The sequence below is a fragment of the Erythrolamprus reginae genome, chromosome 11 (assembly GCF_031021105.1).
Source record: "Erythrolamprus reginae isolate rEryReg1 chromosome 11, rEryReg1.hap1, whole genome shotgun sequence".
Taxonomy (NCBI): Eukaryota; Metazoa; Chordata; class Lepidosauria; order Squamata; family Dipsadidae; genus Erythrolamprus; species Erythrolamprus reginae.
Genome location: NC_091960.1, coordinates 3,226,215 through 3,369,865, shown reverse-complemented (window position 1 = coordinate 3,369,865; position 143,651 = coordinate 3,226,215). Strand labels below are relative to the sequence as shown.

The following is a 143,651-nucleotide window of genomic DNA, read 5'->3' as shown; positions in this document are numbered from 1 at the left end:
TCTATTTATCTCTCTCTCTCTCTCTCTCTACCTATCTTCCTATCTATCTAATCTATCTATAGGTATCTATCTATCTATCTATCTATCTATCTATCTATCTATCTATCTATCTATTATCTACCTATCTACCTAACTGCCTGCCTACCTACCTACCTATCTATTATCTACCTATCTACCTACCTACCTGCCTACCTACGTCTCTATCTATCTATTATCTACCTATCTATGTATCTACCTGCCTGCCTACCTACCTACCTATCTTCCTATCTATCTAATCTATCTATAGGTATCTATCTATCTATCTATTATCTACCTATCTACCTACCTGCCTACCTACCTATTATCTACCTATCTACCTACCTACATGCCTACCTACATCTCTCTCTCTCTCTATTATCTACCTATCTACGTATCTACCTGCCTGCCTACCTACCTACCTACCTACCTATCTTCCTATCTAATCTATCTATAGGTATCTATCTATCTATCTATCTATCTATCTATCTATCTATCTATCTATCTATTATCTATCTACCTACCTACCTACCTCTCTATCTATCTATCTATCTATCTATCTATCTATTATCTACCTATCTACCTACCTGCCTACCTACCTCTCTATCTAACTATCTATCTATCTACCTACCTACCTACCTATCTAATCTATCTATAGGTATCTATCTATCTATCTATCTATCTATCTATCTATTATCTATCTATTATCTATCTACCTACCTACCTACCTGCCTACCTACCTCTCTACCTACCTCTCTATCTACCTCTCTATCTATCTATCTACCTATCTATCTATCTATCTATCTATCTATCCATCTATCTATAGGAAAGGAGGGAGGAAGGAAGGGAGGGAGGAAGGGAGAGGAAGGAAGGAAGGAAGGAAGGAAGGAAGGAAGGAAGGAAGGAAGGAAGGAAGGAACAAGCAAGAAAGCTATTCCTGCATGGGGCTTGTGTGAATTCTTGGGGGTTGACTTGAAAGGAATCCAGGGGTTTCATCTTCCTTCCTTCTCTTCTCTTCCAATCGCTGCGGATCGGTGCTGCATTCCGCCTGGACCAGGGCTCACGGGGAGGGGCCCCATTTTATCTGCTTAGCCCAGGCAGCCTGGCTAGTTTAAATTTAAAAGAACATCCGCCTGGATCCCTTCCTGAGAGCCTCAAGCCTCTTTCTGGCCACCTGTGTTGGCCTCTGAGGATCCCAGGCCAGGGGTCAAGCCGGGTGTGAAGCCAGGGAAAGAAAAAGGCATGGGGGGGAACACCTGGGACTGCCCCCTCCCTACTCAGGCAGAAAAGGGGGGGCAGGAAGAAGCCAGCAACTGGGGTCACGAAAGGGCTCTCGCCTCCTCACTGTCTCCGTGGCAACGGTCGCTCAGGGACACCAGAATTCCGGGCGTCTCCTCTTCAGCATCTCTCCAAACTGCTGCAGTTCACAAACCATGATTTGTGGCTTAGCGCAATTCCGCCAGCCCTGGACGCTCTATTCCTTAACCGATAAGCCAGGATTCAGCCAACGATGAGCCCAATTGGGTGCATCGTGGGTTAGTGTTTCTCAACTGTCCAGAAAAAATTTAATAACCTTCTGAAAACTCACCATTGCTGGCAGGCTTGGAGCCGTTGATCTTTAACATTTGCTCCGGCCATCAGCATGATTGATTGATTGATTGATTGATTTAGAAAATAAGTAAATATTTATGCAAATATCTATCCATTTATTTACTTATTTAGAAAATAAATGAATATTTATACAAATATCTATCTATCCATTTATTTATTTAATTAATTTATTAATTTATTTATTATCTATCCATTCATTCAAAAAAATAAAGTTTATTGAGTTTAAATAGTTAAAAGGGATGGGGGGGAAAAGGGGGAGAGAAAGCATTACATAGTAATAAAATGGTCCTTAGGTTTACAGAAAGTAATAAAAAATGCAATGTTATGACCACAATTACAATACATAACAAAAGATGTAGAATACATGTGCATAATATGTGCAGCTATGATTTTGGGCAGCTATCCCAAATCCCCCCTCCCCACTTTCTCTCTCTCTCTCTGTCTCTCTCTCTATCTATCTATCTATCTATCTCTTTCTCAGGGGAGGAGGGAGGAAAGGAGGGAAGAGGGGAGGGGAGGAAGGGAGAGAGGGAAGAAAGAAAGAAAGAAAGAAAGAGCAAGCAAGCAAGCAAGAAAGAAGACAGAAAGAAAGAAGAGAAGAAAGAAAGAAAGAAAGAAAGAGCAAGCAAGCAAGCAAGAAAGAAGACAGAAAGAAAGAAGAGAAGAAAGAAAGAAAGAAAGAGCAAGCAAGCAAGAAAGAAAGAAAGAAAGAAAGAAGAAAAGAAGGAAAGAAAGAAAGAAATAAAGAAGGAAAGAAGGAAAGAAAGAAGAAAAGAAGAAAAGAAGGAAAGAAAGAGCAAGAAAGAAAGAAAGAGGAAAGAAAGAAAGAAAGAAAGAAAGAAGGAAAGAAGGAAAGAAAGAGCAAGAAAGAAAGAAAGAAGAAAAGAAGGAAGGAAAGAAAGAAAGAAAGAAAGAAAAACCCGCTCACTTTCTCAGCTTCTTCCAATCCACCATACCATTCCCCAAAGACCTTTACCAACTTTAAGACTTAGTGGACTTTAACTCCCAGAAACCTCTAGCCAGCATAGCCAAGTTTGGAGGGACCCTTGCAAAGCTGGACCCCCAAACTACCCCCATCCCGCGCTTGGCAGGTTGTGGGCACGGAGATGCCCGGCTGGCCCTCTCTGGTGTCACCCGGGAGCCCGCGCCTTTCCTGCGCGCCCGGGACTGGGGGGGGGGGGGGGGGGCAGGAGGAAGGTGGGGGGTGCTTGCTGCTTTGTTTCCCACCCCATCGCCAGGACCCCAGCCCAGACGGGATGCGGCGCGTCCTCCCGCGAGAGAAAAACTCTACAAGGCCTCCCGGGTGTGTGTGTGGAATTCCCAACTGGAGAGAGAGGGGGGGGCTTTTGCAAGGCTGCGCCCGCGGGCGCCACCAGTAGTGCAACCCGACATCTCCCTGCAACGCGTTTCTAACTGGGGGCGGATAGAGCTAGATTGCCACGGGATGCCCCCCCAGCCCCTAAGGAGCATCCTCGCGCACCTGCCGCCTTCCTCCTCCTCCCGAAATCTCCCTTCCCCGCGTTTCTAGCTGGCGGGGTGTGTGTGTTGGAGGTCGGATAGAGCTAGATTGCCACGGGATGCCCCTCTCGGGAGGTGCCTCCCACCCCCAAGAAGCATCCTCGCACACCTGCCTTCTCCTTCCTCCTCCTCCCCCCACGCGTTTCTAGCCGGCAGGAGGGGCTGAGATTTGGGGGGCGGATAGAGCTAGATTGCCGCGGGATACCCCTCTCTGTAGATTCCCCCTACTCGCCCCCAAGGAGCATCCTCGCACACCTGCTCCTCCTTCCCCCTCCTCTCCTCCTCCCATGCGTTCCTTGCCTGCAGGAGGGGCTGAGATTTGGGGGGGGGGCGGACAGAGCTAGATTGCCGCGGGATGCCCCTCTCGGCAGATACCCCCCACTCGCTCCCAAAGAGCATCTTCGCGCACCTGCTTCCTCCTTCCTTCTCTTCCTCCTCCAGCCTCGGCAGGTGAAAAGCCCGCATCCTCCTCCCTCCCTCTCGCCTCCCCCCCACCCCCCCCGAAAGACTCTGGGCGGTGCTGCGCGGCCTCCGCAGTGCCCCCCTCGCCGGAGAGGGAGGGAGGGGAGGGGGCGCCGGGTGCCTGATCCGCGCCCGCCGTGCCCTTGAACGGCGGCCGGCCGCGCGGGCGGCGAGGCGAGCGGCCGCGGCTGCCACCCCCTGACCCCCGCACCCTTCCCACCCCCCCTTCCCGCCGAGGCGATGGCGAGCCGGGGGCCCTGGTGGTGCCGGCGGCGGCGGCGGAGGCGGCGGGGGCTCTGAAGCGGCCGGCGCGGAGGCGAGCATCGTCGGCGGGGGTCTCGTTGGCATCTCCCACCCACCCCCCACTTTGTCCCCAGCCCGCGTCCCTCGGTGGTCGGAAGCGCCCTCGGATGCGGGCGGACCGTCCAGCCCGGAGCGATGGGAGAGTGGACGATTTTGGAACGGCTGCTGGAGGCTGCGGTGCAACAGCACTCCACCATGATCGGGAGGTGGGTTGCCTTCTCCCTCTTCTCCCCCGCCCCCCCCCACCTTCAAGAGGACTAGCGCCTTCCTTGGTCCCCGCCTCGCCCCAGGGCTGAAGATGCCCGGTAGAGGAGGTCGGCGGATGGATGGCACCAACGCCGGAGGCCCGGCTCCTTTTCCTCTCCGCCGGCCCAGAGTTTGGCTTGGGGTATTTGGGGGGGGGGGGGGGGGGGGCAGGAGAGGAGCTGATCCGCAGCCCCCCCCCCCGAAAAATGGAAAACTCTGCCCTGTCTCCCTCGTTTTTGCACCCCGCATCCCCCTTCCTACCCAGCGCCCCTTAAGTTTCCAACTTCTTCGCTCCCGTTCAGTCTTTCAAGGTTTCTGCACCTCCCGGCGGACTACAACGCCCATGACTCCCGACCACTAGGCTGGGGAGCTGTGCAGAGCTGTGCAGAGCTGAGTCGCTTTTGCAAAGGTGCCAGGCTGGGTTATCCGGCTTTTTTTTTCCTCCTTCCCCCCAGCCTCGCTTCTCTGCTCTGCAATCCCTTCCAAATCTCCCTTTGGAATTGGGACAGCTGCTGCACCCAGACTTGGGGAGGGGGGGCAGGTTGTGGGGAAAGGCAGACTGTGGGGGGGGGGGGGCTAGAGGGTGGTCGAGAGCCTGGGGAGACACACAGTGGGCTGGAGGCAGCTGATCACCTGCGGGGGAAGTCAGACAAAAGCTGAGAGGAAAGAAAAGCCATGGAGATGCTCGGCTTCCCTAGGGAAGTGGTCCATCCGTTCCTGTATCTTTTGGAGATGCTGCCAAGATGCTGCGTTTGGCCAGGCACCCCTGGAGCGGGAAGCTTCTCCTCCTTCGTCCCCTTCCCAAACCATGGAGCGAGCCAGCCTGATTTCCCAGAGGAGGGAGATGCCTTAAGCTTTATCCGTACTTGGCGACTTTTATGGCACTTTTCCAGTGCAGACAAAATAGGACGTTTTTGAAAATGATAGGGTGGTGTGTGTGTGTTTTTTTAAAAGTCTTTGCAACCTGTAGGTTTCCAGCTTGCGGAAGACTGTAAATACAATATATATCTTGGATGGCTGGATGGATGATGGAGGGAGGGGGGGAGAGATGAGAGATAGATATAGAGATGGATGGATGGATGGATGGATGGATAGATAGATAGTAGATAGATAGATAGATAGATAGATAGATAGATAGATAGATAGATACAGTAGATAGATACAGTAGATAGATAGATAGATAGATAGATAGATAGATAGATAGATAGATAGATAGATAGATAGATAGATAGATAGATAGATAGGATAGATAGACAGACAGACAAGCTGAAATTTTGAAAGGGGTTTGCTAAAGCATTTAAGACTACTTAAATTCTTCATTTAATTCAGTGACTACTTCAGCTTCAACCACAACACCACAAGAGCACATAACAGATTCAAGCTCAATATTAACCGCTCCAAACTTGACTGTAAAAAATACGACTTTAGTAATAGAGTTGTTGAAGCATGGAACTCATTACCGGACTCCGTAGTGTCATCCCCTCGTCCCCAACATTTTACCCATAGACTGTCTACGGTTGACCTCTACAGATTCCTAAGAGGTCAGTAAGGGGCGTGCATAAGTGCACCAGTGTGCCTTCCGACCCCTGTCCTATTGCTCTCCTATATCCCATATATCTTCTCTTCTATCTCTTTATCTTTCTTCTATTCTCTCATTGATTATTTTATTTTATACTCTCTCTTCTATTCTTTCTCTAATTCTATTTCCTCGAAGGTGTCCTCTATTACCTTCATTGTGTATTATTGTGTATTGGACAAAATTACATACATACATACATGTTGGTAATGACCTTTAAAGCCCTACATGGCATTGGGCCAGAATACATCCAGAACCGCCTTCTACCGCATGAATCCCAGCGGCCGATAAGGCACCACAGAGTTGGCCTTCTCCGGGTCCCGTTGACCAATGTCGTTTGGCAGGCCCCAGGGGAAGAGCCTTCTCTGTGGTAGCCCCGGCCCTCTGGAATCAACTCCCCCCAGAGATTAGAACGGCCCCCACCCTCCTTGTCTTTCGCAAATTACTCAAGACCCACCTTTATCGCCAAGCATGGGAGAGTTAGGATATTCCTTCCCCTAGGCCATTACAAGTTATGCATGGTATGTTTGTGTGTATGTTTGGTTTTTATAATAAGGGTTTTTAGTTGTTTTATTAAATTGGATTGTTACATGTTGTTTTTTATCATTGTTGTTAGCCGCCCTGAGTCTGCGGAGAGGGGGCGGCATACAAATCCAAATAATAATAATAATAATAATAATAATAATAATAATAATAATGATAATGAAAAACTATTTTTTTTTTAATTACATCCTTCGTAGCCCAGCCCGGTCAGGCATCCCAGGGGCAGGGGAGGGGGCTTTGTGGGGGGGACGGAGGGCGCTGCTTCTCACTGGCCGCTCTTCCTGTCCAGGATCCTGCTGACGGTGGTGGTCATTTTCCGCATCCTGATCGTGGCCATTGTGGGCGAGACGGTCTACGAGGACGAGCAGGCCATGTTCATGTGCAACACGCTGCAACCGGGCTGCAACCAGGCCTGCTACGACAAGGCCTTCCCCATCTCCCACATCCGCTACTGGGTCTTCCAGATCATCCTGGTCTGCACGCCCAGCCTCTGCTTCATCACCTACTCCGTCCACCAGTCGGCCAAGCAGCGGGACCGCCACTACTCCTTCCTCTACCCGCTGCTGGAGAAGGAGGCCCTCGGCGAGGGCAAGAAGGTGAAGAACGTCAACGGCATCCTGGTGCCCAACCCGGACGGCTCCTCCAAGGAGCCCGACTGTCTGGAGGTCAAGGAGATCCCCAGCACCCCGCTCAGGCCCCCCAAAAGCGCCAAGGTCAAGCGGCAGGAGGGCATCTCCCGCTTCTACATCATCCAGGTCAGTGGGCACAGGTTGGGCACCTTCTCCGGGCCTCCATCTTGAAGGGCTAGCGCAAGCGAGAGAGCAGGGAGGCTCGGAGGCTTTTTGGTGGTGGCACCATGGCCAAGAGAGGCTGACACTCGTGTTGGGATGGTCTGTGGGAATGTCCCATATATCCTGGCATGCGAGCCGTTGCCCTAGCTAGCTCCTAGGTTCACTGTTGTTGTACCTCCCAGATTACTTGGGTCCCACAGAGTCGGCCTTCTCCAGCTCCCGTCGGCTAGTCCAGTGTTTCCCAACCTTGGCAACTTGAAGATATCTGGACTTCAACTCCCAGAATTCCCCAGCCAGGGGAGTTGAAGTCCAAATATCTTCAAGTTGCCAAGGTTGGGAAACACTGGACTAGACAACGTCGCTTGGCGGGTCCTAGGGGAAGAGCCTTCTCCGTGGTGGCCCCGGCCCTCTGGAATCAGCTCCCCCCAAGAGATTTGCACTGCCCCCACCCTCCTCGCCTTTTGTAAGAGTCTGAAGACTCATTTAGGCCGCCAGTCCCCGGGCCGACGAGTGTAGATATGTCAGCCGCTGAATGGGAACGAGTGATTTCTTACTGCTATTAGGGTTTTTAAATTTAAATTAAATTTATTTGTACTGTATATTGTGTTTCTCGATATGTTGTAAGCTGCCCAGAGTCCTCGGAGGTAGGAGGCATATAAATCCAATCAATCAATCAGATAAATAAATAACCCTAAATGGCTCCGGGCCAGACTATTTATGGGGCCACCTCCTCTCTCATACCTCTAACCCAGTAGGGGCCCACAGGGTCAGCCTTCTCCTGGTCCTGTCCGTCAAACAATGTCAGTTGGCAGGACCTCAGGGAAGAGCCTTCTCTGTGTTGGCTCCGACCCTGTGGAATCAACTGCCCCCAGATTCTCCTCTCTCCCGATCTTCCAGAAAGCCATTAAGATCTGGCTTTTCTGGCAAGCCTGGATTTAGATTGACTGCCATGTGTGTATGGTTCTTTTAAAGATATTATTTATTGTTATTGCTATTATATTACAGATTTTATTATGTATTTGTGATTGTGTTTTAATACTATTGTATTTATCCCATTGGTTAGCCATGCCGAGTCTACTTTGGAATGAGCGGCATATAAATACAATCAATCAATCAATCAATCAATAAAGATCATGCAGAATGCAGCTGCGAGAGCAATCATGGGCTTCCCCAAATATTCCCATGTTACACCAACACTCCGCAGTCTGCATTGGTTGCCGATCGGTTTCCGGTCACAAGTGTTGGTAATGACCTATAAAGCCCTTCATGGCACCGGACCAGATGACCTCAGGGACCGCCTTCTGCTGCACGAATCCCAGCGACCAGTTAGGTCCCACAGAGTTGGTCTTCTCCGATCCCGTCAACTAAACAATGTCGCTTGGCGGGACCCAGGGGAAGACCCTTCTCTGTGGCGGCCCCGGCCCTCTGGAACCAACTCCCCCCAGAGATTAGAATAGCCCCCACCCTCCTTGCCTTTCGTAAGCTCCTTAAAACCCACCTCTGCCGCCAGGCATGGGGGAATTGAGATACACTTCCCCCCTAGGCCTTTAAAATTTTATGCATGGTATGTTTGGTTTTTATAATAATGGTTTTTTAACTGTTTTTAGTATTGGATTATTATATGCTGTTTTATTACTGTTGTTAGCCGCCCCGAGTCTGCGGAGAGGGGCGGCATATAAATCCAATAAATAAATAAATGAAATGAAATACTAAATGACATAGAAGGAAGGCGGTGTGCGCTAACCACGTCTCTCTCTTGGCCAGGTGGTTTTTCGCAACGCCTTGGAGATCGGATTCTTGGCCGGGCAATACTTCCTTTACGGGTTCAACGTGCCGGCGATTTTCGAATGCGACCGCTATCCGTGCGTTAAGGAAGTGGAGTGCTACGTCTCGCGCCCCACGGAGAAGACGGTCTTCCTGGTTTTCATGTTCGCCGTCAGCGGCATCTGCGTCCTCCTCAACCTGGCCGAACTGAACCACCTGGGCTGGCGGAAGATCAAGACGGCCATCCGCGGGGTGCAAGCCAGGCGGAAATCCATCTGCGAGGTGCGCAAGAAGGACCTCTCCAACCTGGCCCAAGTGCCTACTTTGGGGCGGACTCAGTCCAGCGAGTCCGCTTACGTCTGAGCGGGCTGGGACGGCCCTCGGCCGAGCGGACGTGCGCCGCCAATGCAAAAAACGAGACCGTTGTACCTCCCAGGTTAACCATCTACAACAGGGATGGCGAACCGATGGCACGGGTGCCACAGGTGGCACGCGGAGCCAAATCTGCTGGCATGCGAGCCGTTGCCCTAGCTCAGCTCCAACGTGCATGTGTGTGCCGGCCAGCTGATTTTTGGCTCGCACAGAGGCTCCGGGAGGGCGTTTTTGGCTTCCCGAGAGCCTCCGGAAGGATGGGGGAGGGCATTTTTATCTTTCTCAGGCTCCAGGGAAGCCTGGGGAGGGCAAAACATGAGCATACTGGGCCCACCAGAAGTTGGGAAATAGGCCAATTCCAGCCTCCAGAGAACCTCTGGTGGACGGGGAAAGCTGTTTTCGCCCTCCCGAGGCATTAATTATTATTATTATTATTTATTAGATTTGTATGCCGCCCCTCTCCGAAGACTCGGAGCGGCTCACAACAATAAAAACAGTACAAGTCCAATACATTGAAACAATTTAAAAACCCTTAATATAAAAAACAACATACAAACCATACATAAAGCAGAAACAGCCCAGGGGAATCAAATTCCCCATGCCTGACGACAGAGGTGGGTTTTGAGGAGTTTGCGAAAGGCAAGGAGGGTGGGGGCAATCTTGATCTCAGGGGGGAGTTGATTCCAGAGGGGCGGGGCCACCGCAGAGAAGGCTCTTCCTCTGGGTCCCGCCAGACGACATTGTTTCGTCAACGGGACCCGGAGAAGGCCGACTCTGTCGGACCTGACCGGTTGCTGGGATTCGTGCGGCAGAAGGCGGTCCCAGAGATATTCTGGTCCGATTAAATTAAAATTATGGGTGTGGGCATTCGCGCATGTACGATAGCGTGCGCGGCACTCAAGGGAGGAAAAAAGATTCACCATCACTGATGTACAATAGATCAGCGGGTGCTTTGCGAACCCCTTCCTCCATTGCAGGGGGAAAGAGGAAGGGGCTTCCAAATCGGTGGGAAGGACATCCAGCTGAGAAAAAGGGGTCTTCCCTTTGTCCAACCCACCCCCCCACCCTCCCACCGGCCGGCTTCCAATGAATCTCCTGGACATACACACACACACATACACACAACCATGGTGCAAGCCGATTTCAGACGCATGAAAACTGGTGCCTAGGACTTCCTTGTACGGACCGGGGTGCGTTGGGGCATCGGAAGGGGGTTTTTGAATTGGGGGGCAGAGAACCGGTTGGCTGGCTTGCTTATTTGGGGCAGGGTTTTTGTTTTGTTTTTAAAAGAAAATGTTAATTTTTTTATTTTTGCAATGGAACGAAGGAGGGAGGCAGGGGGAAAAGAGAGAGAGGTTTCTGCGTTCCCCCCACCCGCCCTCGGTCTCCGGCCTGGAGAATGTGCTTCCTCTCTCGGGCTGCCGTGGTGTAAATAATTACGCGGTGTAACGAATGAGGAAATGTTGTGTTGCTTTTTAAAAAAAAAAAAAAGAGGAGAAAAAGAAGAAACAAAACCCGGGAATGAATGCAATAAAAAGGAATGCTTTCTTCTTCTTTTTTGCTGGTTTTATTTTCGAGGATCTCGGGGCGCCGGGAGGAAGCGCTAGGGAGGTTTTCGGAATTGAGAGGAAATGAAAATGAAACCGGGGCCTATAAAACCATCCAGGATGGGTCTGATGATGTCCGGCAAAATCTTTTACTTTTGATAGAAGGGGGTATTTGTAGCTCGGGGGTTGAAATGAGGGGTCCTGGGTGCTTTCTGAGCTTGGTGGGTTTCTTGCAGACGTTTCGTGAGCCAGCTAGGTAACATCATCAGTGTTGGAGGAGGAGGAGGAGGGGGAGGAGGAGGGGGAGGAGGAGGAAGAAGAAGAAGAAGAAGAAGAAGAAGAAGAAGAAGAAGAAGAAGAAGAAGAAGAAGAAGAAGACTATGAGGTCTTTGATGTTGAGCTTGGTGGGTTTCTTGCAGACGTTTCGCGAGCCAGCTAGGTAACATCATCAGTGTTAGAGGGGAGTGGTGTTGGAGGAGGAGGAGGTGGAGGAGGAGGAGGAAGGTGAAGAAGAAGAAGAAGAAGAAGAAGAAGAAGAAGAAGAAGAAGAGGAAGAAGAAGAAGAAAGACTATAAGGTCTTTGATGTTGAGCTTGGTGGGTTTCTTGCAGACGTTTCGCGAGCCAGCTAGGTAACATCATCAGTGTTGGAGGAGGAGGAGGTGGAGGAAAAGAAGAAGAAGGTGAAGAAGAAGAAGAAGAAGAAGAAGAAGAAGAAGAAGAAGAAGAAGAAGAAGAAGAAGAAGAAGAAAGACTATGAGGTCTTTGATGTTGCTTGGTGGGTTTCTTGCAGACGTTTCACGAGCCAGCTAGGTAACATCATCAGTGTTAGAGGGGAGTGGTGTTAGAGGAGGAGGAGGAGGAGGAGGAGGAGGAGGAGGAGGAGGAGGAGGAGGAGGAGGAGAAGAAAGACTATGGAGTCATCTTTGATGCTGAGCTTGGTGGGTTTCTTGAAGACATTTCATGACCCAGCTAGGTAACATCATCAGTATTTGAAGGGAGTGGAGGAGGACGATGACGACTGTGGGGTCCTTGGTGCTTTCTGAGCTTGTCGCAAGTGTGGAACAGTCACCTTTTTTGGGTGTGTGCCATAGTAACTTGGGCACCACATTATAAGTCGAGAACTACCTCTAAAACGTTTCCATGCCTGCCAAGCCGGTAGGGAACAATTTGAAATTTCACCCCTGGTTTTTAACTCTCAAGGGTGTTTCCCCACCCTTGTTGTACACTCTGCACATGCTCAGAGGTGCTTCCCGCTGTTCTTAGATCCTGGGATGGGTGGAGAGAAAGAAAAGAGGGGATTTTAGCCAAGCCCCATCCATCTGCTTGGACATCCCCAAACAGCCCTGGGCCTGACTTTGCAAAAAGAGGGCGATTCCACTCCCAACACCTTTGCAAAGGGTGGGGCTTCCCTCCTTCCCTGCCCCCACCCCCTAGTAGCTCTTCCACCACGTTACTCTGAGTTGTATTTAGAGCTTCACTTCGCTAAGCCGCTTTGCTGACCCAACCAGAAAAAGCGAAGGATCAGAGCTCAGGAGAGGAACGAACACAACGGCAGCAGGTTGAATGTGTGTGTGTGTGTTTCCAGACTGGGCTAGCATGACCTTTCGGCGGGGACTTACTGGGTACGGCCCCCCCTCCTTCCAGCCCCAAGTCAAGAACCCTTCAAGGGTCACAGTTATTTAAGAGGAAAATGTAGGACGGGCTTGAGTTTATCGATAGAAAGTGAGTATATTGGAGGGTGAGGGGTGAACTGTGGGGTCTTTGATGCTGAGCTTCATGGGTTTCTTGTAGATGTTTCGTGATCTAGCTAGGTAACACCATCAGTGTTAGAAGGGAGTGGGGTTTGAGGAGGATGAGGAGGGGGAGAAGAGGGAGGGAGGAGGAGAAGAAAAATAACTATGGGGTCTTTGATGCTGAGCTTGGTGGGTTTCTTGTAGACGTTTCGTGACCCAGCTAGGTAATATCATCAATGTTAGGAGTGGGGTTTGAGGGAGAGGGAGGGGAGGAGAAGGAGGGTGAGGAAGTAACACCATCAGTGTCAGAAGGGAATGGGGTTCGGAGTGGGGTCCTTGGTGTTCGCGTAAACTTGGTCCTTTTCTTGCAGACGTTTCCTTACCCATCTAGGTAACATCATCAATGCCCAAGTCGTGTTAAAATGGGGTCGTGGTGGACAGACGCCCCCCTCTTGGCCATCTCTCCTCCCCACATTGCCTCATTCGCCTACTGGTAAAGGAGGGTGATCTGATTTATGCCCGTACCTGCAGAGGCCTAACAGCTGCCAACCTGGCATTCTTCCCGCAGTGAGAGGCTGGAATTGGGACTGCGAAGACGGGCGAACGACACCAAATGCAGAGGACTGCGGTCCTTTTTTGGACGGGGAGGAAACTAGCCCAGTTTCTGAATTCAGAATAGAATAGAATAGAAATTAGAATGGAATGGGATAGGATGTGAAAGGAAATAGAATGGAATAGAAAGAAACATAGAATAATAGAATAGAATAGAATTTCTTATTGGCCAAGTGTGATTGGACACACAAGGAAATTGTCTTTGGTGCAGGTGCTCTCAGTGGACATAGAAGAAAAAGATACAATTGTCCGGAATCGTGGTATACAACACTTAATGATTGCCATAGGGGTCAAATAAGCAATGAAGAAAGAATCCATATTAATAAAAATCTTAAGGATACAAGCAACAAGTCACAGTCATACAGTCCTAAGTGGGAGGAAATGGGTGGTAGGAATGATGAGAAAAAACTAGTAGTAATAGTAGTGCAGACTTTAGTAAATAGTCTGACAGTGTTGAGGGAATTATTTGTTTAGCAGAGTGATGGCGTTCGGGGAAAAACTGTTCTTGTGTCTAGTTGTCTTGGTGTGCAGGGCTCTGTAGCGACGTTTGGAGGGTAGGAGTCGAAACAATTTGTGTCTAGGATGCGAGGGGTCAGTCAATATTTTCACCGCCCTCTTTTTGACTCGTGCAGTCTACGGGTCCTCAGTGGAAGGCAGGTTGGCAGCCATTGTTCTTTCTGCAGTTCTGATTCTCCTCCGAAGTCTGTGTCGGTCTTGTTGGGTTGCAGAACCGAACCAGACAGTTACGGAGGTGCAGATGACAGACTCAAGGATTCCTCTGTAGAGCTGTGTCAAAACCCTCAAAAACCACTAAGCTCAGAGGACACCAAGGACCCCACATTGGGGATGCTCCTAGCACCGAGCTCTGGTTTCCTCCATACTGTGCACCACTGTGGCGTCTCCGAAGTTTGATCCTTCTTCTCTTCTACCTGTGGGACTCACCGCCACCCGCAGACCCTGAGGCAGGGCATCCCGTTGCTTCCCTCACCCCCCAAGGTTCAGGACCCGGGGGGGGGGGGGGGGGGCAACGACACATCCAGGACTCTGGTGAGGCAACTTCTGCGATTTTAACACCCCAGTTATAGAAGCACTTTGGCACGAGAAGCAAATGTGTGAATTATGCAGAGTTGCTGTGAGGTGCTATTTGAGACCTAAAGCAGCAACAGATTTGGGGGGGTTGCAAGCGGGGGGCAGGAGGAGAGAAGCACAGGAAGGAAACAGAAAGAGGACGGAAGTAGAGAAAAGGGAAGGGGTGACACCAGGGTGGGCTGGGAGAACACAACTTCAGAGCCCCTTGGATATCCGTCTCCGTCAATCGGATGAAAAGCCAAGGATGGGCAGGAAGAGAGAAGAGACGGCGTCAGCAGTTGGAAACGAGATTTCTTCAATCTTTTATGATGCCTTTAAATGTTATTTTATATCCTGTTGTAAGCCGTCCGGAGTGCTTCCGGAGTTGGGCGGCATAGATTTGCGATAGACAGTTAGATATGAGATATATACAGGATAGATAGATAGATAGATAGATAGATAATGAGATATATACAGGATAGAAGGATAGACAGTTAGATATGAGATATATACAGGATAGATAGATAGATAATGAGATATATACAGGATAGAAGGATAGACAGTTAGATATGAGATATATACAGGATAGATAGATAGATAGATAGATAGATAATGAGATATATACAGGATAGAAGGATAGATATAGATATGAGATATATACAGGATAGATAGATAGATAGATAGATATGAGATATATACAGGACAGAAGGATAGATAGACAGATAGATATGAGATATATACAGGATAGATAGATAGATAATGAGATATATATAGGATAGAAGGATAGATAGATAGATAGATAGATAGATAGATAGATAGATAGATAGATAGAGATATATACAGGATAGATGGATAGATAGATAGATATGAGATATATACAGGATAGATAGATAGATAGATAGATAGATAGACAGACAGACAGACAGACAGACAGACAGACAGACAGACAGACAGACAGACGGATGATGGATGGATATATGATAGAATATAAGAGATAGCTAGATGATGGATGGATGGATAGACAGATAAATACGATAGAGATATGAATATAGATAGATGATGGATGGATAGATCAGTGTTTCCCAACCTTGGCCACTTGAAGATATTTGGACTTCAACTCCCAGCATTCCCAAGTCAGCAAATGCTGCCTGGGGAATTCTGGGAGTTGAAGTCCAGATATCTTCAAGTTGCCAAGGTTGGGAAACACTGAGATAGATAACAGATAGATATGAGATAGTTAGGATGAGATAGATGAGATAAATGTTCCTGAGAACTGGAGAATGGTCCCTCCCTCTTCCTTCCTCCCCTCCCTCCCATCTTCCCTTCTTTTCCTGTCTTCCTCTCTCCTTTTTCCTTCCTTCCCTTCTTCCCTCCCTGTCTTCCACCTTCCTTTTTCCTTCCTTCCCCTCTCTGCCTTCCACCCTCCTTTCCTTCCTTCCCTCCCTCCCACTTTGCTTAAGGCAGGTGGGGGGAATGAAACTTTTGATTTTGGGTTTTACCGATTAGATTTGGGGCTAGTTTTAAACTGTTACGTCAAAGCCAGCCAAGTGGAGGCTTGACGTTGAATGCCTTATTTTACTGCCCCAAAGGAGAGTAGGAAAACAAGGCCATTTCCCTTCTCCCCCATACATTTCCCTTCTCTTTCTCTCCCCCCTTTTGTAACTATATTTGGATATCGTAAATTAATAACATTGTTATACGAATTAAAAAAGGGAAAAAGTCCAAACAAGCAAGCCAGAGGAAGCACCTGGGCGATAGGTAGATGCACCCAAAAGGAATCGAATCATTTCCCTGTCAGGGTCAAGAGTTGTTGGAGGAACTGGCAGGAGGCAGAAAGATCGGGGTGGGGTGGGGGCAAGGGGTCCATGGCAACCTAGAGACCCTCCCTCTGAGCCAACCCATGCGGGAGATAAAACCCACATCCTGCCGGCTTCCAACCTCCCGCAGAGATCTAGTTGGCGAGCTATAATTTCGCAGCACGCGCGGAAGGCTTACACCAGGCATCTAAAACATTACTATTCCTCGTTCCCGTTACGTCCGGCCCCAGGGTAGGGTATAAACCCCCAGCTGGGCGCTCAACCCGCGGTGAGATTAAACCCCTCGAGCTTCCTACTGGAAACGGGGACGTTTTTTTAATCCTCTTTGCTTTAGACCTGCGGAGAGGGAGGGGAATTGACCGGCCCATCGGAGAGGCTGCTGGAGGAAGGATGGGAACGGCGAGGAGACAAAAGGCAGGCGAGAGAGACGGAGGCCCGAATGGAGGAAAAGGGGCTTCGGAGGGGAAAAAAAAAGGCACGCAGGGATTTCACAACTGCGACCAAGAAAGGCTATTGCGTGGCCGCAAAAATGCGCGTCAACGAATGTCTCGCTTAGCAAATTGGTGTCCTCAACCACGGTCATTAAATTGAAGACTACCTATAGAAGCAGGGGAAAAAAACCCCAAAAGATTTGTAGCCCCCAGAATAGCAGCACAGCCTGAAAAAAGGGTGATGGGAGACAGACAACCGAGCCGATTTCAAGGCAATTCTGACACTCGCTTCCCCTCCTCGCTGGTGGGGGAAACCGAGGCGCTTTTCTTTAAATCTAAAGTAATCAAAGGATTGTTAATCTCCCCGATTAAGACAGAGAGCTCTCCAGCCTGCCCAGCTGTAGGTTTTTTCTTGCTAGGGAAAGAAAAGAGACAGAGGGAGGGTTAGGGTCATCTTCTCCAACCCTTCGATTGGGGGTTACAATTCCCACTGCTAATGTAAGAGCGGAGTGATCCTTGTTTACCAAGGTTGTGCACAACAGAGAAGCATTTAGATTGAGATTAGTTGTGAATAACTACTCAGCCACGCACAGATATGCTAACTTGAATTAAAGTTTCCTTTGAGAAATAACATATTGAGACAAACAGTCTAAAGTCATACACATAAGAAGTCAGAATAACAACCCAAATATTACCAAGTACATAGTCTTTCTTACCAAGTTGTCTTTGTCATAATCAGCAAACAAAGATATCGAGCTTATACACATTTTAGCTACAATACATAACTACAGTAAAAAGCATGCAGGAAATTGCAGAGGAAGTCTAACAGTGAGTTGCTTAGATAGATTAGATAGATAGATAGATAGATAGATAGATAGATAGATAGATAGATAGATAGATAGGTAGGTAGGTAGGTAGGTAGGTAGGTAGGTAGATAGATAGAATTTATTGGCCAAGTGTGATTGGACACATGAAAGCACGCAGCCCTCCCCCAGTGGGTCGACCTCTAGGGAGGCACTGCATGCCATGATTGCCACATCAGAATGAAGCGACAGAGAAAGTTTTCTCGATGAGGCGACCTCGAATGAATCAAGATCTCTTCTTTTTATTGCATTTTCACAGTTCTGACATGTGGTACAGAATAACCAATTTGCGAACGCCACATACATTAAGCCATCCTCCAACTACTATTCACTCGTGCCCCATATAAGGCAAGCTTCTCTTGTGGCTTCCCTATAGGTAATTAACAGAAGCTACATTCCTTGCCTTTTCCCTGGATTTTGTGTTTGCAAAGGAATGTCATTAATGCATACCATATATTTCCTTATATGGAAGTTAGCTATAGGTTTTTCTTCATATTGCATACCAAGTCCATACATGGTCTGCAGCTTGCTTACTCAGCCTGGACTTTGCTGCCTGCCTTTCCATAGAGGAAGAATTAAGGTTTTATTCAGCACATAATTGGGCTAAAACATCACTCTCCAGTAATATCTTATTCCCAAATTTCAGTGCTTATAAACCTATGATTACAACAGACACACAAGGAATTTGTCTTGGTGCATATGCTCTTAGCATACATAAAAGAAAAAGATACATTTGTCAAGAATCATGTGGTGCAAAACTTAATGATTGCCATAGGGGTCAAATAAGCAATGAAGAAACAATCAATATTAATAAAAATCTTAAGGATACAAGCAACAAGTGACAGTCATACAGTCCTAAGCGGGAGGAAAAGGGTGACAGGAATGATGAGAAAAACTAGTAGAAATAGAAGTGCAGATTTAGTAAAAAGTCTGGCAGTGTTGAAGGAATTATTTGTTTAGCAGGGAAAGAGTAACATTGAAGATGACTCAGAGAAATATGCTATAAACTCTAGCTCTCCTCTGCAGCCAATATATTGCCAACCCAACAGTTATGGACAGAGACCAAACACCCATCATCCTCTACCCTAGGAATTCCCAACTGTTTCCGTGCTCTACACCCTTCCGATATATTCTCGCAACCCTTAAAAAATAATATTATATGCATATAATTATACATACTCACCAGTCTTCGGAGAGGGGCGGCATGCAAATCTCATAAATAAATAAAATAAATAATTTTGAAACTTCTAAACCCAGGTTTTCGCACCCCCTGGAATATCGTTACAACCCCCCACCCAGGGGCTGCGAGCACCCCCGATTGGAAACCCCTCCTCCAGCCAGACCCACGGATACCCAGGCCAAGGAAAAAGAGACTGGGTGGTTGGGGATAACCCAGAGAAAAAGGGGAAAGGATCGAACCAAACAGACTTGAGGTTGTGTGGTTTTGTAATGTTTTAATGAAACACGCGACAGATCTCAGGATGCTGATTTTCGCGCTTCTATAATCTGCAGAGAAGACGAGAGAAGAAAGGGGTGAGTGTGGTGTGGGATAATTAAACGACAAAAAATACGAAGGAATTAGAAGTTTCGCTTTTCACCCCTCGCTTCCCCCAAAGTGAGAAGTGCCAGAGAGAAACGGGAGGAAAAAATAGATATACACCAGGTCATTGTTAAAACCAACAAGCCTGGATGGGGCTAGAAACCCTCAACTCTCTTGGGGGGGGGGGGGGGGGTGTTGTCAGATAAGGGGGTAAGCATTCCCAACTGGATTTTAATCCTGTGCCAAGACGCCCTAAGAGTCCTTTGGTGTGGTGGTAAGTTTCTCTCAATGATTAGAATAGAATAGAAGGGGACACAATCTGAAGTTAGTTGGGGGAAAGATCAAAAGCAACATGAGAAAATATTATTTGACTGAAAGAGTAGTAGATCCTTGGAACAAACTTCCAGCAGACGTGGTAGATAAATCCACAGTCACTGAATGTTAAACCTGCCTGGGATAAACATAGATCCATCCTAAGATAAAATACAGGAAATAGTATAAGGGCAGACTAGATGGACCATGAGGTCTTTTTCTGCCGTCAGTCTTCTATGTTTCTATGTTTATTGGCCAAGTGTGATTGGACACACAAGGAATTTGTCTTTGGTGCACATGCTCTCAGCGTACATAAAAGAAAAAGAGACATTTGTCAAGAATCATGTGGTACAACACTTAATAGAAACATAGAAACATGGAAGACTGACGGCAGAAAAAGACCTCCTGGTCCATCTAGTCTGCCCTTATACTATTTGCTGTATTTTTATCTTAAGATGGATATATGTTTATCCCAGGCATGTTTAAATTCAGTTACTGTGGATTTATCTACCACGTCTGCTGGAAGTTTGTTCCAAGGATCTACTACTCTTTCAGTGAAATAATATTTTCTCACGTTGCTTTTCATCTTTCCCCCAACTAACTTCAGATTGTGTCCCCTTGTTCTTGGGTTCACTTTCCTATTAAAAACACTTCCCCTCCTGGATTGATTCTCACAGGGGTCAAATAAGCAATGAAGAAACAATCAATATTAATTAAAAAAATCTTAGGACATAAGCAACAAGTGACAGTCATACAGTCCTAAGTGGGAGGAAATGGGTGATAGGATTACCCACCGAGATGAGGTTCTAGCCAGCTGATAAGACTCTCCGAGCATTTCGGCTAAGCCATTAAAAGACTTTAATTGCATTTTGCAAAGACTTTACAAAGTAAATCCTTTACTACTGAAACCGGGTGGTCTACACCTGATTCCTGGGGGGGCTCAGTGCTGGGACACAACACCCCTTTTTAAGACTGACAACTTAGGGGGATCCAGGACTTTTAAGCAGCTTCAGATTTCAGGATCAGGCCTCCCAAAAGCAGTTAACAACAACAACAACAACAACAACAACTACTATTATTATTATTATTATTATTATTATTATTATTATTATTATTATTATTATTATTAATTAGATTTGTATGCCGCCCCTCTCCGAAGATTAAGGGCAGCTCACAACACAATACACAATGTACAAATCCAATATTAAAAACAGATTAAAACCCTTATCATAAAAATTAATCATACAACCCAAGCAAACCATACATAAATCATAGCCTGGCGACATAGATGGGGTTTTAGGAGTTTGCGAAAGGCAAGGGGGGTGGGGCAGTTCTAATCTCCAGGGGGAGTTGATTCCAGAGGGCCGGGGCCACCACAGAGAAGGCTCTTCCCCTCGGTCCCACCAGATGGCATTGCTTAGTCGACGGGACCCGGAGAAGGCCAACTCTGTCGGACCTAACCGGTCATTGGGAGTTGTGTGGGTTTCTTAACTTCAGATGTAAGAGGAACAAAGGGGAAAGCCCATAAGCACACGACGGCTGCTCCTGATGGGAGTTGTAATCCGTCCCAAAGGCCCCCAGCCTTGGGAAAGACAGCCTTATAGCAGCCTGCTACCCTGGCTTGCTTCAATCCAACCAGACCGGTCAGCCAGTCTGACCAGAGCTCTTCCCAGCCCCTAAGAAACTTACGTGATCTCGCGGAAAGCTCGCTTCTCCACGTATTTAAGTCGGTATTTTCTTTTGAACCTGGGTAAGGAAGAAATCACGTTATCAGAATCATCTATGTCTCTATGGGTGGTTCAAAATTTGTGAGAAATAAAATTTAAAAAATTAAAATATGAAGAAGCTCCAGCTATGGCCATGGCTGCAGAGGTCAGGCAGAGGTCTACAAACTTGGCAAACTTTTAAGACTTGTGGACTTCAACTCCCAGAATTCTCCAGCCGGCATAGCTTAAAGTGGCCAGTTTTGGGGACCCCATGGAACCAGGGCTCCGAAGTGCGCTGTGGATTATAGGAGGTGTAGTACCTCCCATCTGGAAAACCAAATTCTTAAAGTTGCTAAGTTCGGGGACCCCTGGTGCAAGGGGTCACACCTTGTACTTCCTACTAGAAAGAAGAGAGCAGCTGGTCAGAGAAATGACCCACGAGATCATTTCTGAGGACAAGAAAGGGCGTCTCCTGGCTAGAAGATGGAGGGAAAAGCCAAAGCTTTGGGGGACCAGCATTGGAGAAACCCCCTCCCCACCGCTTCTCATGCCACTCCATCCCAGAGACTCACTTGGCCCGCTCTCGGGGTTCGATCATGTTGCGTCTCTGTAAGCTCTTGAATCGGTCCTTCAGGATGCTGCCTTCCGGCTGAGGGAGAGAGAGCCAACATGAGCTTAGGATGCCCAACAGCAGAGACAGGGATGGCAAAGACACACCTTGGCTTCAGAGAGGAAGGAAGGAAGGGATGGAGAAGAAAGGAAGGAAGGAAAGAAAGAGAGGGAGGGAAGAAATAGAAAGAAAAAGAGGGAGGGAGGGAAGAAAGAAAGAAAGAGGGAGGAAGGGAGAAAGAAAGGAATGGATGGAGAAAAAAGGAAGGAAATAAAGAGAGGGAGGGAGAGAAGTAGAAAGAAAAAGAGGGAGGGAAGGAAGGAAGAAGGAAAGAAAGAGAAAGGAAGGAAGGAGAAAGGAAAGAGGAAGGAAGGAAGGAAAGGAAGGGAGGAAGAAGAAAGGAAGGAAAGAGGAGGGAGGCAAGAAGAAAAAAGGGAGGGGGAGGAAGGGAAGAAAGAAAGAAAGAAAGAAGAAGAAAGGAAGGAAGGAAGGAAGGAAGGAAGGAACGAAGGAAAGAAATAAATCCAATTTACAGTACAGGCACTCCTTGACCTACAACCACAACTGAGCCCAAAATGTCTGTTGCTAACAGTTGTTAAGTGAACCACTGCGGTTGTTAAGTTAATAATAACACAGTTGTTAAACAAAACTGGTTTCCTCCCTGACTTCGCTGGCCTCAAGGTTGCAAAAAGATGCGGCAACCGTCATAAATGGGAGTCAACTGCCAAGCATCCGAATGTAAAGCAGGCGACCAGGGGGATGATGCAAAGGTACTTAAGTGCGACAAAGGGTCGTAAGTCCCTTTTTTCAGGGCCGTGGTCACTTCGGTCACTAAGCGAAGCGTCGTAAGTCGAGGACTCCCTATATTCCAGCCTCACAGCAACATCTTTGGACCACAACGGCCCAAACCAGACGTGGTGGGGAAGGCCAAACTTTCCAGGCCACAATAGCTTATTAAAAGGAAAAAAGGAGTGAAGGGAGGGGGAAATAAAACCCCTCACTCTCCTCCCCCCCCCGACACATCCGGAAGAGACCCAAATAGAACTTTTCACGCCATCTCAGCTCCTCGGGTGCAAGCGGAGAGAGGTGGCTTCCTGCTCGGTTGAGGTAAGAGTGAATTTTCTCAGGATCTGCCAGGGTGGGAGGCTGGGGAGGGAACAAAGAGCCCAGCTGCAAGGCAAGGGCTCCAAGGAGGAGTCAAGCCGGTGCAGACGTTGGGGATGTTAAAAGGGATGAGTTTCATGAGGGACGAGATGCAGCCAAAAATCATCCTTTCAAGGGGTTCAAGGCCATCCTTTGCCCACCCACCTGGGCGGAAGCGGAAGGAGGAGTGGCCATGCTGGCAAAATCTGAGTGTGCATGTGTGCTATCGTGCAGGCGCGAGTGCTCAAACCCATAATTCAGTGCCTGGGGAGGGCAAAAACAGCTTACCCCGTCCTCCCTGGAGGCTGAAAATGGCCTGTTTCCCAACTTCTGGTGGGCCCAGTAGGCTCGTGTTTCGTCCTTCCCAGGCTCCATAGGCTTCCTTGGAGTCAGGGGAGGGTAAAAACGCCCTCCCCATCCCTCTGGAGGCTCTCTGGAAGCCAAAAGCGACCTCCCAGAGCCTCTGTGCGAGCCAAAAATCAGCTGGCCGGCACCCACATGCATATTAGAGCTGAGCTAGGACAACGGCTCGAGTGCCAGCAGATATGGCTCCGCGTGCCACCTGTGGCCCCCACGCCATAGGTTTGCCATCGCTGGAATAGATAAAGCTGCAATACCGCCAAGTGGTTAATCTGGCATTTATTATTATTATTATTATTATTATTAATTGGATTTGTATACCGCCCCTCTCCGTAGACTCGGGGCAGCTAACAACAACGATAAAAACAGCATGTAACAATCCAATTAATAAAACAACTAAAAACCCTTATTTATAAAAACCAGACATACACACAAACATACCATGCATAACTTGTAATGGCCTAGGGGAAGGAATATCCTAACTCCCCCATGCCTGGCGACAAAGGTGGGTCTTGAGTAATTTGCGAAAGACAAGGAGGGTGGGGGCCGTTCTAATCTCTGGGGGGAGTTGATTCCAGAGGGCCGGGGCCGCCACAGAGAAGGCTCTTCCCCTGGGGCCCGCCAAACGACATTGTTTCCTTCCCCTTGGAGCATCTGAGCCGTGGTAGAAGGGAAGAATCCTTCATGCTTCTTCTTTCAAAAGACCCTTTCGAGCCCCATGTGAAGGGAATCCCACAGAGTTTGTTTGCAATTCCATCGCGCGCCGACTATACAAATAGTTCTGCTTTTGAAGTTGTAAACAGAGCGGTTTTCATATTTGCACGCTGGGAATATAATTGTGCTTTTAAACTTATGTTTTGGGGGGAGGGGGGGAGGAATCCCCGCGACCGGTTAGGTCCCACAGAGTTGGCCTTCTCCGGGTCCCGTCGACTAAGCAATGTCGTCTGGCGGGACCCAGGGGAAGAGCCTTCTCTGTGGTGGCTCCGACCCTCTGGAACCAGCTCCCCCCAGAGATTACGATTGCCCCCACCCTCCTCCTTGCCTTTCGTAAACTCCTTAAAATCCACCTCTGCCGTCAGGCATGGGGGAATTGAAACATCTCCCCCTTGCCCATGGTGTTTGGTGTTTGATTGATTGTGTGCTTGTTTTTTATATATATTGGGGTTGCTTTTATGCATTTTTTAACCTAAAACCGTAATTAGATTGGTAAATATTAGATTTGTCACTATGTACTGTTTTTGCCATTGTTGTGAGCCGCCCCGAGTCTGCGGAGAGGGACGGCATATAAATCCAATAAATCTAATCTAATCTAATCTGCTAAATGAGTAAACCGACGGAAAAGGGAAGAAGGAAGGGGGTGGCTGGAGAGGTGCCTCAGTTCCCTGATCCTCACCCACTCGGTAGGACCAGGGGTTCCCCTGGGGTCCTTCACATTCCCAGCCACGGCGGCTGCAAATTCTCCGAGCGCAAGGATGGGTCTCATCATCGGACACCAAGGGAGGGGCGGGGGGAGAGAGAGGAAGAGCACAAACACAACCTCGGTTATATTTAAGCTCATTTAAAGCCATAGCTAGCGCAGGGCCGAGAAGGACTGAATTCACCCAAGGGAGATCTACAGAGGGGGCCTGAAGCAGAAGGGAAGGTGGCAGGGACACCAACCGGGAAAGAGCCTTCTCTGTGGCGGCCCCGGCCCTCTGGAACCAACTCCCCCCCAGAGATCAGAATTGCCCCCACCCTCCTTGCCTTTCGTAAGCTGCTTAAAACCCACCTGTGCCGCCAGGCATGGGGGAACTGAGATACACTTTCCCCCTAGGCCTTTACAATTTTATGCATGGTATGTCTGTATGTATGTTTGGTTTTTTATAATAATGGGTTTTTAACTGTTTTTAGTATTGGATTATTGTTATATGCTGTTTCATGTTGCTGTTAGCTGCCCCAAGTCTCTGGAGAGGGGCGGCATACAAATCCAATAGATAGATAGATAGATAGATAGATAGATAGATAGATAGATAGATAGATAGATAGATAGATAGATAGATAGATAGATAGATAGATAGATTAGATAGACAGACAGACAGACAGATAAATGAATAGATAAATAAATAAATAAATAAATAGATAGATAAATGAATAAATAGATAGATAAATGAATAAATAGATAGATAAATGAATAGATAAATGAATAAATAGATAGATAAATGAATAGATAAATGAATAAATAGATAGATAAATGAATAGATAAATAAATAGATAAATAAAGAGATAGATAAATAAATAGATAAATAAATAAATAGATAAATAAATAAATAAATAAACCGGGCCGATTCTCTGCCGTGCCAAAAAAGCCGAACCGCCGCTTACCCGGAGCGTCCTCAAGGACTCTGCCAGTTCACTGCTCAACTGCACGTCCACATCAGGCTCTTGGTACCTGGCGGGAAAAGAGCGAGGCCTTGCTGGGAACCAGGCGGGCCAGGTTTCCTTCCTGCCGCCCGCTTCTTCTCCCTCTGGGCCCGTAGCCCCTGCCTGCTCTCATTTATTTCTTTTATTTGCAAAATTTATTAGCTGCCTCGGTCTCACCACGGGTGTGACTCTGGGCGGCTTGCAATCTTTAAAAGGTAAAACCAATACAAAAGCTAGAAGTCAAATACCAAACACTGCGGGCCAATAAAAAGATGGGGAGGGCGGGGACAGGATGTAAGAGGGGTGTGTGTGTGGGATCTGTTGCTAAGCGATCAATCACACACACACCCCATCATGCTCCCCCATTGTCAATCAGTGTTGCTCCCTAAGTGGACACTTTGATATCACAGAAGTTTGATTTACTTGGAGTTAATATTGTGTTGTTGAAGGGTTCCCTTTATTTTTTTTGAGCAGTATACATCTGATGACGGCTTCTGGCAGAAACATGGTTACAAATGCCCCAAAAAGTTTGCTGTGTGTTTGTTTGTGTTATGTGTGCATCTATTCAAATAATAATAAACAATGTCATTTGGCGGGTCCCAGGGGAAGAGCCTTCTCTGTGTCGGCCCCCGACCCTCTGGAACCAGCTCCCCCCTGAGATTAGAACCGCCCCCACCCTCCTTGCCTTCCGCAAACTCCTTAAAACCCACCTCTGCCGTCAGGCATGGGGGAACTGAAATATCTTCCCCAGGCCTGTACTGTTGATGCATGGCATGTTGTGTGCATGGTTTTTTTAAAAAAATTATGGGTTTTTAGCTTTCTAATTATTGAATTTGTATTATATATTGTTTTCTGTTGCTGTTGTGAGCCGCCCCGAGTCTGGGAGAGGGGCGGCATACAAATTTAATAAATAAATAAATAATAATAAAAATAATAACAATAATAACAAGAGAATCTCCATAGATTTTCCTTCAAGGAAGTTTGGGGGGGGACAGCTGACCCCCCCCCCTCTTCTTTGGGGCAGCCCCTCAAATATTGGAACCCTGCTGTCGTGTCATCCCTGGTCCTTCCCTTCGCTAGAGTAGACCTCCCCTGTTCCTGCAACCTTCTTCAAGGGGGCCGGAGGGAGTTTCAGCCTCTTACTTACTTGAGCCTGCCCAGCCGTTTGGGCTTGACCGCTTCCAATTTCCGCTTGGCTTCCCGCCTCTGCTTCCGGCGCTGGAGCTCGGCCTCCCGCTGTCTCAGCTGCAGCCGGATGGATTTCAACTGAAAGAGCTCCTGCTTCCTGAGCCGGGCGGCCTTCTCGGAGAGCTCGCGGGATTTCTGTACCAAAGGGGGGGGGGAGAAGCAGCGGGAAAGGGAGGGTGAGTTCAAGGGCACCGCAGGGGGGGGGGGGGGCTGCAAGGTTTTGACCTATAAAGCCCTTCATGGCATCGGGCCAGAATATCTCCGGGACCGCCTTCTGCCGCACGAATCCCAGCGACCGGCTGGGTCCCACAGAGTCGGCCTTCTCCGGGTCCCGTCGACTAAACAACGTCGTTTGGCAGGTCCCAGGGGAAGAGCCTTCTCTGTGGCGGCCCCGACCCTCTGGAACCAGCTCCCCTCTGAGATTAGAACTGCCCCCACCCTCTTTGCCTTTCGTAAACTCCTTAAAACCCACCTCTGCCGTCAGGCTTGGGGGAACTGAGACAACTTCCCCAGGCCTATATAGTTTATGTATGGTATGTTGTGTGCATGTTTTTTAAATTATGGGTTTTTAGCTTTCTAATTATTGAATTTATATTATATATTGCTTTTTGTTGCTGTGAGCCGCCCCGAGTCTGCGGAGAGGGGCGGCATACAAATTAAATAAATAGATAGATAAATAAAGAAATAAATAAATACACAATCTGAAGTTAGTTGGGGGAAAGACCAAAAGCAACATGAGAAAATATTATTTTACTGAAAGAGTAGTAGATCCTTGGAACAAACTTCCAGCAGACGTGGTTGGTAAATCCACAGTAACTGAATTTAAACATGCAATGGATATAAACATATATCCATCGTAAGATAAAATACAGGAAATAGTATAAGGGCAGACTAGATGGACCAGGAGGTCTTTTTCTGCCGTCAGTCCTCTATGTTTCAATCAATCAATCAATCAATCAAGGGCCTTTCCTATCTTCCTACCCCCTTGCCGGCGTGCCAGGCTCGGTCTGAGTGGGTCCAGCCGCCCTCCGCGAGCTGGCATCCCCCTCGCTTCTGCAGAGCTGACAGAGGGAGCAGATGGCAGCGCGAGGCTGGGCCAGATGGCGGCCGTTCTGTGAGCCACCACATCCTCGGCAGAGAGGCTAAACAAGTGCCGGTTGGTGAGGGCCCCCGGAAGGTTGGCATTGTGGCTTCAAGGGCAACGAGGAGAGCTTGGGAAAGGAATCCCTGCCATGCCCTTCACGCAACATGCCAGACCGGCAAGACCCAAGGGAAAAGAAGCGCCGGTGCTTGTTTCCTGCCTTCCTCAAAGTGAACAGGATTAGAATCCGGTGCCCGGATTGCTCATTTGCAATAGCAACAAAGCCACACACACACACACCCCAGCAGAATGGATATTGATGTTTTAGTATTAAAGGGTACTTGGTTTTATATCGTTGTTCGCCACGCAGAGTCCGGGCAGCTTATAAATTGCAATAATAAAAAAATAAAAATAATAAAGAGCTGTGAATTATTTCCAAGCAGGTGTTGGGGGCTGATTTAAGCAACCGGGAATCCGTTCTGCTTGGCTCACGCTGGCCTTCTCCAGGGCAGAAAAAGGACCAACAAGCCCGAAACCTCATAAAAAGTGACCACGACTTCTACAACAAGAGAACTCCGATTTGTGGCCCAGACCGGCCCTCTTAACTTCACAGGGAGTCCTCGACACATGACCTTCATGGAATCTGGCCATTAGGGCCATGTCCCGTATGTTTCTTTATTTTATTTACTTATTTTTTATATATATTTATATTTTTATTTATATATGTTTGTTTGTTTGTTTTATTTTATTTTATTTTAATTGATTGATTGATTGGATTTGTATGCTGCCCCTCTCCGGAGACTCAGGGCGGCTAACAGCAACAATAAAGCAGTGTACAATAGTAATCTAATACTAAAAATGATTAAAAACCCATTAATATAAAAAAACAAACATACATACATACATGCATAGAATTGTAAAGGCCAAAGAGGATCTCAGTTCCCCCATGCCTGACGGCAGAGGTGGGTTTTAAGCAGCTTACGAAAGGCGAGGACGGTGGGGGCAATTCTAATCTCTGGGGGGAGCTGGTTCCAGAGTCGGGGCCGCCACAGAGAAGGCTCTTCCCCTGGGTCCTGCCAAGTGGCATTGTTTAGTTGACGGGACCCGGAGAAGATCCACTCTGTGGGACCTAACTGGTTGCTGGGATTCGTGCGGCAGAATGCGACTCAGGGCAGCGTACAATATTATAAATACAACAATACATAAAAGAAATCGAATTTACTTTAAAAGATATAGATTGCTAAAAGTGTTAAAACTCCCTATACAGTCTCATGGCTCACAGCCCCCCATGCCCGCCGGCAGAGGTGGGTCTTCAGAGCTTTACGAAAGATCAGGAGGGAGGGAGGTGGTACGTATCTCCGGAGGGAGTTCGTTCCAGAGGGCTGGGGCCACCAGAGAGAAGGCTCTTCCCCCTAAGGCCCCACCAGATGACATTGTCTGGCGGACGGGACCTGGAGAAGGCCGACTCTGTGGGGCCTGACCGGCCGCTGGGATACATGAGGCAGACAATGGTCCCAAAGACAAAACCCATGGTGCACAGAGGGCCAAGGAATATGGATTTTCTCCCCCAGTGGGAAAGGCACCAACCCGAACGGCTGTTCCACTTTCGGACGGTTTCGTCTGCCGTCATGGAAACACTGCTTCTGAACCGCTCGGAAAGACGGAACCGCAACCCTCACCAGGGCTGGGAACCAGGGGGGTTGTAGTCTTAACCCTTCTAGAAACTGAGGCTGTGCAAAAGCAGATTCCCTTGCCCCAAAGTCTCCAAACTCACCAATTTTTTGGCGGCTTTTTCTTTCTTCCGCTGCTGTTCTGTTTTCTTCTCTCTGGCCGCCGTCGCTGTTAGGGGACGGGAGGCCTCGTCCGAGATGGCCTGCAGAGCCTCCTCCCCCTCCTCCTCCAGGGGCCTTGGTGGGCTGCCCTGCCCTTCCTCGCCCTCCGACTCCTCTTCCATGAGGCCCTCGCATTGTTCCTGAAACACTGACTCCTGGGGAGAGGGCAGGAGAGGAGAAGAGATGAAAGGGAACCAGGCCCACGTCCACTCTACCACCAGATTTAAGCGGGCCTGGGTCTCCCTGAGTCCAAAGACGGGCTGCAAGAATGGTGGAAGGTCTTAAGCATAAAACGTATCAGGAAAGACTTCATGAACTCAATCTGTAGAGTCTGGAGGACAGAAGGAAAAGGGGGGACATGATCGAAACATTTAAATAGGTTAAAGGGTTAAATAAGGTCCAGGAGCAGTGGTTGCTCAACCTTTCTAATGTCGCGACCCCTTAATACAGTTCCTCATGTTGTGGTGACCCCCAACCATAAGTCTAGCGCCAATTCTCCCAACAGAGCTTTAAACCGATTGGCAGGAAGGTCGGAAGGATAACCCCCACTGTAAACGCCTGATTGGTCGGATTGTAAAAATATGTCCCAAGCATAGTTCCCTCTAAGCTGAGCAGTGAGCAATCGCTCACTTAAAAATCATCATCAACTCAAGAGTTTTCCAAACCTGCCCAGAAGCCGAGAGGGAAATTTTATTATTATTTCTGGGCTGCCCAGACCCGAAGGGACTGCCGCTCAGACACTATACTTTTCCGCCCACCCCCCAAAAAATTAGAGGGAACACTGGTCCCAAGGCGCCAGAATAGAAGCTTTAGTTCCTAACACCAGGGGAAATGTGTTTTTTCCCATGGTCTTAGGTGACCCCTCTGAAACGGTCGTTCGACCCCCCAAAGGGGCCCCGACCCCCAGGTTGAGAACCACTGTTCAGGAGGGAAGTGTTTTTAATAGGAAAGTGAACCGAAGAACAAAGGGGCACAATCTGAGGTCAGTTGGGGGAAAGATCAGAAGCAACGTGAGAAAATATTATTTGACCGAAAGAGTTGTAGATGCTTGGAACAAACTTCCAGCAGACGTGGGTGGTCAATCCACAGTCACTGAATATAAACATGCCTGGGATAAGATAAAATAAATAAGATAAAATACAGGAAATAGTATAAGGGCAGACTAGATGGACCAGGAGGTCTTTTTCTGCTGTCAATCTTCTATGCTTCTATGTTTCCACTGATATACCATCTTGTCCATGCCATGCGCTCTCCAAACGGGCCAACCCTGCTGATCCCATCGGAATTGTGACACTACCACCCCTCCCCAACCGCGGGAAAGTCCTTCCTCCAATCATTGTAGAAACATAGAAGACTGACGGCAGAAAAAGACCTCATGGTCCATCTAGTCTGCCCTTATACTATTTCCTGTATTTTATCTTAGGATGGATCTATGTTTATCCCAGGCATGTTTCAATTCAGTTCCTGTGGATTGAGCAACCACGTCTGCTGGAAGTTTGTTCCAAGCAACTACAACTCTTACAGTCAATATTTTCTCCCGTTGCTTCTGATCTTTCCCCCAACTAACTTCAGATTGTGTCCCCTTGTTCTTGGGTTCACTTTCCTATTAAAAACACTTCCCTCCTGGACCTTATTTAACCTTTTAACATATTTAAATGTTTCGATCATGTAATCTCCTCTATGAATGATTCTATCCCAAGCAGAATTCAGGAGAGACTCCAGCCCTTGTTCGAGACTGGGGCCTCCTTGCGCTTACCTGGGTGGGGGCTTCGGCAGCGGTGGGGAAATTCAACTGGCGCTGCAGCCTCTCCTCTGCCTTCTGCCTCACCAGCTCAGCTTCAAAGGCCTCGAAGAGCAATGCCTGGGGGGGGAGGGGGGAGAAGAAGAGAAACCCAGTGAGCCCCCCACGGGGACCTCAGCAAGCTCCCCATCTGCGTGAAATCCACCTCAATGGATCACACGGGATTTCAAAGTGCCAGAGGAGGAAAATAAAACAAAACAATAATAATAGAAGTGATGAAATTGATCATCAGTTGATCACATCCTCAGCAGCTGCAAGAAAATCGCCCAGACAGACCCCAAACAGAGGCAGAACTACGTGGCCCAGATGCTTCATTGGAATCTGTGCCACAACTACCACCTACTAGTGGTAAAGAACGGGTGGGATCATAAACCTGAGAAAGTAGTCGAAAACAATTGTGCCAAAATACTTTAGACTTTCGAATTCAATCTGACAAGGTTTTGGGACACAATACACCGGACCTCATGATTGTGGAAAAGAAAAAAGTGTGGATTTCACCATAACTGGTGACAGTGGAATTGATGAGAAACAACAAGAAAAATTTAGCCAATATCAGAAACTTAAAATCGAACTACGACGACTCTGGCATAAACCAGTACAGGTGGTCCCAGTGGCAATCGGCACTCTGGGTGCTGTGCCAAAAGACCTCAGCCAAAACCCCCTTTTAATAAGGGTTTTTAAATGACTTTTAATTATTAGATTTGTTATATATTGTGTTATTGTTGTTGTGAGCCGCCCCGAGTCTGCGGAGGGAGGCGGCATACAAATCTAATAAATTGAATTGAATTTGAAAACAATAAACATTGACAAAATGACAACCTGTCAGTTGCAAAAAGCCACCGTACTTGGATCTGTGCGCATCATACAATAACACACAGTCCTAGATACTTGGGAAGTGTTCAACTTGTGATATTGTGATATGAAATCCAGCATTATTATTATTATTATTATTTATTAGATTTGTATGCCGCCCCTCTCCGAAGACTAGCATATTACTGTTTTTTGTGAATAAAATAATACTATAATAATAATAATAAACCTCCCTGCCTTCAGGGAAATTCACCACGCATCGCCAATTACCTGGTGAGACTGGAAGCTGGGATTGTAAGACCCTCCTGGGGAGATGATCTCCATGGCTGGCAGCTCGGAGGGCGTCTTCTTCAGCCGGTCAGGACGCTGGAGGAAACAGGCCTGGACGTGAGGCTCAGGCCTGCAGGCCCGTCCCACCTCCCGCTATGGAACAGGCCCAGCGCTTACCTTCACAGGCTGCTTCTTGGTTTGTTCCAGGAAAAAGGCGTCCTGCCCAGCTAGAGCTTTGTCGAGAGGGTCTGATGGCAAGAAAAACGAGAGGCAGTTTGGTCTAGTGGTTAAGGCACCAGTCCAGAAATGAATTCAAGTCCTGCCTTAAGCAGGAAAGCCGGTTGGGTGACTTTGAATCACTCACACACGTTTTTCACTTCACTCCCGATTTCAACTGATTTGAATTATTATTTTGTCTATGGTCAATCCCCAGGAGACTGGGAATTCCAGTCCCGCCTTAGGCATCAAAGATGGCTGAGTGACTTGGGCCAATCACCAGGAGACAGAAAATTCTAGTCCTGCCTTAGGCATCAAAGATGGCTGATTGACTTGGGGCCAATCACCAGGAGACAGAAAATTCTAGTCCCGGCTTAGGCATCAAAGATGGCTGGGTGACTCTGGGCCAATCACCAGGAGACTGGGAATTCCAGTCCCGCCTTAGGCATCAAAGATGGCTGGGTGACTCTGGGCCAATCACCAGGAGACAGAAAATTCTAGTCCCGCCTTAAGCATCAAAGATGGCTAGGTGACTTGGGGCCAATCACCAGGGGACAGAAAATTCTAGTCCCACCTTAGGCATCAAAGATGGCTAGGTGACTTGGGGCCAATCACCAGGAGACGGAAAATTCTAGTCCCACCTTAGGCATCAAAGATGGCGGAGTGACTTGGGGCCAATCACCAGGAGACTGGGAGTTCTAGTCCTGTCTTAGGCAGGAAAGCAAGCAATCAAACTTTGGGCCAGTCTGAGAAGTATTTCATTTCATTCCAATTTCAACCAACTTGAACTATCATTCATTCTATGGCTATCAGTTGAACGAAGAAAGGCTTACTTGAATCTGCCCAAATGTCGTAGAACTCCCTGGAGGGATCGGTCCCGCTGTCTGCTCCGGCTGCCTTGGCTTTGGGAGGGTTTTGTAACCTCTGATGAAGGAGCCGTTCTTTTCGGGGCACCAGCCCCTTTTCGGCCAGCTTCTCCCAGAGTCGCTGTTTCCGTTTCAACTTCCGACCGTTGGGGACTTGATACGAAAGGATGCTGGAGGAGGAAGCAGGCAGGGTTTAGGTCGGACAGCTCGATGTGGTTCAAAACGAGTTAAAATGGTATAATTCGCACCCACTGCTGAGCCATAAAATCACAGGAAATCAACTGAAGGTTTCAAAGATGGCACTGGGCAATCCAAAAGTATTCCATTTATTCCAGTAAGTTATACTGAAATTTTTGGGGGATCAGGGCAGCTGGCAAGGGAGAAGGGAAGAACGACGGCAATCTTCCAACATAGCAAAAACTCAGAAATGGAATCTGAATATTTTAACAAGATGACAAAGACAAAAGGAACCAGGTGATTGGTTATTTTCTTCATTTTTTCAGCTGCCCTGGACTATTAAAACTGCAAGAAGAGACATACAAATTCATTGAAACAAGGCCCATTCTTCTGCCCTATACTGTCCTTCCGTGAATCGAACATCCTTGCCCCCCAAAATGTGACAGAGAGAGATTCTGGAAAGGAATGAAGATGTCGGGTTCCCCACCCCCCACCTCACAATGAAAAACTCAACTCTTTGGGCGGAGGGACCTTGGAATCAGGCTGTAGGATCAAGTCGATCTTCAGTGGTTTCCCTTTGGCTGGTTGCTCTTTCTGACCTGGAACAAGAATGTAGTCAGAAAACGAACCCAGAAGCATCCATCTCACCAGGTAAGAGTCCAGGTGAGTCTTTTCCCCTTACTGTGCTCTGCCTCCAAAGTCCCTTGTCAAAAACTCGATTTGCCCACTAAAGCCCAGCTGTAGCCAACTACCCTTTATTATGCTTTTACTAAAAATAACATGCTTTTTAAAAATTGTTTTAACACGCTTCCCTGGCTGGGGAATTCTGGGAGCTGAAGTCCTCCAGGCTTAAAAGATGCCAAGGTTGGAGACCCCTGGCATGGATAACATCGTCACCACTGTGTTGCAACGTCTCACCTTGTTCTTCATTGCTTTTATCTACGAAGAAGAGGCTTTCATCTGGCTTTTCTGACACTGGTCCTCTAGGGAGAAATATATATTTATAAATATATTGTATAATACACACACACACACATATAGAAATAGGCCTTTCATCAAGAACTAACACATTCCTGAGTTCTCAGTAATGGAAAAAAGCCGGACTTCTTCTTCCCAATTCTAATATTCTGGGGATGGGGGAACTTCTTGATGAAATGAAGACACATGAAGCCCTCAGTACAGGCAGTCCTTGACTTACAACAGGTCATTTAGCGACCGTTCCAAGTTACAATGGCACTCCAAAAAGGGACTCGGGACCCCTTTTCACACTTCTATTAAGCCTTGCCGCAATCCCCACCGGCACAGGATCAAAATTTGGGATGCCGGTGACCAACTCATACTTATGACCCTTGCTGGATCCCAGGGTTAAGCGAGCCCCTTCTGTGACCTTCGGACAAGCAATGTGAGAAAATATTAGTAGATACTTGGAACAAGCTTCCAGCAGACGTGGTTGGTCAATCCACAGGAGCTGAATGTAAACATGCCTGGGATAAACATAGATCCATCCTAAGATAAAATACAGGAAATAGTAGAAGGGCAGACTAGATGGACCAGGAGGTCTTTTTCTGCTGTCAATCTTCTATGCTTCTATATTTAAGTCGAACGGGGGAAGTTGGTTTCATTTAACCACTGCCCGACTAAAGGTAAATCAGGGTAGTTAATGCGCTTAACAACTGCGGTGAGAAAGATTGAAGAACGGAGCAAAACATCCCTAAGGAATGTCTCGCTTAGCAACCAGGAACGTTGGGCTCCATGGCAGTCGTAAATCGAGGACTACCTGCAATTCCACACCTTCCCCCCCCCCACTCTCGGCCTCCACGCATGCGCAGAAGCAGTCTCCCCGGCTGGCCCTCGGGGTAGACTGCCTCCAAACCTGGAGGCTCTATTACTCCTATGAGCCCCCCCCCTTTCGGAAGCAAGGCTCTCCCGGCCTCCCTAGTCCTCACCCTAAGTGCCGCAGCTCCGAGACCCGCTCCTCCAGCCAGTCCCCGAGGTCCCGGCCCAGCTTGGCCTCGGGGCCCCGCCAGCGCTTCCAGCCCTTCTTGCGGTTCCGGGCGCCCCGGCCGCCCACCCGCCGCGAAGGGAGCAGGCTGGGGTCCTTTGAGTTGTCTCTGAAGCCCAGGAAGGAGGAAGAAGACGCGGTCGCCTGAGGAGAAGCGCCCGGCGCCGCCATCTTGCGCCACGAGAAAGAGCGATTGGGAATGAGAGAGAACCGGAAGAGAAGGGGAAGAGCGCCGCCCTGACGGGAAGGGGAAGGCGGCTTCCGGCGGAGAGTGGCGCCATTTGCGTGGAGGAGGTGAGAGGTCGCCCCTCATAAAATCACAAAGCGGGGGATAGGCATTAAATAGATATTGGAATGGAATAGAATAGAATTCAGGAATGGAATAGAATAGAATTTGGAATATTAGTAGAATAGAAACAGAATAGAATTAGAATAGAATAGGGTAGAATAGAATTTGGACTAGAATTAGAATAGAACAGAATAGAATAGAATTCAGGAATGGAATAGAATAGAATTTGGAATATTACTGGAATAGAAACAGAATAGAATTAGAATAGAACAAAACAGAATAGAATTCAGGGATGGAATAGAATAGAATTTGGAATATTAGTAGAATAGAAACAGAATAGAATTAGAATTAGAATAGGGTAGAATAGAATTAGAATAGAATTAAAATAGAATTAGAATAGAACAAAATAGAATAGAATTTGGGAATGGAATAAAATAGAATTTGGAATATTACTGGAATAGAATTAGAATAGAATAGGGTAGAATAGAATTCAGAATTTGGAATATTATTAGAATGGAATTATAGAATTTGGAATGGAATAGAATAGAATTTGGAATTTGGAATATTAGTAGAATAGAAACAGAATAGAATTAGAATAGAATAGGGTAGATTAGAATAGAATTAGAATGGAATTAGAATAGAAATAGAATAGAATATGGAACGGAATGGAATAGAAAATTAGAATAGAATGGGATGTAATTTGGAATAGAAATGGAAACATAATAGATTTTAGAATTAGAATTAAATAGAATAGAACTGAACTGAACTGAGTAGAATACTGGACGGGGTGGGACGGGTGAGACTTTCAGAATCTAATCTCTCATACAGAAACCTGGACATTTGGATGCTCAGGATAGGCAACACCGCTCCTCCCCCTCAAATGATGATTCATTCTGTCTTCAGCCACTAGGGGGCAAGCTGGTGCCAGGGCTCTGGAGCTGGGGGGGGGAGTGGGGGGGGAGCTGGGTGTGGCTGGGAAGGCAGGGAAAATATTTGTGTGTTTTTCTGGCTCTGTTTTCTCAGAAGGCAACGGAGGATGGGGGGGGGTGTTTCCTCTGAGTCAGTCGGTCCTCCATGGTTAAGCTGAAAGGCATCTCGGCATCGTCCCAAAACAAATAAAAAATTTTTTTTAAAAAAAATGGGTTATGCCCTGGCATTTTATAGGCCCGAAAAAGCTCCCAATTCCCAGCAAATATAGAATAGAATAGAATTTTAATGGCCAAGTGTGATTGGACACACAAGGAATTTGTCTTGGTGCAGATGTTCTCCATGCAAAAGCAAGAACAAGGGCCCCCCAATCTGAGGTTAGTTGGGGGAAAGATTAGAAGTAACGTGAGAAAATATTATTTGACCGAAAGAGTAGTAGATGCTTGGAACAAACTTCCAGCAGACGTGGTGGGTCAATCCACAGGAAGTGAATTTAAACATGCCTGGGATAAACATCGATCCATCCTAAGATAAAATACAGGAAATAGTATAAGGGTAGACTAGATGGACCATGAGGTTTTTTTCTGCCGTCAGTCTTCTATGTTTCTATGTTTAAGGCATTGCAGTTTTGGGTCACAGGAGAGTGAGATGATAAAAGGGGCAAACATTTTATATTGGGCAGTTGTTGGCTGCTGGGACGGTTTGGGAAGTTGACGTTCCAACATCAGAAAGTTGCCAACATGGAGAAATGCTGGCCTGGGTTAATTCCTTCCTCCCTCTCTCCCTCCCTCCCTCTTCCCTTTCTCCCTCCTTCCTTTCTTCCTCCCTTCTTCCCTCTCTCCCTCTTTTTCCTTTCTCCTTTCTTCCTCCCTCCCTCTTCCCTTTCTCCTTCCTTCCTTCCCACCTACCTACTTACTTACTTACCTACCTAACTTCCTTTTCTCTCTCTTCCTGTCTCCCTCTCTACATTCTTCTTCCCCTTCCTTATTTCCTTTCTTTCTTCCACCATCTACCTATCTACAACCTCCCTCCCTTCCCTTCTCCCCTTTTTTCCTTCCTTCCCCCTCTCCTCCCTCCCTTTCTTTCTTCCTTCCTTCCCTCTTTCTCTTCCTTTCTTCCTTCCTCCTGCCTGCCTTCCTCCCTTCCTCTTTCTTTCTTTCTTTTTCTTTCTTCTTTCTTTCTCTTTCCTTCCTTCCTCCCTTCCTTTTTCTTTCTTTCTTTCTTTTCCTTTTTTCTTTCTTTCTCTGTCCTTCCTCCCTTCCTTTTTCTTTCTTTCTTTCTTCTGTCCCTCTCCTTCTCTCGTTCTTTCTTTCAGGTCCCCCCCCCATTCAACTAAGACAAGACAGCAGGCAACAGGAAAGCTCCGGGCCATAAATGTTTTCCCTTTACCATCTTCCGCTCTGTCCCATCGTGCGCAGGTGGGGCAAAGCTGCAGGAAAGAGAGTGACACGCCGGGGTTGTGTTCCCAAATCCCAAATGGGCACTTGGGCCTTTCAGAACCGTCAAACACACACACACACCCCCAGAGGGATGTCCTGCTTTCAGCTGGAGGGACGGAACATCTTTTTTTTCCGGCCCTCTGCAGGGGACGCGCCCAACTCTTTACAGAGCCCCAAGCAAATCTTAAGATGCTGCAGTGTTTTCTATAAAACTCTGCTCCTGCCCAGCCCCATTGCAAGGACTATTCTTCCTTGTCCTCGGAGGTTTTAAAGCAACGTCCTTCAAACATAGAAACATAGAAGACTGACGGCAGAAAAAGACCTCATGGTCCATCTAGTCTGCCCTTATACTATTTCCTGTATTTTATCTTACAATGGATATATGTTTATCCGAGGCATGTTTAAATTCAGTTACTGTGGATTTATCTACCACGTCTGCTGGAAGTTTGCTCCAAGCATCTACTACTCTTTCAGTCAAATAATATTTTCTCACGTTGCTTTTGATCTTTCCCCCAACTAACTTCAGATTGTGTCCCCTTGTTCTTGTGTTCACTTTCCTATTAAAAACACTTCCCTCCTGGACCTTATTTAACCCTTTAATATATTTAAATGTTTCGATCATGTCCCCCCTTTTCCTTCTGTCCTCCAGACTAGACAGAGTTCATGAAGTCTTTCCTGATAACGTTTTATGCTTAAGACCTTCCACCATTCTTGTAGCCCGTCTTTGGACCCCTTCAATTTGGTCAATATCTTTTTGTAGGTGAGGTCTCCAGAACTGGACACAGTATTCCAAATAACTCCCATTTATTTGTTTATTTGCTTGTTTGTTTGGTCAAGTACGTATTGGTGGCATACAAAGATACAACAGTGTTTATATATGTAGTTTGCATTTAATTCTAGACGCGCTGTTAGGTGCTTGAGAGGCAGCTGTTCTTTCGTAGCAGGGAAAAGCTTGCAGTTATCCCAACCTCAAATATCGGCCTCTAGCCCAGGGGGGTCTCCAACCTTCCTGCACATGTGCAGACGCCAAATCTCACTCTGACGCCTGCGCGCACCCGTCAGCCGCGTATCTCAGCACCGGTAGTGGCAGCAAGTTGGAAACCCCTGCCTCTGTAGCTGGTGAAAAACGGACCCAACGGGCCTCCTGGAAGTTTTGGCACCCAAGCCAAAAAAAAAAAGGGGGGGGGGGGTTCGCCATCACTGCTCTTAGGCTTATCCGATGGAGCCGGGCCTGTGCGGTAGATTTAAGGCAAGAGGCCTTCAAAAATGGCCATTTTTTAGACTTGTGTGGACTTCAACTCCCAGAATTCTCCAGCCAGTCCACAAGTTGCCATGTTTGGGGACTCCTGATTTAAGGGAATTTATTGGAATCATTTAAAAAAAAAAATTCAAGAGAATTTCCTACCCAGGTTCCCTTTAAAAAAAAAAAATAATCCTTGTTTGTTTGGGTTTTTTTAGTTCCGCTCATGGAAGAAATGTCCCCAACAGCCTCAAGTCACCCCCCTAGGACGACACCCGAGCGAGAACGGTAGGTGAAAACAAAAATGTGTGTTACAGGTAACAAAATCATAATAATAATAATGATAGTAATAATAATAATAATAATGATAGGCATGCCATTTTTGCTGGAGCAATACATTATTCTAAAAATGGAGGGGTGATCGGTGAAAAGGAAGCGGATGAAATGTGAGATTTAATTACAGGGGGGGGGGAAAGGAAGTTTAAAAAACCAAAAATGAGCGTTGATTTGCTTAGTAAAGCTAAGGTGGGCTTGATGTGCGCTGTTAATATTAAGCTTGCAAGTTGCGTCTTTATTTTCACTCCTCTCAAAGCAAGTGGCTAGACCTCAAGGTGGGAGAGAAAGGGTCGGAAAGGTTTTTAAGTCTTTTCTCTTCCAGCGTGCCCTTTTGGTCGGAACAGCGAAAAAGCTATGCGACGTGAAGGAAATGTATATAAATACAAGGCACCAAATCTGGGTGCTTAAAGGTTTAGCCTTTTTGAATCGGTATCTGAAATCTCAATTGACCTTCCTCTAAATCTTGTTCCAACTTCATTTAGCCTCTTAAGAGATCTATGGATTTCTCTCTCTTAGCTTTGTGTTTTGTTTTGTTTTTTAAATAGAAACCTTACCTTGGTTAATATTTCTCTCTATTCAGCCCTAACTCTAAACAGGTGAATGGTCCACCTTGGCAAATATCCCAATGGCTCAACGGATGATTTTAAAGGGCCCTCAAACAATATAGAGGCCAACCAGTCCATCCCTCAATAGCAGAGGCGAGTCTAAAGCCAGCGGCTGTTAAAAATCCCACGGGGTTTTGTTTTAAACAAGAGTTCATCCGTTCACGATTTTAAGGTTCTTCTGTCTGTACCCCATGGTAGATACCTAGATGGGATTCCTCAGAAATGGCCCTACAAGGAATCGCAACGTGTGGCCATCAACTTCAAGAAGAGACGCCGAAAACACGTTGGCTTGTTATTTTGCTCCACAGCTCTCTAAGGTGTTTACTTATTGGACCCATTTCTGCAAGAGGTCATCCTTTGTCAATTCCCAGGATCCTTGAGCGAAGCCGGTATTGATCCAGATGTCCTAGTTTGGTAACAGTCCTCCTCACCCAGATCTGAAGGAGCAATGTTGGCAGCGCCTAGGGTGACATATTCACATTCTCCTGGGTCGTCGTCCCCCAAAAGTCCTTGTAGAGGTTGGAGGAGGTTGCGATGGAGAGAGTTATCCTCAACACCAAATGGAGGTTCCCACTTGGGTCCAGCACCAAAGGATAGCTCTTTCCCAGATCACCCATGGTCCTTCCGAAGGCATTTGGGTTTTTCTTGATAGTGATAGCACTTGGCACTTGTATATCGCTTCATATTGCTTTTTACAGCCCTCTCTAAGTGGTCAGCTCTTGGAGTCAACAATCTGCGTCCTCATTTGACCCACCTCGGAAGGAAGGAAGGCTGAGTCGACCTTGAGCCTGATGAGATTCAAATTGCTGACAATTGGCAGAATAAGACTGCAATGCTGCATTCTAACAGGAAGGAAGGAAGGAAGAGAAGGAGAGGAAGGAAGGAAGGAAGGGCAATGGCACATTGACTTATATACCGCTTCATAGTGCTTTTTACAGCCCTCTAAGCGGTTGACAGAGTCATCCTCTTGCCCCCAACAATCTGCGTCCTCATTTGACCCACCTTGGAAGGAGGGAAGACTGAGTCGACCTTGAGTCAGGAAGAAGGAGGAAAGGAAAAAATAGGAAGGAAGTTAAAAAAAAAGAAAGGAAAGAAGAAAAAATAGGAAGGAAGGAAAGAGAAAAAATGAAGGAAGAGGAGAGAGGAAGGAAGGAAGGAAGGAAGGAAGGAAGGAAGGAAGGAAGGAAGGAAGGAAGGAAGGGCAATATTCAACCTTGAGCCTGGTGAGATTTGAACTGGTGACAGCCAGCAGTCAGCAGAAGCAGCTTGTAGTACTGCACTCTGACCACTGTGCCTCCAAGCCTCACTGATGAGCGGGGACGACATCATTCTTGTGAAACCTGATGCTCTGCTTTGAGCTTTGAATGTTAAAAAGATGTTCAGGCCTTTGGACGGGAAGTTTAGCTCAAGACCGAGAGCATGGATGCAAACGCAGCACAATCGATCAAGCTGCAAGGGACCTTGGAGGTCTTCTAGTCCAACCCGCCCTGGCTTATACCTTTGCTGACAAGTGACTGTCCAGTCTCTTCTTTTTTCAAAAAAAATAAAACCCCCAAACCTCCAGTGTTAGCACCTACAACTTCTGGAGGCAAGCTGTTCCAATGGTTAATTGTCCTCAACGTTAGAAGGTTTCTCCTTCATTCCATGTTCTGGTTTTGGTCTTTGGGTCTTTGAGGAGTACTTTGATTCGGACTCTGGTTTGGTTCAGATGCCACCTGGAATCTTGACAACCGTGTCTTTTTGGATCAACATTGTTTGTGGTTCTGATGGGCTGCTTCTAGTCACCTATCTCTGTTCCTTCCTTCCTTCCTTCCTTCCTTCCTTCCTTCCTTCTTCCCTCCCATTCATCCATCCATCCATGGAAGAAACAATTGGCTAACGGGGTTAAAGGCAAAACTTGGCCAAAGGCAAGACAGAACGGAGAAAAGATATTGACCATTTCTAGGGGGACCAAAGATAAGAAATCTTGGAGGTTTAGACCAGCGGTGGGTTGCTCCTTGTTCGGCCCAATTCTTAGAACCGGTAGCTCCATCCATACGCCTGGAATGCTTCTGCGCATGCTTAGAAGTGGCACATACATGAACAGGTAGTAAAGGGGTTTAGAACCCACTATTAGTTCCAACCATCTGCAGCATAGGTCGATAGCAGATCTGGCCATGGACTACTACTAAGAGGAGTAAAACCTAAGATGGGTCTGGTATGGGCTAGACTCTGGCTTAAAGGAACAAGTTGAAACTTGGCATGGAGGAAGTAATATTTTCAGGTTGTCCAAGAAGCCGATGAAGTTGTGTTTTGGTTTCTGGGAAGAAAGCCCCTATGAGAAGGCTAATGCTACAGATACAGGGGGTGGACAGAAAAATGGAAACACCTTGACAATCCAGATTGGGAATCCAGATTTGTGAAGCTCCCTTCGAACAGTTTTTGTGGGAACTGGGTTCTATTGAGCTCTGCAGTGATTTTAGGAGCTGCGGTCTTGCGATCCGCTCTAACCATTCGCTTTAGAGTCCGACCAGTCTCTCTCAGACAACTTCGACTTTCGACCGGACCTGTGCTTGGCTGAGGACGTTTTCCCTTCTCTTTCAAAAGCAGCCATGACTTTTGAGACTTGACCTCTTGAAACGCCAAACATTCGGGCACTTTCGGTTACACGAGCGCCTGCCATTTGAGCACCAACAATTTGGCCTCTTTGAAAGTCTGAGAGGTCTGCCATTTCTAGAAGGTTATAACCCATTTCCTTAAATTTCTGTTTAAAAAAACATATCAAATAACAGAATTTTTTAAAAAAACATTAAAAAATGTCAAGTTTTGATTGATTTGAACATGTTCAAACATTATGATGCCGAAAAGTCAAGTGTTTCCATATTTTTGTCCACCCCTGTACTTTGGGGCCGTAGACATGGCGAGTTTAACTGGTTTAAATTCTGCAAGAGGAAACGAGGCGTTTGGAAGCCGGACGGGAGTGGCTTAAAAGGACGGAAGTTTGAGCCGGAAGCTTGGCTGGAAGGGAAGAGCGGAAAGTAGATTTCCTATGCTGTGCTCGGCTGCTAGTCGGAGGAATTCAAGCCTGGACGTTTGCTTCAAGGAAAATCGGAGAAGGCCGGGCACCTCCTGAAGTAGTTTCAAGCCTGGTGTTAGGACGGAGGTTGGAGGGGAAGCCGTTTACTCAGCCGAGCCCTTCTGCCGACGCTTGGAAGGAGGGACAAGATGGTGGGGCAGGTCAGAGGGCAGGCCGTGGCCTTCGAGTTTGACCTCAATGAGGTGGCTGGCCAGAGCGAACTCCTCGTCATCCAACATACCATCTCGGTCGACGTCGCTCAGCTTCCAAATCTTCCCCAGGACCGAGTTGGGCAGCTTGGTGGTGACCATCCAATTCTTGGCCTTGGTGCCGCTGAGCTTGCCGTCCATCGGGGAGAGGTTGTAGAAGATCTCGTCGTACTTGGGCTTGTCTTTGGTCACCACCCAGTCGTCGTCATCCATGCCCTCGTAGACGCCTTCGGTGGCCCCCTCGATGAAGGGGCCGTTGCGGGTGCCGTCGAAGGCTCCCCCCTGGACGATCTGCTCAGGGACTTCGACCTCCTCCTGGCGCAGGAGGGGCATCAGGTTGGCGATGTCGAGGGTCAGCAACTCATCGAGGGCCTCCACCATGCGGGGCTTCAGCCCGTGGAACTTGGTGAAGTCGTGGACCATCAGCAACTCCTAGAAGGAAACCCAGGAAGAAGATAGATGAAGGCTTCAGTTGTTGATCTACCATCATTCATTCATTCATTCTATTTATTTATTTATTTATTCATTCATTCATTCATAGAAACATAGAAGATTGACGGCAGAAAAAGATCCCCTGGTCCATCTACTCTGCCCCTACATTATTTCCTGTATTTTATCTTAGGATGAATCTATGTTTATCCCAGGCATGTTTACATTCAGTTCCTGTGGATTTATCAACCACGTCTGCTGGAAGTTTGTTCCAAGCATCTACTATTCTTACAGTCAAATAATATTTTCTTCTCCCGTTGCTTCTGATCTTTCCCCCAACTAACTTCAGATTGTGTCCCCTTGTTCTTGGGTTCACTTTCCTATTAAAAACACTTCCCTCCTGGACCTTATTTAACCCTTTAAACATATTGAAATGTTTTGATCGTGTCCCCCCTTTTCCTTCTGTCCTCCAGACTATACAGATTGATTGATTGATTGCATTTATATGCCGCTCACTCCGAAACGGACTCACAGAGAAAAGCAACAACGATGATTAAGGGATTGAAGTCTAAATCATATAAAGACGATTACAGGAATTAGGTATACAGTGGAACCCCGACATAAGAGCTGCTCTACTTAAGAGCAACTCGAGATAAGAGCTGGGAGGGGAGAGATATTTTTGTTCTACTTACAAGCCCAAATTCGAGATACAAGCGCCAAGGAGCTGTCTCCTGAAGCCAAACGCTAACTTCCACGTTCGGCTTCAGGAGACAGCTGCGAAGCGGCGCACGTGTTTTAAAAGGTTGCAGCCGGTCTGGGGGGCTCGGGGGGGTGCTTGCAGCTTTCTTTCTTGCTCTTTTTCTTTCTCTCTTTTACCTTCCCTTCCTCTATTTCTTCTTTTCTTTCTCCTTCCCACCTTCTTCCCTCCCTCCCTCCCTTCACTCATTCCTCTCTTACTCTCCCCTTTCATAAGTTTCCTTGCTTCCTTCCTCTGTTCCTGTCCCTTCCCTCTTTCCTTCCTTCCTTCCCACCCTCCGTCCATTCATTCACCCATTCCTCTCTTGATCGCTTAAAGCCGGTCCCTGGTGCAAAAAGGGTTGGGGACCTCTGTCCTACAGGATTGGGTGGCAGAGAAGTTGAACATATGTGAATTTAAAAGTTTAAGAAAGTTTACAAGTTAAGTGAAAGAAACTTCATTATTCATTTATATGTACATGTACATTTCTTCATTAAAAACATGTCTTTCTGCATAATTTAGACTAACTTTGTGAGTTTTTTGAGGGCTGGAACCAATTAAAATTATTTACATTAATTCCTATGGGGGAAAGTCGTTCGAGATAAGAGCTGCTCGACTTAAGAGCCCAGGTCCGGAACGAATTAAACTCGTATCTCGAGGTACCACTGTATCTGCTTTAATGAAAATAAGGACTAGGGCTGACATGAGGGCGGCCTTCCAATATATTGAGGGGGGCTGCCCCAAAGAAGAAGAGGGGGGTCAACCTCTTCTCCAAAGCACCAGAAGGCTGGTCAAGAAGCAATGGGTGGAAACTAACCAAGGACAGTGAGGACAATTAACCAGTGAAGTTGCCATTGCTCCATCCCTGGAGGTCTTCAAGAAGAAGCCTCAGCCATTAGTCCTGAATGATCTCCCATTCAAACAAGGGCTGGATTAGAAGACTTCTAAGGTCCCTTCCAACTCTGTTATTCTATAATCCCTGGTGGATTAATCGGTGGAACAAGCAAGTTGTGGCTGCTCCATCGCTGGTGGTTTTTAAGAAGAGACTGGACAACCATTGGTCCAACATAGTGTAGGCCAGAGGTTGGTGAAGTGGGCTCTTCTATGACTTGTGGACTTCAACTCCCAGAATTCCTGAGCCAATCATGCTAACCAGGGAATTCTGGGAGTTGAAGTCCACGCATCATAGCTAAGGTGGATAAACGTTTGATTTGCTCAGAGTCGTGTTCTTGGCCCATCATTCTTGAGGGAACCATATCCAATATCTTAACCCAAGGGTAGGCGAAGTTGGCTCTTCTATGACTTGTGGACTTCAACTCCCAGAATTCCTGCATCAATCCAGGCTAGCTCAGGAATTCTGGGAGTTGAAGTCCACATGTCATAGAAGAGCCAGCTTTGCCTATGCCTGGCGTAGGCTCTCCTTCATGAGCAGGGTGTTGGGCTAGAAGACCTCCAAAAGTCCCTCCCAACTAGGTCCGCTGTTCGTTAGGTGCCCCCTCGTCCTTACCTGCATTTTGTCACAGTCGGGGAAGTCGCCAGGTGAAATGTGGTGCTCCAGCTGGATCTTGGCGAAGATGACGGGCAGCTTGTGGATGAGCTGCTTCTTCTTATTGTCCTTGCCAAAGACGGACGGCATCTCCCGCTTGAGGTGGCTGATGATGTGGGAATGGACCTGGGAGGGGAAGGAATGGCAGGGGGAAAGGAAAGCTCTTTGGCCATTGAAAATACATGCATGGAAAGAAGAGGGAACGGTTCCTGAAGAGCCTTGACAAATACCAGCCCATCCACTGAGCCATGGGGGCGCCGTGGTGGTGAGAGTGCAGTACTGCAGGCTGATTCTGCTGCCTGCCGGCTGCCTGCAAATTGGCAGTTCGATCTTGACTGGATCAAGGTTGACTCAGCCTTCCGTCCTTCCAAAGTGGGTCAAATGAGGACCCAGATTGTTGGGGGCAGGAGGCTGATTCTGTAAACTGTTTAGAGAGGGCTGCGAAGCACCGTGAATTGGTATATAAATCTAAGTGCTCTGTCTGTCCATCCATCCATCCATCCATCTACTATATCTATCAATCTATTTATCAATCTATCTTCTATCTATCTGTCTGTCATCTATCTATCTATCTATCTATCTATCTATCTATCTATCTATCTATCTACTATCTATCTACTATATCTATCAATCTATTTATTGATCTATCTTCTGTCTGTCTGTCTTCTATCTATCTATCTATCTATCTATCTATCTATCTATCATCTATCCATCCATCCATCCATCTATCTATCTATCTATCTATCTATCTATCTATCTATCTATCTATCTATCTACTATATCAATCTATTTATCGATCTATCTTCTATCTGTCTGTCTTCTATCTATCTATCTCTATCTATCTATCTATCTATCTATCTATCTATCTACTATATCTATCAATCTATTTATTGATCTATCTTCTGTCTGTCTGTCTTCTATTTATCTATCTATCTATCATCCATCCATCCATCCATCCATCTATCTATCTATCTACTATATCTATCAATCTATTTATCTATCTATCTTCTATCTGTCTGTCTTCTATCTATCTATCTATCTATCTATCTATCTATCTATCTATCTATCCACATGTCATAGAAGAGCAGTTGTAAGTTGAGGACTACTTGCATTGGCAATTCTTTCAATCCTTTTTTTTCTTCTTTTGGGCCTCGTGATAGGCCTCAAAATAAGGCGTGTGGGTTTGCATTACAGTGGAAAAACTAATGCTGGCCCTACCCACGGATAGCATGTGACAGGCTGCCCTAAATTATAAATTTGCAAGCCTACTGAAAGCTAATCTACTCTTTCAAGATGGTCCTTTGATGAATCTTGGCACTTCAGATCCAGGGTTTTGTTTTTATTCTTTATTTTTAAAAAGGAGGCGACCTGGGTGGTATGGGAGCTTTGCATGAGAAATAGCAATAGCATTTAGACTTATATAACACATCATGGTGCTTTTACAGCCCTGTCTAAGCGGTTTACAAAATCAGCCTATATTGTCCCCAACAATCTGGGTCCTCATTGGATGGATGGAAGGCTGAGTCAACCTTGAGCCGGTGGTGAGATTTGAACTGCTGGCAATTGGCAGAATTGTTTGTTTATGTTTATGTTTATTTAGATTTGTATGCCGCCCCTCTCCGCAGAATTAGACTGCAATACTGCTTTCTAACAGGAAGAGAGGGAGGGAAGAAGGAAGGAAGGAAGGAAAGAGGGAGGGAGAGAGGAGGGAAGGAAGGAAAGAGGGAGGGAAGGAGAGAGGAGGGAAGGAAGGAAGGAAAGAGGGAGGGAAGGAAGGAAGGAAAGAGGGAGGGAGAGAGGAGGGAAGGAAGGAAGGAAAGAGGGAGGGAGAGAGGAGGGAAGGAAGGAAAGAGGGAGGGAAGGAGAGAGGAGGGAAGGAAGGAAGGAAAGAGGGAGGGAAGGAAGGAAGGAAAGAGGGAGGGAGAGAGGAGGGAAGGAAGGAAGGAAAGAGGGAGGGAGAGAGGAGGGAAGGAAGGAAAGAGGGAGGGAAGGAGAGAGGAAGGAAGGAAGGAAAGAGGGAGGGAGAGAGGAGGGAAGGAAGGAAAGAGGGAGGGAGAGAGGAGGGAAGGAAGGAAGGAAAGAGGGAGGGAGGGAGAGAGGAGGGAAGGAAGGAAAGAGGGAGGGAGGAGGGAAGGAAGGAAGGAAAGAGGGAGGGAGGGAGAGAGGAGGGAAGGAAAGAAAGAAAGAGGGAGGGAGGGAGAGAGGAGGGAAGGAAGGATAGCAATAGCAATAGCATTTAGACTTATATACCGCTTCACAGTGTTTTTACAGCCCACTCTAAGCAGTTTACAGAATCAGCCTCTCGCCCCCAACAATCTGAGTCCTCATTTAATGGATGGATGAATGGAAGGCTGAGTCAAGCTTGAGCCGGTGGTGAGATTTGAACTGCTGACAATTGGCAGAATTAGACTGCAATACTGCTTTCTAACAGGGAGGGAGGAAGGAAGGAAGGAAGGAAGGAAGGAAGGAAGGGCACAATCTGAGGTTAGTTGGGGGAAAGATCAGCAGAAAGGTGAGAAAATATTATTTTACTGAAAGAGTAGTAGAGGCTTGGAACAAACTTCGTGGTTGGTGGTTGGTAAATCCACAGTAACTAGAAGACCTCCAAGTTCCCTTTGCAACTCTGTGATTCTGCTTAATACAAAGTTACACCAAGTAGGGTGACTTGGAGATTTCTTTGTCGCCCCCCTTTTCGAAATGAATCGCTGACTGGAGGGGGTCCAGTCCATTGAATTCCAGTTCGCGGTTACACAACGTTTAATTGAGTTAAGCGCCTGCGTTTTGAGCACAATTAAGTCTGCGGCTGATTTGAAACATGCCTGCAAAACATTGGTGTTGAATGTTGTCCTTGTTATGGAAGGGAGGACACAACCATCCGCAGTTCAGCAAACGAGATGAACCAGTTTTGGTTTGGTTCACTTGCTGGGAACCAGCGTCTCATACAGACAGAACGTGACTCAAGGCTGGAGAAGGGCAGGGGGAGGTGGGCCTGTCACACTGCTTTTCAAAATTGACAGCTTTGAGAGATGTAGACTTCAACTCCCAGCCATCCTGCACGTTTGAGTTTAAGTGTCCGATCACACTTGACCAATAAAGAATTCCTATTCTATTCTATTCTATTCTATTCCATTCCACTCCACTCCACTCTACCCTACCCTACTCTATTCTAGGTGGGTGGACTTCAACTCCCAGGATTCCCCAGTTACTATGCAACTTTAAGATGATTAGACTTCAACTCCCAGAATTCTTGTCACCTGGCAACTTTAAGATGGGTGGACTTCAACTCCCAGAATTTCCCAACCAGCATGAAAATCGATTCCCTGATTTGAAATGTACACCTCTTAAAATGGCCTAATTTTGGGGGGGGCAAGTGACCTAGCACCTCTTGATCAGCACTTCTGAGGATCATCCATCCATCCACATGATGGTTCTGAGCTAGAGGAGCCGAGAGACTGACTCATTCTGGAAAGACTTTCTACCATTCTGCCATGGAGAACCAGGTCAAATGGTCTTTTCTGAGTTGGCTCCAATTCATAATTAGCTGTTCAAAGGACACACTGGAGGTCCCTTGGTGGAGACCAAAGCGATGGAGAGAGTGAGAGAGACAGAACAAAGAGAGAGGGAGGGAAGAAGAAGAAGAAGAAAGAAGAGGAGGAGGAGGTAGAGGAGAAGAAGAAAAAGAAGAAGAGGAGGAGGAGGTGGTGGTGATGGTGGTGGTAGCGGTGGAGGAGGGGAAATAGGAAAAGGGCCCATAAACAGATTGTACTCTGCAGCACAATGCAAACTTCCTTTGTAGGGATGTAGCCATTGTGGACAACAGGAAAAGCTGCAATAATTGCTGGGACCCCAACACCAGCCTTTTCCAACGGGAAGGAGGGAGGGGAGAGATTTAAGGGACGGAGCCCTGGTGAGCACAGGAACTCTGCTCATTGCCAGCAGTTTCCCTTCCTTCCTTCCTTCCTTCCTTCCTTCCTTCCTTCCTTCCTTCCTTCCTTCCTTCCTTCCTTCCTTCCTTATTCCTCCCTCCCTCCTTCTTTTCCTTCTATCTTCCCTCCCTCCCTCCACCTCCCTCCCTCTCTCCCTCTTTTCCTTCCCTCCCTCCCTCCCTCTTTTCCTTTTCTCTTTCCTTCCTTTCCTCCTTCCTTATTCCTCCCTCCCTCCTTATTTTCCTTCTATCTTCCTCCCTCTCCCTCTCTCCCTCTATTCCTTCCCTCCCTCACTCTTTTCCCTTTCTCCTTCCTTCCTTCCTTCCTTCCTTCCTTCCTTCCTTCCTTCCTTCTTCCCTCCCTCCTTCCCTTCCCTCCCACCCTCAGTGCCCAGTGGTCAGAACGCAGCATTGCAGGCTAATTCTGCCAACTGCCAGCAGTTCGATCTTAACCGGCTCAAGAAATTGACTCAGCCTTCCATCCTTTTGAAGTCGGTAAAACGAGGACTTGGATTGTTTGGGGGACAAGACGCTGACTCTGTAAAGGGGTTAGAGGGGTCTGGGGAGCACCGTGGGGCAGAATGTAAGGCTACGTGCTATTGCTACCCATCCCTTCCCCCCCCCCTCCTTCACCGAATCGCCTTGTTTCGCTGTCGCTGTGACCGACGGCCTCGTGTTCCTTCCTCTCTATCTTCTGCAAGCTGAAGGAAAGTTTCCCTTAGTGCCCGGGACCTATTTTGGCCCCCTGATTCCATTGGAGTGCAAATCTTCCACCCGTGGTCAAGAAGAATCCAGCAGAAGATCCATCACTACAATGGAAGCCTTTCCTGAGCTAAAGGTGTCGTGCAGTGACCATCCGCAGGCTGTGAGTTCAATCCTAGGTGGAGGCTGATATTTCTCTCTGGGCACAACGAGAATGTCTCTGCTGAACAAAACTCCACATCGGTGACCGGAAAGGCGACAGGCCACTAAAACGCTCGGCTAGCTCCATTCAGTTGCCCAGACTTTAAATTTCTTCCTGCCTTTGACCTCCCTGTGTTTTTCCTTCCTCCTTTCTTTTTCTCTTTGCCTTTTTCCTTCCTTCTTTCTGTTCCTTCCTGTCTTTTTCCTTCCTTCGTATCTTTCCTTCCTTTGTTTCATTTCTTCCTGTCTTTTTTTCCTTCCTTCTTTTAGCTTCTCCTTACCTTTTTCCTTCCTTCGTGTCTTTCCTTCGTTTCATTTCTTCCTGTTTTTTTCCTTCTTTTAGCTTCTCCTTACCTTTTTCCTGCCTTCTTTCAGTTTTTTCCTGTCTTTTTCCTTCCTCCTTTTCCTTCCTTCGTTTAATTTCTTTCTGTCTTTTTCCTTCCTGCCTTTTAGCTTTTTCCTTCCTTCTTTTAACTTCTCCCTGCCTTTTTCCTTACTTCATTTCATTTCTTCCTGCCTTTTTCCTTCCTTCTTTTAGCTTCTCCCTGGCTTTTTCCTGCCTCCTTTCAGTTTCTTCCTATCTTTTTTTCCTTCCTGTCTTTCCTTCATTTTATTTCTTTCTGTCTTTTTCCCTCCTTTTAGCTTCTCCCTGCCTTTTTCCTTCCTTCCTTCGTTTCCTTTCTCTCTGCCTTCTCCCTTCTTCCCCCCTTCCCTTTCTCCTTCTTTCTCCTCCCCGCTGCCCGCCACTTACCCGGACCAGTCGGGCTCTCTTGACCAGGTCATTGAGCTTCCTCAGGGCAGAGTTCCGGGGCAGGTTCTGGATGTCCGTGAACAAGTCCTGCTCCTCCAGCTCAAAGAGCCGTCGGTTGTCGGAGATCATCAGGGGCTCCGACCAGAAGGACCCGATGTAGACACGCAGCACTTCGGGGGTGTTGAACACTTTGCCCAGCGACCACATCAGGGCGCCGTAGACCCGCATCAGCTGCTGTGTCTCCACCATGTCGGCCTTGTTCAGGACCACCCGGATCTTGTCCTCGTTGCCCTTGAGGGCCCGGATGGCCTCCGAGAACTCGTCCGAGATCTCCAGCTTGTGGGCGTCAAAGAGCAGGATGATGAGGTCCACGCGCTCGGCAAACCACTGGAGGACGGCCGGGAAGTCATAGCCTGCGGAGGGAAGGAGAGCCTCGGGGAGTAAGAGGTCGTGGCCTACACCCGTTCCCATCCCACAACACGTCTGGAATCGCCCCACCCGCTTTTTTTCATCTCCTGAAGCCTGGCGCTTTCTACAGGAAGGGTCTACTCTGCACCTTTGGAGAGTTGGGAACTACAACTCCCAGAATCCCTTTGAGACTTTGGACTTCAACTCCCAGAATCCCTTGAAACCTTGGACTTCAACTCCCAGAATCCCTTTGAGACTTTGGACTCCAACTCCCAGAATCCCTTTGAGATCTTGGACTTCAACTCCCAGAATCCCTTTGAGACTTTGGAATTCAACTCCCAGAATCCCTTTGAGACTTTGGACTTCAACTCCCAGAATCCCTTTGAGACTTTGGACTTCAACTCCCAGAATCCCTGTGAGACCTTGGACTTCAACTCCCAGAATCCCTTTGAGACTTTGGACTTCAACTCCCAGAATCCCTGTGAGACCTTGGACTTCAACTCCCAGAATCCCTTTGAGACTTTGGACTTCAACTCCCAGAATCCCTTTGAGACTTTGGACTCCAACTCCCAGAATCCCTTTGAGACTTTGGACTTCAACTCCCAGAATCCCTTTATGACTTGTGGACTTCAACTCCCAGAATCCCTTTGAGACTTTGGACTTCAACTCCCAGAATCCCTTTGAGACTTTGGACTCCAACTCCCAGAATCCCTTTGAGACTTTGGACTTCAACTCCCAGAATCCCTTTATGATTTCTGGACTTCAACTCCCAGAATCCCTTTATGATTCTGGGAGCTGAAGTCTATAATTCTATTCTAATTCTATTCTAATTCTATTATCTTCTAATTCTATTATCTTCTAATTCTATTCTAATTCTATTATCTTCTAATTCTATTATCTTCTAATTCTATTCTAATTCTATTCTAATTCTATTATCTTCTAATTCTATTATCTTCTAATTCTATTATCTTCTAATTCTATTCTAATTCTATTCTAATTCTATTATCTTCTAATTCTATTATCTTCTAATTCTATTCTAATTCTATTATCTTCTATTCTATTCTAATTCTCTTCTAATTCTATTATCTTCTATTCTATATTCCATTCTACTCTACTCGTCCAATCTGGGGCCAGGCAGTAGCCGCGCCCTCTTCTTGGGGACCTTAGGAGTTAACCAGCCAGGAGTGAAACAAACTCAGACTTTTAAAGCTCAACTTAACGGAGCAACAAACCTTCCCCCAGCGTCTCCGGGGCCTGTTTAGAAAACACCAGAGCCAACTTCTGTTTAGACAGAGAAAAGAGCCAGCAAGACGTGTTCTGGTACAGTTCCTTCCCTTGGCCCCAAGCAGGGCCAACCCCCCTTCCTGTCCCATGAAGCAGATTTTCCATGGACCGGACCCGGCCGGCTCCGTCCCTCCCTGCCTGCCTCTCTCGGATCTAAACAAGCTTCGTGCGGCTGGAGCTGAGCCACCACCGGGCCGCCCCTGCCTGCCCCTCTTGGCAGCTGAGGTTCACAGGGCCTGTTTCGCAGCACCAAAAAAGGAAACCGACTCCTTCCATAGGAAAGTTTGAGCCAAGGGCCTCATTGTTCGGACCGAGGAAAGAAAAACTCATAAAGATGAGAGATCTCAATGAGAGGCGGGGAGGGGGGGAAAGGGCGGCCTTATCTCGGTCGGCCAAAAGGATTCTCAAGCCTGGAAGGGAAGCCGAGGTGGACAGAGGTCAACTAAATCATGGCTTGCGTTTGGCTCCGATGGAGAAAGAACCCGGATAACTTCCCTCGCATGACTGGGGTGCAGGAGGTCTCTGGAAGGGAGGAGAAACTTCGGGGGTGGACAGGAGTTGGGCGGCATACAAATTTAATTAATAGCATTTGGACTTATATAATTCAAAGTGTTGGTTATGACCTATAAAGCCCTTCATGGCATCAGGCCAGAATATCTCCGGGACCGCCTTCTGCCGCACGAATCCCAGCGTCCGATTAGGTCCCACAGAGTTGGCCTTCTCCAGGTCCCGTCGACTAAACAATGCCGTTTGGCGGGACCCAGGGGAAGAGCCTTCTCTGTGGCGGCCCCGACCCTCTGGAACCAGCTCCCCCCAGAGATTAGAACTGCCCCCACCCTCCTCGCCTTTTGTAAACTCCTTAAAACCCACCTTTGCCGTCAGGCATGGGGGAACTGAAACATCTCCCCCGGGCCTATACAGTTATGTATGGTATGCTTGTATGTATGTTTGCTTTTAATCATGGGGTTTTTAGTGTTTTTTAAATTATTAGATTTGCTATGTATTGTTTATTATTGCTGTGAGCCGCCCCGAGTCTATGGAGCATACAAATCCAATAAATAAATAAATAAATAAATAAATAAATAATAATAATAATAATAATAATTAGATTTGTATGCTGCCCCTCTCCGAAGACTTATATGCCGCTTCACACTGTTTTTACAGCCCTCTCTAAGTGGTTATATTATTATTATTATTATTATTATTATTATTATTATTATTATTATTATTATTAATTAGATTTGTATGCTGCCTCTCTCCAAAGACTCGGGGTGGCTCACAACAATAATTGCAGAATCAGCTTCTTGTCGCCCCCAACAATCAGGGTCCTCATTTGACCCACCTCAGAAGGACGGAAGGCCAAGTGGTGAGATTCGAACTGCTGAACTACAGCTAGCAGTTAGTTGAAGTCGCCTACAGTGCTGCACTCTAACCACTGAACATCTGCTTATTTAAATTTCAGATAAAGTTCCCTTCTTCCTTGAAAGAATTTTATCTATGACTTAAGGGGCAGACTAAGGGCAGACTACAGGGGGTGGACCAAAAAATGGAAACACTTGACTTTTTGGCATCGTAATGTTTGAACATGTTCAAATCAATGAAAACTTGGGTTTTTTTAAATTCTGTGATTTGATATGTTTTTTAAAACTACCTTTTTTTAAAAACAGAAATGTAGGGAAATTGGTTATCACCTTCTAGAAATGGCAGACCTCTCAGACTTTCAAAGAGGCCAAATTGTTGGTGCTCGAATGGCAGGCGCTAGTGTAACAGAAAGTGCCCAAATGTTTGGCGTTTCAAGAGGTCAAGTCTCAAAAGTCATGACTGCTTTTGAAAGAGAAGGGAAAACGTCCTCAGCCAAGCACAGGTCTGGCCGAAAGTCGAAGTCGTCTGAGAGAGACTGGTCGGACTCTAAAGAAAATTGTTAGAGCGGATCGCAAGACCGCAGCTCCTAAAATCACTGCAGAGCTCAATAGACACGTACAGAGCCCAGTGCCCACAAAAACTATTCGACGGGATCTTCACGAATCTGGATTCCACGGAAGAGCTGCAGGGTGTTTCCATTATATTTGTCCACCCCCTGTAGATGGACCTGGAGGTCTTTTTCTGACGACAATCTTCTATGGAGGGAGCCTAATGGTGATGGAAATGACCGTTTCCAAGAAGGCTGGAGGAATTCGGTCTTTTAACAGATCGACACTCCTGGACCAGGAGGTTCTGCAGGAAGTGGAAAGCACAGCCACTCACTCAGTCGTCAGCCATTGGCATTTCCTTTGGACTTTTTAAAAATGGCAGAGGGGTTTTTTTGTGTGTGTATGTGTGTACGTAAATCTCTAGGTAGGCAAGAAAACGAAGCTATTGTTTGAACATTCCTCGCAGATGGCAATTTTCCAAAGGGACCTTCTGACTCCTTTGGCAGCAGGATTCGCATCGCAGCCAGCTCCCAAGAGCCCAGACTTTATTTATTTTATTAATAAGGGTTTTTAAATTGTGTTTTTAAATATTGGATTTGTACATTATTAGTTATTTACTTATTTATTTGCTTGCTTGCTTGCTTGCTTGCTTGCTTGCTTGCTTGCTTGCTTGCTTGCTTGCTTGCTTGCTTGCTTGCTTGCTTGCTTGCTTGCTTGCTTGCTTGCTTGCTTGCTTGCTTGCTTATTTACTTACTTACTTACTTATTTATTAGATTTGTATGCCGCCCCTCTCCGTAGACTCGGGGCGGCTAGCAACAGTAGTAAATAGCATATAACAAATCTAATGTTTTAAAATAATTAAAAACCCTTATTTAAAACCAAACATACACACAAACATACCATGCATAAATTGTATAGGCCTAGGGGGGAAAAGGGTAGTTCAGTTCCCCCAAGCCTGACGACAGAGGTGGGTTTTAAGGAGCTTGTTGTGAGCCACCCCAAGTTCTCGGAGAGGGGCAGTATACAAATCTAATAGATTATTATTATTAATTATTATTATTTATTTGTTTATTGATTTATTTGTCTCTTTGTTTTGTCAAGTACTTATTGGTGGTATGCAAAGATATAATAATATTCATATTATTATTATTATTATTATTATTATTATTATTATTATTTTTATTAGATTTTTATGCCGCCCCTCTCCAAGGACTCGGAGCTGCTCACAACAAGAACAATACAAATCCAACATTTAAAACAATTTAAAACCTTTAATATAAAAACAATCCTTCATCTCATACAGACCATACAAAAAGCGGAAACAGCCCAGGGGAATTAATTTCCCCATGCCTGACGACAGACGTGGGTTTTGAGGAGTTTGCGAAAGGCAAGGAGGGTGGGGGCAGTGCAAATCTCCGGGGGGGGGGAGTTGATTCCAGAGGGTTGGGGCCGCCACAGAGAAGGCTCTTCCCCAGGGCCTGCCAGACGACATTGTTTCGTCGACGGGACCCGGAGAAGGCCAACTCTGTGAGACCTAATCGGTCGCTGGGATTCGTGCGGCAGGAGGCGGTCCCGGAGATATTCTGGTCCGATGCCATGAAGGGCGTTATAGGTCATAACCAACACTTTGAATTGGGACCGGAAATTGATCAGCAACCAATGCAGACTGCGGAGTGTTGGTGTGACATTGGCATACCTGGCATACCATATACATGATACTAGTAAAAAAATAAGAAACATGAGGACAGGGGACGGAAGGCACGCTGGTGCACTTATGCACGCCCCTTACTGACCTCTTAGGAATCGGGAGAGGTCAACGGTGGAGAGTTTAAGGGTAAAGATTTGGGGGTTGAGTGAAGATACTACTGGTAGTGAGTTCCATGCATCAACTACTCGGTTACTAAAGTTGTAGTTCCTGCAGTCGAGTTTGGAGCGGTTTATTTTTGTAAACCGCTTTGTATTAAGTTTGTATCTGTTGTGTGCTTGAGTGTTGTTGTGGTTGGAGCTGAAGTAGTCGTTGATGGATATTTGGCTTTAAAAGGGGGAGGGGGGACACCAAAACCAAAGGTTTGAACTCCTCCCACAAGCTAAAAATATTTAGAGATGAAAAAGAAAACCAGAACATGCAGTAATTGTACGTAACTGTATAAACTTTGTGCAAGAATTTATCAACAAAGACTTGCCATGCACATTAGGACAGACGGAAACCAGATACAAAGTTTATGATAGGACACAGCTGGTTTATAAAAGACAGAGGTGAAATTTAAAAATAAAATAAAATGGCAAGGCTGACTGGCTATTAAGAAATGGCTGAGCGGCACCAGACAGATTTATCTCGAGTTTTGCAACGCTGTCACTTGGGCTTCAGTGTCTGCCAATTTGAAATTTGTGCACAATGTCACTAGGGTGTGTAAGAATGATTGGCCCAAAGTCACCCATCTGGATTGATTGGTTTGTTTGTTTGTTGATTTGATTTGATTTGATTTGATTTGATTTGATTTGATTTGATTTGATTTGATTTGAATGCCGCCCCTCTCCGAAGACTCGGGGCGGCTCACAACAATAAAAACAGTACAAATCCAATATTTAAAAAGAATTTAAACCCCTTCATACAAAAAGCAATCATGCATCTCACACAAACCATAAAACAAAAACGGTCCAGGTGAATCAATTCCCCCATGCCTGACGACAGAGGTGGGTTTTGAGGAGTTTGCAAAAGGCAAGGAGGGTGTGGGAAGTTCTAATCTCCGGGGGGAGTTGATTCCAGACGGTCGGGGCCACCACAGAGAAGGCTCTTCCCCTGGGTCCTGCCAGACGGCATTGTTTCGTCGACGGGACCCGGAGAAGGCCGACTCTGTGGGACCTAACCGGTCGCTGGGATTCGTGCGGCAGAAGGCGGTCTCGGAGATATTCTGGTCCGATGCCATGAAGGGCATGCCTATGGTGAGACTAGAACTCACCATTTCCTGGTGATTGGCCCAAAGTCACCCAGTCCATGCTTAAGGAGGGACGTGAACTCACCGTCCCCAGCTTTCTAACCCGGTGCTTTCCCCATTATACCAATGCATTGCAAAATGATGGGTCTTGATCAAGCAGCATTATGAGGGTGTTGTTTTATTCCCCTACATGATCCAGTTTCTCTGAACGGATCGAACGTATTCTGAAATTCAAAGATTTCCTGTGTAATTTCGGAAGGAAACACTCGGTGCCAAGGAACTAGGCAAGTCGGATTCCAGGGTGCAGGGTGTGTTCGGGCGACAACCAGAGCAAAGTTGGGAAAGGCAGAAGATTCATGGACCTGTACAAAAGGTGAAACCGATCTCACCTGTTTCAGGATAGATGCCAGGTGATGGATTTCTTTGCAATATGAAAGAATCGGGGTAAAAAAAATGGAGCTGCCATTTGCCATCAATGAAATATACAATTGTTTGGGCATCACTCTGTTGATCCATTGAGGTGAAGGATGGGCAGGCACCAACCGGACGCAAAAGGAGGGCTCCCATCTGAGCGCATCCGTAGTGGGTTCTAATCCCGTTGCTACCGCTTCGCACGCACGCTCATACTCACACGCTACTCTTCTGGGCGTGCGCAGAAGTGTCCCGGGCGGGTGGGCGGAGCCTCTCACCGTTGCCGCTAACGGTTCGCAACCAGGCGGTGTTCCAACTTACCGGTGCTACCAGTACGGATGCGCCCGTAGCTCCTGATGACCAGCGTGGGTGCGTGTGTGTCCATCAGGCGGGCGCCTGCGTCGAAGCAAGATTTGGCTTATGTGCATGCACAGGAAGATGCACAGGCGCATGATATTTCATTGCTTTTTTTTTTTGCTTCTGCACATGCAGGGAAACAAAAAAAATAGCCGATAATCGCCAAAATCTCGCACCCCTGTACGTCCTCTCGCGAGATTTCGCTTCATGCGCATGTGCCCGCCCGTCAGTCACCCGGTCATCCTGTGCAAGCAGCTCCATTTTCGCTACCATTTTGGCTCTGGACCAGAATACCTTCGAGAGCACCTTCTGCTGCACGAATCCTAGCGGCCAATTAGGTCCCACAGAGTTGGCCTTCTCTGGGTCCCGTCGACTAAGCAATACCATCTGGCGGGACCCAGGGGAAGAGCCTTCTCTGTGGTGGCCCCGGCCCTCTGGAATCAACTTCCCCCGGAGTTTGTACGTATGTTGGTTTTATACATTAGGGGTCTTAAGTTAGTTTTTTAGTATTGGATTTTTTACTGTACATTGTTCATGATTGTTGTTAGCCGCCCCGAGTTTTCGGAGAGGGGCGGCATATAAATCCAATAAATGAAATCAGGACTGCCCTCACCCTCCTCGCCTTTCGCAAGTTATTGAAAACCCACCTATGTCGCCAGGCATGGGGAAATTGATATACCCCCCTTGCTTTTACGATTTATGTATGGTTTGATTGGGTTGTGTGACTATTTTAATGACAAGGGGTTTTAAATTGTTTTTTAAGTGTTGGATTTGTACACTTTATTATTATTGTGAGCCGCTCCGAGTCTCCAGAGAGGGGCGGCATACAAATCTAATTAATAATGATGATGATGATGATGATGATGATGATAATAATAATAATAATAATACCGGAACGCTGTCCTCAAACGTACTGCTAGCAACCCAATATAGTTTGCAACCCACCGGTGGGACACATCCTGCCCCTTTCAGGCTTTACCTGTTGAATTTGGGCTGGTTAACACATCAACAGCATGTCCTCGAATGGCATTTTGAGGAGATCGTGGAGCTTTTGTGTGAGCGCACGGATCAAACTGTCTCCGACAGACAGCGAGGCTTCGGGCTGATGGGCGGGCAAAGGTGGATTTAGCATGTGTCGACTCGTAAAAAGGGATTTTGTCTTGACTTAGGGAGCCCATGTTTGGTTCGGTAACCGTCCAGGTGAAGGAGCTGATAAATAGGGTGGTTGGCAGGCAGGTTCGGGCTGGCAAACCCATGGCAGGACTTTTATACTTCCTTGGTAGACAATAAAATGCTAATCCATCATGGGAGACGAATACAGGGGTAGGTGAGCCAGCACAGAGGGTGCAGCTCAGTGAAATTGTACATTAAAAATACCAGTGAGTTACTTTCTTTGTATAAAGTATTGTAGAGAGAGTCAGAGAGAGCCACAAAGAGAGAGCATTTGACCCAAGTCAAATTCAGGGCAAGCAATCCCATCTTTATTTATAAACACCCCTTTATTTATTGGTTTGTTTTATCTAGGCAAGTCCTGAGCATGGGGCCATACTTGACAAAACAAATAAATAAAAAAATAAAAATGTTTCACCCACACTCGGTTCCTAGTTACTAACTTTGCCGCGATGCGCCAGGCCTCTTGCCCTGAGAAAAACCTCGCCCTCCTCTGCTTTTGGCATGCGAGAGGCATTCTCTCGGCACGGAGTTGGCAGGGCGCACAAGGAATGCATTTTTCCCAGGGACCTTTGGGGCAGGAGCCCTCCAACCTTGGCAACCTGAAGACGTACGGACTTCAACTCCCTACGGACTTCAACTCCCAGAATTCCTCAGCCCACCCTGGCAACTGTAAGACTTGTGGACTTCAACTCCCAGAATTCCTCAGCCAACTTGAAGGCTTGTGGACTTCAACTCCCAGAATTCCTCAGCCAACTTGTCAACTTTATGACATACGGACTTCAACTCCTTACGGACTTCAACTCCCAGACTTCCTCAGCCCACCCTGGCAACTTGAAGGCTTGTGGACTTCAACTCCCAGAATTCCTCAGCCCACCCTGGCAACTTGAAGGCTTGTGGACTTCAACTCCCAGAATTCCTCAGCCCACCCTGGCAACTTGAAGGCTTGCGGACTTCAACTCCCAGAATTCCTCAGCCCACCCTGGCAACTTGAAGGCTTGTGGACTTCAACTCCCAGAATTCCTCAGCCCACCCTGGCAACTTGAAGGCTTGTGGACTTCAACTCCCAGAATTCCTCAGCCCACCCTGGCAACTTGAAGGCTTGTGGACTTCAACTCCCAGAATTCCTCAGCCCACCCTGGCAACTTGAAGGCTTGTGGACTTCAACTCCCAGAATTCCTCAGCCCACCTTGGCAACTTTAAGGCTTGTGGACTTCAACTCCCAGGATTCCTCAGCCACCAAATTCAGAGAGTTGAAGTCCACTGGGCTTAAAGTTGCCCAGATTGGAGGACCCTCTGCCTTGGAGGACTCTGCTCCCCAGCTGTTCACTTTGCAAGGGTGGCTCATGAAGGGAGAATTGCTCAGTGTATCTGGATGATATTCCAGGCCTCTTGGCCAAGGAGCCAGGGAAAACTCTTGTCCGTCAGGATGCACATTCCCTGGCACGCAGTCCTGATAAACCAGGCCAAAAAAGCGACCCGCCAGCGGTCCTTCCCTGCTTCTGCAGCCCGAGGTGGGGCACATCCAGATTCTCGGCATACTTTAGCCTGAAATCTGGAGATAAGCAGCGTCTCGATAGGGCTTCCTAGGAGAGGCGAGAGGAAAAGAGCGGAGCACTCGAACCCAACCCTGCTGGAGAGGGAACGCATGGTTCCAGGGGGAGGCGAGAGGGGAGAGGAATGTGAACATCTCAGGGAGGGTCAAAAATATCCCATTTTGTCCTCACGGAGAAACTAGGGTGGAACTTGTTAGCTTCACCATCCAGGACCAGATACTTCCCTGGAATCTCTTTGCAGAGAGAGAGGACGGGAAAGAAACAGATGGAAACTGCAGCAATATACAAGGGGTGGACAAAAATATGGAAACACATGACTTTTTGGCATCGTAATGTTTGAACATGTTCAAATCAATCAAAACTTGACATATTTTAATGGCTTTTTAAAAAATTCTGTTATTTGATATGTTTTTTTAAACTACCTATTTTTAAACAGAAATTTAAGGAAATGGGTTATAACCTTCTAGAAATGGCAGAGCTCTCAGACTTTCAAAGAGGCCAAATGGTTGGTGCTCGAATGGCAGGCGCTAGTGTGACAGAAAATGCCCGAATGTTTGGCGTTTCAAGAGGTCATGTCTCAAAAGTCATGACTGCTTTTGAAAGAGAAGGGAAAACGTCCTCAGCCAAGCACAGGTCTGGTCGGACGTCGAAGTGGTCTGTGAGAGACCGTTCGGACTCTGAAGCAAATGGTTAGAGCGGATCGCAAGACCGCAGCTCCTAAAATCACTGCAGAGCTCAATGGACACGTACAGAGCCCAGTTCCCACAAAAACTGTTCGAAGGGAGCTTCACAAATCTGGATTCCATGGAAGAGCTGCAAGGTGTTTCCATTTATATGTCCACCCCCTGTAGATGGACCAGGAAGTCTTTTTCTGCAGTCAATCTTCTATGTTTCCATTTTTTTGTCCACCCCCTGTAGTTAGGGCAGAAATGAACATAAATAGTCAGGCTAGAGGGTAATGGGGCCACGCCCTGCTCGACTGGGCGCACCAGAAATGCCAGGAGAGGTTACTGAGGCCCGAGGCCCGAGGCTGGGCTTGTCTCTGGGGAGCGAGTGGATTTCCACCGCCCGTTCCCACAAACCTCGTCTTTTGGCCCTGTGCCTTCAGGAAGCGACTAGAAGGCTGGAGGAGGATGGAAAGGAACACTAATAGATACACCATCTTGTTCCAACCGGCTGTCGTTTGGATTGATGGAGGTTCTGGTCCAGGTTCATGGTTGTCCCAAAGGTGATTTTTCAAGCCCCTGGACTTTCTGGGGTTTTGTTTTTTTATTTTTATCTTTTCGGCTTTCATCCGAAGGGGGGACTAGAACTCACCATCTCCGGGTGATTGGCCCAAAGTCTGGGATTTTTTTTTTTATTTTTTTTTTTTTCAGCTTTCTTTCCTAAGGTGGGACTAGAACTCACAATCTCCTAACTTCAAGACCTCTGTCCTAAGTGCTCTTGTAAATCTATATCCACTATATCGGTGTTTCCCAATCTTGGCAACTTGAAGATATCTGGACTTCAATTCCCAGCTGGGGAATTCTGGGAGTTGAAGTCCAAATATCTCCAAGTTGCCAAGGTTGGGAAACACTGCACTATATCCACAAGAACAGTTTTTTTCCCGAACGCCATCACTCTACTAAACAAATAATTCCCTCAATACTGTCAGACTTTTTACTAAATCTGCACTTCTATTTCTACTAGTTTTTTCTCATCATTCCTATCATCCTTTTCCTCCCACTTACGACTGTATGACTATAACTTGTGGCTTGTATCCTAAGATTTTTATTAATATTGATGGTTTCTTCATTGCTTATTTGACCCCTATGACAATCATTAAGTGTTGTACCACATCATTCTTGACAAATGTATCTTTTTCTTCTATGTACACTGAGAGCATCTGCACCAAAGACAAATTCCTTGTGTTTCCAATCACACTTGGCCAATAAAATTCTATTCTATTCTATTCTATTCTATTCTATTCATTTCTGTCTTTTCTCAGAAGACTGTTGGGTAGTTTCACAAGCCAAAGAGACATTTAGTACTTTTAAATATTCTGTTTGGTATCCTCGGTGTAGGACCGGTGTAAACCTAGTTTAACATCCCAACACAGTCCCAACACTATATTATATTTCTCTTAAAAGGGTCGCCTTAGTCCTCCTCAAAAGCTTAAGTTAAAAAAACAAAGAAACTTGGACAATTGAAAGAGCAGCCGATGTAAAGATTAGCCTGGATGTTTACTCAGCTCTGATTTATGCGCCGTTATAGTTTCCTTTCCCTGTACAAATCTATGGCCCCAAGCGCAGCATAAACGAAAAGCGAGTGAGCATGGATTGTGTTCCTGCAATAAATGTGCAAATCGTGACGTGCTTCAACAAGTAAACATTTCATTTTTAGCTTATTCTCGCTCGCTTCCATGAATTCCTCCCCCCCCCGCCCATGGGATGACCCCACCCATAACTCTTGGCAGGCGAAAAAGCTGGAATGGCTAGGGCCAGAACCTAGGTGTCCATGTTCGCTCTACTTTGAAAAAAGGAGAAACGAAGGAAGAAAGGAGGAGGAGAAAGAAGGAGAAAGAAAAAATGAAGGAGGAGGAGAAAGAAGAAGGAGAAAGGGAGGGAACAGAAGAAGAATGAGAAAAGCGAAGAGGAGGAGGAATTGGTGGTGGAGGAGATATATGCAGAAAATGAATACAATCAGATGCAATTCTGCATCTGGCCCATAGTGGATGGACTCTGGGCTTACACAACCTGGCAAATCCTGGTCTAAAAATCATGCGACACCCCCCCCCCCCGAAGAAAAGGCGCCCTTCTCCAACGAGACAGGAGGAACCTGGGCAGGGTACCACCACCTTCTACCTTACCTCGGCTGACCCGCTGCTTAGCTCCTGACAGGATGCCCGGCGTGTCGATGAGGCTGATGCTTTCGAGAACCTGGTTGGGCAAGTGAGCGCACATAAACCTGTAGAGGAAAAAAAGCACGGAGTAAAATCCTAGCTCGGCATTTCACACCAATTGGTCCAACGTGATTCAGGGCCTCTAAGCCTGGATTCTAGAGTAGGGGTGTCCGATTCGATTTCATTGAGGCCCACATCAGGGTTGGTCTTGACATCGGGCAGGCTGGGATGAGTGCAGCTAGGGTGAACATCGAGGCTAAGATTTTGGCCATGACGGCCTCCTGCAGGCCTCTGTTAGTGAAAATAGAGCCGGGCCTTCCCAAGCTCCGTTTTCACTGGCAGAGGGCTACAGGAGGATGTTGTGGCCAAAAACGGAGCCCAGGAGGTCTACGCGCAGCCCTTCTGAGCTCTGTTTTCACTGGCAAACGTCTGCAGGAAGCCATCGTGGTCAGAAACTGAGCCCAGTAGGCCTGCGTGCGGCTCTCCCAAGCTTCATTTTCACAGACAGAGAGCTGCAGGAGCCTGTCATCACTGGAAACCGAGCGCAGGAGGGCTGCGTGTGGCCCTTCCAAGCTCCATTTTCACCAACAGAGGCACCACGGACCAGTCCTTTGCTGTTTCCAGGTCGGCCCTGAAAAGGAAGGGAGCCTAGTATAGATCTATTTTGAGCTTGTTATGCTCTCGTTGGCTAGACATACCCTTACCAGGATTTGAACCCGTAGGCTTCTGCGTGCAAGGCAGGATATTAACCTCTAAGCTACAGGCTCGCCTCCGAGTCAGCTTTTTACCAGGAATGAGCCATATGATTGTTTTCTCTCAAATCACCAAATGTATTCCCAAATGTGGGAGATTCGACAGAAAACAACCATATGGCTCCTCCCTGGTAAAAAGCTGACTCGGAGACGAGCCTATAGCTTAGAGGTTAATATCCTGCCTTGCGCACAGAAGGCTACAGGTTCAAATCCCAGTAAGGGCATGTCTAGCTGACGAGAGCATAACAAGCTTGAAATAGATAATATATAAATTAACTAACTAACTAACTTCATCCTGGAAGAGATAAGATTGTCCCCTACTTTGACATCCTTTTGCAAAGTCCTGATGACATGGACCTGTCAATGAGGCTGGGGTGCCCCAGAATGAGACAGAAGCCCATATCAAGGGTGATGGGGGGGATTTATTAGAAACATAGAAACATAGAAGACTGACGGCAGAAAAAGACCTCATGGTCCATCACTTAGTCTGCCCTTCTACTATTTCCTGTATTTTATCTTAGGATGGATATATGTTTATCCCAGGCATGTTTAAATTCAGTTACTGTGGATTTACCAACCACGTCTGCTGGAAGTTTGTTCCAAGGATCTACTACTCTTTCAGTAAAATAATATTTTCTCATGTTGCTTTTGATCTTTCCCCCAACTAACTTCAGATTGTGTCCCCTTGTTCTATTATTAAAACACTATTAAATTTCCTATTAAAAACACTTCCCTCCTGGACCTTATTTAACCCTTTAACATATTTAAATGTTTCGATCATGTCCCCCCTTTTCCTTCTGTCCTCCAGACTCTACAGATTGAGTTCATGAAGTCTTTCCTGATACGTTTTATGGTTAAGACCTTCCACCATTCTTGTAGCCCGTCTTTGGACCCGTTCAATTTTGTCAATATCTTTTTGTAGGTGAGGTCTCCAGAACTGGACACAGTATTCTAAATCTGGTCTCACCAGTGCTCTATATAAGGGGATCACAATCTCCCTCTTCCTGCTTGTTATACCTCTAGCTATGCAGCCAAGCATCCTACTTGCTTTTCCTACCGCCCGACCACACTGCTCACCCATTTTGAGACTGTCAGAAATCACTACCCTTAAATCCTTGATAAACCTTCTTCTGTCACCGATATTTTTATTTATTTATTGGATTTTTTTTATGCTGCCCCTCTCCGAGAACTTGGTTATTTATTTCCTGCCCTGTGACTCTGTTTCTCCTTTGTAGCCCCTGCTAGTTTCCACTTTCCTGCCCTTTGACGGTGCAACCCCAGCAGCTGAGATGGATCTGAGTTCTGCATTTTGGAAAAGAGCCACCCTCCTTCTCCTCCTCCTCCCTTTACCCCACTAGCAGCTGTTCTTTCTTTATTCGCGGGGCTGAAGCTTCCCAGGAATTTTGGCAGCCGCTGTCAGTCTCCACGGCGGGGCCTGCAGTGCCTTCAGCCCAGCAGTAGCAGACTAACAATCCCGAGGTTTCTTTCTCGTTGTTTCAGAGGCAGCGAGAAGATGTCATGGGCAGAACTCCCAGCACGCTGCCAATACATATGTCTGTCGCACGTCAGCGCGATGGACCTGCCCGTTGGTTAATTAACCTTCTTTTCCAAACACGGGGGTAAGGCTAGCCCCATCTTGGAATGCCAGGCGGTGGGGGGGGGGGGGGGGCAGGAGACAAAGAACAACTTTGGGTCGGACCTGGTTTCGTGTAGACTGGAATTCAAGGGATTCCAAAGGAGGAGGGTCATCGCTCCCAGCGGGTTCCATTTAGATTTCTGTCATGAAAAGTCACGGTTGGGGAGGAAATTTCAGGGCCGGGCCGACCTTTTTGCTCCAATTAAAATTTCACATAAAATTCACAACCACTTGAATATGGACAACCACTTCTGGTCTAAAAATAAACCACCAGTATGGTCTAGTGGTTAAAGCACCTGGCTGGAATGTGGGAGCCGGTAAGTTTGAGTCCCAGCTTAACCATGAAATTCAGCTGGGTTTCTTTCTCTCTCCTTCCTCTGTCCATCCATCCTTCCCTCCCTCCCTCTCTGTTCCTCTTTCTTTCCCTCCCTCTTTCTCTCCCTCCTTCCCTCCCTCTCTCCCCCTCCCTCTCCCTCCTTCCCTCCTTCTCTCCCTCTTTTTCCCCCTTTCTCTCTCCCTCCTTTCCTCCCTCCCTCCCTCTCCCTCTCCTTCCTTCCCTCCTTCCTTCCCTCCCTCCCTCTCTCCTTTCCTCTCCCCCTCTCTTTCTCCCTCCTTTCCTCCCTCTCCCTCCCTTTCTCTTCTTCCTTCCCTCTCACTCCTTCCTTCCACCCCTTTCTCTCCCTCCCTCCCTCTCCCCCCCTCTCTCCCTTTTTCCCTCCTTCCTTCCCTCTCCCTCCCTCCCTCCTTCCCTCCCTCTTTCTCCCTCTTTCTCTCTCCCTCCCTCTCCCTCCCTTTCTCTTCTTCCTTCCCTCTCATTCCTTCCTTCTCTCTCTCCCTCCTTCCTTCCATCCCTTTCTCTCCCTCCCTCTCTCTCTCCCTTTTTTCCTCCCTCCTTCCCTCTCCGTCCCTCCCTATCCGTCCCTCCCTCTTTCTCTCTCTCCAACATACCTCGCAGGGTTGCTGTTTAATATATAATTAAAATAGGATGAGGAAGGTGTATTGGATACTGTATGTTTGCCGCCTTGGATTATTTGTAAAAATAATAATAAAGGCAGGATACAAATAAATAAGCAGCAGTGTGTATTCTACAAGGGCTAAGGAGAAACATTGTCCAAAACCTGACACCCGCCCAGTGGATTTGCAGCATCAGTGATTAACAAGTAAACCTCGGTGTAAAAAGGAGGTGGAGACTGTAGAAAAAGTGCAGAGAAGAGCAACGAAGATGATTAGGGGACTGGAGGCTGAAACATGAAGAACGGTTGCAGGAACTGGGCATGGCTAGTTTGATGAAAAGAAGGACCAGGGGAGACAGGATAGCAGTCTTCCAATTTCTCAGGGGCTGCCACAAAGAAGGAGTAGTCAACCTATTCTCCAAAGCATTTGAGGGCAGGACAAGAAGCCACGGGTGGAAACTAAACAAGGAGAGAAGCAACCTAGAACTAAGGAGAAATTTCCTGACAGAACAATTAATCCGTGGAACAGCTTGCCTCCAGAACTTGTGAGTGCTCCAACACTGGAAGTTGAATAACCATCTCTCTGAGGTAGTGTAGGGTTTCCTGCCTAAGCAGGGGGTTGGACTAGAAGACCTCCAAGGTCCCTTCCAATTCATCTTATTCTATTCTAAAGTCCATCAAGGGGATGCTGCCAATTTTTGTCTTTTTTTCACCTTCAACCACCTCTGTATTCCCACTGCATGTGCCCCTTCAGTCTTCAAAATTCATAGAAACATAGAAGGCTGACGGCAGAAAAAGACCTCCTGGTCCATCTAGTCTGCCCTTATACTATTTCCTGTATTTTATCTTAGGATGGATCTATGTTTATCCCAGGCATGTTTAAATTCAGTCACTGTGGATTGAGCAACCACGTCTGCTGGAAGTTTGTTCCAAGGATCTACTACTCTTTCAGTGAAATAATATTTCATCTCCTATAATGCTTTTTGTTGAGTCTAAATCCAATTTCGGACTCTCAGCGGATAGTCCTTTTCATGGGGGAAGAACTAAAGCCAGAAAAGAAGGACAGCAACAGCTGCCAAATTTTTTGAGTGGGGCAAAGGGTGGAGTTGAAGGTTTTTTAAAAAATGCCTTGATGGGGGAAGAGACATGGCCCCACCTATGTAGACAAATATGCTAAAAATGGAGCTCCTGTTGGAACTAACCAGAGGCATCAAATCCCAGAGTTTTCCATTCTCTGGAGGTCCCAAAGGTACTTTTTTTTTTTTTAAAGGCAACTGGACATTGTTTTTGCTTGAAGATGTTTCGCTTCCTTTCCCACAAGCTTCTTCGGTTCTGACTGAAGGGTGGAGGATGGAAGGATTTATATCCTTTGCAGTCGTGTGGTCGATAGCCTGCAAGGACGATAAATCCTTCCATCTTCCACCGTTCAGTCAGAACTGAAGATGCTCCCTTGGAGGAGAAGCGAAACGTCTTTGAAGAAAAACAAAGAAAGTCCAGTTGCCTCTTGAAAAAGCACCTTTGGGACAACCATGGATGACCGAGAACCTTCACAGGCCTTCTATGGAGGCAAACTATAATCGAAGAATAATTTTATTTTATGTCTTCATCCATTGATAAGATAAATTGTGAATTAAAAACGAAAAGTTTTCGGAACCAATTTGGGCTGGATGTATACAACATGCTATAAACTCTGATGACAAAAGACAGGCTTGCTTAACCAACCAAGCTAGATTTATCTATCTATCTATCTATCTATCTATCTATCTATCTATCTATCTATCTATCTATCTATCTATCTATCTATCATCTACCTACCTACCTACCTACCTACCTACCTATCATCTATTCATTCCCTTATTTATCTACCATCTGTCATCTCTGTCTATATCTATCTATCTCTATCTATCTATCTATCTATCTATCTATCTAACTATCTAACTATCTATCTCTATCTATCTATCTATCTATCTAACTGTCTGTCTGTCTGTCTGTCTGTATCTATCTATCTATCTAACTAACTATCTATCTCTGTCTGTCTGTCTGTCTGTCTGTCTGTCTGTCTATCTCTATCTATCTATCTATCTATCTAATTATCTAACTATCTATCTCTATCTATCTATCTGTCTGTCTCTATCTATCTATCTATCTCTGTCTGTCTGTCTGTCTGTCTGTCTGTCTATCTCTCTAACTACTCTATCTATCTAACTATCTCTCTATCTCTCTCTCTCTCTCATCTCTCTCTCTCTCTCTCTCATCCATCCATCCATCCATCTTTATTTATTTATTTATTTATTCTGTCTGTGCGATTTATATGCTGCCCAACTCCAATTGGACTCTGGGCAGATAGTAAATAAACTTTACTAGGACTTTGTGCAGTGTGTGAATGGTCCTGCTGGCATGGTCACAGCTTCTCCCTTCTCTTAGCCTACATTCTAATATTCTTCGATAGCAGAGATGATTCTATGGATCCCCAAACACATCGGTGCTGATTACCTGGTCCCCTGCCGACCCCATTTTGCCAGTCTGATGCCTTCTAGCTTTATAGGGATAAACACTGGGCCCATTCAACTGCTGCTGTCAGGAAGGCTGACTTAGGGTGTGGCACCAAAGTGGAGACCTAAGGTTTGAAAGCCCGCTCAGCCAGAAAGCTTGGCTCTGTCCATGTCCCTCTGCCTCAGCTACTTCAGTGTAGTTGTGATGCTTCACAGTGCTGCTTGATAATACCTTGGTAGGACCCTATCTGGAATACTGTGTCCAGTTTTAGTCACCATAATAGTGTTGAGCCTCTGGAAAGAGTAGAGAAAAGAGAAACCAAGATGATTAGGGGACTGGAAGCTAAAATAGATGAAGAACAGCTGCAGGAATTGGGTAAAGAAAAGAAGGATCAGGGGTGATGTGATAGTAAGTGTTCCAGTATTTGAGGAGCTGCCACGAAGAAGAAGGGGTCAAGCTATTCTCCAAAGCACTTGAAGGCAGGACAAGAAGCAACGGATGGAAAGTAATCAAGGAGAGAAGAAACTTAGAACTAAGGAGAAATTTCCCGACGGTGAGAACAATTAACTAGTGGAACGGATTCTCTCCAGAAGTTGTGGGTGCTCCATTATTGGAGGTCTTCAAAAAAAAAAAGAAAGATTCAAGACAATCATTTGTCTAGAATGGAATAGAGTCTCCTGTTTGAGAAGGGGGTTGGACTAGAAGACCTCCAAGGTCCCTTCCAACTGTGTTATAATTCTATTCTGGAGTGCTGGAGGCAATCATATCTGATTTATTAGAAGCAGGGAGGAAATAAATGAGAAATACTATATTGGCACCTGGAGATAAGCAGAAGAATTCTGCGTGTGGACAATTTTTCCATATGTGGTCAGTACAGACACACTCACTCACTCACTCACATTTTCCAGGTTTAGCGCAACGTGGCACGTTGAAATTAATAAACGCCCTGTTCTGGAATGATGGGATGCCCAGAACTTCGGTACTCTTTCATTCAAAGCTAGACCTTCAAAATCACAGGCCAACGGGAAAGGAAGAGGTAACAATTTGGGGTACTCACCGGTTGAGAAAGGTGTTTCCAAAGGGGTTGAGTTTTCGGAAGGGCTTCTTAGGGTCCACAATCAGGGCATTGCCCGGTATGATCCCCTCTGTTTCACCGTGCATGACAGCAATGAAAGAGTCTGTGGTGGGTTCGGGTCCAATTCGGCTCCCAGGAATGTCTTGCTCCAGCAAATATTTAATGAAGGTGGTTTTGCCGGTGGAGTACTGGCCCACCACTAACACCATGGGCTTGTTGTCAAAGTCGGCATCTTCCAGAGCCGGCGAGTGAAAATCGTGGAAGCGATAAAACTCTTCCACAGGAAGGAGCTTCCTCTTGTAGAGGTCCTTCAAACCCTCGGTGACCGTTCGGATGACCTCTGGGGTCTTCTTCTCGTTCTTTTTCATCCAGCTGAACATATTGACCGCCCTGAGAACTCGGCACCTTGTCCTTGGCGATAAATTCTAAACGCAGGTGAGGGTACCACGGAAGAGAAGGAGAGCTCTGGGCGAGAGGACCATAGACTTCGCAGAGAATGAGATCTGGAATGTCAACAATGGGCAAGGCCCAACGATCAAACCCAGGGACTGGATCCAGCTAAGGGGAAAAAAAAAACCTAGCTAATATCCAGTAGGCTCATGGATCCTTTAATTTTTTAGGAATGCAAGATCTCCAAGGCTGACGGACTTTTAGAGAGCCGGTTGTAGGAAGTCCAGCACTTACACTTGATTTCCTGGAGAGAGAGAGAAAAAATCTCTTTCGCAGAAGTCGATAGACCTTCGGTGTTGCTCCAGTTGGAAAAGTTGCTTCCTTCTGAGGTTCAGGGTGGAAGAAAGACACAACTCTGGAGAAAATCTGAGCAAAATAAAAGAGAGGTATCCTTCTAGGTGAGGAATCGCTGAGCTTCTTCAGCCTTTGGGTAAAATAACGTCACTTTGTTTTCGGAAAGGCTGTGGGGAGAGGCAAACAGCCAGGAGAAAAATACGTTGCCGACGAGGGCAGACTGGGACACAAAGATCCACACACCACCACTTTCGGATGGAAAAATCCCTCTCGGTTGTTTGTTTGTAGAAAACCTGAGTCCCCCCCCTTCCCTCCCCCCAACTTCTGGAATCCCAAAAAAGTATCTGAAGGGTTCTCTTGCATGGAAAGAAGTTGGCTGTCAGGAGGCGTGCGGGCAGATGGCATTAGCATAAATTATCTAGGAAGGGAGGAGAACGTCCCAAGAATTGGAGAATAAGTAATGCGCAAAAACCGATGCACATGAGCACCACCACCACCCCAAGCGAAAGGAATGTGGGATTGGCAGCTAAAGGCCTCTGCTGCCACCGTGTGGCTCGGAGAGGAGAAAGTTAAAGTAACCGAAAAGTGGTGGAAGAGGCAGAAGGGTGGAAGTTATAATATTATTATTATTTTTGCCAAGAACTGTAGAGCAAAATGGGTTTCACCAAATCAACCACAGACGTCTAAGGCTGGAAGGGACCTTCTCATCCAACCCGCCACTCAAGGCAAGAGTCCTTAAACCAGTGCTTCTCAATTATTTTCTTTTAGTAAATAATACTAAAATAATACTTTGAGTAAATAATTACTAAAATAAAGAAGTAAACATTTTGTGTCCATCCAACTCTCCACCAGGACGATTGTTTGCAATATTTGGCACGTTTTCATTGAAAAAAACCCAAGCGGCTTATCAGCGTGATGGGAATGTGACGTGTTTAATGACACCTTAATTTATTTGGCTTCACGCTGTCTGTTGCTAACATTTTTAGACACAGTAAACATACCAATCTTTCCTCACCTGCCACCATAGTCACAGTGAAGCTAAGCACTGCATAGGCTTAGTCATATTTCCTCGTCTTAGCTTCCGGGAGACTTACGTTTGTCTCCTTATCTCCGTCTCTCTCCTCCTCTCTTTTATTTATTTATTCGGGTTTTTTATGCCGCCCTTATCCTTAGACTCAGAGCGGCTTACAACATGTGAGCCATAGCACTTTTTAAGAGAGAATCAGCCTATTGCCCCCAAACAATCCGGGTCCTCATTTGACCCACCTCGGCTGGGGAATTCTGGGAGTTGAAGTCCAGATATCTTCAAGTTGCCAAGGTTGGGAAACACTGCTCCAGAGGGTGTCGTTCATCTCCGTTTCTTGGCCAAGCGAACCAGCGTTATCTGAAGGTAGTTCCATGGTCACGTGGCTAGTATGGCTATACAGCCAAAGGCACATGGAACTACCCACCAAAGCGGTACCTCTTTACGCTCTTCCGCTCACTCATTCACTCACACACATAATAATGGTGGTTTAGTGGATTTATTAATATTCCCTGCAGCCAAACCCCAGAACTGTCCCAATTACGTCCAGCCACAAAAGCAGACTGATGCTGGACCACATAGCAATGGGCCAATGAGTCCACAAGGCACTTGAAAGGTTTCCAAAACAAGCTAAACCCCAAATGATCGATATTTCTGGTTTGGACACAATATGTTATTCCCACGAACTGTGTGATTAGTCACATGTAATGGAAGAACCAAGATTTTTTATTTATTTTTTTCAGTTTGGTTTGCTCTTTAAAGAGAGCCAAGGTTTTGCCCTCCGGTGCTTGTGCCAAGGTCCCCGTTGTTCTTTGTATAAGACCCGAGCAAAAGTCTTTTTTTCTGTGGACTTTTGGTTATTTCCAGAGCAGTTTTTCCTTTCATTCAAGAAAAGCCAAGGCAATTTCTATACCATTTTTAAAAAGAGCAATTTAATTTACACAGAAGTACTAAATGTACATAATTCTTTTAAAAAATCGTTATACACAATAAATACAGTACAAAATTATTTTATAGTACTATATTTTGTTTTTTTTGAACTGTGATGTTCAAACTGGTACCAGCAGGAGGAAAGAAATAAAAAATGTGTTATTTCTTTCTGTCTATGGAGATTCTTTTTTGTTATTTCTTTCAAATATTAAAACAAGTGGGGTATTTTGGCTTCCTGTGATATGGAAACTCTTCCTGTTATTTGGTTGTATTGGGTAGGAAAGTAGAAAGAGATGGAAGAATGTAAATGTATGTTCTTAATTTTTAAGTGTCCTTTTAGAACTACCCTCTCAAAGCCACTTAAGATCAAAATTGAGGATTCATTGAATTTAGGCAGGTGGAACCTTCCCAAAAGTTGTGTTCTATCTCTCTCCTTTTTCCCATAACCCTCTCTTTCACTCTCTCTCTCTCTCTCACTCTCTCAGTAATAGCAACATCTGGTTGCTTGTATGACCAACCATAATAATAATAATAAAATAATAATAATAATAATGATAAACTTTTAAGCGCAAAGTGATGGGTATTTCTCTTCTGGTTTTGTGCCTATGAAAATTAAGTGGTGGTGGGGGCGGAAGGAAAAACCCCACAATCACTTTGTTCGAAATACTGGAAAAGGTGTTACACAAACTTCTCCATAACAGTGCACATTAATTGATTATTATGTTTCAATTGTAAGGGAAGAACTTTCCCATTTAACCGTATTGCAGTGAAAAGGGAAAACAAAACGAAAAAAACCAACAAACCAATGGCAACAAGAGTCGCTTTGGGTGAAACGGGCGGCTATACAAATCTGATTAATAAATAGATTAAAAACCAAATGAGCTAACACCCCAAAATCTACACTTTTTTAAAGGAGGGTGGGGGAAGGACACTGAACAAAAAGCCAAATGATTTCATATACATTTCTCTCTATATATTTATATATGTATAAAAGAAGAAACCCCATCAACGTCCCTTTTATTGCTTACTAACCATTTGTCATCCCCCGCGGCCCAGGAAGAAGGATGAAAAACCATGGTTGCAAACGATGCTTTTCACAAGCACCAAATCCGATTGAATTTGGGATGCTCTTTTGGGACAACTGTTTTATTACACGAGCATCCAAAGCAGCCTTTTCTTTGAATTCAGTGGAGGGAAGAACTGCGTGTATGCTTCATTGCACATGGAGCTGGTAAAACCTACATGCACAGGCATGGTCTACCTGGGGATCAGAGGCTGTATGAGTGTATTGCTCTGAGCAACTTCCTTCCAGAAGGTGGAATGACCTGACATGGAGAGACACTTTAGAAAGAAGGGGCAGGGGGGCATGGAAGAGGAACAGCTGCTCAACAAGTGCTTTTTGAGCATCAACAAAACCCTTCCTCACCTTAACAAGAAAGATACATCGCAACGCATGTCACCTTACCGAAAAGAAAAGGCAGACATTAAAACAGGAGCTATGCTAATCAATTGCACACTGCTACAGAAAGATAAAGAGACGGGGACACAGTAGCTTCTCGGACAGTTTTCAGACTGGGAATTCAGGAGAACGGCTCTGTGGAATGATAGGTTTATCTTCAGCCCCATCCAGCAATCCTGCCTGCAAATTCTCACGTAAGCACAACTTCATATGCGCAAGGCACTCTTTGAAATGGAATACACAAAGTTGGGAAGATGCTGTGTGTGTACAATTTGTTAAGAAAGTTGGAACCCTTTGTAGAAACAAGACAAAGAGATTTGAAAATACAAAAATGTAGACCCCTCTTAACTCCCTTTTTTTGGTTATTTTCCTAACTTCATTTTAAAAGTCCAAAATATTCCACCAAGCACACCGTGAGACACAGTTAAATTTTAAAAGAGATGGAACTGATGCTAATGAATAATCTTGGGTCCAGAACAATTTTCTTTTACGCATTTTCACGCTGTATATTTTAGGGTAGAGGGGCTGCTGATATTGCCCTTATCTTTGGAAGTGAGAGCAATGGTAAGGAATGGCAAAAGGCAAAATCCAGACTTCAGAAAAACGAATGCAGGCAGGTGTATTTAATATTGTATAACGAACAGAAAAGGATCTGGAATAAGAAATGAAATACAAGATGTTATTAATGGTGTTATAGAACCTGATCTCTAAGGGAAAAATATATAATTTTTTAAAAAGCCTAAGTTCAGTCCTTTTTTCATTTAGTTAAAGCACACAAACTGCTTGGTCCTCTCCCTTTGAATTTTAGAACTGTGTAGGTATCTATTAAATATGCTTTGAATCTCAGTAAAGTATTTGTATGATAATAAATGTATATTCAAGTAGGCTTGTGGGCACCAATTAATAAAGGAGGAAGAGACAACAACAATAATAAAGCAACACACAGCCATCAGGGAACAAAGATGAGGCAAAATTGCTCAGATCACTTCTGTCCACACAAGTGGTACAATGCTGACTGGGGAATTCTGAGAACTGAAGTCCAGACATCTTAACATTGCCAAGGTTGAGAAACGTGGTCTTAAAAGAACTAGTCTTGAAAGCACCAAAACTGCAGTACTATACGTATGTATGTATGTATCTGTGTCTTTAAACAAACCGACCATTATTTTTTAAGTGGATGTATCAAATGAACACATGGACGATATTAAGGCTTTATTTGTGCTTATCATTTGGTGAGGGAAACATTAGCAAAAAGGAAAATGCTCAAAGAGCGTGAGGGTTTCTGCACCTACAAGAGTGGAACTTATTCACAGCTCCAACAACAAATCATTCTTATGAGTTGGCTTTAAGAACACGCACTTATCAGTAGGAGGTTCTAAAACCTGTTGCTACTGGTTTGTGTGCACAGAAGCGTCCTGGGCAGAACCAGAGCAACCCACCAATAGCGTTTATCCATTTCTAAAGTTTATTTTTAGTCTTTTAAAAGGAGCATGCCCAATCTCGCAAAATGACATCTGCAAATAGGTGTTTGCTTTGTTATTTTTATTATTATTATTATTATTATTATTATTATTATTATTATTATTATTATTATTATTATTATTTATTAGATTTGTATGCCGCCCCTCTCCGTAGACCTAAATGTGAAGGTTTAGGTTTGTTGTATCCACGAATTTGCCTTTTAAACAAAGTCCTTCAACATTTCTCAGGACTTTATCTATGTTTGGGCAGGCCAGAATGAGACAAGGAGAAGAGAAGTATCAAAAATACATTGTTTTATAGCTGCCTGCAAAACAAAACTCCACCAAACATGAAAAGGAGAGTGAAGGAATTCAGAAAATATCTGCAATAGATTTGCTTGTGGGAATTAAGCTTAATTTTTTTTTTCTTGGAAAGAAATGGAGTTGGAGAGTAAATGAAAGGTTTACAGCAATGGCTAAATCCAGTTCCTTTGGCACGTATCCAAAAGGACAACTTATCCCCAAGTTGAACATTTTGGATCTCGCTTCTTGATTTAACTTGTGGGACAAGAAATTTGAAACTTGATGTCCAGAAAGCTATCTCTTCATTTTCATGCAGATATGGGGTGGGGGGGAAAAGCAATGTCACCAATCTAATTTTGCAGTAGACAGATGACGGTTGGCAGAGAGAGAGAGGCACCAGCTGCTTTCCACATTGCATGGAAGGTGGCACATAAGCCTTTCAATTTGAGATAATATACAAATTTGGGGGAAAAAGCAAATGCAGACTGAAGATTAATGGTGGCTGAAAGGGGAATGAATATATACTAAAATCAAGTATCAGTGGTGGTTAAAACTGGATCGGTCCCAACAAAAATACGGAAGGTCCTGTTGGCAGCTTGATAAACTAGAAACAACAACAACAACAATATATCAACACTCTTGTGTAGGAGCTTCCAACTGCACACTGAATCAAAAACAGAGATTCTTCCTCTTTGCTTACAGCTAAGAAGGCCAACGTCCACTGCTAAGGTGCTGGTTCAGCACATGGTGTTTTAGGAGAAAGGAACAATTCTCGTCCAGTCTAACGTGTTCATCTCCCTGCTTCTTTGCTTGCTAACTTCAGACAACAACTAAGAGAGCTTGGTACAATGAACCAAGCCTGTGCTCTGACACTATGGAAAACTGACCCATTGTTTTGTCTTCTCACCTCTCTATATTGTAGAAAATCTTTTTTAAAAAATTAAGAAAAGGAAGTGGGGGATTACTACATGCATATCCAAAGGGTACAAGTGACAGCCACTAAACACTTCCTCTAAAAAGGCCGCATCTTTAGGTGACACACCTACAGCTGTGTTAAATGTACTGAAGAGGTTTGTATCTTTCACTTTCTTTCCTTCATACTTGGTAGGAACCTTTTTCTGTCTCTCTCTAAGTTCCTTCCATAATATACCTACTGTAATACACAGTAACAGAAAGAGGTAGAATTGCAGTGAGGCCATAGGAACTTTTGATACTTAAAATCAGAAGAATACAATTTTGGCTTCTTTGTTTTTGCATTAAATCTCTCAGCTTTCTAGCATTAAGACTCAAGCCCAACATTATACTGTTACAGCTTCACTGGACCACTGACTTGATACAAAATTAAGGAAGAATGGCCAAGTGAAAGCTAACTGTGAAAACTCAAAAGATTAACACTTGGTGTGGGGTGCTATTGTCGCAATAGGACCAGAAAGAGATACAAATTAAGAAAAGATAAGTCAGTTTTCATCATACTTTTTGGCAGAAAGAGCAAAGAAGCCTTCGAGCTATATTCTGTGCCGGACAAAAGTGATAAGAGCAAAGATACTTTTACGTAGTTACAAACAAGGAAGAAACTCTCAGCTTTTTGAACCTTATACCAGTTCAGTCCATTGTTTTTTGTAAGATCCGCACCAAAATTGATCGTAACAAGCCATTAGCACTGGAAGTGTTTAAAAAGTACTCCTGCTTTAAAAAGGAAACAGCCCAACAGCAACGGTCTTTTAGATTGCTTGCTTTGCTAACAGACCTGAGTATTATTCTAGTCTGACTGTATGCCAACAAAGGGTCTGCTCAGCTATGCTTCCTTTCCCGCCCCCATCGCAGAATCCAATTAAAGAACTGAAAATGCACTCGACTCTTCATAGGAAGGGAAACAATGTCATCTAAAACAGCGGGCTGTATTGCCAATGAGTACACTTGGAGGGTGAAAATAGACAACATTGAGTAAGACATACAAGGAGGAAGAAAATAAGCGGTTGCGAAAGGTTGGAGCACGATGTTATTGGGCCCTGAAAACTGGAAGAGGGAAGACGTGAGTGAACACTCTTTATCTGTGAAGCTTGCAACTAACAGAGGCCAGAAGCACAGACTATACAGATCAGGGCTAGGGGAACCAGGGTCCCTTTAGGCCTTGTGGACTTCAACTCCCAGAATTCCTGAGCCAGTATGGAATTTCTGAGCATGCTGGCTCATGAATTCTGGGCATGGAAGTCCACAAGTCATAAAGGGACCCTGGTTCCCCATCCCGTCTGTAGATAATGTCATTAGAAGGAATTCCAAGCTGCAAAAGGAATTAAGACTTTTTAAATCAGCATAGCAATAAAATACTTTTGGGCAAGGCTGCCTCTTTCATTATTTCTAGAACTGGGACGATGGGGCAAACAGATTTGCTTTATATGCCTGCTCCACATTAGTCCCTTATATTGATTGAGTTTTTGTTTTACCCGGCCAGTGATAATGAAGGTTGTATCCTATTTCAACATTCACACAAATGATTCCTATGACAGCTATAATCTGGGAAAGACATTTCTTTTTATGCTTATCTATAAATCAAGACTAAGGTAGTTCATGATCTTGGAAACTGCTTGCCGTGTCTTGTTTCGATTCAGAAAAAGCTTTAAATTTACTCTATTTTGGGAGGGGGGGATTTCCTATTGTTGGACAAGTCTAATAGTCCTATAATTCCTATATTTAAAAGTCTAGGTTGTGAGGGAAAAGTAAGATGGGCAAAACATGACATGGGGGAACCAGGAATGAAATGCCTGTCTATGAATTATGAGCATGTGCAAGAATCTAGGGAGAGAACTAAATAAATATGAAAGGATGGGTATCTTTATTCCCATCAGTGAATGCAAACAGCAGAGACAAATGGGAATATGAATTCCAGAAAAGCTGTGGGATTAGCATGGATTCACTTAGGTTCCATGGAAAACTTAGATGAGATCAACAGAAATATCACAGGATATTAAGAGGAATTAAAAATTACATAGCTTGGACATGAGGACTAAAATAACACCACTGTTTTCTTCTCTACGTGTCTATTGGGCTGCTGAGACCTTCCAACCAAGGCATCATCGCCAAATCATGTTTTAAAAACAGGGACAGAGAGGACTGGACCACGAGAGGCAAATAGAGGCAAACACAGGCAACTGTGGCACAGAGCGAAATATCATCAGTATATAGGAAAGGGAGCCAGCTTCTCTTTCTGCAACTGACCAGCTTCCAAGCAAACATTTACCTGAGTCTTGGCATGCAAATGATTGGCTTGGACCACAATGGGATCAAAATCTCTGATTTTCTTTCTTTCTTTCTTTCTTTCTTTCTTTCCTTCCTTCCTTCCTTCCTTCCTTTATGGGAGGGGAAAAGAGGAGAGAGAAATGCACATCCTCTTGACAGACCCTTCCTTGTTCCACCCACCACGATTATGGTAACAACACCCATCCAATTCCAGAATTGGACTGGTTTCACCTTTCAACGGGATTTATTTGTAAATTCATCCATGCTTATTGGTTTGTAAGCATTAGTGTTTATAATTTTTTTTTGCATCTTGTTCAGAATCTATTTTATATATATATATATAAAAAAGCAGACAGTTTATACTTAAAATAACTTAAGAAACCTGACAAAATCAATTACATAATTGCCCCACGTGCCAACTCCTTCTGGAAATGGTCACTTTACCCCCTGCCCCGTTCCTTTGGCCTCCCTGCTGGCTTCTGATTTAAGATTGGTTAAAATGTCCTAAATATAGTGGTGGGGTTTGGGGAGAGGAGGAAAAACAAACCCAATTATCATCAGAGATTCAAATTAGCAATTTGTTACAGAATCTAAATATTACACAGCCAACACTACCTAGGGCCCCAATCCAACCCCCTCCCACCTGCCTGCTTGGCATTTGCTGAACTTTTTCCTTTTCCTTTTAAAATGGTGCATGTGATGAGGTGAGTATATTGTAAATCCAGCCAAAGCTTTGTACTTTACAACAACTGGAACCCATCAAATCAACACTTGGATGGATGAAGCCTCTACAGGGCCTTCTTGCTGCCCTCCCCACCCCAGGACCCCCACTCTTCCCGTCTGGTATCAGCCCTATTCTAGCAGGTCTCTCGGAAGTGGCACCTTGGCTTCCAACCGTTCCCAGCCAGCAGAAGCTGTTGCAGCTTCAGTCCTGGGCTCTCCTTTTTCTCTACAGTCCTGACTCGCTTTTCAGTTCCTGTTATCTGTTTAACGTCCTGGTTCCAAGGCCACCGTTGTGATTGGGGGCGAGGTACGTGTCCGTGCGGTGGACGGGTGAGGAGAAAGGGGAGGAGGACGAATTGTAGGACGAGGAGGGCGTTCGAGTGTTCTGACTCCCGGCCTGAGGTTGCTGCAAATTCAGGATGCTATCGATGGCGCTCTGTAGATGCTCGTTTAGCGAGTCGTCGGGGGGGCTGTCGCTGGAGAAGCTGGCGTTGTCCACATCGAAAGATTCGGACTTTCTTCGCTTGGCTGGGGGCAAGGGCACTTCCCACGCGAGTTCGGAGGCCGATCCGTGGTCGAGTGGCTCAGTCTTTATCATGCGTTGGTAAAATTCGTCTTCCACCTCTGCTAATTCCTTCATAAGGCCACTGGTCGAATCGTCGGTCTTAGGAGGGGCAGGGCTTCCTTGCATCACCAAAGAACGGGCATCGCTCCGGTTGAAAAAAGTGTGTTTGGTGTTCTCCTCTGACCGGCTCTTCTCGGCTACCGTGCCGGAAGGACTCTCCTGAGATTTGTGGGATGTGATAACACTCCGGGACCCCCCGTCCTGCTTGATGATAATAGTACTTGGCACCGTATCGGATTTTGAACCGCTCCCTTTGAGGGAGGCGTCGGGAGCCTTCTCGGCCACAAAAGCATCCACGTTCTCCCGGTACGTTTTACGCAGAGGAAGCCTGCAGTAGGTCACCATGGGTTTTTTCTCCATTGGAGCCGCACTGATATGGTCAACGGTCCCGTTCATTTGTCCCACCATTGAGGCCGTGGCGGTCGCCATGGTAGCTGTAGTGGCGCTAACGGATGACGTGGACGAGTGCTGGTCAACCGTTTTGATCACTGTGCACACCGGCGGCGGTGTCTGGTGAACAGGATCCAGTGCAGTGTTATGGACCACTTTGCTAAGTCCGGCTTCTTGTTTGATCTTTAGCTTCAGCCCAATCCGGCTCCGGGCTTCGTAGGTTTTAATGGGCGGCCTGCTCCTGGAGGGCAGGGCATCATCGTCGCCATCCAAGGAGGGAGAGGCTTTGGCCCACGTGACGGATGGAGATCCTCCGCTGTGCTTGATGACCAATTTGGTGGGGTTGATATGAGTTGCCATCTGTACCGGAGGCGATTTCAAGTTCTCGGAGGTCAAAGGAACGTGGCTGGGCAAAGACCCCTGAGCCGCAGAAGAAGCAAAACTCTGTGAGCGGGAAGATGAGGAGACGTATTCATCTGCAAGAGAAGAACAAACACGGCTTGTTTAGTCAAAAGCAGGTTGAGAAGGTGTTTTTCATGATGGCCAATAATAAACGTAAATCTAGGAGTGGCCATTTTCTCTTTCCCAGGCACTGGAATTGACCAAGTAAATCAATCCAGTCCCTTTCATAACTAGACAATTATATAACGCTGCTACCATCTGCCATAGAAAAGAAACGTAGGATGCTCTTAGGATGGGAGTCTCTGTCCAGAGCTTTTGGCTCTCTAAAACAGTTCTGCCATCTTGCCTACAGGTACTGATAAAAAAATACGGGTAGGAGCTCGGTTTCTTCTTTTCCTCATAAGTGGAACATTATAAAATATCACAGAATAATTTTAATTTGGATATATAAATGGACAGAAGATAAAATTAGTTTGTGATCTACTCTGGGTTCTGGGTTGCTTTCTTTTTAAAGTTGTGGATGGTCAAATATTAAATGATCATTACTAATAATTACTGAACCAGGTTATAAAAATGTTTTTTTGAAGATTATCTCTGCACTTTATGGCCATAATCTTTTTAAGGTTATTGTCTTTACGATTAACTAGGAACTTAAATTAATTTCAAGCTGCGTGTAAGGGTGTCTATTCTGTTCTAAAATAAGTAACCATAACTTTTGACTTGGACAAAGCAGGAAAGCCTGGTCAAGTGGCAACGTCCACATCCCACTGAGTTGTACTGTGAAGGGAAGAATAAAAAGTTGCATGCACAAACATAAAATTCCTCTGTATTTTAGCTGATTAAATCAACATCTCACTGTCCAAATTCAGTCTCCATTCCTTAACTGAACATGTGTTTTAATTAGCACTGAAAGTGTAAAATCAAATCTTCGTAAGCCAAGAACCTCTTTCCCACCCGATTCGTTCAAATCATCTGTATTTTGATGCTCTGTGCAGAAGGGACACTGTTGTGCTATGAGAGCCACTAGAAATGTAGTGGCTTAAAAGCAAACTAGGAAGTTCTTTGTGGACTAGGAAGTTCTTCGTGTTTTATTGGACAAATAACATTTTGAAAAAAAGAATGATGGAAGGCAGTAAATACTTTCAAAAGAGTAAGATACCCAAAATGCTGGAACAAATGCCCCCTTACCTGGCTTCTCCTTGGCTAGCTGTTTATCTAGAGCTAAGGTAGTTTTTTCTTCCTGTATGAACATCCTGTCAATCATCACCATCTCTGCAGACGGACTGACTCTCTGCAATAGAAAGCAGTATTGGCAAATGCCATCAGAATCACAATCTGGGCTTCTTAATAACCGATGCTCCCAAATGTGTACATCCCTGGTCATTTCTTTCCTCCTGCCATCTCTCATTGCTGAAAAACTACATAATGCTCAAGACCCAACTTCATTAAATACACCTTAAAGCCATAAATTGAGAAGGGTAAGAATTAATAAAATGGTTTTTAATTCATAGATCAATAATATCAAGTTCTAACCCTTTGAAGTGGCCCTGTTTATGGAATGGGTTAAAAATATGATTACACTTGTCATTTATGAGTGAGCTGCATATCATCATAAACATTGTATGAATATACCGGTAATGAAATATGGAATTCATTTATATAGAATACAATATGTTTAAAAATGTGAGACTTATATAAAGACATTAGAAATGAATATGTGTGTGTATATATGTGTGTGCAATGTTTATTATGTTTATTGCAACAACATATTGTACCTTACATTTTGTTTTTTGTTGTAATTTTCAGCTTTTTAATGCACTTGATATATATTTTTTATTATGCATTTTCATGTCAGGTTTCTTTTTTTTTTTCAGCCAGTATTTTAAATGCAATAAATAAATTTATAAAAAAGCATTAAAAATCAAGTTCTACATTAATTAACAATTTTGGGGCTTTTATTTGACTTCACTGAATTCTGGAAACTCTGTATTACGTTATTTGGAACAGATTCCAGGATTGGTATAGCCGATGATGAGACTCACACAGACTTAGCTTTGTTGAAATAATACAGCTTTTTAAAGGCACATTGACCTTAATATGTCTTGATTAGTAATAACTTCATTGTTTTTAATTTGGAAGTGCTAACGTGATAAAATATTTTAGAACCAGCTACTGCTTAAACCCTGCTGCCCATTCTTCTCTTTATATAAAAACATCAACTACTGTTTGTTAGGTTCTAAACACGCAACTCTAATATGGAATATTCCATATTACTGTGACAGATTCTCCCCAATATGATAAAAATGTTATCTATTTTTGGCCTGTTCCATGACAACTCAGTCAGTCAACCGAAGGCCAATGAGAGAGCCGAGGTGCTTGCTGAGGTTATATCTGTTCAACGAGGAAAACGAGGGGATAAAAATTCTTACCCGGGACTCTTCCAAGAGGAGTAACCGATATTTGTTCAGCATGGCTTGTGTACGTTTCAACAGCTGTGTGGACACCATTTCAAATTCTTCATCTATTAGAGAAAAACACACAATGAGGAGGGAAACAAAGGAGGGAAACTCAATAAAGAAAACACTTTGAATTATTTGGAAGATGTTCACTAATTCACTAAGCATGTCGAAAAAACCCAACAATTCCATACAGGTGTTCCTCCATTTACAATTATTCATTTAGTGACTGCTTGGAGTTACACTGGCACTGAAAAAGCAACAACTGGTCCTTGCATTTATGACCACTGCAGCATCTCCATGGTCACATGGTCAAAATTTGGGTGCTTAGCAACCAGCATGAATTCATGATAGGCGCAGCATCCCAGAGATATATTAGTTTCCCAGCCAACAAGTAAAGTCAATAAGAGAAGCAGATTTACCTAACAACTGCAATGATTCAATTAGATTAGATTAGATTTATTGGATTTATATGCCGCCCCTCTCCGCAGACTTAACAACCATGGCAAAACAAATTTCATAAAATCGAGAATTATCACCTTAGCATTGGAAATTCAGATCCCAATTGTGGCTGCAACTTGAAGACTATATAACAAATGGAGCCCTTTATAACCTCCCTCCCCATCAGACATAAATGACATAATATCAATGTACAGTATAGCAAAATTTGCAATAATAAGCATTTAAGAGACCAACAAGCAGAAAACCTCAATGGACTGAACTGAAGGAGGGTTTCTTGTTTATTCCCTTCAGTCATTGGATGTGGAAAGCAGTCATGTCTTTGCCATCACTGGCTAAATAACTATTATACATGTTAATTACCTTCTGAAGTGAGGAAACCATACCAGAATGAAAACAATATATTGAAACACTTTGGACAGTTAGGGGAAGAAAAGCAGAATCAGAAAAGATTGGGCAGCTAAGGCTAAAAAAATGGAAGAGACAGTTTGATCCTGATACATCTGCATCAAGTTTGGAAAAAGCCCCAATGAATTCACCTTTCCGATAGTCATGGGGAGAAGGCATCGTTCCCTGGTAGACGTGGTAAGGTAGGAGCCTCTGAAAAGCATCTTCAAATGACCGAAATGAAGTTTTGTAATCAGGATGCAAAACTGCTCCTTGATGTTTATGCAGCTGTTCCAAGAAGCTAAAGGGAACAAAAGAAAACCATCAACAAAAGAGAGCCTGTCCCTATATCCCAACAAAGACAAGCAACAATTGTTTCATCCTGCTGAAGTTTGTAGGAAGCTAGAGTAAACTGTCTACTTTCTATTAATATATCCGATACAAACATGGAGTTTGGGGGAAAAGAATAAACAAACCATATACTACAGTTTGCCAATTCATTTTTGCTATCTGCAATATCTGGTTTCTGGTGCCACAAGCTGTTTCTAGGATGAGCCTAAATTAAAGACTTTTTCCATTGTCAATTGTTCAACTGGTTTGCTCAAATGACATCCTTACGGTTCTAGATGCAATTTTTAATGTTATACCAGGAGTCCTTGTTTAGCCACCATTCTAGGTTATGATAGCACTGACAAATTTATGACCAATCCTCAAACGTACAACTGTCACAGTGTTCCCATGATTGTGTGATCAAAATTTGATTCAAAATATGACTCGAGTAATGATGGTGGCAAAAAAAGTCATAAAATCACGCACGGACTGTTTAACAACTGCTTGGTTTAGCGGTGGAAGTTCTGGTCGCAACTGTGGTTGCAAATTAAGGACTACCTGTATAGCAATTAATAACTCTGTAAATAACAAATAACTTAAGGTAGAAAAAGCAAGAGACATGCCTATATCTGCACATATGTGAGAAAATGATATCAGTCTGTTGTTTATGCGAACAGCTTTACTTTAAATATATATTTTTTTCTCAGAATTAGGTTAGAGCGAGAGACCATCATTCAGAAAGCTTTGGTTGACAATTTAAATTATGTACAGTACTAGTGAGATACCACTGACATTTGATTCACTATATTATAAATACATTTCATTTTTCATACAAAATTGGCATGCTTTCTCTGTGGGAAATCCCCAGAGCTTCATTAAATGATGCTATTTTGACATTAAAACAGTATCTTTTTTATTGTTGCGCTTCAGTTTCTATGCTCTCCAACTTGTTTGTTGTACTGCTCCAGTTTAGACTTACCAAGCTTCCTTGCTCGGTTGTAGCATCGGGGTTGCTTTCTTCAGGCTTCCCAGCTTGCTCTCATACTGGCAAAGAAAGAAAATATAAGAACAAAGAGGCAGTTAGGTGGTTCCAAATAAAGCACAATCCAGCATGTTGATGAAAGTGGTTCAAGGTGAATTCTGGTTAATAAAAAAACAAATATAAATATATTCTTCTTTCTTTCTTTCTTTCTTTCTTTCTTTCTTTCTTTCTTTCTTTCTTTCCTTCTTTCCTTCTTATTTGATTGATTGATTGGTTGATTGATTGATTTCCATGCCACCCTATTCCTCGGGCTCAGGACAGCTCACAACAAGTATATTTACCTTCATTTCTGAAACAAACTCTTTATCAAGTAATTTTACAATAAACAATATAGATTCTCACCTGTGGCTGAATTTGAGCTGGTGCTGAAGACATGACTTGTGACAAACCTTTTCCAACTACCTGGAGTGGCAGCTGCCCTTTCCCAAGATTCAGGCCTGATGCAGAGCTAATGACTCCAGGCTTGGCCTGACAAAAAAACCCCAAGAAGGCAGCTTTATATCAAATGGATTAGAAGGAAGGAATTAAAAAAACCCACAGGTGGACCTCACTTAAAGGCTGCCTTGTTTATAGAGATTGTTCTACAAAGTAATTTTATGACCAATCCTTGCAATTATGACTGTCTCAGTGTCTCTGTAGTCACATAATCAACATTCTGGCACTTTAAAAATATTTAAATCCTTCAGGGCCTAGATATAGAATTAGCTTTAATGTTTAGATAATAACTGCAGTGGTTGACAATATTCACTACTACCTGAAAGTCAGTAGTCCCTAGTATTGTCTAGTGCAGGGGTCCCCAAACTTGGCAACTTTAAGACTTGTGGACTTCAACTCCCAGAATTCTCCAGCCACCTATGCTGACTGGAGAATTCTGGGAGTTGAAGTCCACAAGTCTTAAAGTTGCCAAGTTTGAAGACCTCTGGTCTAGTGTGATAAACAAATATTCAACAATAACGGTGAAGGTGAATGTTTTTGCAGAAATGGGTTGACCGTTATAACAAACCCACCTGAACTGACTGCTGTACAGCATGAGGCACTGTGGCCTTTCCTTGCCCTGAAGTTGCTTTCCCTCCAGAAATAATGGTGGAACTGCTGGAAAAGGTTTTGTTCTCGGCAGGAACTGGAGCAGCAATTGCTGGAGAAATATGGTAGAGGAAGAGACATACATACACAAGGTTTTAGAGTGAGCTATAGGAACAAATTCCCAACACATTCCCTCATCCTCAATTGAGTAGGTAGAAAATTATAGTTTCTTCTTTTTTTCCTTTTTTTGAACTGCTAAGTTGGCAGAAGCTGGATAAGTAATGGGAGCTCAGTTATGTGGCACTAGGGAGTCGAATCCCTGAACTACCGACCTTTTGATTGACAAGGTCAGCATCTCAGCCACTGAGCCACAGTGTCCCTGATAATATCCTAGATCTCTTTGGTCCCATATAAATTATCTCGTTCCCAGAACTATGTAAGTGCCAATATCCTAGATCTTACATAATTCTGGAAACAAAATAATTTATACAGGACCAAAAATAGATTTATGCGCCCCTGCTCATGACAAAATGTATGGGGCCTGCTCGTCAGTTCTTTCCATATACTTGGAAATTATATGAGCAGGAAAACAATTGTGTAAAATTTACTTTCAGCCAATCTTCATCACAAGGTTCAGCTAGCATTTAAGATCTCAAGATGCAAGATTTTAGAATTATATGAATCCTATGCCAATGTCATGTGATACCCTTTTGTGACTTTCTGACAAGCAAAGTCAAAGGGGAAGCCAGATTTATTTAACAACCATGTGACTAAATTAACAACTGCAGTGATGTGGCAAGAAAAATCGTAAAATGGGACAAAACTCACTTGACAACTCTGTTGCTTTATAACAGTGTTGGATTTGATTGTGATTGTAAGTCGAGATATATTTATCTATCTATCTATCTATCTATCTATCTATCTATCTATCTATCTATCTATTTATTGGATTTGTATGCCGCCCCTCTCCGGAGACTCGGGGCGGCTAACAGCAACAATAAAAACAGTGTACAATAGTAATCTGATGTTAAAAACGATTAAAAACCCATTAATATGAAAACCAAACATACATACATACATACATATATACCATGCATAGAATTGTAAAGGCCTAGGGGGAAAGAGGATCTCAATTCCCTCATGCCTGACGGCAGAGGTGGGCTTTAAGGAGCTTACGAAAGGCAAGGAGGGTGGGAGCAGTTCTAATCTCTGGGGGGAGTTGGATCCAGAGGGCTGGGGCCGCCACAGAGAAGGCTCTTCCCCTGGGTCCCACCAAGCGACATTGTTTAGTTGACGGGACCCGGAGAAGATCCACTCTGTGGGACCTAACTGTTCGCTGGGATTGTTATTGAAAAGAACAGGGCAGAAAAAGGAATCTTTGCCCCTCACCCTATTCCTTTCAAAAGATACGATTGACAAGTCAAAAGCTGAAAAGCAACAATCAAGAAAAATTATTGCCTTTCCCAAATCAAAGGACATGCTCTTTATCAACTTACATACTGATGCTGATTTGACCATGGGAGTTTGTTGCTGAAAAACTGCTGGACACTGTGCAGGTTGTTGTTGTCCTCCTCCTCCTCCACTTATTGTTCCTCTTGGTACTTGCCCCTTTTCAAGTACAGGAGCTGCTTTGCTGGAACCTGTACTGGAAGACTGAATGGTTGTGGGAACAGGCGTATGGCCGTGAACTGCTGGTGCCTGAGCTGGAATTGTTGTCATTGTGAGCTGCTGCCCTTGGCTGCTAACCAACACTGAAGAGGACTGGTTGCTAAATTGACTCAGGCCCGGTGGTGCCTGGCTAGTGGACGTTGACTGTTTTGTTTGCAGGATAATTCCCTGGGGTACCTGTGTGAGATATGAAGGGGGATATGAGATATGGGCATACTGGTAGCAGCTGCTGCCTGGTGGTTTGGAGAACCAGTAGCGGTGGCAGTGTGACATTTTCTTGTTTTTAACCCTCTGCGCATGCACAGAGGGTGAAAAAGCATGCGCTTCCCAACCGGTAGAGAAGGTACGTAAATTTTATCACTGGAAGAAGGTAATGACAAACTGTTCCTGAAAATATTGCCAAGAAAACTGCAGGAACTAGTCCAGGCAGCCTCCAGAAATCAATGTTGATTCGAAGACATGAAATAGAGATACCAAATACAAAAAATAGAAAAGCCACCTTTGCCTCCATCATTTACAATTCTTGATACAAGTCTTTCACAAACAGAAATTTTGTTTTCTTCTGTTTAATTAATGGAACGATCCAAGATGAGAACTGACTTCAGATTTTGTTTAAAATTAAGTCCTTTGTCAGTAAAACACAAGCAACAACCACACCGACTATTTAGAGTCCACAAATTCTGCCACATTAACACAATTTTAAAATCCAACATGCTTGAAATAAAATTTCATGTTAAGTTTCTCTTTAGTTTCAATGAAAGTCAATGCGGGGAAAAGGTAAACCATTAACCTCATGTAAGAATTCAGGAATAAAACATAAAAAGCTGTAGGAGTATTAATCTTCCCTAGGGAGAATTGGAAATGTTTGGAATATGGTAAAATGCAAAAGAAAAAAGAAAAGAAAAGAAAAAGAATCATATGAAAACAAGATTTCCAGCTGGATGGGTTTTTTCTTGTATTGTATCACTTGGAGGTTTCCATAAATGACCAAGCAGCAACTAGAAGCTACTTTATATGCAAAAACATAACTGCAATAACGAGCGACCTACTGCACACATGTTTTTTTCAGGTAGTTTTTAAAATTTAACATTTTTATCATACCTGCTGAAACCGATCCATCAGCTGCTTCTGCTGAGGTACAGGAACTGGGAGTGTGGAGAGAGCCTGGAACTGATTTGACACCATCTGAAAGCTCCTCTGTTGCTCAGGTGTCAGGTGAAGGGTTGGGGTTGGGGTGGGCGGTTTGATGGGGCCTTGGGCTGGGAACTGTAGCTGGAAATGGGGGGAATGCGTGTGCTGCACTTCAGAAGAGGCCTGGATCTGGGACTGCAACCGTGCCTGAGCCTCAGACTGGGGCTGGAGCTGAGGAGCAAGCTGAACCTGCAACGACAGGTGTGGAGGGGTTGCTAGCTGAGGCTGCCCCTCTGGCTGGGCTTGTGGGGCTTGAAACGGTACCTGAGGCTGCGAGGGAGGCCGTAGGGGATGCTGGCTGGGACCATGAGGAGAGGAAGCGATCTGATTCTGGATCACATACAAGTTCTGCATCTGAGTCTGAGGGGTGCAGGACCGCGACAGGGGTTCAGAAGGCGGCCTGGATAAAGTCTGGGGCTGGGAAGGGGGTCTTGAGTGTGGCCGAGAAGGTGGCCGGGAAAGGGGCTGAGGCTGCGACGGAGGGCGGGCCTGGTGGGGGGACTGGATCTGGGAAAGGTGTGAGGGCTGGAGCTGGGGGCTTTCCCCCATTGAAGGATGAGGTAGTGAGTGGGAAGGGGAGGCTCCAGGAAGCTTCTGCTGCCCTGAAGGCAACTGGAAGGAAGGAAGAAGAAGGAAGAAATAGAGGTAAGTGGGTTGAGATACAGCACTCTGGCGTGGCTGGGCACCAGGATGCAACAGGAGCAGCCAACATTTTGCAAATCCCAAACTCACAATTGTCAACTTTGCAAAGTCTTTTTTTATTAAAAAAAAAAAAAATAAGAAGAAGAAGCAGTCCCTTCTCTTATTTCATTCCCAGTTTATTCTGGAGGGGATCCTGTGCCATGAAGGGGAGATTTCAAGGGGTAGAATATGAAACATTCATGGAGAATACTTCTGACACCAGCAAATTCTCTTTCAATATGTTGTTTTAAAGATGTACCTTTTAAAATTAGGGCGATGAAAATAAATCAACATTGAAATAAAATTAAAGTTACCTGGTCTTGGAAGGAAAGCAAGTTAAAATGCTTTAAAAGTATCTGCCTTTGCCTCCTTAAAGGGTTTAAGCAGAAATTTAAGTCCAAAATGATAGAGGCAGATTGCAACAGAGCTGCCAAACTATATTATTGCCCTTTTGGGTCTCCATATCAACAAGTTATGAAGAACCTGAGGAGTGTGGGGTTTTTTGGCTGACACCGGAGAAGGTTTTGTAGCCCTATGGCAAAGTACTTTGCTTCCCTTTCCATCTTTCCTCTCATGGCCTCAAAATCTTCCTAGAATCCACTTTAACATTAGATACAAATAGTCCTTGACTTAGGACCACAATTGAGCCCAAAGTTTCTGTTGCTAAGGGAGACAGTTTTATGACCTTTCTTGCCACAATTGGTAAGTGGATTACCGCAATTATTAAGTTAATAACACACTGGCTTGCCCCCGACTTTGCTTGTCAGAGGGTCTAAAAGGGCGATCATATAATCCCAGGACATTGCAACTGTCATAAGGATGAATCAGTTGCCAAGTATCTGGATTTTTAACTTTTAACGGTCACTAAATGAACTGGTGTAAGTAAGGACTACTTGTATATTGTTATAACCTTCTTTTTGTGGCATTTCTATCATCTATTTTCATGTCAAGAAGCAGTCTCAAATCGGTATCTTTGAATATCGGCTATGACGCCCTTTTATACTAGAATGGCACAGGATTTTACATTGCAATACTTTTAACACATACACTCTAATATTCAGAAAAGTTTGCAAATCACACCCCTTTAAACAAACAAACAAACAAACAGAGATTCGGGTTTCAGTCAAAGAGGAAAGTACCGTGAGTGCAACGCAGGGAAGACAGGAGAAAAGCAACAGAAGGTGGCAGCAGCAGCACCATCACTACCACCAATTCCCAGGGTTAGTTGGAATCAAGGAGAAGCAAGCAAGAGCAGCAACAAGGAAAGAGACAAACAGTGAAGGCCACAGAGATCCAAGGAAGGGCAAAGATGGTTTAGCATACTCGGTCCCACCAATCAGAGACTAGGATATTTGCCTGTTTCAGGACCACTTGGGCACATTCTCCAAACTTTTATTTTCTTTTTACTTTCTATCGTTATATATTTTACTTAATGTCTATTCTCTTCCATATGTATTGTATATTGGACAAAGAATAAATTAAATTAAAATTAATTAACTCTGGGCAGACCCATATGGCTAACCTTATGTTTACAGCTGGAAGTTTTTCTATTAAGACAGATGGAGCTAGCTTGTCATCTTGGAAAATTTTGCAACTCCTATTCTTTTGCAGGTATTCAGAATGTTTACGATATAAAAGGCCAAGGACCTAGGCTGCCCGGGACTGCATATCAGGTAGTCCTCGACTTACGGCTGCAATTGAGACCACAAAAGGGGACCACATGACCTTGGAATGCCGCAACTGTCAAAGGTATGAACCAGTTGCAAAGTAGCCGCTCCGAGTCTTCGGAGAGGGGCGGCATACAAATCTAATAAATAATAATAATAATAATAATAATAATAATAATAGCCAAATTTTGATCAATTGACCACGGGGGTGCTACAATGGTCGTGAAGTGTGAAAAATGGTCCCAAGTCACTTTTTTCAATACCGTTGTAACTTTGAATGGTCTCTAAACAAATTGTTGTATGTCAAGGACTAGCTGTATTCATTGGGGATGTACAATGCATCAGATTTGATTCCAAAGGATGCTTTTGAGTGGAGAGAAATGTGGATGTGCCCTCTGTGGGCAACTCTTGAAAGCAGCCATACTTCTTTCCAGTGTCTCATGGCTGTAGCCGAGGTTTCTCTGCAGCAGCTGCGGCACAATCCAAGAAACGGGCCCTTTAACAAACGGCTGCTGACTGACAGATTGATGCATTGTGCATTCCAAAGCCCCCTGCAGTGCTACTCTTTCCTGTGAACTTTATTTTATTTTATTATTCAAAGCTTGTAGGGTTTGCAATCTTCACTTGTGAAGCCCTGCAGTCCTGTCCATTAGAAGCAATTCTGTTCAATTAAGCAGGTACAGGATTGCAACCTAAAAAAACCCAACAACACGTACGGGATCAATACAAAATGCCACCCTCAAAACTTTTGATTTCTGGGTATGTGTCAATTTGTTTTAGTTTTTAAAAAAGAGAAATGCACTAATTTTTTCCCTTTTGTTTTTATATTCACCTCAAGACAAAACAAATATGGTGGCTGTTTCCATATCCTTATATCTAATCTGATTCTCTCTAAAAAATAATTTTGCTTCATGGAACTACAAGGAAATAAAATAAGTGCAGGAAGAAGTGAGTGTTTATCTGTTTTGTTCCTGCTTGTTCTTTGAAATAATGTTCGGCTACGAAAGAATTTATCATTTTAAGTCAAATTATTTTCAGTGTAGGAAAAATGCTTCTGTTTTACTTTTGTTCGTATGCCTATTGCTGCAGGTCCTACAAACTTGAACAGGAGGAGATAATCTTATATTTAAACAGAAATATTTATCCTGGTTGCTAGCCAGAAGGCCACTGCTCTGATGATCATTTCTCCCTTTCTGTTATTCATGCTATCTCCACAAGGGGGAGACTTCCATTGCAATAAAAGAAATCACGTAACCACCAACACCCAAACCTTTGTTTTGAAGTGTGGGAAAATACAAACCTAGATGAGATGCTAATATTTCCCTCCTTTTCCTTCTCTCTCTATGTTCTGCACTGAGAATGTGCAGGACAAAGCAAGTAGGTGAAGGGAGAATTAAGAAGAAGGGCAGACATGTTAGACAGGAGGAAGTAAGGCAGGAGGACAGGCCGAAGCAGGGCGATTTTACGGATCCGCACACAGGTAAGGTCTACCTGGCAAGCCAGTGCCTGCTGGGAAGGGCCAGCCGAAAACTGTGGCACTTTGGAATCCACCGGTGGCAGGCTGTGGCTCTGGTTCAGCTCTCGGCTGGCAGGCGGCTGCAGGGCTGTGCCTACACTGCTGCTGACTATCACCGAGGCTGGGACACTGCTTGTGGTGCTGAGTGCGGTGGTGGCTAGGCTGTAGATGGGCAGAGGCAGTGGCAGATGGGGAGGTACGGCAGAGTCATTCATACTGCTCTCCTGCTGCATTTTCAGAGCGGGTGGATAAAATTGCTGCTGCTGCTGCTGCTGGCTCTGATCCTTCTGTAATCCAAGAGATTTAGCATGGACCATCTTCACATCATTTGCCCACCTTTAGCAATGCTGGTTATTGTTTAGATTCACATATAAAAATGTAACTGAACTGTAGTCAATTATTACACTCCTTCCCTGCTTTCCCCTTGGCCACAAGAATCAAGCTTATGTAGAAAGTCATGCCCAAAGCGCATAATTAATGGAAGCTACATAATGTATATAGTATATTCACATTCAAATCAGGCTCTGGCCCTTTAAAGAATGTAGTTTCTAATCACAAACGAATCAGAAAAGCAAACCTATCCAGCCTTTTCTGTTGACTTGTGTGTAGAGAGTCTCCTGAAATTTGACCCAGGTAAACAAGTATCAGTATTACCTATGAGAGAAGGTATATCCTCACCTCATGTCTGCAGTTTGCTAACTTGATTGTTCCCCTAATTATTCAAATCGATGATGTGTCACAGACTCAGTTCTGACTCTTATTCTTTGTCTAAATGACCATTAAGATATTTATATTTGTTGATTTAAATCATGTCACCTGTTCAGCCTTACTCTGATTCACAAAAGGCTGAAGAATTGTGGGGGGCAAGATATGGTTACAAATAACAAGCTGCCAGAAAGAACTGCTGAGTCTTTGGGGCAAAGTCAAAGAAATGAAGTTTGCATATCAAGATTTGGGGAATAGGAAAAAAGAAGCGACATAGAATATAAAAGCTGCTATACTTTGTTAATGGAAAGCTGGCCGCTCCTTTTCCACTGTGCTTCACTTTCACCAAGTGGCCTGCAAAAACTAATCTTGAAGACTAGAAAGTTTCCAAATTAGAGTAATTTCAAAGGCTCTGAGTTTTCACGGCCACAAACTTGGACTCTTCGTACATTCACACTGTGCTAGTAAATTGGAGTGCCCTTCAAGGGAGACAGAACAGACTAATCAAAACATCTGGAATAGCCGGGTTGCCAATAATTATTTAACTTACCTGCTGTAGAAACATCTGCAGGGAATCCTGGGAGATTACAGTTCCCGCAGCTGTCTGGCCCAAAATAATCTTTTCGGGACTTGATGCCACCAAATTAGGGCTGGACTGGGAAGTCACGGGTATTTGTGCTTGTTGCTGATGTGGTGATGTTTGCTGCTGAACGCTCAACTGAAGCTGAGAAGGAGCAGAAGGCTGAGAGGTGGACTGGACAGTTAGCATATTGGCTTGGTCACTGGGTAGCAGGTTGGTGCTGGAGGCTGACTGTGGCTGAATAAGGCCAGGGCTCTGGCTGGTGGCGTTAGGGGGTGCTTGTATGGTCACAGTTTGGTTGAGGCTTTCTGTAGCATTTAACATTGCTACTTGGTTAGGCAGGGTGACTCCTTGGATAACAGTCTGACCGCTCTGATTGATGGCACCACCGGTCAGTGAGGCCGCAGCAGCGGGCTGGCTTTGAGTTGTCAGGCTGCCAGCCAGTGATACAGGCATCTGGAAGAGGGTTGGTTGGCCCACCTGCCCTGGTTGCAACTGAATGGGTGCCGAAAGAATGTGAGCTGTTCCATGGGCGTTCTGTGAGGTGAGCACTTGTCCCAAATTGAGCTGGCTCGCCAGGTTCTGATTGGTAAGAATCTGGGCAGGCAGGGCTTGATTTATCAGCTGCCCGCCTGGGCCTTGGCTGGTGATGATGTGAGTTTGCCCACTGGGATGTGAGGTCGTCAGAATCTGACCACCCATGTTAGCCTGTAATGCAGAGAGCTGCTGAGGGATCTGGACTGTCGAGGTTCCCGTCAGCTGGCCTGGGAGGAGAAACTGATTCTGACCCTGCAGCATGGCCTGGGGGACGTGCTGTGCGGGGATAACAATGCTGCTGCCTTGGTTGAGCAGATGGACACTCATTGGCTTGTTCAGAGTTTGTTGCTGCGATGGTGGCTGCTTGAACATGTTGGCAGGCAGCCCTGGTGGGAAGCCAGAAAGCACCACGTTCTGTCCCGCTTTGCCTGCCATGAAAGTCAAGTTCTGCTGAGCTTTCTGTTGCTGGAGAGCAGCCTCGTTTTGGAGGGTCAGCGTGGTGTTGTTGGGGCCAAAGGGCTTGGGGGTAATCTGGTACAGCTTCTGCTGAAGGACACCCGCAGGTTTGGGTTGGATCGGCGTGGGTGTCCGGTGAATGATGACATTTTGGGCCTGGACAAGCGAGCTGCCCAAGTTGGATGTGACCGTGAGCGGTTGGGAACCCTGAGCAGCCGACACGCTTCCAAACATTGAGCTTCCGTTGAGGGTGGTAGTGGCCACTGCCGGGAGGTTCTTCGGGATCATAAGGCCGGCATTCTGCGGGGAGACGCCAGCGGAGGCCAGGGTCACTTGCTGTTGATCTGGTGCTGTCTGAGTGATGTAGCTTCCTACAGGCATCGTGGCCACTTGGGAAGACTGGACTTGCTTAGCAATGATCTGTTGAGCAGGCTGGTTAATTGCCATGACTTGCTGGCCAACCACTTGAATCTGCCCGATGCCCAGTGCCCCGCTCGGGCTCCCATTGGGCAACCCCTGAAGATTGGATATCGGCTGGATGGTGACGTTCCCCAAGCCGACCTGTTGAAGGAAAGGCTGCACGCTGATGGCTTTGTTGACCACGTCAGCCCCGACCGACTGCTGCACCAGTGCTTGATGCGTTAGGACAGCCGGTTGCTGGAGTCCAATGAGGTCAGCCCCTCCGGAAAAAATCTGCGGGGTGCCATCCGAGGCAGTGTGCACTACTGGTTGGAGCGTAGGGAGCTGGAAAGAGCCCAGGTCAAGTTCTGCCTCTGCTTCCAGAGTCTGCTCGGTGATGTTTGCCTCCTGTAAGCTCTGTTGGAGGATATCGCAGGGTTGGTCTGAATTCTGCAGGTTGGCTCCCCCTCCTGAAGGCGAGCCCAGGATGTCATCTTCCAAGAAGTCCAAATCAACACTTGTTGGGGGTTGGCTTTGCTCAGCGTTCAAATGATTGACAGACGTTTCTTGCACATGCAGCTAATGACAAGTAAAAATGAAAGCACAGGGAGAGTGAAATAAAGGTTAATGGAACAGAACATGTGGATCTTTCAGTCTTCTTTAGCTTTATACTTTTAGTATAAAAATAACAACTCTATTACTCCTCATGTTAACGACCTTTCTCTATTATTTAATGCATAACATTTAATGGCTTTCTTTTCTTTAGACCTGTGTCAGCTGGGTTTAGGTTTTCCACATCTACTCAATAAGACAAGACAAACCTCTCCCACTAAATCCAGTTCTATTAACCACACAGGAGAACAGCTAGATAAAAATTGACGTGGAAAAAAATGAGTGGAAGACATGGTTCAAGTTAACTTAGTAAACTATTTGGACTGGGGGGTCACTGCTCACAGTCACTCATGCCCTCATCACCTCGAGGTTCGACTACTGTAACGCTCTCTACACGGGGCTACCTTTGAAAAGTGTTTGGAAACTTCAGATCGTGCAGAATGCAGCTGCGAGAGCAGTCATGGGCTTCCCCAAATACGCCCATGTTACACCAACACTCCGCAGTCTGCATTGGTTGCCGATCAGTTTCCGGTCACAATTCAAAGTGTTGGTTATGACTTATAAAGCCCTTCATGGCATTGGACCAGAATATCTCCGAGACCGCCTTCTGCCGCACGAATCCCAGCGACCGATTAGGTCCCACAGACTGGGCCTTCTCCGGGTCCCGTCAACTAAACAATGTTGGTTGGCGGGCCCCAGGGGAAGAGCCTTCTCTGTGGCGGCCCTGACTCTCTGGAACCAGCTCCCCCCAGAGATTAGAACTGCCCCTACCCTCCTTGCCATTCGTAAACTCCTCAAAACCCACCTTTGTCGTCAGGCATGGGGGAACTGAGATATCTCCCCTGGGCCTATACAATTTATGTATGGTATGTTTGTATGTATGTCTGCTTAATAATGGGGGTTTTTAAATATTTTAAATTGTAAATTATTAGATTTGTCATGAACTGTTTTATTGTGTTGTGAGCCGCCCCGAATCTACAGAGAGGGGCGGCATACAAATCTAATAAATAATAAAATAATAATAACATTTAATGGTTTTCTTTTCTTTAGACCTGTGTCAGCTGGGTTTAGATTTTTCACATCTACTCAATAATTACCACAAGACAAACCTCTCTCACTAAATCCAGTTCTATTAGCCATACAGGAGAAAAGCTAGATAAAAATTGAAGTGGGAAAAAAGGAGTGGAAGACATGGAAACCCAATTCCTCATTCTTAGCCATGATTCTAACTCTTATCCACTTTCACCCCCATGTGCCTTTAGATGCCAAAAGGCCCAAAGATCTGGTAGTGCTACATTTCCCTTGTTATACTATGTTCAGCTTTATGCTTTAAAGACAAGGTGAAAAATACATACCCCAGCACCCTCAAAGAAGGCACTGGCCGCATCGCCCGTGTTGTCCAAGAGATCATCGCTGTCAATCTGTTATTAAAATAAAAATAAAAGTGCTGTTATTGTATGTAAAACGCAAGCTAACAGTATTTGAGGAATTGGACCATTATGGGAAAAGAGACAAAATGGTATAACTTTATCTGGATAAGATAATGTTTAAATTGCTGTCAGGGGCTAGGTTTTTTCCCCGGAAGCTAGGCATATACTTCCCTTATGAGGTGAAATTATCTGCCTCTTCACTTTAGTCAGGAAATAAATAGTTTATCCTCCTACGTAGTAATTTTGTGATAACATTTATTTTTCACCATTCAAAGTTGCTGGATAAAATGAATTGGAAGAGAAGTCTGCTCAGATCATTAGTTCTAAGAATGGAACCACTTCAATTTTCTGCATCACTTTTCTTTTTGAAGGCATAGGAACCAAGGGTAAATTATTGCACAGAGCAGTGGTTCTCAACCTTTGTAACGCCACGACCCCTTAATACAGTTCCTCATGTTGTGGTGACCCCCAGCCATAAGTCAAGCGCCATTTCTCCCAACAGAGCTTTAAGCTGGTCAGAGGGACCCCCCCACTGTAAACACCTGATTGGTTGGATTGTAAAAATATGTTCCAAGGCGCCAGAATAGAAGCTTTAGTTCCTAAAACCATGGTAAATTTGTCTTTCCCCATAGTCTTGGGCGACCCCTGTGAAACGGTCCTTCAACCCCCAAAGGGGTCCCGACCCCCAGGTTAAGAACCACTGGCATAGAGGTATTTGTTAATTAAACATTTAATTTCATTTAAAATGAAGATAAAACCTTACCTTTTCAGATCCATGTAAAAAATCATTCAAGGCCTGAGGATCACTGGAAAAATAGTTGAGATAAATTTGTTTAAGGATGACTAGAAGAATTTAATTTTATCTATTGCCTTCATAGCTTACAAACTACGTTAGTGTGCAACATTGGTATTCCAGAAGAATACATTAATTATATAGAAACACAAAGATATGTATAGGTAAGATAAAAGGACACACATAAACACATATATAAATTTAATCTCAATTTTTACAAATTAGAGCGATTTCTTGGTGTCTCTCCTATTACTTTGGACCACGAAAACATTTAGTTCTAACTTCCACTTATTTAGGATTTTAATTTTAAACCATTAATACTGTTTGTTTATATGAAACAAACTATAATATAAAATATTGTTCTAAATATAACAACTAAGTTACTCCACTTTGACCTACTGTTATCTAAAACAACATTCCTCAATGTTTGTACATCCAAATAAATCTCAGCATTCCAAAGCCAGTTTGTTAGAGATTCTGGGAACTACATTTCTGGAATATATGAAGGATAACAAGTTGGGGAAAGCTGGTGTATTATTTTCTTGTACGACTGTTCCATCCAGCTGTCACTATAGACACAATTCAAAAGTCTCTGGTTCTATTCTCATCTCCAAAAAGCTTAAGAAAAAGCCAAGTGGCATTCAGCCAGATTTCACTTGGAAAAGCAACTAGTGGACACATAGGAGACATTCCAAGTTTATAGACCAAGCATGAATGAAAAAGTATTTGGTTGATATTTATGAAAATTAACAGAAATCTCTTACTAAATGTTCTGACTTTGCTACAAGAGTGGAAGAGGAAATACTGTATAAATCACAGCAAGGGCAAATACTCACCAAATTACATCTAGCAAGCATCGTCCATCTTCATCATCCATGTCAACTGAAATGAGATATTGGAGTCTACATTAAAAATTGTAAGATACCATATACAGGTAGTCCTTGACTTCCAACAATTTTTTTTAGTGACCACTGGAAGTTACATCGGCACTGGAAAAAAATGACCTATGACCTATGACACTGTGGGCATGGCTTGTGCAGGATACCCTGCATTTCTTTCATCTTTCCATGCAAAATGGGTGTTGTGGGGTGGAGCTCCATTTTTGCTACCCCACTGCGTTTCACCCCCATCTGGGCAGTAGCCCACCCCTGCCTATGACTATTTTTCACAGTTATAAGCATCCCTGTGGTACATGATCAAAATTCAGGTGGTTGGGCACTGAGTCATATTTATTACGGTTGCAGTGCCCTGGGGCCATGTGCTCCCTTTTGCAAATTTGATGGGGATGCCAGATTTATTTAACAAACACGATATTAACTTAACAGCTGCTTAACAACCATCACAAGAAAGGTTGTAAAATGGGGCAAAATTAATTTAGTATCAGAAATTTTGGATTGTGGTAGTAAGACAAGGACTTACCCGTACCATGTTAATACGCTAGTTCAAATTACTGTAGCAAGCTTCTATCCATAAAAGTTTCTATGCACATTTCTACAATTTAAGCTCTGCTAGTTCTAAGGTTTGGTGCCAGTCATCTTCATTTATACTTTAAAAATGACAGTTGATGAGAATTGTGGTACTTGGCCAACTTTGCAATCATGCATATACTACAACTAATCATTTTTTGGAACTGGCAATGCATCCATGCATAAATGATAATTGTGTCAGTTTTTTCTTCTGGTGATAATCCAACTATATTTTATTACATGTATATACAGTATTAGCACCAAAAATTTCTAGGGGAAGACATTTTGGCTATATTTATTTCTTGTTTGGCAAATATATTGTAACATTTTTATGAATGCTTAAGACAAAAGCAATATAAAAGAAATTATTCCCATGCTCAATCCAAAGCAGCTCCTATTAAGAACACAAAATTTCAATTTGAAATCATTTCAAAGTCAGAAAAAATAGCAACCAAACAGATCAACCATTGCAATTTTCATAACAGGTATGTTGTCTTGAGTTGACCAAATAAATACATGAAAGTGAAAGGTGGGATAAAATAATATCTGGACAATACCAGTTTAATAATAATAATAATAATAATAATAATAATAATAATAATAATAATAATAATAATAATAATAATAATAATTCAGGCCAAGAAATCAACATAACCCCTCCCCCCCAGGCAACTGTGAAAGAAAGTTCTCATTTTGGAGAAGTATTCACATATAAAATACTTGTTTTAAGCATATTGAATTATCTTCTATAAATATTTAAGGAAGAACTGCACAAAGTTCACAATGCTTCTGAAATATTGAGTTCAACAGCAGAAACAAGATGGATGCTAAAGAAGGTATAACCACTTGCTAGGCATAGGTATCCTTTAATCAACGTTTTGAACACACAAGTTGTTCTCTTGGATATGCTGTCTACTGTACTCAAGTTTTAAAACTAAAATGTGAAGTGGATTCAACAAGTATGTTCAATCATAAGTACATATCAAAATATAAAGATATGCACTACCAATGCTAATCTTAACCTGTAGAGCCTGTTTAATATTCTAATCAAGGAATAGAAACAGACATGTAGCATACACATCTAGCATGAGTGATGCAGCATTGTTGGACTCCATTCAAAACTATGCACAGAAGAGATGCTCCAACTTGCAGGACACAAAGTGAGTGTTGCCAAGTGCAGTTTTCTGACACACACCTCTATCACTACAGAAAGCACATCTCTTTGACCCTCGAGTTTTGTCTGAAAGACAAGCATCCTCATTACTACTTGATATAAATCAGGCTGGCACAATACATGTCCCACCAAGAGCCTTGTGTGGCCTGCCCACGTTTTTTAAAAAGTCAATAAATTCATTGCTGCCACTGCCACCTTAAAAACACTCTGCTCAGCCTCTCCAAGTCTCTATGCCTCACCACCAGTTTGCTAAACAGTTGATCAGAGCCCCAAGTGTTACTTTGTGGGTTCATGATTAATTTACTAGCGTTGCCCTTTCCCCATTCCAAGTTGTGAAAGCCTAGCGTACACCGTTGTATTCCTTGTAGAATTCCTGAACCAGTTTATTATCTAAAACAACTGGACATTTTTTGGCATATTTAAAAAAAAATTCAACCTACTTAATGTTTTGATACAATTATACAGCATAATTTTAGAGTGTTAACTAAAAAAAATCAGAATGATTAAAATATTCTATAACACTTCCTATCAACAATGGTATTTACCTGAAAAAAAGACTGCTTTGACATCCCTGGGTGGGATTGTTTCTGAAAAGACAAATTTACAAAAGATCCATAAAAATGACAACTTAGTAAGTTGTGCTTTTTATTAGCTGATCAAAAAGCATGGGGAAAAGTTTGCTTAGTAAACCAAGTGGATGTAGTAGTACTAGTAAACAAAGTTTAAGTGCATTTTACTTTGAAATTCACAAAGTTTCTGGAGATGGGAAACCTTTGCTGTGAAGATTGTGACTTGTTTATTGTTTTCTAAAGTATAAAAAGAACTGCTTTTCTAGGTGTTGCACCTTACAACCACTAAGAATCCCTCTAGAGTTTAACATAATCCTCCTGATCTTAGAAGTGAAAAAAAAAAGTTAGGAGTAAGCCTAGACCAGTGGTTTCTCAACAATAGTAACTTTGAGATGTGTGAGTACCCTAGTTCACAGGTGTCAAACTCAATCGCATCACGTGACCTATCACAATAGTTTTTGCCTTTGCGGAGCCGAGGTCTGCATGGCCTGTGTGTGATGAATCTGGCCCGTGGGCCGCCAATTTGCGACCCGTGCCCTAGTTGGTTGGTACCTGAAATCCACACATCCCAAAGTTGTCAAGTTTGAGAAACAGTGGTCTAATCCTTGCGCTTGGCTTCAGAATGCTAAAAGCTTCAAAGCTCAGTTCAACTTATTTATTTGTTATTTGTTTATTAATTAGATTTATAGGCCGCCCTTTTCCTCATGGACTCGGGGTGGCTTACAGAAATGAGATACAATATACTGTAACAATAAAATAGTTAATTATGAGCAGTTAAAAAGAGTTAAGAACAATCCAATGCCATGTAGGGCTTTACGGGTGATAACCAACACCTTGAATTGCATTTGGAGACCGATCGACAACCAGTGCAGGTCGCGCAGTGCTTGTCTAATATGGGTATGCCTGGGTGTGGCCAACACAGCTCGCACGGCTGCGTGCTGGATTAACTGAAGTCTCCAAACGTTCTTCAAGGGTAGTCCCAAGTTGAATGTGTTGCTGTAATCGAGCCTTGAGATGATGGCTTGAGTGACTGTGAGGAGAGACTCCCTGTCCAAATAGGCCCGCAACTGATGCACCAGGTGGACCTGTGCAAAAGTCCCCCTAGCCACAGCGGTGAGATGTTGCTCTAACCTCAGCTATGGATCTAGGAGGACTTCCAAGTTGCGGACACGCTCTGATCGGGTCAAAATCCCCTCCCGAGTGATGGACAATGGGATTGTCCTTGGGAGGCAAAACTTACAGCCACTCAGTCTTGTCAGGGTTGAGCTTGAGCCTGTTGACGTCCATCCAGGCCCTCACAGCCTCCAGGCACCAGCACATCACTTCAACTGCTTCACTGAATTGGCGCGGAGATGTACAGCTGAGTATCATCAGCGTACTGATGGAAACTCACCCTGTGCGGACATATGATATCACCCAGCGGTGTCATGTAGGAGGCACCCCACACAGAAGGGGCCTAGAAAACAACCCCTGTCCCCCCACTAACACTGACTGCGAATGACTGGAGAGATAGGAGGAGAACACTGCAGAACCGTGCCTCCCACTCCCAACCCCTCCAGTCGGTGCAGAAGGATACCATGGTCAACGGTATCGAAAGCCACTGAGAGGTCAAAGAACACCAGGATAGAGGAAAATCCCCTATCATGGACTCGCATTAAAGATTTAAAGAGTTTCTGCCCCTCCCCAATAAAAGGAAGAGTCAGTTGTAGTTGCAATAACTCGGGTTAAATAGCAAAGCAAGCCTAGTGCATGCATCCATGATGTGATAATAGCAAAGAAGTATTCAAGCTCAAATACTTAGGATAATACATTTCCAGATACGTTATGTACTTTTTTCTATGCTCAAAATCTGGTTAATTGTGTTAACACATGAGATGTAGATATATTTACATACAACAAAGAGAAAAGGTTTGAACAAATCCTTTTAATCTAAAGGAAAAAATGCATATGTATGACAGTAAATATTGGTATATATTGAGTAGATGTCACCTGTTCCGCTTACATAATCTGCAATAACGAACCTATACAAGCCACAATAAATGGTTCAGAGTAAGACTGTGAAGCAAGAAAGATGTGCTCCCTTCTGGTACCAGTGACCCAGAAGATATTCATATCGCCCACTGAAGTAAAAAGTCCTATCACCCACTATTGACCTACATTATAATCACTTTCTTATTCTCATTACCACCATCAGCCATCTTTCCTACATGGAATTTTTGAAGTTGCTTTTAAGCTACAATAATCACCACTGAATTTCAAATAAAGGCTAAGGAAATGTTGGGCAATTAGCAGATTTCTACATTTAACAGCAAAACAGCCTTTTGGCTGTTAGCCTTGCTTAATACAACCAATCGGGCCTAATGAATATGAGCTCCCTTTTGCTGTCAAGTAAGGAATCTTCCTCGTTAGAGATTCAAGGTTAACAGAGCAATAACATTAAATTTACTGGGGAAAAACTGGATTAAATAAGAAATCTAGAAATTACATAATCTGACTCAAATAGTAACATTGCTGTTTATATCAAATGGCAAGATGGATGTGCATGGTGCCCAATGCACACTTCTGCAGATGTTGCCACGTCAACCCCCACTAACCTGAGGCATAATGAGGGATGCTGGGAGATGTAGCTCAACTGTATTATGATGGCCACAAATTCTACATCCATAACATACATACAGTGGAAACATTTGTAGAGCAAAGCTTAACTCTTGATTTAAACCATTCAGCTCAATCCTTTTACACTAGCCCTGTTCTGATGTGCTGTAATCATCCCAGTATCTCTCAATCCAATGTAGAAAAAGTAGTGTCAGAGAAAAACAATGTGGAAAAACAAAGATATTAAGACAGCAGGAAAATTCAGCACCATAATTGTTTCCTAATATTTTGGATGAATATTCATCAGTAGAATAAAAGTATCAGTACAAATGTATTTACACTCAAAGACAGACTATTTAGATATAAAGGGACTTAAATTGCCAGAACATTTGCCAACTGATACAAAACACCAATCTACAATCTGACACTACTGATATTTTATTTCTTAAGATCAATTTTTTTCTTGTCCCCCCCCCAACTTTTAAATCCAAAGAAATTTCAACAAGTACAGAGCACCCATTAACACATCCCAGGGGGATTCTTTTTCACTTCATGTGAAAAGGCACTTTAAAATGTCTACATAAAAAGGTGAATAGTAGGCTAGATAATTATCTAGATACTGTATTGAAATGAGAGTTCAGCAAAATAAAAAAGATAATTGAGATCATATAACACATTATGGGAAAGCCAGATTTCCCCCTCCCCCAAATAAATTTTCTCTCTTTGCCAAAGCAAAGTTCTATTTTTTCTTAAATGTGTCAAAGCTTCCTTGTAAACCATCCTTTAGCAAGGCAGTAGCTCTCTAAGAGTGTCTCCTCCTCACCCTAGCTTCCATACATCTACACTATGCAAATCAAAACTTTTGACAGTCAAATCAATCTGGGTTCACACAGACCCATAGGTTATACAGTGTGGCTAGCAATTCCAAGGAGCAGTCAAATGAGCTGCCATAAATGTCTTTCTTTTACACAAAGCAATTCCATTACATAATAGTGACGGTTATGTCTCATGTTCACAGAGACAAAGAAAAGCTGTGTTAAGTATTGTGGAAGATGTGCAGTTGGTTTGGTCTGCAACATTGATGTACAGTGGAGCAGATACAGTAAGGAAGGGAAATGTACTCTATTAGCAGACCTTGCTCTTTTGAAAGACAGCAGAGAAGTTGTCCTATGCCAACTTTCCACAAACACACGTTCTATGGATGTGCTGGATTCCATCCAGTGCCCATAATTTTCAACCATACCATGTTTGCCCGAAAATAAGACCCTGTCTTATATTTTTTTGAATCCTGAAATAAGTGTGTGACCTTATTGTCATGCACTCAAAAACACAATTTGGCTTATTATGATGGGATGTCTTATTTTGGGGGGAGGGGGGACAGGTACTTCTTTGGGAATGATGGACATTGCAATAATTGTCCATTTCATGGGGCAAGGGTTGCTCTGAGTCAGTTTTTGACTCTTGCTGACTGCCTGGATGAGTCCCTGTCATTTTCTTGGCAAGGCTTTTTGGAAGTGGTTTGCTATTGTCTCCTTCTGAGGGCTGAGAGAGAGTGACTGGCCTAAAGCCATCCATCTGGCTTCATCCCTAAGGCAGGAGTAGAATTCAGGGTCTCCCAGTTTCTAGCCTGATGCCACAAAGTCAATAGTTTTGCTGTAAAAAGATATAGAAATTTCTAATTTCACTCAAGAGAAAGAACCAGATAAGTACATGCACATCAGATCCTTTGAACGATGTAATATACAGCTGTAAAACCCTCAAAGACTGATTGTGTTCAAGGAAGTAAGGATAGCACACACTACTGGTTAAAAATTATGTGGGAACATGTAAAACATTAGTATCAACAGTGTTTTCATTTTTCTATGTACAAAATGTAAACAATCAGGATCATTAGTACAATATGATTAGTTAGCACCTAGCCAATTTTGTTTAATAGCAACTATAGCGATACATCAACTGTGATTTCCTTTTATCCATATAAAAAAAGCAATGCTAAATAGAATAATTTAGTCTCCAGCTGCAAAGCATACTGTGTGTGTGTGCACATATGCCACACAGTACTATTACCGCTAGCAAAGCCAGAGTCTTTTAAAACACTAACTATCCAAGATCTATTACAGAACAACTGATATCCGAGGCTCCATTTCCTATCAATTGAGCAATTGCTTTTCTCCAAATTCATATTAAAAGAATCACAACATTGCTCAGGGCAAAACGATACACAGAATGCGTGCAACTGGGTCTCAGAAGACTTTTATGGCAAGCAGCTCTAGGGCTCATGAGCCTTACTGAAGAGAAAACTTTGTGCATTCTCATTTTAAAATGTATTTTGAGGCCAAAAAAAAATGAAACACCGAGACTGAATAGCTATCCTAAGTGACACAGAAGCTTGGTTTAGTTCTGTTTCTAGTTTTCACAGGTACTGCAGAAGAGATGAATATCTTGAGTAAGGATCAAATTATTTCATACTCATTAACTAAATTTTGGTAATACATGAACTACAGCAATAGTCATTAAAGCCAACCAATGTTATCTGTGGCTTATCCGATGCCGGGTTATATTAGGTCAAAAAGTAATTCAAAAGAAGCTAAGTCATTATGAAAGGAAGTAGGTTCATGCTAGCCCACAAACACAACACAGAGCCAAACAGTTTCTTTATTTAGAAATACAGATCCTACAATAAGCTAATTTTCAGACTATCAGAACTTTGAATTTGGGTTGCAAGTAGTGCCAAGGTAAGTCTGTCATTAGTTCATATGGTCACCAAGGAACTGATTGTAAGTTGAGGACCACCTATACTGTCATCCATTCCCTAAGAATTAGGATAACTTGAGGAATCTTCTTTCAAAAGACAATTATCTCCTTCGGCAGGAAGAACTGAGATGGTTAGAGTCATACTTTACACTGGCGTTTAGAAAAGCTGCAGTAGAAAAAGAAATTACATTGGCCTTCTCAAATATTCTGTACAAGGTAAAGATAGTTCTTGACATACAATCATAACTGAGCCTAAAATTTCTCTTGCTAAGTGAGACAGTTGTTGATTGAATTTTGCCTCATTTTATGACCTTTCATGCCACAGTTATTTGTTTATTTATTCAATTTTTATGCCGCCCTTCTCCTTATACTCAAGGCGGCTTACAACATATTAGCAATAGCACTTTTTAACAGGGCCAGCCTATTGCCCCCACAATCCGGGTCCTCATTTTACCCACCTCGGAAGGATGGAAGGCTGAGTCAACCTTGAGCCGGTGATGAGATTTGAACCACTGACCGTCAGATCTACAAGTCAGCTTCAGTGGCCTGCAGTACAGCACTCTACCTGCTGCGCCACTCCGGCTCATTAAGTGAAGTGAATCATTGCAGTTTTTAAGTTAGTAACACGGTTGTTAAGTCCCATTGCCTTTGCTTGTGACAAGGTCATAAAAGAGGATCCCTTGATCCGAAGGCACTGGAACCATTATAAATATATGCCAGTTGCCAAGCATCTGAATTTTGATCATGTGACCATGTTTATGTGAAAAACAGTCATAAGTCTCATTTCTCAGTGCCATTGTAACTTCAAATGGTCACTAAATGAAAAGTTGTAAGTTGAAAGCTACCTGTAGATGTCTTCCTTTAATTTTCCTCAAATGCTAGGGATGTCAATGGCAACAGTTTATTAAGGATTCCATCAAGTTGAACTCAGCTGCTGACTACCTAAACACAGGTGTGGTGTATATATATAGTATACGAGTCTACGGAGAGGGGTGGCATACAAATCTAATTAATAATAATAATAATAATAATAATAATAATAATAATAATAATAATACAAGAAGGGCATCTATATAAATGTGATAAATAAGTGAACAAATAAATTAAATTTCTCTTCCATTTTGTTGTTGAGAAGCCACTATTGTTGTCACTGTCTTGGTTGGGGACATTACTGTTTTTCCAGTCTAACCTGCATCCTTGGAATCTCCATGTCATCTCCAATTGAATTACTAATCGGCTCTGATCCTTCCTAGTTTTTGAGATAAGCCAAGACCGGCCATGGTGGTGTCATTTTCTAAGCCATCCAGCTATCAAGGAAGTTGAATTTGTAGGACCTAAACTCTTTTTATTGGCCATCATATTTTTAATTTCCTCTCCATCAGCATCTCAGACCCGGTAAGATGTTCTATACTTTATGCCACAAAAGTGTTTCCTAAAATACAGAAATAAATGTCTATAGAAATCTCAAGATTAGGAATAGTGCATGGAGATAATATATGTGTATGTATTTATACATATAAAAACACAAGCACACCATTCTGTACATACTGCACATTACTTTCAAATCTTTTTCTTCTACGCAGTCTGCAATCAGGGTCTCTTCTTCAAGGCTTATCTGCCATAAATAAAATTTCAGAACAAGAAGAGATGCTCTTTAATGGTAAAAATTCCCTACTTCTATTGACAGTTAACATAAATACTCATATTTAGAAAGATGACAACTACTAGAAGAGTCCAGAGTCTTTTTAAAAAAAGAGCTCAGAATGGAAAGTGGATTGGAGATTATTTTTCCCCCACAAGCTTTCATTTTAGCAATTTTATTATACTCTACATAAATACAAAACTGGCAGAAAAGCAACGAAGCTTCGAAGATGGCTATCCTTTTAATTACAAGAAAAAATTGCAGAAAATATGCAAGCCATTCCAAAGAGAGGCAAAGAGCTAGCAATATTGCTGTAGTATTTATCTTTTCAGTTAAGCAGTACAGTCTATTAAAAATTACCCAGAACGCCACCCGCTGTTTACACTTACATTCACCTATCAGAAGTTTTATTTTTACAGCTCTTCTGGAGGGGTTGGTGAACAATGAGCAATGCCTGGGGCCAAAAAGGCTTCCCCATTATGAAAACCCGGCATCTGGTATTGTGTGCCAACACATGGTATGTCATTCTTTCCCCCCCTCCCCCTCCTTTTAGCTTGGCTGGGATTCATGTCCTGACCAATAGCACTAGGACTGAATAGCCGCAGATCTCCAAAGCAGCAAGACTGCCTGCCGCGCGGCAGCAGGGGGCGAAGAAGGGACTGAAATGCCACTATAACTACAAAGGGTTGTTGAGGAAGGGGGTGTCTTTGGCCAGAGAAGGAAGAGATACAACAGGCTACTAAGGATTGTTTTGAGGAAGAATTGCACTTATAATGGACTATTCCAAGGAAGTGCCAGGCTGTTTGTATAAGGAAATTATCTACCCTGAAAATTAGATTGTCTTAAATCAAATCTGGAAAACAAACAGATTTCAAAGAGATGATAGCTTTTAACTAAACCATTTAGGCTTTCAGACTACACAAGATTCCTCAACAAGTCAAATGACAGTACAGATTTCAATTAAGAAAGAGACTCAAGGAGAGCAGAATACCAATCTCTGAGCTTGATTATATTTATGCAGATATTTCATGACTCAAAGTAACATCACTAAATAGAACTGCTACTCAATCAGGGCAGAGAAACACCAGTGATTTGCCACCCTGAGTGCTATAAGGAAGTCCTGAATAGTGGATCACAGCTATGTTTGTCTATGTTCATTCCACATTGATCTCCAGTGGGGCTCCAGATATCTCTTAAGCCATTTTATTTCTTTTAACTCTTCTATGAACCATGCAACGTGATGGCATCCATTGGTTGGGAGAGACTGCATGGAGGCGAGGCATTCCAAGGTTTCAGCCTCTCTTTTATTCCAAGCAATGACTAGAGTCTCAGTTGTTCCATGCAGCAGACCATCAGAAACACCTGGATCCCTCTGGGCCCATCAGTCTAATCTGAGAGATTCAGCTTTCTTGCGGGGAAGGCATGACCTATAAAGCCCTTCATGGCACCGGACCAGAATATCTCCAGGACTGTCTTCTGCCACACGAATCCCAGCGACCGGTTCGGTCCCACAGAGTTGGCCTTCTCCGGGTCCCGTCGACTAAACAATGTTGTCTGGCGGGACCCAGGGGAAGAGCCTTCTCTGTGGCGGCTCCGACCCTCTGGAACCAGCTCCCCCCTGAGATTAGGATTGCCCCCACCCTCCTTGCCTTTCGCAAACTCCTTAAAACCCCCTTTGCCGTCAGGCATGGGGGAACTAAAACACCTCCCCCCTGCCCATGTTGTTTTGGTGTTAGATTGATTGTGTGCTTGTTTTTTTTTAATATTCTGGGGTTGTTTTTTATGAATTTTTTAGCTTAAAATTGTAATTGGATTGGTGGGTATTGGATTTGCTATTATGTATTGTTTTTACTTTGTTGTGAGCCGCCCCGAGTTTGTGGAGAGGGGCGGTATATAAATCCAATAAATCTAATCTAATCTAATCTAATCTAATCAAAGAATCTCATGGTTGCCAGGACATAAGCTGATCCTGACCCCAAAGTGGACCAAAGCTCTGCAAATTCCAGTCCATTTTGCCACTGCTTTGTCAAGAAAACTAAAACAGGTATGTACTGTATTGGGGAGACATTTTCAGCCATCACAATGATCCCGAATTTCTGAGCCACCTCAGACCTATTCCCAAGGAACGCAGATTGAAACCCACAGCCTAGAGCTGTGATGGAGAACCTATGGCCTATGGAGCTCAGATCCAGCTGATTTTGGGGCCTTCTGGGTCCACTGGAAGCAGCCCTGAAGAAGTTGGCAAATGGGTCATTTCTGGCCTCCAGGGAGGTGGGGAAGACCATTTTCTCCCTCCCCAGGCTCCTAGAATGGCTCTGAAGGCTAGGGAGAGTGAAAAACAGGCATGCCACAATGTGCTGGGAGCAGGGGTGGTGGTGCCTCACACGCATGTTGCTGCACAGAATTATGGGTGTGGGCACCCACTCCCCCTTTGGCATGCGAATAAAAAAACATTTGCCGTCACTGGCCCAGAGAATTACATCATCAACCCTGAGATGGAGTCAAAGAGGTCAGGCAAGGAGTTTACCATGCAGCAAAAAGTAGTTCCTATCCAGTGGTCCCTCGATTTTCGCGGGTTCGAACTTCGCAAAATGGCTATACCACGGTTTTTCAAAAATATTAATTAAAAAATACTTTGCGGGTTTTTTCCCTATACTGTACCATGGTTTTTCCTGCCCGATGACATCATACGTCATCACCAAACTTTCATCTGCCTTTAATAAATATTATTTTAATAAACTAACATGGTGAGTAATAATCTAAATGGTTGCTAAGGGAATGAGAAATTGCAGTTTAGGGGTTTAAAGTGTGAAGGGAAGGCTTGTGATACTGTCCATAGCCAAAAATAGTGTATTTACTTCCGCATCTCTACTTCGCGGAAATTCGACTTTCGCGGGCGGTCTCGGAACGCATCCCCCGCGGAAATCGAGGGAACACTGCAGTTACTAATATTCATATAGCCTGTCCCTATATGTACTACAATTCACAAAACGAGCCCTAGGAAATCTGGTGTACTGAAAAACCTAGAAGGGCAACGCACAAATATATCTGGGAAATGACCCAATTTTATAGTGACCGATAACTTGTCACTTGAAATATTTATAATTAACTTCTGGCGATATCTTTGAATGTTGATATAAACATACAATTAACATAATCTTCAAAATGCTAGCAAGTATAAAACACTATCAACACGAAAAATGTTAACGAAGCTAAAAGATATTACATTACACTTTAAAATTGTAAGAAATGTTGCACATTAAACACATTATTGAAATAAGGCCAATGGTCTCTTTTTGGACAAATAACACTGCAAGGAAGCAGGACATTTTGGTATATTTCAGAAGGAGCAAAAAAGTTCAGTTCCAAATTCAAAAAAAGCAGGGCTAATGAGATAGGAAGATGGGGTTCAAGGATTCTCTGAATTCCATATTCCTTAATACTTTATGCTAAGCATATGCCGACAGAGAATGCCTTCACCTTTATGTGACTCTGTTTACCAGTCAGAATATATTTGACAGTCTCCTAGGAGAGTTATGAAGCTAGACTAATTAATGGCTAAAAAGCACCTAGAGGCAATTTGGGAATAAAGGTAATACCTGGAGAGGAGGTATTCTTAGGATGATAGTTTCCATTTTAAACTCTAACAACAATGCTGAACACTAGGAAAGAAAAGGCATAATTGACAGTATAACAATAGCAGAGGAAATAACACATTTTTATTAACTACCTCTAAATCTCTACACAGTAAAAAATAACTTTCTGGAAGTGTAATAAACAGGAAAAATGCAAAGCTAACTTGTTCGCTAAAGTGCAAAGAGACAAACACATTTTAATTTATAGGCATAAATGGACCTAAACGGTATCCCTTAACACAGCAGATGCTATTGTGGAATTATATGCCCTTATAAAAAAAAAGTAAAATATAAGGGAATGGTTGCTGACTATAGGGGGTGATGCTCATCTATTGCCTTTGACCCAGTGCTCTATGAAGATGTTTCTCTGGTCATGGGGCCAACATGAGATCACAGAGAGCAGTTACCGTATTTTTCGGAGTATAAGACACACCTTAGTTTTGGGAAGAGGAAAAAAAGGGGGGGGATCTACCTACCTAGCGTCCTTAGTCTGGTCAGCTTCAGCACATTATTTTATCCCCTGGTTAGGGTGGGAAAAAACCCTCTTCTTTGGAGGGAATAGCAATGAAAAAATCCTGTAAGTCTGGAAGATCATTAACATATCATTAGGGCTGAAAAAAAACTTTTTCGGAGGCAGTAGCAATGAAAACAAGCCAGGAAGAGCCCAGAAAGTTCCTCCAGAGTCCTTCAGGAGTTGGGCAACATATAAATCCAGATAGATAGATAGATAGATAGATAGATAGATAGATAGATAGATAGATAGATAGATAGATAGATAGATAGATAATCTTTAGCACCTCATAAATCCCCAGACCCTGTTCAGAAGAACACCATGATCAGCTCCAATTAATTTCTGTTAACAAATAAAAAAAAACCTAAAGAAATTTGCTGCATTATTTATATGATCCAGAAGTACAACTGTCCTCACTTATTCTTTGTAAATATTCTTCAGTACGGTATAAGGCGGTAGGAAAAGCAAGTAGGATGCTTGGCTGCATAGCTAGAGGTATAACAAGCAGGAAGAGGGAGATTGTGATCCCCTTATATAGAGCGCTGGTGAGACAACATTTGGAATAATACTGTGTTCAGTTCTGGAGACCTCACCTACAAAAAGATATTGACAAAATTGAACGGGTCCAAAGACAGGCTACAAGAATGGTGGGAGGTCTTAAGCATAAAACATATCAGGAAAGACTTCATGAACTCCATCTGTAGAGTCTGGAGGACAGAAGGGAAAGGGGGGACATGAGCGAAACATTTAAATATGTTAAAGGGTTAAATAAGGTCCAGGAGGGAAGTGTTTTTAATAGGAAAGTGAACACAAGAACAAGGGGGCACAATCTGAAGTTAGTTGGGGGAATGATCAAAGGCAAAATGAGAAAATATTATTTTACTGAAAGAGTAGTAGATCCTTGGAACAAACTTCCAGCAGACATGGTTGGTAAATCCACAGTAACTGAACTGAAACATGCCTGGGATAAACATATATCCATCCTAAGATAAAATACAGGAAATAGTATAAGGGCAGACTAGATGGACCAGGAGGTCTTTTTCTGCCGTCAGTCTTCTATGTTTCTATAAGCTTTTGAGGGAAGTGTGAAATGCTTTCACAAAAGACTGAGGTATTCCTGGCATGTCAGAGAAAGGATGGGAAATATTCATATGACATACTAAGGAGAGAGGAGTATTTTATCTATAACATTTCACAATTTTCAAGTTAACCATGTTTAAATGTTTTTTTAGAAAAAAATATGAAATCTGAGAAGCCACAATCCAGAAACTACTTGTCAGTAAATGGTTTCAGGACAGTAAAAGTAAAGATGAAAGCTTAAAGACGAAAACATGCTTGCTGTAACAAAGTTTGAATTCTAAAGAAAAAAAAATATTTGCCTGGGCTTCCTACTTCACCTCTTCTTTATTTGTCAGAACAGAGGAGAACATATTTCTGGCAATAAGAATGTTTAAATGTTTCAGTAACAGCTGTGCAAATGTACACAGAATTGACTGCAATAATATGAGGAGCTAGCCAGAGTTTTCATTCTACTTAAAGCAAGGGGATGCTTCCTGCGAACAGTAGCTCTAACTCAATTTATGATGCAATAACATTCAGTGTTACACCTATTTTTAGAACTCAGATCCAGAGACACATCACACACTTGTGAAACAAGGAAAAGTATCCTAGAGACACCATTTGCAATAGAATTGAAGCAACTTCCGTTTGTAGTGCTTTTTTTATTAAAGTGAAGTAGAAATGACACTGATGGGAAGAGAAGGGGCGTTGGTTCTTACCTGAGATGTCCTTTTTACAAGGCTAGTAGGGAGAGTCTCTAGTCCCATAACTATGGAGTGGGTTGAATTTTCTGAGGATCCCCCTCTCTGGTGACATTCCTCAGTCATTACAAGTCCAAAGTGAATGACGAAAGCCAGCAGTAGCCTCCACAGAACCATGGCAAGAACTCCAGATGGACCTGCAGCAATACAGACCCCAACACCCACCCACCCCCGCCCTCCTCCGAGGCTGGCCAAAACCAGACCCAAGGGTGAGGCTGGACTCTCCCTGCGATCCTCGTAAAAAAGGGCCTATCACGTAAGAACCAATGCACTTTTCCCCTAGTATCAAAGGGAGAGTCCAGGATGGGACATACAAAAGGTAAGGGAGCCAACAGGGCAGGCAAAGCTATTCACACCTCCTCATGCACCCGCTACAGCACAGCCCGCATGAATCCCATGTCAACAGAAGCAAATGAGTCAACCCAGTAGTGGCGGATGAAAGGAGAAGCCGTGGTAGCCGCATTCCTGGTCGAGTGCGTCATGACACTCTGAGAAGCCTAAAGCCCCTGCAGGCCCGAAGCCACCTGCCGATTGTGGACAGTGAAATCTTGAGGCCAAGTGATGATGGGTTAAAAGACATGGACAAGGCCTCCATCCTTTGGGATGGAACAATTCCGCGGATGTAGATGCGAAGGACCTATCGCACTTTCAGAGTATGCTACAGGTTCTCCAGTTCGTGACGCGAATCCAGACAGTAGATGGACAAAATCAACTCCTGAGCACGATGGAAGATGGAGTTGACCTTAGGCAGGAACGCAGGATCCAGCCACAGAACCACCCTGTCCTCATGGAAGACGCAGAGGCCCTTGCATATCGTCAACGCTGCCAGCTCCGAGATCCTCCTCATGATAGCCACCAAGAACACCACCTTCCATCACAACAGTTGTAGGCAAACTTCTCACAAAGGTTCAAATGGAGGCTTGATCAGGGCCTGCAACACTGTTGAGAGTTCCCGGGTGGGATAGCAGTGAACTGCTGGAGGCATTAAATTAGAAGCCCCCCTCAAAAAGGTATGGAGCACTGGATGATGAGCCAAGGGGGCCCTGTTCCACAGAGTCCCAAACTGAAGCTAAGGGGGCAACTTGCTGCCACAATGTGTTGGGAAAAAGATCCTTCTCAAGACCATCTCGCAGGAACTTGAACACGTGTTCTACTGCTACCCTCCCCTGGGGGGTCCACCTGGCGCTCTCTGCACCAGACACTAAAGGTTTTCCAGTTGTCTCATAAATCCGCGTGGTGGAGGGCCGCCTGGCCACTTGAATCATCCAGATGACCCTACTGGAGAATCATTCCCACAATAGGAAGCTCCGCTCAACCTCCAGACAGTTAATTAGTTGATGAAAGCTGATTTAGTTGATGTTATATCCCCAAACAACAACAAAGAGACACTAGGTTAAAGACACATTGTTCAAACTTTATTTCAAAATTAGCACTACCAGACCTCTTAGAGAGCTTTTACTTTACGGTTGAATATTCACATTTTATCCTTTCTAGCAGAGAAATTAATCCTTGGTGATTTCCATGTCAACATAATCACAGGCTGCAATTAAAACACAATGTGGAACACACAATTCTTTTTCCTATAAGACAATATATTAAATCTTCAAATGCATAGGGACATATTATAGGGGGAGGAAATTCGGCCAGATAAGTACAGAGAACCCAAGAGTGCCATCTCGTGAAAATGAACAGCTTGTTACATAGGTAAATGTCATCTATGATTGCCAACAGGCTGCACTGTAATTAGCTTATAACTGTGATCTACCTTTGGAATCCAAGAGGGAAAAAATGTTATGCTGGGAGTTGAAATCCATGCAGTGCTCTGCCTGAGATATTTAAGTAAGTCTACCTCATTGGCTCCAAATAGGAGAAAACTAATGTTTATGATTTCTGCATTTTAGCAAATCAAATTAGGAGTAGTTTAAGTATAACCCTCGGAGAGGGGCGACATATAAATAAAATAAAATAATAATAATAAAAAAAAAAGTAACAGAAACTCAACATTTCGTATGTATGAAACCTTCATAATATTAGAGCTTATGGAAACCTGAAGGATGTATTACTTTAATGAAGTCCTAGATCTTTTTTATTTGTTTGTTTAATAAATCTATTTGGCCATCCATCTCATGGAATGTGACTCTGGGTGGCCCAAGAAGCAAAGTCAATGGAGAAGCCTGCAGAATTCATGTTTTATTTTCCTGCACTTCTCTCCCACATCCATTTTTCCAAGTTCCCTTTGATATCAAGAAGTAAAACTTCCTATCTCCATTATAACATTTTTAAAAATTCTACTTATTGTGGTGACTATGACTCTGTGTTTTTATGAGCAATTGTAATTTCTCTTAAAATGTTTATAATTCTCAAAATCATTAAGCTATGCTAGGATCCATAATTTCGATGTTGTTCACTTTCACATCATGAATAGTTGAGGGAGATACATAAAAATAGCTGTTGATAAATTCCACATCACCAAATTAAAAGGAGCTGAAATCAATGGACTTAAAAGCCCTCCCTCTTCAATAATATCACCAAAAGGAAGCAAGACTGGCTACACCCTAAAGCTTTCTTAAGATTATTTTGCTTACTGTTATAAATATTGCCATTCACTATCATGAAAAATATTATACATAAACCACTGAAACAGATAAAACCAGCCTCCCCCTTCACTTCAAAAGCCACTTCAGAGTTTCTCTTAATCTTCAGCTCATAGTAATGAGAATTTTACTAGTAAATAGAGATAATTGGCTGGGACAGAGATAGTTAGCTGGGTTTACACAACATTTTGATTCTAGTGTATGTACTCTGCAACTGCCTTAATGTTTAATGAAAAGTCAGTCAATTATGATTTCAGAACAATTGTCATTGTTTCCCTTTGATCTTAGGTATATACGGAGTCTGCGGAGAGGGGCGGCATACAAATCCAATTAATAATAATAATAATAATAATAATAATAATAATAATAATACAAATTTGTGTGAAAATGCCCAAATAGGAATTAAAAACAGTAACATTATTTTTTGAATATAGCATGTGGATTTATTCTTTTGATATATTCATATTTTTTTATCATCAACCTCCTGAGGCTGCAGCAAATAAAAGCTGGCAAAGTAATTGAAACCACAATACTTTAAATTATTCTTCCCTTTTAGTGGAGGATTTGTTGGCCTCTACTGTTAATTGCCAAATTATCGCCCTGACTGCTGGAAAACCTCTATAGAAGTCAGTGACTACAAAGGCAACATCTACAAAACCCTCATTTTGAAAAGGGTTTGCTGCAAAACAGAAAGAAAAGTGTTTACATCAGGATACCATTTTAAAGAATAGGTACACAAGAATGCAAAGCAGCAGTGGAGAAAAGACAAAATAAGGATTAGAAGTTACTTGAATTATTGGACATTCTTGAGAGTAGTCTTTTAAGGAATGTTTTTCATTTAGGTCTTTTGTTCCTTTGCCTCCAGAAAATGTCAGGACTGAATGAAAGCAAAAGGAATAAGAAATTATTGCAGCAATACTTGGGGGGGGGGGGGGGGGGGGGGGGGGGGGGGGGGGGAGGGCGGAGTGGAGAATACCAGCTCTCTGGAGAGTTTACCATTCCATACTGTACACTAGGACATTAATATAACACAACCACAGTGGCAATAATCATACACATGCGCATTTGGAAGGAAGCTTGGCTTTTAAGTGAGTTTGTGCGATGTCACAATGCATATATTTTCCCTTAAGTAAGTAAAGGGCTTTTTTACATCAGGAAATCTCAACAACAATAAAGCATACAGTAGTGCATATTACTGAAAATTAAAATCTCCCTACAGGAAGGGATTTGTAGAGTCTGCAAGAATCCCACTGGGAATCAAGGAAATCTCCATTTCAATGCATAACCAGCAGGGAAACTACCTCTTCCCTTCAGCTATGTATGTGGAATGGGGGTGGAGGAAGAAGGGACAGACAACAGATTTTTGAAGGGGGATTCCTGCAGAAATATGCCTATGCAGCCACATTGAAGTTAGTTGGGGGAAAGATCAAAAGCAACATGAGAAAATATTATTTTACTGAAAGAGTAGTAGATCCTTGGAACAAACTTCCAGCAGACGTGGTAGATAAATCCACAGTCACTGAATTTAAACATGCCTGGGATAAACATATATCCATCCTAAGATAAAATACAGAAAATAGTATAAGGGCAGACTAGATGGACCATGAGGTCTTTTTCTGCCGTCAGACTTCTATGTTTCTATGTTTCTAACATTTTCCCCTTAAGTTCAAACTGAATTTAAAAAAAAACACCTTCAAAGTAAAGACTATAGCAGCTTAACAGTCAATTATGTTTTTTCTCTTTTTAAACAAATATGTAGTATTTCTGGTAACAATTCTTTACTAAATCTTTTTCTTCAAGTCAATCTACCAAAAACATACCGTAGTTACATTTTAAAAACATAATAATACAGTAATAGAATAACAACTAACAGTCTGGCTAAGCTACTTGCAACAGTCAGTTGCCAGCATATTAGCATACATTAGCTAATATTAGCATACAGCATCCTCAAATGGATTACCAAATGTAATATGTTCTTTCCTTGCAACACCTCACACAAAAAGTACCCTAATGAAATTAAAGACAGAATTCTGGGTAGCCCTCCAGATCATGTTAAGCAGTAAAGTGTAATTAATCTTTCTTCTGTCCATCTTCTAATTCACATCAAAGTGAGGGAAACAGGACTGTAACTCATCCTAAATTACTGTAGTTACTGTAGTCAGTCTCACCAATTGTTTTTATACAGGAATAATAATAATAATAATCATAATAATAATATGATGTACAGTATTTTATTCATTTTCTCTGCCTGTGCTCTTTTTGAGGGGAGAAATTTTCACCCATATAGTCTTTTCATTAGAAGACATAGTAATTTAAGTTATAAAACGTTCAATTATAATATACCCACACCATCCCAGTGGGTTTCAGCAGATTCTGACCAATTCTGGAGAACCAGTAGCAGAAATTTTAAGTAGTTTGGAGAACCAGTAAATACCACTTCTGATTGGCCCCGCTTTCATCTATTCTCTGCCTCCGGCGTTCCATCAGGAGGAAATGGGGATTTTTTAGTAACCTTCCCTTGGAGTGGAGAGGGAAGGAAGATATTACAGTATTATTCCCCTGCCACGCCCACCAAGCAACACCACGCCCACAAAGCAATGCCCACAGAACTGGTAGTAAAACTTTTTGAATCCCGTCACTGCCCCACTCCCCTCAAAAAGAGCACAGGCAGAGAAAATGAATAAGATACATCTTATTATTATTATTATTATCATTATCATTATCATTATCATTATCATTGTTATTATTAATTAGATTTGTATGCCACCCTTCTCCGAAGATAAAGCAAAAGCTTTATCGAGTAGATGAAATAAGAATAAAGAAAAACATAGTTTCCTTCCAAGGCAAAGGGATGGTTGAAGTCTTTCATTCCTGTCAACTGAGCCTACTTTGTAATGGGGATCTGGAGAAGGCTCAGTCTATCCGTTCCTATTGCGTGAATAGATTTTTGCAGAAGGTGGTCCCTAAGGCATCCTGGATTAAAGCTGTTTAAGGGTTTAATGTAATTACTATTGCTCTAAATTGCATTTAGGGACAGATTGGTAATCAGTGAGGCTCCATAAGTGCTCACCAACATTTTTGCTGCCAAAATCTCAGCCAACCAAACCAGAATACAGTAGTCCCTCGCTATACCGCGCTTCACCTACTGCGGCTTCACTTCATCGCGGGTTTTCAAGAAATATTGATGAGAAAAATCATCCGCGGATCTTCGCTGGTTCGTGGGTTTCTGAGGAAGTCGATCGGCAGATTTAAACAGCCCGCCGAACTCGATCGGCAGGTTTTTCAAAAAATATATATCTAAAATTGTAAATACTGTATTTAAATACTGTATCTAAAATAAATACTGTGTGGGAAGGGTTTATAAACACTTAAAACAATGAAAACTTACCAAACAATTACAATATAAATACTTAAATAAGTACTATCAGTCGATAAATTCCCCATCGCGGATTTCACCTATCGCGGCCAGGTCTGGAACGTAACTCCAGCGATAGGTGAGGGACTACTGTATGTGAACACCCTTTAGAAGTATAACTTGTACAGTGATCATTGCAGTAATCCAACAAAGACAACACAATCAACCAACTGACTGCTTCCACTATAATCTAATCTGAGTCAACTGACTACAGATACAGATAGTCAAAGCAAGTATAATTTTTTTAACAGTGTCAAGCCACTGGCAAAATACCTGCTCCTGGACAAGCCTTACTTCTTACAATGGCTATTAATGGCTACCAATTACATATCAATTCTAACTACATTTGTTGTAGGAGCAATTCCTCTACTCATGTGTCTATAAAAATTAATTAAATCTACCAGGCTAAGCAGCTAAGTGTGGACGAGGCTGACATAGTCTTACATTGGATATTTATTTGTTAAATTTATATCTAGCTTTTTGTTTGGCATACAACCCCACCTCCCAAGGACTCTATTAAGGACATTTAGCTGAGACACAATGATCACAATCCAGGATCGTCTGTAATTGGTTCATATGACGTAACTGTGAAAAAGCTCTCCTGAGTAGGATAGTGTTACTATAGAATAGTAACAGCCGAATCCTTAAGAATTTAGTACCTGGATCTTGGGATGAGAGTAGAGACCATGGAAGGAGAGATATTGAACTCTCCTTCCAGAGTATGCAGTATGTCATTTTTTCAGATGTCTTATTGCCTAACATGACCATAATCCCATTTTCCCATGAAACCATGTATTCTGGTTTTCACCATTTCTCCAAATCAGAAAGCCTGCCAACCCCAAACACAAAACCACTATCCAACCAGGTGATTTTGGGCAAGCTCAGCTATTTACCTTTACCATTTCAATCTCTAACCATCAACTTTACAAAACTAGACCGACAAAGTTCATATCCAATTCCATCGCTCAACTCTATTACCAGGAAGAACTCCAGATTTTGCATCAACAAGATCTAGTTTTATAGTGCCTCTATAAAGTCTATAAATGTTCAAACAGAATTAATGTAACTTAATTTTATTGAGGTAATTAGCAAGGTTTGATTATGAAGACTCTATTTAACTTCCAGTCCACCTTTGTCCTTAAGCATTTAATTAATTCAACTTGAAGAAGTTTATAATGAAAATTAACAAATATATATACAGTATATAGAAAATAAACCTATCACCAACAGAAGACAACATGCTACCAATAACAATCAAAGCCACAGGGACTCTGCAAACACTCCTCACTCAAGGTCTAAGAGAACAATCAAGTTTTTAACGATTTTCTGAATGTCATTAGAATGGAACCTGAATGTGTGTGTCATTGGAGAAAGCAGGTGCCCCAGCATAGAAATCACAAAATATAAGGACTATCCCGCTAAATCAGACCAAAGGCCCATCCAGTTTCTCACAGTGACTAATTCATGCTTCTGGAAAACCACAAACAAATATTTAACCTCAATCCTCAGTAATTTGTTTTCAATGTTGCATTTGCCTCTGATGTCTAGCTAGACACCAAAACTCATCACTGTGACAGATCTATTCTGCCATGAATTTGTCACATCCATCACTGAAATAATCAGAACTAGAAGCCATCAGATCTTGGGGCACCAGATAAAGCAAGTGTGATGTGGTGATGGCAAAATGTAAATAAGTGTAGCAGTGTTTTCTCAGATTCATTCTTTTTTAACTTCTATGTGCCCTGCAGTTACTCTCCATTCTGGGTCCGTTTCCAGATTGCATATTTAAAAAAAACAACTTGTGGAGTATCATTTTAGATAATGATGCTGCACAAAAGACCTAGAGGAAGAACACAATTCCTGTTTAATTCCTGGTCCCAGATTACTGTGGCATAATGGCTTCAGTTCCTGACACAATTTGTTCATACATTCAGCCTTTTTTTTAAAAAAAATGTAACTACACTGTTTATATACAACCTGAGTATCTGTGGTTGGAATAAATAAGTGGCTTAATTGAGAGGCTGAAGCTCATTGCAGGCATATTCATCTCCTTTTCTCACCTGATAAGCTGGTTAAACAGGTTCTGTATTGTTTCAAAACCTGTATGATCACAGGTGACAGCAGGCAGGATAAAATAAGTAGGAAGTAAAACTCTCATGAGTTACGTTCAAACCTTAAAAAATGTTTTCTACCTGGGCCTGTATTGTAGACTAATAGTTAAAAGATAACTTAAACTTAAAGTAAGTATTAGAAAGATGCCAGAAAATTGATAGACGCTAATTTAAAAGTAAGCTAAAAGTAAGCTAAAAGTACAAACACAAATAAATATGTTATATAGTATTATTTTTGGACATTGATTTCATATCTTCTGTAGAATGACAGATAATTGTACCTGTTGAACCAAGAGAATGATTTGACGTGAATTTCATCTGTAAAAATCAATATTATGCATTTATAGTTTTGAAAAAACCAGTACTGTACCAATAAAGGAGAACAAATAAAGGAGTATTATATTGTATTCCCATATTAAAGAAGGTGAATGCTTGAATATAGAAAACAAACAACTGCTCTCAGATTCTCCCCCTATTGCATAAATAGAAACCAACACAAAGACTAATTTTCATATCCAAAGATAATAACCCATGCAATGTTTATGTATTGTACATAAACTTATTTCAAGTTATTGGATGGTTATTTTTCATTCACTGCGGACTGGTAAAAAAAAAACACTGTGAAAAGGTAGACAGGGTTGAGGTAAATTTATGCAAGATAATTCATTTTTGGAATTACAGCATGGCAATATTTCTTCACCAGTTTAAGATATGTGGACTTCAATTCCCAGAATTCCCATGCTGACTGGGAAATTCTGGGAGTTGAAATCCACATTATCTAAAAGTTGGTAAGATTGAGAAATACAGTATTTCAGTATGGGAAAATTGGCATACATAATCAACAATACTTTTGAATAATTTGGACGGTAGTGCATGTTAACAAGCTGAAGTTAGGAAATTGATAAGCCGTTTTCAAATATTCAAAGTGGCTGAACAGCATTAGAGACATTTTCAATGGCTGGATTGAGTGATGTACTATAGATCTGTGATGGCAAACCCATGGCACGTGTGCCACAGGTGGCACGCAGAGCCATCTTTAAAGGCACGAGAGCCGTTGACCAACGTAGCTTCACTGCGCATGTGTGAGCGCCTCCTGCCAGCTAGCTGATTTTCAGGTCAGACAAGGTCATATGCCTTTCCAGATCTCTGGAGGTTCCTCCCCAGCATTAATTATTTAATTACTGTATTTGTTTGTGTGTTTGTTTGTTTGTTTGTTTGTTGCTTGATTGATTGATTTGATTTGATTTGTATGCCGCCCCTTTCCGTAGACTCGGGGCGGCTCACAACATAATAAAACAATTCATAACAAATCTAATAATTTACAATTTAAAATTTAAAGCAGTTAAGAAAACCCCATTTTTAAGCAGACATACCTACAAACATACCATACATAAATTATATAGGCCCTGGGGAGATATTTCAATTCCCCCATGCCTGACGACAAAGGTGGGTTTTGAGGAGTTTACGAAAGGCAAGGAGGGTAGGGGCAGTTCTAATCTCTGGGGGGAGCTGGTTCCAGAGAGTCGGGGCCGCCACAGAGAAGGCTCTTCCCCTGGGGCCCGCCAACCGACATTGTTTAGTTGACGGGACCCGGAGAAGGCTTCCTCCCCCCCTCCCAGCTCCGTTTGGGGAAAGATGCTTTCTTCCCAGCTCTGTTTAGAGATGGGAGGCTTTTCCCCTCTCCCACTGCTGTTTTGGGATGTGAGGCCAAAACAGGGGAATCACGCGTGCAGGCGTGGTGGGGCACACGAGCATATGCTGGGGACAGGACGTGCGGGAGGGGCACTGCATTATGGGTGCAGGCACTGATGTACATGTGAGAGTGTATGCACACCCACTTTCGGCACCCAAGGGAAACAAGGTTCGCCATCACTGCTATAGATGGTGACTGAAATGCCTCATTCACTTCCTTTTCTTCACAAAACTGTCATGCTGGACTGCTCCCTCTACCTCTCTGCCTCCCTTCCCCCCAAACACGCTGTATTTACTTCTAACATTTGCTTGAAATCATTTCCAGGCTCGCATTCCCTCAAACCGCAGCAGGAGCAGCAGGGAGAGTGCAAAGGGAGCCAGAGTGTTCTCTTTTCAACAAATAGAGAGGAGGGGGAGAGATAAAAAAGCTTTGATTTATTTATAATTACACACACTCGTGCACACATACACGCACGCTTTTCAGTGTGTTGCAGATAAACATTACTTCATTCCCAGAAACCCAGACACACTTCACACTTCCCCTACTTAAAGAAATGTATTCAAAAACTGTCTTGACAAAAGCCTTACATGTTCTACTTGCAAATTATTTATATGAATTCCAAACTAGTAAAAAAGTTGCCAAATTGATTGTTTCGGGAAAACTGAAGACTTTGGTTCTTATGAATGGCAACAACAATCTGTTGCAGACATCTTGGCAGAGAACTCACTAATATAGCAAACTGCATTCCAGAGTTTTGTTAATCTAAATGCAAAAAAAAGAAAAAGTCCCAACTTCTGAACCCAAGAATCTTTCACTAGCTCACTGGCTTTGGAAAAATGTTTCACTTCCCTTGCAAAATCCAATGAGTTCCTACTTTTAGGACTAATTAAAAGATGATTGTGGTATATAGATAATAAAGGAGGCGAAAGAGGCATACAGTGGGACTTTAAAGTTTGCCAACCCTTTGAATTTTAAATATTTTTCCATAAGAAATATCAATAGTTGTCAGAAAAGGAGAAGAAATGGGTCCTCTCAGACCCGTGATGATGAACCTATGGCATGCGTGCCACACCCAGAGTCCCCTCTGCGGGCATGCAAGCAGTTGCCCGGCTCAGCTCTACCACATATGCGTGCACACCTCCGGCCAGACAGCTGGTTTTGGGGTATCTGCCACGCATGCGTGGTGGGCAGGATGCACGAGGGAGATGTATGTGCCTGCGCAGGTGGCCATGTGCTCATGCACAGATTTGTGCACGTGTGGGGCAGCGCCCCTCCCCACAGCCGAGGTGAGAACCTCATCTCCCAGCTGTGGCCAGGGGGCCTGTTGCACAAGTTCGTCTTGTTTACCAGTTGTGGCCCTACCTTGACCAGGAGGCGCTCCGCACAGTCACGCACGCCCTCATCACCTCTCGTCTTGACTACCGCCATGCGCGCTACATGGGGCTACCCTTAAAGAGCGTTCGGACACTTCAGCAGGTGCAGAATGCAGTGGCGCATGCAATTACGGGTGTACCTAGCTACGCCCGTATTATTCCATCTCTACGTGAGCTGCATTGGTTGCCAGTTGGTCTCCAAACGCAATTCATGGTGTTGGTTATTACCTTTAAAGCCCTAAATGGCTCAGGGCCAGACTATTTACAGGACCGGCTCCCCCCTTATACCTCACTGTGGTCAGTAACAATCCAGAGAGTTGGCGTTCCTCAGGTCCCGTCCACCCAACAATGTTGGTTGGCGGCATCTTGGGGAAGAGCCTTCTCTGTGGTGGCTCTGACCCAGTGGAATCAACTGCCCCCAGAGATTTGCATTATCTCCTTTCTACCGGTCTTCTGGAAAGCCGTCAAAACCTGTCTTTTCCGGCGGGCCTGGAATTAAGATTGATTGTTAGTAGGCATGGGTTTTTAAAAATGATATATGTGATTTTATTGATGTTTTTTACTGCTTTTTCATTTGTGTTGTATTTATAACTGTTGTTAGCCGCTCGGAGTCCATTTGGAGTTGAGCGGCATATAAATGGAATAAATAATAATAATAATAATAATAATAACAATAATAATGTGTCATGCACACATTACATTATGTGTGCTGGCATGCACTTGCCCTGTCGCAAGTGCACACATTTTTGGCACACAACGAGAAAAAGTTAGCCATCACTGTTTTAGACTATAATAAGTTACATAGAACTACAGTATATTAAAGGCAATATTTCAGTCTATTTTGTGTTAATAGAAATGTATCAGAAGCTCAGTCATCAATTTAAAAAAACTGTATGACTGAAATTATTTACCAAGGAAAAAATATCCATAAACTTGTCGGTGTCAACAGTTACAGTATTTAATTCTTCCTAATCTAAGGCTTTCGTCAAAGCAAGCTTCTGTCCAATCTAAACACATCTGCATTATTTATACAGACAGACAGCAAATTTTTGCAGAGCTTAATATTTTCAGATTAAAATAAAAACACAGTAGGTGTGTTAATTTGTCATTTCTATCCTTAGTGCAGTGAAGTAGGACACTTCTATTACGACAATAAAAAAGAGTTGGCAGAGATGGAAGGATGTGCAACCGTCAATAATAATTTGGTTGATTCTGCTTGCCTTATATTGAAACTTCAAATATTTTAAAAGTTTCTTTCCTCCATAGAGAGAACAAAAATAAACAAGCAAAAAGGCCATGTCACAAAAACCTAATCATTATACTTAGGATATGTTTAATGAGATGTTAAGGAATATTTTTCAGAGGCAACTGAATTTCTGAATTTCCATGATTCAGGTTGAGAGGAAAGTGGAAATAACTATCTAAAATCTAAGATTAGGATGGCAATTATTTCCTGTGATGGAGCAGCACTAAATTCGATAAATTTTATTTTTCCAGAGGTGCAAGTAAGAACGCACAAATAAAAAGTATACTTCTGCCTCTTGTCATTCATATTCTGATCTGGGTATTACGTCAAATTCTGTCTTTTCAAGAATCAGTTACTTTAACATTGCATAAAAAGTTAGTTCATTTTGTATTTCCACTGCAAATACATTCTGGATGAGATAATAACGTATAGTGTTAACCCTTTCTCTACTGTTTCCCCCCATTAAGACTGTTGTGCTTCCCTTGTGGGTTCACTCCTTTGTTTATAAAAAAAGACAGGAGTTTGAAAACCCAGCAAGAAAAAACAGCCAAGCTGGGGGTGGGGGGGAGGACGACAACATTTTTCAAGCTGCTGCACTTCCACTAGAAATTGCCCTGTCTTCAGAGTGTCTTGGAGCAGAAACTGTCCATCTGGCTGATGTTACGTACAACTGTTTTTGAAAGGCATAGCCATTGTATAATAGAATAAAAAACCCATTAAGATTATATGTGCCTAATGGAGTTGCTAGATCCAGCTACTTACCAAGAGCCATAGTGGCATAGTGGTTAGAATGCAGCATTGTAAGCTAATTCTGCTGACTGCCAGAAGTTCAATCCTGACCACCTCAAGATTGGCTTGGCTTTACATCCTTGGAGGGGTGGGGTGTAAAATGAAGACTCATATTGTTGGGGGGCAATATGCTGACTCTGTAAATTGCTTAGAGAAGGCTGTAAAGCACTGAAGCGGTATACAAGTCTAAATATTATAGCAGACCTGGGTAGAATGCCCATGTTACTCCAACACTCCGCAGTCTGCATTGGTTGCCGATCAGTTTCCGGTCACAATTCAAAGTGTTGGTTATGACCTATAAAGCCCTTCATGGAATCAGACCAGAATATCTCAGGAACCGCCTTCTGCCGCACGAATCCCAGCGACCGATTAGGTCCCACAGAGTGGATCTTCTCCGGGTCCCGTCAACCAAACAATGTCGTTTGGCGGGACCCAGAGGAAGACCCTTCTCTGCGGCGGCCCCAACCCTCTGGAACCAACTCCCCTCAGAGATTAGAATTGCCCCCACCCTCCTTGCCTTTCGTAAGCTGCTTAAAACCCACCTCTGCCGCCAGGCATGGGGGAACTAAGATACACTTTCCCCCTAGGCCTTCACAATGTTATGTATGGTATGTTTGTATGTATGATTGGTTTCTGTAATGGGTTTTTAACTGTTTTTTAGTACTGGATTTTGTTGTACTGTTTTACTGCTGTTGTTAGCCGCCCCGAACCTGCGGAGAGGGGCGGCATACAAATGCAATAAATAATAATAAATAATAATAATAGAAATGTATTAAATAGCATTCAGAAAGGCGAGGTGCCTCGATAAGGAATTGTACCAAAACTAAACAAAGCAGAACTTATTAAGACATAGGGAAAACAAGGCCCATACATTGCTGTTCAAAGACAATGGATAAACTGAATGATGAGGGAAATGGCAAAAGCAAACATGGTATATGATTTTTGAACTACATTTAATAAAAAAAAAATATTTATAACTTTTCCAACACTGTGTAAAACGGTCTTCATCTGGCATTCTGAACACATGAACAAGCCCTATTTGCAGGGTATCCTAAATCATCCTCAGTTCATCTGACCAACTTGGGTTAGGATGTGCCAACAGGACAGCAGAAAAAAAGGTTGTCAGGCTAGCTTTCAGTCTCTCCTAGCTTTCGTCTTTTAACTGAACTGCCAGATGTCTATGGTTAGGATTAGGTACACTTATGTTTGTATTGATAAAAATATTTCACACTTATATCACACACATATGTGATTTGAGTCAGCTGAAGTTCAATATAAGTAAACGCTCAATTTGATTCAAAAGAAAAAAAGGGCAAATTGGAACAGGGATGAGATAGGAGAGCCACCTTCCCTGTTTTCAAGTGCTCTTTAAAAACCTGTCTTTTCTTATAGAACTCAAGTTAGGCTGATGGACAGGCTGTGAGAGTTGTAAGAAATTTGATTGGGGGGGGGTTGTTCCCTAGAGGGATGCTGTTTTTATTGCTGAGTTGTTTATATTTATTGTTGCTTTAATTTCTGTAAAGCTGCCTGGAGTAGTGAGGAATGGGGCAGTCTACAAATTCAATAAATAACATAAAAATAAGTTATTACCCCTGCAGTAAAATTTTGGTGAATCTCCTTGGGAATATAAAATCCTTTACATTGTTTTTGTTACTATATTTTGCACATTCTGTTGAAAATGAAAATAAAAAAAAGAAAAGGGGGGGGCAATCCTTTTGTTTTAAACTTTATAAGAGGTGATCCTTTGAGACCATTCACAAGGAGACAATGACTTCTAGTGCAGTCTTAAGTATGAAAGCCAGCTGGGTGACCTTGGGCCAGTCATTCTCTTTCACTCCAACCCACCTCACAGGGTTGTTGTTGCAGGGAAAATAGGAGGAGGGAGATGTGTTGGAAATGTTCAGAGCCTTGAATTACTTGTAAAAATAATAAGAGGGATACAAATAAATCAAATAAATAAGGAACAGCATTGTATTAACTCATTGTGGAGGTTTGCATAATGCATTTCAACACACCTAGGAAACCTTGAAAGAATGGTGCCCTCTTACAGAATGGTGCAAGGCTGCCTCTGTAGGAAGGCGCCTTTGCGTTGTTGGCTGGACATAAAATGTAACTGGAACAATTTCTGTATGTTGCTGGGCTCTGCAACTGGCTGAGGCTGACTACACTGCAGCAAATTTGCGCTTGCACCAGTGACCCCTGCAGCCAAGGGCTCCAGAGCTTCCCCAGCCTGAGGCATCCCATACTCCACTTAACAACCCACACAACTGCTTAACAATTGTAACTTGGAGAGCTGAGATTGCAGTCATTGAGCAAATTGGTCACGTGGGCATCTCGCTGAATTACTGCTTCATTCAATAACCAAGATTCTAGTCTCAATTTAAACTTATACAAATTAAATTTCCCCACAAATTATAGACAAATTATAGCACAGAACAACTGGGGTCCTTCAAGTATGTCTGAACTACTATATTTTTATAACTCTAGAGCCACATGTCCTTTGGGAATATCCAAAGAATCTAAAGAACAGCCTACCAATGCCGCCTATGGTTAGTACACACCATACCTAGTCCACCAATGTCACAGTGTTGAATTGCTGATGCCTAAAATGAGAATAGATTATATATCCACAACTAAAGAACCACAGAGTGCATCAGACAATTGCTACTAATGAGGCATGACGTTTGTGGCACAATAGCCAATTCCATATAATACTAAGTTCCATAGGGGGAAAAAGGAGACTATTTTGAAATAATTGCTAGATTAGGATTTTTAAACCATATTTTATTGAATATATTACAATAGCCCATTCTGCACTCAATACTGATAGGTGATTTGCACATTACACTAAGCCCAAAATCCATGCTATGACAATCCTAGTTGTGAACCATATTATGAGGGCACAGGATCTTAATGAAAAGCAATAACACGTGGTAGTGTAATGTATTACAGTATCGCACAATTTAAAATAAAACACCTACTAAACAACCACTCCCAGCATATGGACTAGTAACTAACTTTCTCTGTGTTGATTTTTGTTTTAAAACATTATGGCAAGCAATTGGTCAAAGTACAAAGGTCTTTGAGGAAATAAATGCAAAGTACCATATTTTTCTATGCAGTACACCAAATGGTGTAGTAATATATTATTTAATAAAATACCAGTGTAGCAGAATACTTTTTACAACCATGTACACTTTTTACAAACTTCAAACGTGATAGCTTTAAGACTTGCAGACTTCAACTCCCAGAATTCCTCTTCTAGCCATGCTAGCTCAGCAATGGGAGTTGAAGTCCACAAGTCTTAAACTTGCTAAATTTGAATACCCTTACACCCCTATCCCTAACCCAGGGGCCTTCAAACCTGACAGCTTTAAGACTAGTGGACTTCAACTCCCAGAATTCCTCCTCCAGTCATGCTAGATGGGGTAATTAGAAGTAAAAAACATCCCGTTTTTGCAAAAAAATTGGTTGTTTTTCACCCTTTTTTCACAAAAGTTGGGTGGGCAAAGGGTCTGGAAAGTCTGCAGGAAGCTCATGGGTGCTGGGGGATGGCAAAAATGCCTCCATTTTTGTGAAAAAAATGGGTGAAAAACATTTTTGCCATCCCCAGCACCCAGGAGCTCTCTGCAGGATTCCAAGACCCTCTGTCCATAAATGGAAAGCGGGGCCAGGGCTTTGAGACAGCAAAAATGGCTGTATTCGGTGTATAAGACGCACCGACATTTCCACCCTCTTTTACCAAGGGGGTGAGGGGTGCATTTTATACTCCAAAAAATATCCTGCAAATTGGAGTATGTATAGAAGAAATCTGTATGCACCCAGCCCCAAAACAAAAATGCTAAACGTGTCTGCATCCTCCTAATTATGAAAGAAATATGAAGAAGGTGGTAGTAGTGAAGTACAATTGCAAAAAAGAAAAAAGAGCAAAATACAGCTCTGTTTGAAAACTATTCCGATGTAGATAGCTAGAAGATGAGGTAAGTGACATAAAATGTTGCTTAAAAAATTAGGGGGGAAAGAGAGAGAGAGAGATTAAGAAATATGATGACCAAATTTTCTTTTGAGAAACTAACAATTGTTATGAATCTTGGGGGACCGAACACTACTTTGCAGTATGTGGATTACAAAGAGATCCCAGTAGGGTTCATTGCATTACAGTTAAGATGATCCTCAAGAGAGAACAAGCAGTCTTAAATATAACAAGTTTATTAAGTCTCCCAATTAACTGCATTAAACATATGCATTTATCTTTCCAAATTACTCTAATACCTGAGAATAATTCTTTGCAGTTATTTCTCTCTGAACACACATATAAAATACCGCGAGATTCAAAATTTGTCAATATGAGTAGAAAAAGGAGGAAGGGAATATTTCAAAAGCAGTAGTTTCCTTTTGGAAACTACTTCTGCATTTCAGCCTGCAGTGTAAAGAGTCCTGGAGGTCAGATAGTGTGAGCCACAACTCAATTAACTTCTTTATCGTTTGTCTGAACGCCATATTGCTGGTTCAGAGTACAGACATTGACCAAAGACATTTCAGTGACTTCAGCTCAAAACAACCAAAGAATGTTTATTTCCTAGCATTATTCTTCCTAACAGCCAGTTTAATCTTGTCTTTATTTGAACAAGGATTATGGTACATGTACTCCAGTTTAAACAAATTTGAATTAAATTTAAAGTCCTTGTGAGCCAACTACCCAGGGAACTATAGGGCAAATTTCCTCTAAAGTCAAAAATAACACACCCTTCGGACACATAAGTATTAAAAACATACATCTGTTTTATAATCCGGCCACGATCCCCTGAAGAGTGTTTTTATAGTGGTTTACCCAATTCATGCAATTATCAGCTTAGCTTTGGTAACTTGTATAACTTTCAAAGAATGGTCTATGTGAAACTGAAATTTTCCAAAAATGTATAAAAGGATTCTATATTTTGATCAGTAACCACCAAGAAATTGCCATATCATCATGTAAGTTTGAAACAGTTTTTAGAACTTATTCTCAACCTACAATGGCACATAGGCTATGGGTTAGCTTCAAATGCCTCTCTAGAGCTGCTTTTAAGCAGACTATAGATTGAATTTCCATGGTTAAATGTAGAAAAATCTAAAATCTCAGTATTTGAAAATCAATGTAACACTAATGTGTATATTGTTAGATATTTCCTCCCTTTGGCCATAGTGGCAATATTTGCATGATACACTGAGCCACAAACAAATCAATACATTTTAAACAATTTGTTATTCAACCTGTGTACTTAGTTTATATCTGAGCACTATATGAATTCAGAAAATTGGAATAAAAACACTAGGATTGTAGTATAACATCTGTTGAAGTGGGTGGCTATAATAAATATACAGTAATGAATTAAATACTGTACTGTACTATGAAGCAAGTATTTAATGTGGACACCTACAGGATTGAAATAGACATATGCTAATGAACAGTTTTTTCTTATAAAATGTGAAGGACTATTGTACATTAGGGATTACTAAGAACATTGGAAGGGGAAATCTAACAGAAATGAAGGCTTATGAGGATTCCCAACAAGAGTTTAGTGATTGTATTTTTAAATAAATCATTGCAAGGATAGATTTAAACTAGGTCCACACAATTGCAATCACACAACAAATTTATATTGTGAACAAAACTATTCTTCTTCTTTCAACCCAATTCCTCTTCTATAATCCTGAACTTTCATTTATAAGGTCCTTCCATAACTAGAGCCCAGATTGATTGTGGTTTAAGGATATTTTGTATTGATCAAGTTACAATGAAAAACCATACTTAATCTGTGTACTGTATGTGTGTGTGTCCCCTCTGATACAAAAATTAAATATACACAGCTGAGAAAATTCTGATTTGTAGATATTCAGGAAACAGGATACTTCATATACTGAGGCCCAGGCATATAACCATAACTTCCAAGGTCTTACAAAGAGTGAACATGAGCCCATCCTAATCTCTGAAGGGAGAATGTTCCAGAGGGCAAATACTATGGCAGAAAAGGCATGTATCCTAGTCCATAACAGCTGAGGTTCCTTGGCTGATGGGACTTGGGAGCATGTCCATCCTGATGGGACTAGATTGGACAGTTAGAAACAACTGGGAGAAGACGGTCTCTCAGGTAAGCCAGTCTCAAGCCATGAAGGGCTTTCAAGGTGACAATCAGCATCTTTAGTTGCATCCAGAAACAAACCAGCAACTAATGCAGCAGTGTTATATGTATCAAATACATAATATAATTTACTATCTGTGCAGCTGCAGTTTGTACCAGTTGAAGCCTCCGAATGCCCTTCCAAGGGAGTCCCACTAGAACACATTAGAATAATCCAGACCAGACGTCTGTCACTCACAAGGGCATGAGTGACAATGAGCAGAGGCTCCCAGGTATGAGTGCAAGGGGCGCATAACTAAAAGTTGTGCCAAAGCTTCTTGGCCATCTATTCTTCCCAGAAGAGTCAAGGAGGAACCCTAGATTGCATACCGGATCTATCTGGAGCAGCGCCACCCCAGGACCAAAAGTGAAAGAACCTTGGCACTAGAAGGCCCAAACTCCTAGGTAAAAGACATAATTAAAACCATTTAAAACTAAATTATGTTAGCTGCATTTATTCCAACTGCTGAAGTTTTTAAAAAAAATTAAACTATAAAATAAGCAAGACTTTAATTGATTTAATAAAAAATAAATTAAACATTATTTTATATCTTTGATTAAAACAAAGAATAACACTTGAGCAATTGGAATAATTGAAACCTCTCTCGTGTCTAATTTCTAGAGTTACAGAAGATAATTATTATATCTATGTTGACGTAAAACAGAAATCTTCAAAATTCTGGCTCACTATGAATTAATTTGCCCATTGCTACATACTGCTGTTACTCCTGTTTAAATCTTTCTCTCAGCACGAGGAGGTAAACAAATCATGAAAGATTTTTTTGGTACTTTATTTACAAGGACACAGGGACTAAAACATTTGGTTTGTTCCCTAAGACTGGTTGAAAGCTTCTGGTTCTTGCCTTGCTTGGCAGAGACAAGCCAGAGGGTTTCGATTCATGGTTCATGGTAAACAAATCACAGGAGTTTCTGTGCTTTGTTAGTTCTTTCATGGGAAAAACAGCCAAATCAAATCTGATCAACTAGAATTTAAATTACTACAAAGTACAATCATGACCACAGTATTGCACGGCAGCATTTTACACTTTTTATCAGAGATTTTACAGCTATTTACAAATAGAGCTGCAAACTAACTAGAAAGGGAGTGTGAATCCCTGGAGGGAGCTGATTCCAGAGGGCCGGGGCCCCCACAGAGAAGGCTCTTCCCCTACATCCTGCCAAACGACATTGTCTAGTTCAGTGTTTTTCAACCAGTGTGCCGCGGCACACTAGTGTGCCGCGAGATATGGTCAGGTGTGCCGCAAAGCTCAGAGAGAGAGAGAAAAAAAACAAGAGAGAGAGAAAGAAAGAGAGAAAGAGAGAAAGAAAGAGCAAGAGAGAGAGAAAGAAAGAAAGCAAGCAAGAGAGAGAGCGAGAGAAAGAAAGAAAGAAAGAGAGAGAGAGAGAAAGAGAGGGAGGGAAGGTGGGAGAGAGAAAGACAGAGGTAGGGAGGGAGAGAGAAAGAGAGCAAAAAAGAGGAAGGAAGAAAGAAAGAAAGAGGGATGGAGAGAGAGAGAAAAAAGAGGAAGGGAGAGAAAGAGGGAGGGAGAGAGAAATAGAGTGAAAGGGAGGAAAAGAGAGAGAGAAATTTTTTTTGTCCAAACTTTTTTTAGCCGCCTCCCCTCCCCACTCAATGTGCCCCATGGTTTTGAGCCGCGGCTCAAAAAAGGTTGAAAATCACTGGTCTAGTTGATGGGACCTGGAGAAGGCTGACCTTAGAAGACTAGAAATGCTGCCCTTACAGCTTTTAAGGCAGAAATGAGGAACTTGTGGCCTTCTAGAAGTCCCAGTCAGTGCAACCAATAGGTTCCTCATAAATGCTTGAAAAAGCAAACAGTTCAGATTGTTCTGTTATTCTGAAAGCAAATCATTATAGACTTTAAAGGGGTCCTTTAAACTTTTCGGGAAATGAGGAAGTCACTGTCATTCTTGCAAATCTATGTCACTCTACTTGAAAACCACCAATCAAGACCCTCTCCTCTTGCATTTTGGACTACCTGAGGTTTCTGTTCAAGGGCAGTCTCGTGTAGAATGAATCTATTCTGGATATAACTTGCATGTGTTATTCCGGCTCTCCTGTGATCAAGCACATTTGACATGTCACCCAAGCTCAAGAAAGGCAAGGTAATATTTCAGAAGCAAATCCAATTTCACAACTCCCCCTACAATAATACTGATTTTTGTACCTAGTGCTCATCATGCAAAAGAGCATGAACCCAATTTCTAAATCATCTGATTCTTAATAACATCTGTTTTAGCTCAAATTTCAGTTTGTTCCCCCTCATTCAGATTAATATTTTCAAATATGTGACATTAACATTTTGTAATATTAAATACTACTCTTCCTTGTACACATAAATGTTAACTAAGTAGCGTTCCAGATTTTTTTTCTGGGCACTATCTTAGACAGTCGTAAGAAGAGAGAGAAAATGCATAAAAAGGCAAATTGGTTCTAAAAGCAATTTTTAAAAAAATATCTCATACATTCTAAAATGCAAATAGTATATACTCCAGAGTTAGTTTCCCTATTTTATAAGTTTTTATTTCTTGCATTTGTATCAAAAAGGACAAAAAATTGTATTAAAAAGGAGAAAAATGAATATATTATGATAACTTCATTCTTAAAAAATAGCAAGAATTCCAAATTTTAATATTATCAATTACCTTAATTTCTCCCTAAACATTCTTGGCTGTCAAGTATATAATATACAGTTAATACTTCTGTGAAAAATAATTAAAAACACAAGCGCCCACTTTATTAAATATAGTGGATCTGTACCAGCTGGCACAGGTAATTTGGCACAAACATAAACAATGGCAACTCATGAAAAACATAAACCATGTTTCTACAATATCAACAAAAACTATGGCAGCTATCAAGCCTTAGTTGTTCAATTTTCCTCCATAATTGCTACATTTAAGGCTTTAAGGACAATACAGTATAGCAAAAGCTATGTAGCAAATTGCTTAGAGTACTAGTTGTATATTATTTTAATTTTGATATTGAAAAAATTTATCTGAAATCTATTTGTAAGCCTGTTTTTGCAACTTATAAAGGAACTGTTTGAAAATATAAGTTCAGAGTTTAAGTAGCATAATTTGTGCACATTTATAACCAGTGAGTGCAAAAATGTAGATTGGTCAAACACATAAGCAAATATTTGGAAATATAATAGTAAGTGATAATGAATATAACTGAAATAGAATCCATACTTTTAGTGGTCCACTTCACACAAAATGCTAAACCATAACACAATTTGTCTCAAAGGTGCTTTTTCAATAGGCAACTGGACTTCATTTTTCTTTGAAGAGGTTTCTTCTAATTCAAGAAGCTTCTTCATAATACAGGTTGTTTTGGGCATACTATGACATAAACCCACTCAAAAATGTTAAATATAATCCATAGCACCATAGCTAGTTCAACCCAGTTTATTAAGAATGTGCTTATGTGTGAATCAGGTTATAGGAATACGCACAAAACTATAATGTCGATCACATAAAGTTTATTGGTGGTTTATTAAGCCATTATTTATTGAACTATTCACAATTGGCTGGATTCATCTACTGTATGCTAAATTTTAATGCAGTCTATTTGATTTTGGGTTAGCATCCTATACAAATATATGAACTGTGATTTGTAAATTTATGCTTTTCTAATCCAGGGTGATATGGATTATTCAAATCATACTTAACAAATGATAGTTCAGCCTATGTTAATTTAGTACAGTAATTGATCACTTTTCATGACACAATGGTTGAACATTATCTGCGTTTAAAGTAAGTCAATTGTCATATGCCAACAAATTCAATCAAACCATTGATTGAAATTGTCTGTCACTCCCTCTTCTTTAAGTTGATATCTCAACAATTTCCTGGTGGCAGGCCCACCCCTGCCTTCCCCTTCCCCCTGCAAATAACTACAAAGTAGTAGTGGCTCACAAAATCAGAAGAGTTACCCATATATCTGAGGTAATGGAATAAAGTTTCGGCTACCCAAAAAGAGTCCTATAGGAGTAAAAAACACAAAATAACTACAGCTATGTTCCTACATTCAATTTCCCAGTGACGTGATAGCCCTTTAACTATAATCTAAACCAGTGGTTACCAACTGGTAGTCCGTGAGAAAATGTTGGTGGTCCGCAGAAAAATTATTGGCCTTTTTATATTGCACTAAGTACTACAGTATTTATGTTTTTTAAAAGAATCATATTAGTGGTCCACGGCACTTAAAATTATGAATTTAGTGGTTCTTAAGGTCCGAAAGGTTGGTGACCTCTGATCTAACCGATAGTCCCAATATTACCCTGTTTTCCCCCAAATAAGACATCCCCTGGTAATAAGCCGAATTGGGCTTTTGAGTGCATGGCAATAAGGCCAAACACTTATTTCAGGATTCAAAAAAAGATAAGACAGGGTCTTATTTTTGGGAAAACATGGTAGTCCTCTGTTTAACCAGTGATAAATTATGCTATTAATTGTGGTAAACTACCTTTCAGCTAGCTCAGTTTCCATTGTTGGTAGAAATGGACATTTGAAACCAAAATCTGGTTTCTACAAATTGAAAACAGTCCTAAATTGGCAAAACACATGTATAGCTTCAGCTAAACCCCTGTCCCTGCTAAATGAGGTATGTACACATGATGGGATAAAGAATCAGTATGTAGATGTTCTTTAGTCATTTCTAGTGAGTTACTAATCAATGCAAACATGACTTTTTTAAAAAAAGAATATTTTAAATAGCATTCCACTGTACTTCCAAAACAACAAAGCTTGGGAAACATTCAATAGTAACTGTTAAAAGCCAGTTTTCAACTATCCTGAGACAAGGAACAGAGTGGCAGAAAGGACCTCATCTGTGCTTTCAAAGATCCCCAAACACTTATTAAACTTTCCATTTTACTATAGCTTCTGAAAACTACTTCCAAGACTACTAACATTTATTTCAAAGATTGCCACTCAATACGTCCATCATTTAAAACATTGACATGCTCTTGGTAAGGATGAAAATGGTATATTTTTTTGCACTTTGCAAAACCTTCACAAAATGACCTCTGCCATATTGTAGTGTTTATTACTGTGAACTTTGAGGCATGCAGGTGTTCAGATAAACTATCAGAGCTTAAACCAAATTGCCCTTCTAACTTAAGTATACACAAGAAGCTAGGGGAGAAATTAGAGTCTGTAAGTATCACCAATGTATAAACAGGTAGGAAACACACAAAAAACAAACTGCAGAAAAACGGGTCAATGACCATGGTTAATGTACAAAACTAAAACAATAGCTTAAAAGCAAGAAATGTATTTTTATTCCACAGAAAGCCATGAGACTTAAGGGTAGGAATAATAGAAAGGGGCGATAACATTCCATTTGAAATGAAGTAATTTGGAGGGGGCACAAATGACTTTTTAATTGTGTGGTACTGCTGTTTTTCTTCAGCCAAATCAGCACAAAATAGACCTGTAGTGGGTTTGCAGGGACAAGGCCGGAATCCTAAGTAGAGATTTTATAAAGGGAGATGGGAGAAGACCAGGTTAATAGAGGATAGCCTCACCTGGCAGTTCTTCCTTGTTTTACTGAGCTCAAAAACACCTTCTGACATTATCAAAATTAATGAATTTATGCTATCTGAAAATACCTTTAGAAGCAAGCATTGTAAACATCTGATTTCCTTTTTTTTTAAGGAAGACACCAAAGAAAACATGTTTTCGCTTTGCAACTCTTCCCCCAGCGTTTCAGAAACCACGGGAGAAGACCCATCGGCTGGGGCTCTCCTTTGCTTTTACTTTAGCGATGGCGTGGGGGGTGGGGAAAACGAAATAGACGGTGTCTTTACAACCGGAAAAACAAAAAGCTACACAGAACCATCCAGCCCTGCGAATGATAACATCCTCTCTTTCCCCCCCGCTCCCCTAAGCCCCCACCCCTTCTACTGGAGAGGGGAAATCTATTCTAGAAGCCTGTAGAGATATGCGAAGGAAGAGGTGGGGGTGGGGAGAGAATCTCCCAGCGCCCCCTCCCACCACAACGATTAGAAGATTGTATATCGTTTTATAAAGCTACATTGTATTCTGTGGACGTGCTCTGCAAGGCGCAGGGATAGGAGGCTGTTTGGGGGGGCAGAACTGAATTGGGGGAGCAGTGGAAAGAGAGCAGTGCTACTACCCGAGGAGGGGGGGCACGGTTCCCCTTCCCCCCAGTTTTTTTTTCGCCCTGTCACAGTCCTGAGTTGCAGGTAGAGAGAGTTAAGAGATTTAAAGAGAAATTGCTACATTGTAACAAACTCACCGTGATGTTTGAGCAGCAGTCAGCGCGGGGTCTCCGAGACATCCCCGCACGGGCTCCGGAGGCAGGACCCTAGCAGGCACAGACTCATAGAGGGTCAGCTCAGTGCCTGATTGCAAGCGGCGAAGGTTTCCTCGGGAAGATTTAAAAAAATATATTGAAAAATAGATGAAGGAAAAAACCGAAGCGGCCGGGAAAAGGTTAAAAAAAATATATATTAAAAAAATACCAACGGGCAGTTTTATTTGCACATTTTCGGCGAAACCTTTTTTTTTTTTTTTTACAAAATAAATAAAAAAATAAAAACCTCCCTCCTCCCACTCGGCTTAATTTGCATCGGTGCTGCCCCACCCCTCTGGCTCTTTCAAAATACTGTCGCCGCACGCGCGCACGCTCAAAAGGGAGCATTGGAGCGAGACGTCCGTCGGCCGGGCGCGTCAAGGAAGAGGGGGCATTAAAGGGGCAGGCGCCGCCGGCGGAGCTCCCTCTCCCCCCCCCCTCCCCGTTCGCTTGTGGCCCTCGCCCCCTTTCCGGCAGCACCGGCTTGGCGCGACCTGCGGGCGACGCTTTGGAGCGGCGGAGGAAAGGACCCTCGACCAGAAGGGTCTTTGGGGCGGTGGGTGGGTGGGGGGGATACTGATGGGGTTAGAAGAAAGAAATAAAGCACCTTCAAAAAGGGCGAAAACAGGGCCGGGGGAGTCCAGTTCGTTCATTGTTTTCACTCATCCACAACCCTAGTTGTGCTTTAATATTGACCTTAGATTTTGCGGGATCTACATATTTGTTTGTTTG

General features: G+C 43.5%; 4 protein-coding genes across 8 annotated transcripts; 1 reads left to right on the top strand and 3 right to left on the bottom strand.

Moving 5' to 3' along the window:
- Positions 1-4,044: 4,044 nt before the first annotated feature.
- On the top strand, positions 4,045-9,192 carry LOC139174486 (gap junction delta-2 protein-like). Its single transcript, XM_070764896.1, has 3 exons — positions 4,045-4,115; positions 6,564-7,029; positions 8,830-9,192. Exons 1-3 carry the CDS (start codon positions 4,045-4,047, stop codon positions 9,190-9,192), a joined length of 900 nt encoding a protein of 299 aa, XP_070620997.1.
- Positions 9,193-18,707: 9,515 nt separating this feature from the next.
- NOP53 (NOP53 ribosome biogenesis factor) lies at positions 18,708-35,807 on the bottom strand. 2 transcript variants are annotated; one of them, XM_070764564.1, is made up of 13 exons: positions 35,532-35,807; positions 34,504-34,568; positions 34,100-34,184; positions 33,376-33,578; positions 32,504-32,574; positions 32,327-32,422; positions 31,202-31,306; positions 29,388-29,600; positions 26,492-26,667; positions 25,306-25,372; positions 21,404-21,480; positions 20,815-20,871; positions 18,708-18,779 (listed from the first exon to the last, which is right to left on the bottom strand). In XM_070764564.1, exons 1-13 carry the CDS (start codon positions 35,756-35,758, stop codon positions 18,773-18,775), a joined length of 1,449 nt encoding a protein of 482 aa, XP_070620665.1. In that variant the 5' UTR covers positions 35,759-35,807; the 3' UTR covers positions 18,708-18,772. The 2 variants fall into 2 exon arrangements, 1 of the variants encoding a protein (XP_070620665.1); XR_011560338.1 differs by lacking the exon at positions 25,306-25,372 and having other exon boundaries at positions 35,532-35,796.
- A 3,222-nt stretch (positions 35,808-39,029) lies between these two features.
- On the bottom strand, positions 39,030-72,958 carry EHD2 (EH domain containing 2). The gene is made up of 5 exons (XM_070764917.1): positions 71,782-72,958; positions 64,858-64,955; positions 51,978-52,390; positions 46,360-46,524; positions 39,030-44,119 (listed from the first exon to the last, which is right to left on the bottom strand). The coding sequence occupies exons 1-5, from the start codon at positions 72,177-72,179 to the stop codon at positions 43,583-43,585; spliced, it is 1,611 nt and encodes a 536-aa protein (XP_070621018.1). The 5' UTR covers positions 72,180-72,958; the 3' UTR covers positions 39,030-43,582.
- An 8,055-nt stretch (positions 72,959-81,013) lies between these two features.
- BICRA (BRD4 interacting chromatin remodeling complex associated protein) lies at positions 81,014-143,175 on the bottom strand. Of its 4 annotated transcripts, none has more exons than XM_070765013.1 (16): positions 142,863-143,175; positions 104,214-104,255; positions 101,865-101,910; positions 100,999-101,041; positions 100,161-100,226; positions 96,772-98,772; positions 95,492-95,803; positions 91,563-92,264; positions 90,290-90,638; positions 88,778-88,905; positions 88,113-88,238; positions 87,708-87,772; positions 86,551-86,699; positions 85,526-85,617; positions 84,285-84,387; positions 81,014-83,170 (listed from the first exon to the last, which is right to left on the bottom strand). In XM_070765013.1, exons 3-16 carry the CDS (start codon positions 101,903-101,905, stop codon positions 81,936-81,938), a joined length of 5,412 nt encoding a protein of 1,803 aa, XP_070621114.1. In that variant the 5' UTR covers positions 101,906-101,910; positions 104,214-104,255; positions 142,863-143,175; the 3' UTR covers positions 81,014-81,935. The 4 variants fall into 4 exon arrangements, with proteins under 4 accessions (XP_070621114.1, XP_070621113.1, XP_070621115.1 ...); XM_070765012.1 differs by lacking the exon at positions 142,863-143,175 and adding an exon at positions 142,213-142,346; XM_070765014.1 differs by lacking the exon at positions 104,214-104,255.
- Between the last annotated feature and the right edge of the window lie 476 nt (positions 143,176-143,651).

What these genes read in the sequence shown, in the direction of transcription:
- BICRA (XM_070765012.1), bottom strand. Translation starts at nt 142,237, where the DNA reads ATGTTTACAATGCTTGCTTCTAAAG. An exon ending in CCTTCTTTGAGGGTGCTGGG is followed by an intron (nt 98,773 to 100,160) that starts GTATGTATTTTT and finishes ACTTGTCATTAG; the next exon opens with CTGCATGTGCAAGAAACGTC. An exon ending in GCTAGCCAAGGAGAAGCCAG is followed by an intron (nt 83,171 to 84,284) that starts GTAAGGGGGCAT and finishes CTTCTCTTGCAG; the next exon opens with ATGAATACGTCTCCTCATCT.
- NOP53 (XM_070764564.1), bottom strand. Translation starts at nt 35,758, where the DNA reads ATGGCGGCGCCGGGCGCTTCTCCTCAGGCGACCGCGTCTTCTTCCTCC. An exon ending in CCAGCTTCCAGTCTCACCAG is followed by an intron (nt 31,307 to 32,326) that starts GTAATTGGCGAT and finishes CTCCCCCCCCAG; the next exon opens with GCATTGCTCTTCGAGGCCTT. An exon ending in GAACCCCGAGAGCGGGCCAA is followed by an intron (nt 20,872 to 21,403) that starts GTGAGTCTCTGG and finishes TTCCTTACCCAG; the next exon opens with GTTCAAAAGAAAATACCGAC.
- LOC139174486 (XM_070764896.1), top strand. Translation starts at nt 4,045, where the DNA reads ATGGGAGAGTGGACGATTTTGGAACGGCTGCTGGAGGCTGCGGTGCAA. An exon ending in CACTCCACCATGATCGGGAG is followed by an intron (nt 4,116 to 6,563) that starts GTGGGTTGCCTT and finishes CTTCCTGTCCAG; the next exon opens with GATCCTGCTGACGGTGGTGG. An exon ending in CCCGCTTCTACATCATCCAG is followed by an intron (nt 7,030 to 8,829) that starts GTCAGTGGGCAC and finishes TCTCTTGGCCAG; the next exon opens with GTGGTTTTTCGCAACGCCTT.
- EHD2 (XM_070764917.1), bottom strand. Translation starts at nt 72,179, where the DNA reads ATGTTCAGCTGGATGAAAAAGAACGAGAAGAAGACCCCAGAGGTCATC. An exon ending in TAAGCAGCGGGTCAGCCGAG is followed by an intron (nt 52,391 to 64,857) that starts GTAAGGTAGAAG and finishes TTCCCTCCGCAG; the next exon opens with GCTATGACTTCCCGGCCGTC. An exon ending in AGAGAGCCCGACTGGTCCGG is followed by an intron (nt 46,525 to 51,977) that starts GTAAGTGGCGGG and finishes TTCCCCTCCCAG; the next exon opens with GTCCATTCCCACATCATCAG.